The sequence below is a fragment of the Alosa pseudoharengus genome, unplaced genomic scaffold (genome assembly GCF_046254945.1).
Source record: "Alosa pseudoharengus isolate Yale_2024_CS ecotype anadromous, Long Island Sound unplaced genomic scaffold, YU_APseudo_1.1 YU_APseudo_1.1_scf_5, whole genome shotgun sequence".
Lineage (NCBI taxonomy): Eukaryota > Metazoa > Chordata > Actinopteri > Clupeiformes > Clupeidae > Alosa > Alosa pseudoharengus.
This window is the reverse complement of record NW_027468837.1, coordinates 42,913,063-43,057,241: the sequence shown is the minus strand read 5'-3', so window position 1 is coordinate 43,057,241 and position 144,179 is coordinate 42,913,063. Positions and strand designations below refer to the sequence as shown.

The 144,179-nt window shown below is 42.8% G+C and overlaps 1 protein-coding gene across 1 annotated transcript; it reads right to left on the bottom strand.

Moving 5' to 3' along the window:
* Positions 1 to 32,222: 32,222 nt before the first annotated feature.
* LOC143104498 (caM kinase-like vesicle-associated protein) lies at positions 32,223 to 109,995 on the bottom strand. Its single transcript, XM_076268596.1, has 10 exons — positions 109,901 to 109,995; positions 101,543 to 101,674; positions 99,711 to 99,785; positions 94,514 to 94,652; positions 92,483 to 92,603; positions 88,006 to 88,081; positions 79,808 to 79,944; positions 72,673 to 72,751; positions 68,449 to 68,536; positions 32,223 to 32,828 (listed from the first exon to the last, which is right to left on the bottom strand). The coding sequence occupies exons 1-10, from the start codon at positions 109,993 to 109,995 to the stop codon at positions 32,223 to 32,225; spliced, it is 1,548 nt and encodes a 515-aa protein (XP_076124711.1).
* Between the last annotated feature and the right edge of the window lie 34,184 nt (positions 109,996 to 144,179).

Below are 144,179 nucleotides of genomic sequence, written 5' to 3'. Positions count from 1 at the left end.
TCAAAATAGCTGAAATAAATAAAAAATATATTTAGAATTATAGCTTGGGTCTTGAGGATGTCAGAACCTTGCCTGGTGACAATAATTAAATGAGTGTTGGCTAACATCTCCCAACACCTGGTGTCCATAGGGATGGACATTAAACTTTGAAAAAATCCTGTACTACACTGTTATGAAATATATTCAAATTAACTTCAAATATCATCACCTGTAATGGTTAGAATTATACTGAGTGCAAATTGGTTAGGCTATCATGAACATAAATTCATATTGATGAGGGAAAAAAGATGCTTACTCCTGTTCCTATCTAGCTTCAGAGCCATGCTTGTGTTGTTTGATGTCTGAAGTGCTCTCAGATCAAGTTACAGGTCATAACTGCATTCTGATTGGGTCATCAGGATCCAATCAGTAGCAAAGCATAATTAAAATGGTGAAACCACAGATTTTCATTGGTTTAGACCCAAAAATATATCATGTCCATTCCAATGGACGTGGGGCCCGAAAGGGTTTTCTTAAGCAATAACCATGACGGTGTAGTGGTTATTGAGGGTGTTTTTTGCACGGTAGCCCAGGCTGCTCAAATGTGGTTCAATCCCCGTTTGATTTGTAAGGTATTGTTTCAGATCGTTTATAAGTTTTCTTGATTTATCATTAAAATGGTATGCAGAGACATCATTGGGTTTCCGGCTGTCTATCTCAGCCTCCCGGCAACCGATTCGTTCATGAGAGGTCGGGTTTGATTCGGAAGACTTCGGAGAACAACATAGACACATGCTTTCAGCGTCAGAAGTCTGTCGTAGGAGTCAGAGGTGGAGAAAACACCCGGAAGTGAAATATTGTTTGCTGTTTCTGTTGTAATTTGGTCTAGAAACTTCAAAATTGTGAGACAAGCAGCTAGTTTTGGATAAAATGACATGGATATTCCATTTCCTTGGACTCTTGGCGAGTTAGGAAAAAAAATTGGTTAGACAATGTGACCGATGTGGATAAAGAGAAGAATGTGGAGGTAAGTAGGCACACTCGATTCTTGCAATAGACCGCGCTGTTCTTTTCAGTGTAATAGCAACTTTATTGCAGTTGTATAACTGCTAGTCAAGTCAAGTCAAGTCAAGTTTATTTATATAGCGCATTTCATACACAGAGGTCATTCAATGTGCTTTACATAAACAAAACCAAACAATAATAACAAATAAAAGCATAGAAGGGCAATATAGTCAAAGAATAGTTAAAAGGTAAAATAATAAAAACAAAAACATAAGACACATGGTAAAATCATTTAAAAATAAAGAATAATTATTAAGCAAAAACAAAGGCAAAGTAGTAAAAAAAAGTAATAAAAGACAAAGTAGAATAATTATCAAGGCAGATTCAGAATTTGTAACTCGGCACAGTTAGCAGAAAGCATCTGAGAACAGTTTGGTCTTAAGTCTAGATTTAAAACTGGCTACAGTTGGGGCCTTTTTGATGTCATCCGAAAGTTGGTTCCACAGCTGAGCCGCATAGCAGCTAAAAGCTGCTTCACCATGTTTAGTTCTAACTGTAGGTTTTACGAGCAGGTTTTTCACCTGGGACCTGAGAGGACGAGAAGGTGTGTACTGCTGAAGCATGTCTGACAAGTATTTAGGTCCTGCTCCATTTACTGATTTATAAACAAGCAATAGTGCTTTATAGTCAATTCTGTGACTTACTGGAAGCCAGTGCAAGGACTTAAGAATTGGAGTAATGTGGTCAGTTCTTTTAGTTTTTGTTAAAATCCTAGCTGCTGCATTTTGTATCACCTGAAGCTGTTTAATAGTCTTTTTAGGAAGGCCTGTGAACAGTCCATTGCAGTAATCAACCCTGCTGGAGATAAATGCATGAATGAGTTTTTCTAAGTCATGTTTTGACATCAGCCCTCTGAGTTTGGCAATATTTTTGAGGTGGTAAAAAGCTGATTTAGTTATCGCTTTCATGTGGCTGTTGAAATTTAGATCACTGTCAATTAATACACCAAGATTTTTAACAGTATCCTTTGCCTTCAACCCTTTTGTGTCAAGGAGAGTGGCAACCCTAAGTCTTTCCTCATTTTTACCAAATATAATTACTTCAGTTTTTTCTTTGTTCAGCTGAAGAAAATTTTGAGACATCCAGGTGTTGATTTGTTCTATACACTGACACATAGATTCAAGAGGACCATAGTCGTTTGGTGATAGAGCTAAGTAAATTTGTGTGTCATCTGCATAGCTATGATATGAAATCAAATTATTTTTAATGATTTGTCCAAGTGGGAGCATATAGAGGTTGAATAATAGTGGCCCCAAGATCGACCCCTGGGGAACACCACAGGTCAAGGACGTTGGTGTTGAGGTACAGTTTCCGATGGCAACAAAGAAGCTCCTTTCTTGTAGATATGATTTTAGCCAGCTGATAACTATGCCTGTAAATCCAACCCAGTGTTCTAGTCTGTGTAGTAAAATATTGTGATCAACAGTGTCAAATGCTGCACTAAGATCCAGTAGCACTAGGACTGATGTTTTACCTGAATCTGTGTTGAGGCGTATGTCATTGGAAACTTTAATGAGAGCTGTTTCAGTGCTGTGATTTGCCCGAAAACCAGACTGAAAGTAATCAAAATACCCATTTGATGTTAGGAAGGTGGTTAATTGATTAAAGACTACTTTTTCAATAATTTTGCCAATAAAAGGTAGATTGGATATGGGCCTGTAATTGTTTAGCATGGAGGCATCCAGGTTATTCTTCATGAGAAGTGGCTTTACAACAGCTGTTTTCAGTGACTTAGGAAAAGTGCCAGACAGCAGTGATACATTTACAATTTGAAGGACATCCACCGCTATGAGGTGAAAAACAGTTTTGAAGAAATTGGTAGGCAGAGTGTGGAGACATGTGGAAGAGCTGAGATTCTGTACCGTTTTTTCAAGTGTTTCGTAGTCTATCAAGCTGAACTCTGACATCAAGTTTAGTTTCCCTCTGTTTGTTGCTGGAAGTTCAGGTTGTTGAATTTGTAATTGAGCAGATATGTTGAGTCTGATTTTGTCAATTTTACCTTTAAAAAAAGATGAAAACTCATTGCATTTATTAGTTGAGAGAAGTTCAGGCGCTAATTGTGAGGGGGGATTTGTTAACTTATCAACAGTTGAAAATAGAATATGAGTGTTATTTGAACTTCTATTGATAATGTTAGAAAAGAAAGACTGTCTTGCTTTGCATATTTCAGAGTTATATGTGCGGAGCATCTCTTTATGGATTTCATAGTGGATCTGAAGTTTGTATTTACGCCATTTTCTTTCAGTCTTCCTACACTCTCTTTTTAGAAGTTTAACTGCTGGATTTTGCCTCTATGGTGCTTTCTTTTTGTCCTTAACTTTCTTGAATTGTAATGGAGCAATGTCATCCATAATGTTTGCCATTTTTGCATTAAAGTGATCAAATAAGTCTTCAGAGTCTGACAGTTGACTTGACTTTAGTGAAAGTGCTTGCTCAAAGAGAGCACTTGTCTGATCATTTATGATTCTCCTTTTTACCATCATAGCTGTGTTTTGAGTGTGTGGGGACATAGACACATCAAAGAACACGCAGAAATGATCAGATAAGGCCAGGTCTTTAACAGCTGTAGAGACATCGAGACCCTTTGTGATAACAAGGTCGAGGGTATGGCCGAGAGAGTGTGTTGGCCCCTGTACATGCTGTGTTAGGGAGAAAGTATCGATTAGTGCAATGAATTCCTTGGCATAGTTGTTTTCAGGATTATCCACATGCAAGTTTAGATCCCCCGATATAATAAGACAGTCAAACTCTATGCAAACAACTGATAGCAGTTCACCTAGCTCTTCAAGAAAAACTTTAGCTGAATGTTTTGGAGGCCTGTAAATTGTCAGTAATAAAATCTAAGGAGAAGACTTAATGCATGCACACAGATATTCAAATGAAGTAAAGTCACCGAATGACGACTGATTGCACTGAAAAGACGTCTTGAAAATTGTGGCTATCCCTCCACCTCTTTTATTTGCTCTGGTAGCACTCAAAAAACTGAAATTTGGGGGAGCTGATTCGATGAGAGTAGCAGCACTGTTTGCTTGATCTAACCATGTCTCAGTTAAAAGTAAAAAATCAAGGTTGTGTGTGCAAATTAGATCATAAATTAAGAATGATTTGTTTGAAAGAGATCTGATATTTAGGAGTGCTAGTTTTGCTGTAAGTGTTGGGGAAATATGATCCATGGGGGAAATCTGAGGTTGATGTGGTACGGGTAGGAGATTGGACTGGTTTACCCTATAAGCTCGATGCATTTGTGTTCTATTTCTTGTCAATACAGGAATAGAGAATGTCATGGGCTTACTGGGTCCCGGCATGTTCTCAAAACTACTGTCAGTACCATTTATATTGCAGGGACCCTGAGAATATCATACAATACAGTCATCATCATCATCAAATAATTGTCCACTGCAGCTGCTATATGCCAGCTGACCAACAAGGTGGGATGTTGATGGGTATACAGTTGAAGGTCTTGGTTTACCAACAAGGTGGGATGTTGATGGGTATACAGTTGAAGGTCTTGGTCTACCAACAAGGTGGGATGTTGATGGGTATACAGTTGAAGGTCTCGGGCTACTAACAAGTTGCAGGGCTACTGGCAGCAGTCCTTCCATTCTTGCAGGGAAAATCATGTGCTGGGGTGGGGATGGTGATGGGTATACAGGGGATCCTGGGGAGTTTGAGCGGGTGGATCCTGGGGAGTTTGAGCGGGTGGGGGAGTGTTGGGATGAGGATAGATATACAGGGGGGTTTGGGTGGCCTGGGGAATTTGATCGGGTGGGGACGTGATTGGGTGTAGGTGGTGATGGGAAAATCAAGGAGGATGGGGTTGAATATTGGTTCAGAGTCTCCATCTGCCTGCTGAGGCCCTGGGGAGTTTGTTGCAGACGCTCCGCTTTCAGCATGTATTCCAGTAGTGTGTTCCAAGTTGTTGTGTCTTTGTGGTGACAAGGAGTCGACGGAGATGGGTACTGGTGTTACAACATGACCCTTCCTTTCTGATAGCCCCTCAGCAGCTTTGATAGGTGCTATCTCCTCATGCTCATCGCATCCATTTGTTTGCTGAGATTCCAGGGAGTTTGACGCCAGTGATTGACTTTGAGTCATTTCAGCAGCACCCATCTTATCTTGTCCAGTGGACATGGCTGGGCATTGTTGAGCTGGTTGTTTATGTTTCTCCAAGGTCTGCATTTCAGTGGAGGCTAGCGGGTGGTTACCAGAGGGCCCCACAGCAGGGAGGGTTGGGCATATCTCTGTTTCAGCCTGTGCAGAGTGTTTTGGTTTAGCTGAGTTGTTGATGTCATCTGCTTGTTCCGTCTGTATGGCCGCTGAGCGCTTATCAGAGGCTCGGCTCAAGGTTGGCAGAAAAAATGTTGGGTGCAGGAGAGAGAGGTGATAGTATTCGGTTAAGATCTTGGCCCCAGTCCAACTCAGCTCTGTACTATTTGGTCTGAAGTATTCCCTGCGATTCCAAAAAAGGTTAAAATTGTCAATAAAATTCATTCCAACTGAAAAGCATGTTTTTGCGAGCCAGGTGTTTAAACTGAATAGTCTGGAAAATACAAAGCTTCCCTCTGCTGGGAGTGGGCCACTGATGAAAATTTGTATTCCAAGCTCATATAGGACTGAGAAAAGTTCCTTGAAGTCTTCTTTGACATACAGCTGTTCTCTGTAGATGTCATTTGCTCCAACATGCACAATGATGCGCTTGATAGTTGCATATTTCGACACCAGTTCTGCAAGCTTGTTTTTTGTGTCAGACACGGAAGCATTTGGAAAACAACATACCTCATCCTTTCCCCATTTATCATCCTTTCCCCATTTATATGTCTCACAGCAGAGTCGCCTAGAACGAGGGTTGTGGGATGAACAGGTGCTGAGTGCTGCTTCTTGTCTGTGCCCATCTTTCTATTGTTGTGGTTTGATGGCTGCCTGCTTTGGGTCTGTTCCCTGGGAAATTCCTCTGTCACGTCCCGGAGGCATTCAAATCTGTTCCCTAGTGTTAGGGGCTGTGGGCTTCCCTTAGAGCCACAAGCCCTGTAGTAGTTTGCTGATCTGTCTGTATTTCTGATACGAGGCCTGAAGTTAACATCTGAATTTACTGGTGTTGAGGTAATTACAGTTCTTGTTTTACGTTTTTTGTTTTTTGGTCTGGCACCTTGCCTGTGCCAAGGCTCTGTACTCACATTTCCCTTTGTGAGGTCGATGCATTCATCTGCTCTATTAGCAGTGATATTAGACTGCTGGGTTACATTTCCCTTTGTGAGGTCGATGCATTCATCTGCTCTATTAGCAGTGACATTAGACTGCTGGGTTACATTCTCTGCATTTCCAGTATTTGCTGTACTCACTTCATGAGATGCCTCTCGTAGTTCATCTGTCTTTGATGGAAGGGCATCAATCTTTGATTCCAAAGTAGAAATCCTCTGTTCTTGCTCAGTACATTTTCGGCATGATCTCCTGGGTCTCTGGCCGGAGGAGCGCATTTTGTTTTAATCCAACTTCAAGGTGAATTGCCGTTCAGTTTTTGCTCGTTGACTTGGCTGGCTTATTTAAAGTAAAAAACTAACCACTAAAGTTTCAGATCTAAATGTACTGGTTTCACTGTCTTTGCTAAACTAGCTTGTAAATGAAATAAAAGAATGAAAAAGAGTGGAAATTGCTAAAAGGATAGTTGAAGCAGGAGCAGTGTGAAATGCGTCCTACTCGCTTGAGCAGGCTTGTTTGTTTTGTCTTAATGCTATAAATCATCTTATGCTCTGAGTGTGGGCTTAATCGAATCGAGAGGCCAAGGTTTCAACTGTTGTGTCGCATGACCTTATATATTGAAGATTTCATGCTTAAAAATGTTAACGAAGTTTATGAGTGGAGGTTGTAGCGCCCCTATCGGGAGGAACTGTGCTATGTACGGTGTTCCTGATCAGGTTAATGAAAAGAGTATTGTAACAATCTTGCAAAGTTGTCTCAGAATGGTTTTATTGGTTACGCACCAAAACACATGAACGTCATTACACAGGCAACACAAAGGAGGTCAATTAAACAAGCACGATACACAAACAGGGTAGTCACATACAATACACGGGGTAAACACACGAGGTACAACATAAAGAAAGACTATACCAGCTAACACATACATGACAAGGTAAACGCAATTACTCATACTAAAACCAACATCAACATTACACACACACACACACTGCACAGCATTATGGGAGTTCGGTCATGAACCAGCTAGGCTCAGTTCACTACACAGCCCCCCGAGACTTAATATATGTCCCCTTGACTCAAGTCTTACCCTACGTCAGTCCATGAGCCTGGCTGGGACGCGATGCTGGCGTTGTGGGCGCCCCGCTGTCGCGGCGGTGACTTCCGGGGACGGCTGCACGGTGACACACACACTGCACAGCATTATGGGAGTTCGGTCATGAACCAGCTAGGCTCAGTTCACTACAGTATAATTGCTTTCTTTGTTTTTTTGTTTATTTGCTTTGAATTAATATAAGCCTAGAAGCCTAGACTCCACGACGTTCAAGGTATTACACACTCCTGTACAGTTGGTAGATAGATAGATAGATAGATAGATAGATAGATACTTTATTGATCCCCAGGGGAAATTCAAGGTCTCAGCAGCATACAGACAACACAAACACATTCTTTAACAGCAGAAAGAGTAATTAAAGTATATAATATAAAAACACAACTAAGCAGTAAGGACAGTAGAAGATAAAGAATATGCTAAATATACTAAAATACAAATTATACTAACACTTAATCTAAATCAATTCTAAAAACAGTATCCACATAGTGGTGATTAATCAATCAGAGGCGCTTGCAATGACTGAGGCAGGGACTGAGCCTGTGATTCTCTGTGCATAGTAAGGTATGGTAAGGTGCTCTAGGGACTGAGCCTGTGATTGGCGGTATACTACAAAAATAGTCATCTGCCAAGAAACAGAAGAAGGAGAAGAAGATCTGTGAAATCTGGCAATAGAGAAGGGAAACTCTGAGCTGCAGCGGTTGCTCCTCCTTCACCTAGCATTGCTAAACCCTGCAGCGGTTGCTCCTCCTTCACCTACAGTGGGCATCGCTTTCAAATGGCCACTTCAGTCGCGCATTACGAGGCGTGAAGCTGCGTGAAGCTTTAGAAACTTTCAGCCACTTTGCGTCGCTCTGCCACTGTACATCGCTCTGCCTGCCGCCCCATCTGAAAAAGCTCGATTTTCCTCGATTTAGGCTACTTGGGTATGGCTTAAGGCTTGACTACACGGTGGTAACGAAAATCGAAATTTGCTGTCTACATTATTGTCAGTGTTGGGGTAACGCAACTATGCAAATCAAAACAGTGGTGTGATAATTGAGCCAGTAGAGAAATAACTGTTCAGAATTAATCTGTAGCCTTGGGTAGGCTTCTGCAACGTTTTTAACAGGCTACGCTATAGAGGCTTAGACAACTATGACCCACATTTTGGTTTCGTAAATTAATTTGCCCTAGTTCTTGACTGCAATGTAGTCAATTGACTGCTTGACATGTCATTTTTATTTTTCTGTACAATAAACAAATACATCTGCTTTATGCCGCAGAATTACATTCATATTTGGAACTTAGGCTACATAGTCCAATGCATCGTTACACTACGTTAGTGTTTCCCAAAACCATAGTAGCAACAAACGTTCGCAACCACTATCGTAAAGTTGTATAGTTACAACTACACCTCTCGACCTGTGGTAGAATGCTAGTAGAAGCATAGTTCCAGGGATCTTCGTGTCAAAGACGTCACTGACACCAGTTATTTGTTTGCAAATTAATAATTATAGATATATTTAGGTTTCTAATTGATATTTACACTTCTAACCACCATCCATATTTTAAAATGCCCAAGGCAGAAAATACATAAATTAAAAGTCAATTTGCAGCCATGTGCACGTAAGTAAGTCACACACCTGCAGGTTATAATAAGGTGGTGCGCACTAGAGGTCTGCGCGGGACTGATTTTTCAGTCCCGCTCCCGCAATATTCTGTCCCACTCCCGCCCGCTCCCGCATTAATGTGTCATTTTTAGTCCCGCTCCCGCCCGCATCTGTAACATGATGTCCCGCTCCCGCCCGCTAAAGCCCGCATGCAGGAGGGATAGCCTATTCAGTTTTTCTTTCTGTCTCACGAAAGAAGCACACACCTGAGAAAGACTCCAGATGTCAGTTTCTTGGTTCTGAATGTAGGCTAACAACTGAAGTAGGCCTAGTCTGGTGCCCTCTTCCTCTGTCATGTTTTCGATTTTTGAGTTTTGACAATGAGCAGCAGGAACAAATTGAACCCACGTAAACGACAATATAGGCTATAGGCCTGCTATCCGTCAGTTATGCTTAAAGGAGAATTCCGGTGTGATTTTGACCTAAAGTGTTTTGAAACATGATACTGAGTGTGAACGTATGTCTCATAGCCCATCTCGGCTTGTCCCCTGCACTCCGAAATCTGGCGCTAGTTAGCCGATGCTACCAACAAGGCGGTCAATGGTGGTGCCTCGGCATCGGCATAGCCATGCAAATAAATCACTGTTTTACACCATTTACGAGGCTCAATGTATCTCCACACTTCATTGGTAGACTTCCGAGGGCCCTGACATTTAAAACGAGACATTGAGAACTTTGAAAAAGCACTGGTAGTTTACTTACAAGACGATTTACAGACAGTATCTTCACGAAGTTTAGCGTTTGCAGCCATCTTTAATTTAGTCACGATAAGTCGAGCGACGAGTAAGAATGAACAGGTATGATAAGGGATCAGATTCCAAAAATAATTCTGTGGAAATGCATGGATTACAGTTTCTTCCAGGAGCAGCAACTGGAATCCATGCATTTCCACGGAATTATTTTTGGAATCTGATCCCTTATCATACCTGTTCATTCTTACTCGACCGCCTTGTTGGTAGCATCGGCTAACTAGCGCCAGATTTCGGAGTGCAGGGGACAAGCCGAGATGGGCTATGAGACATACGTTCACACTCGGTATCATGTTTCAAAACACTTTAGGTCAAAATCACACCGGAATTCTCCTTTAAACCCCGTTTTTTAATGCTGCCTAACAGAACATCCAGCTGAACTATAGTTATGAACAGTACTTTAATCATTTCCATATTTAATTTTACGCACATATTTAATTTGCGGGAGTGCAGTGAATCATCGGTTTGTCCCGCACCCGCGAACGCACCTCTCTCATCCCGCCCACTCCCGCAAAGAGCTTTCAAAAGTTGTCCCGCGCCGCACTCTTTTGCGTCGGGACCCGCGGGGGTCTACCGCGGGAGTGCAGACCTCTAGTGCGCACTTTTTGACGAGTCAGCTGAGAATATGTAGCCTTTGATTTTCATGGGGGGGGGGGGGTCCTTGTTAGTTTACGCAAACCAAGCCAAGAAGGCTGATTCTGATTTTGATAATATGATCTGCACAAAAGATAAACTTAGGTAAACAACGATGTCAATATTGTTGTCAAATTCTTAACCCAGATTCGAACTCTTGGACAGGGGACTGGTAAGTGCTGTGCAACGGCGGCTGTCATCTGCCGGCCTTAACGCAATGCGCCACAAAAGTATGTGCAGGTGCCCGTTCACGTGCTACTAAACGTCATTAACCACCTTAGTCCAGACTACTGAAGTTTGGAAACTATCATGGTCCAAACTTACAGTACTATGTAAGTACGACAGTTTTGGGAAACAGTCGTAACTTACATGTTGGTTAGTTGAACGATGCATCCTGTTAGTAAAAAGCTAACCTCCGTAGTTGTACGGGAAACGCACCCCAGATCAGCTTGTAGGCCATTAGCAATCTGTTTATTTTATTTTAAGAAGCCTACACTGTAGATCACATGCCACATTCTCACTTTCAATAGATAGATGCAATAGCCATTGGTCAAGTATTGAGTATAAAGCAATTAATATAGTACCCTATACAAAATCATAAAAATTCGTTAAAACGAATAGCATTTTGCAAATTGACAAAACACTGGATTAAATATCGTAGGCCAAGGAGAAAACTTGTACATCTGTTGGCCCGTGGGGAGATCACATGCCAGTTGCCTCTCCCTTCAGTGCTATGACTCGTTCGGCTGTGAGCTTGTTTCGCCAAAAAAAAACTATTGCAGATATCAATGCGTCTTTGTTCATGGGTTTGGCCTCACAGCAGAGGCTTAGACAACTATGACCCACGTTTTGGTTTCGTAATTTGCCCTACTTATTGACTGCAATGTAGTCAATTGACTGCTTGACAGGTTATTTTTATTTTTCTGTACAATAAACAAATACATCTGCTTTTTGCCGCAGAATTACGCACTTGGCCAGCCTATAGAACGGGCACATTTTGGAGAGAATAGAGAATGTACGCACGCAAGAATTTGTAGGCTATTTGTGGCTGGTTACCAGCAAACAATGTTTAATGCATTAAATCAAGACATCAAACATTTTCTAAACAATACAAACAGAAAGGATGCAGCAGGCAGCAAATGTAGAAGAGTCATTTCCAGTGGAAGAACAAAATGCTGAATGAAGCCCAAAGATATGAAGGCATATCTGGCAAGTTGTTATTTTTTGAAGATGTAAATGGTTGGGCTATAGGCCTAGTTTGCAAGGAGACATAAAGCGTGAGCATGCCACACTATCCACAGCTGTGGTAGCGGGGGGTAAGAGGATTACTGTTAGCGCAGGATTTATATAAAATTCTTCAACAGAAGGCCTGCCTCGAATGCAGGCTTGCCCAAAAAAAGGCCTGTGGTTTGCGCAGCCTACAGTAAGTAGGTCTTAGTGAGTTAGGAGTCCTCTAGACTTCTTTTCAGCTGTCTCAGAGGTGGAAAGTTGCGTTCGTTGGGGGCAGGGCCGGATTAACAATTGATAGACCCTTGGGAACAAATGTCTGATCTCAATGATATAGGATGGCCCCGCCAGGCTACCACTGTAGGCTACGCCAATAGTCTATTAACACCTTCCACCTAACCCCGGTGAGTGGGGGTCGCTATAATGCGTGTGAAATAGCACCATTGAGTAGCCTATGTGAAATAGCCTTAAAATCGTTCCGGTGTTGTGTGCCTTCTGGTTTCTCCACCTACTGGTTTCCTTGCGCTTGGATGCGCTGCAGCAGTTGTCAGACATTCACAAACAAGTTGTTTTAGGCGGTTTGAAGTCGCTTGTCATACGCCATGAGCGCTCGGCTACATTACAGCCACTCGGACGAAAGACATGTAAAAAATATATGTTTTGAAAACTAGCATTAAACTGGATTCGATCCCACAAAAGCAACACACGCGTGACTCTCTCCATCCTGATTCCCTACTCTTTGAGCCAACTAATATGTTACGCGAATCAATTAACTATTGTAGGCTACCATTAATTAATAACGTAGGCAACACCCAGGTAACATGTTGTCCAGGCTATCTGAAACAAGGGGTTTCCTCTCATCTACAACAACTGGTTACCTTGGGCTGCTACAGTCGTCAGTGCACTGTGCACAGTAGGCCTATGCTACTCTTTGTGGTTGATCAACTAAAAATAAAAGATGTATTTAGTGATGACGTTATTGTAGGCCTATAGTAGACCTAAATTCTGAGAAATTAAATGGTACGAGAAACGATCTACATAGCGCACCAGACCGCGATGTCTTCAATAAACATTCTTAACTTTCGAATGTCTTTGTCAGGGAACATCTGACTTTTAAAAACCATAGGCCTGGTAGTCGCTCAGACAAGGAGTTATAAGATAAAGGCAATACCATTTGTGTCACCTAATGCAGTTCAGTGAATTAGCAAGGTACCATCAGAAGCCAACAATCATAAAACACCTGTGCGCGCGCTCTCTCTCCCCTGCGCATGAAGCTGTCTGCGTGTTGTAGGCTAGATTTGCGTGAGTTCTTTCTATCTGCTTTACTTTTGTGAGTTGCGACCACCTAGGCTATGTTATAGACGTTCTATGAGGTACCAGTGTTTAGCTGTGTCACAAAACAATAAGCTTTGTCAGACTACTTTTAAAATGATATTCAGGGCTATATACATTTTAAACATTCGGGGCTGAAGACCCGACAAAGCCTTGCGTTAATTCTTCAGGTGGGAAGTGTCAGGAATTTTCATACGAGAGACGCTCTCATTGGTGGTTAGTATATGGAGTAGGGAATTAACAGCAACATATCCAATCACATTATGAGAGATGCTGAATTTAACATAAACTGCGATGTTTGATTTTAAATGAATGTAAATTTAGCCGGGACTGTAAGCTGGCACATGTAGGTGCTCAATGTTTTCAGTGGGTGCCCGAGAGCACCCACGGTATCGGCGCCTATGACAAGCGTATCTCGCGGTTGCATCCATTACAAACAAACATGCAATGTGATCGTCTGGGATTGGGGAGAGCACTAAATGCTCTTCTGAATAAGCACGAAGTCAAACCTTTAAATGAAAAACACTCTTTAATAATCAAAAAAATAAACGCTAATGAAGTAAACTTGTGACCATCAAAAATAGTTTATCGCCTGTAACTCTGTGATAACAGGACGTAACAGGAAGGCATTTGGCTGAGCAACGGAGGTTAATATGCTCTATATTTTGTCCAAATGATGTCTATCATCGTTGCACTCGGAGAAAACCAGAATGTTTAATTTGTCCTGCGTTTCTTCTACGGCTGCAAACGGGATTCACTCGCTGTTAACCAAATATTTCTTTATTAGGGCAGGGCAGGCATATTTCTGGCTATTAAATTATTTCTAAACCAGTCTGCTAAAGTCTGTAGTGAAGTCTGTGTAGGGTTTTCCAGCTCCATTTCTTTTTACGAGACACCCTGCTCACTTGAGACCTCTGACGGTTGTTGCAGTGCCGTTGCAGCGTCACTGGAAAAATACAAATTAAAGTCGCGTGATGCCGTGTGATCCCGCGCGCGGACCGCGAGGGAAGCTGGCCAAGTCGAAGCACTGCCCACTGTAGCATTGCTAAACCCTGCAGCGGTAGCTCCTCCTTCACCTAGCATTGCTAGAGCCATTTTCAAACCTCTCTCTTTGACCACTCAGGGTTGGAACATCTGGGGCTTCATATGGACCCCATAAGGCCACAGGGATAGTTTGACCACAGTCCCCTCACCTACGGCAGCACTGACCCTGTCCAGTGGAGATTGAGGTCAGAAGGGAAATCATTTGTTTGTGGTCAGTGGCTGAATCTCAATCTCTCCCCTTACATTTTGACACACACACAAACACACACACACACACACACTTAGGGCCATTCCACTGCACACACACACACTTAGGGCCATCCCACTGCACACACACACACACTTAGGCCCCATCCACACGGAGACGCTTTTTGGGTTAAACGCACCGGTTTTGCTTCGTCTTGGCCGATCGTCGGGTTAAACGCACTGCCCGAAACCACACTTTTTTTAAACCTGGTCCCAGGGTGGAAAAATCTGAAACCGTAGCCCTTGTAGGTTTGTTTGGACGGCGAAACCGCATAGGCTACTTGCGTATTGATGATGTCATCGCCACACCTCAGCCACTTATAGTATGGCCTAACAATACTAGTTTTCATACATGACATTACCTACGATTACACTCCGTAGGATAAATATCACAACTGGTGCTGCGCAGCGCCGATAGCTTATGACTTGGTGGACTGAACACTGTTTTTCCCGGGTTTTTTTTTTTTATGCCTTCTCGCATCAGAGAACGCAAGAGAACTAGTCAGAAGTTATTAGGGAAGTGCGGTGTAAGTTTAAATTAATTTGTGTGTAGTGCTGGTGTCACTCATTTATTTTACATGTCTTACAACATAAATAAATGCATTCATAGTCTAGTGAAGTCAGATATGAGCATACAAAGACACTTAGAACTCATGTTAAGCCTATGGTAGATGCGCACTAAATGCGAATGCGCGATTTGATGCAGGCAAAAGTATCGACTGTTACCAACGAAGCTATTATAGCAATATTATAAATGTGGCGACGGAATAGCCTAGAAGTTGAGTAGCTCTAGCGTTTAGTAGCCTATGCACTTGCGGTGATAGCCAAAACTAATGTGAATCGCGGACTGTCCTAAAACCAAAGAAAGTAAAGGAGATTATTTATACCTGCGTTAGCCAAATAAAGGACGGTACTGCACCCTTCACAAACCGTAAAAATGAAGTTTATTAGTTTTACAGTTGACTTCAGTTGACAGTTCACTATCAGTCCACACAAAAAATTCTGGTTTCCTTGCACTAGCCATTTTCGTCGTAGCCTACTGTCTGTTTGTATATGTAACGGATGCCAACTAGCTTAGCTGTGCTTGTGGAACGTTGGTAAACCTCACTCCCCGACGCCTCAAGAGTGCTGCTGGAATGCGAGCCAGTAGCCTGGGCTATTGGCTCAATTGTTAGCGCGCTCGCCTTCCGATCCGAGGTGCTGCTGTTCGTGGGTTCGAGTCTGGGCGTGTACAGGGCTGAATCGCGCAGGTTCAACACAACGCAGGTTACATTGGTGCCGTGACCCGGATCGGGAGTGAGGTTTAGGGGGCTGAGTGTAACGGATGCCAACTAGCTTAGCTGTGCTAGTGGAACGTTGGTAAACCTCACTCCCCGACGCCTCAAGAGTGCTGCTGGAATGCGAGTCCGGGCGTGTGCAGGGCTGAATCGCGCAGGTTCAACACAACGCAGGTTACATATAGCCTACAGCGAGCAAGCTTTGGTCAATTTCTGTAACAAACAGTGCCACCTATAGGCCTGATATATGAAGTAACGTGTTGAGTCGTGTTGAGATGGATCCGTTTGGACGCAAATATTCTTGATACGGTTCCAGGGAAGACGGAGGAAAAAAAGATCGGTTTGGTATGTGTGGACTAGCCCTTAGGGCCGTCCCACTGCAAAATTGTGACGTGCTTGAGGGCTTGCTCACACCCTTTCTGTGTCCTTTCCGTAAGTCTGCATCTATGCACACTTTACTTCAGGGAATTACCCACAGTTCATAGCGTTGTGATGTGAAACATGTGGTACCGGAACGTTACCCAAAGGGAGGCTGGAAGCCTTAAAACGGAAATCGAAACATGTTTGCAACACTTTTTTGGTGATAGTTTAATGATAGTTTACAGGCGCCGTCCCATTCCTGCTATTAGTGTTTTGAACGCTACAAAGGATGTCAGTTACGTCTTTGAGGGTTCAGGGCTTAGACTTTAGGGGTGAGATTGGGATTCAGCCAGAAAGTCACAGGGCAGCTGCTAGACACCAGGGGCCTCATTTATAAAAGTGTTGCGTAGAAACCATCCTTCATTTGATCTTAGATAATTTCTGAAATGATCAGAACGTTTGATTCAGAGAACACGAACGTACGCACAAAAAAACGTGCGTACGCCACCATTCCAGATGTGCCCATTATAAATCACAAATGAACGTCAACTTGTGCGCAGCCGGATGGTTTTAGGTCTCCGCCTGGTAAACACCCCCTCATCAATATCATTAGCATATGTTTTAAAGAAATCAATGGCCTAAAAGCTGTATCCTATGTAAAATTATATATTGAAAACATTGTATAGGCCTAGCCTATGCCATCTGATGTTAACTAGCCTATATGCGTCAGTTCGAATAGCTTAACTAATCATGTTTTTTCCAGCAAAGCTTTCTGGAAAGAGATGGTATGCATCCATGTCCAATTGTCCTCTGCTCGCTTTCATTCCTTTTGCTTGCAGTAATGTGAATAATCAACATTTAGTAGCCTATGTTTAGGCCTACTTTGTAGAAGAAAAAAATGGGTAGGCCTACCTTATGAAGGAAAGACCTAGGCCTACAGCATAATCCTGTACGTTATGGTACAGTAGGCTACTGTACGTTTCCAATATGACCCAGGGGGGGTCATCCCTATGTTCCCCGGGTCCTATGTTCCCCGCTACCGGGGAACATAGGACCCTTTTTTGAAAAAAGGGTCCTATGTTCCCCGCTGCTTCCAAGTAGACTGCAGCCGCACGGCAAGGCGCGGGTTGTTGTTGCTCCGTGCCCACACTTTGTTTGTGATGAGGGAAGGAGAGGGGGCGCCGCCAACTGAATTTCTTTGCACAGAGGCGCAGTGCGGAGCCAAGTGTGATATAGTCACGTTTAATGTATTTAATTGTAACCGTAGCTGCTTGAAAAGACAGTGGCGTGAGAGTGGTGAATTTCATCAAAACCCGGCCCTTAAAAGCGCGTCTATTCTCCACACTTTGCGAAGAGATGGTAGCTGACCTGTAGCTGAGGCTGTACTGTTTCACAGCGAGACAAGGTGGCTTTCCCGAGGTAAAGTGCTGTCGCGCGTGTTTGAGCTCCGAGTCGCCTCTTCTTGGAGGAAGAGCGCATGTTTGAATCTGCAAGCACGTTCACTAGTGAACATTTCTTGACGAAGCTGGCCTATATTTGATATATCTTAGCGATATATTTGATATATCTTAGCGATACGTTTGAGTTAAATGTCCAGTTACAAGGCAAAGACAAGCACCTACCTCACCTAGCAAATGAGATTACTGCATTCACCAAAAAAGGCGCCTCGATCGCGACAGTATTATGCCTGTATTATATTTCTGAGCAAAATCGCTGAAACGTCTGATTGGGAGGCACTCTTGTGATCCCATGTATTAAACAGTAGGCCTACATCACATCCCTGCAAAGTTTATTTCAAAAATATTTCCCAACAAGCAGTGCTCAGTATGACTGGATTATGGATCCATTTAATGCAGCATTTTGGCATTTCATTGAATATATTGTACAATGCTGTATAATGGCCTATGCTTCCTAGTATGTTGCTGGAAAACAGAAATATGTGTGTTATGTATTTATTTATTATTATATCTGCAGCACCAGCTGATTTTAACTTTGTTGAAGAGGATATATTTAGAACTTGTCATTATTTCAATAAATTTGTCAATTTTAAGCTTGACCTTGCACTTTCTTAGAGCGATGAGGGACAGGTGGGGCTCGAGAATGCCCCCTCAAAGTGGGGAATGAAAGAAAAAGTTTGAGAACCACTGATCTAGTTTGTTAACTACCACAGTCACAAGTTCAGTCCCAAGCTTGTCATTGTCTTTGCACTTGGCATGTCATTGTTGATTCTTACTGTACAAGAGGTGAAGGAGGTGATCTAAAATAGCCTTTGGTTGAGCTGTCGGAAGAATGTGATTAATTTTAAAGAGATATCAAACTATACTGGGCTGTAGACCCAAAGGGACATTTTTGGATTATTGACGAGTCAGACCAAAGGGGCTTCGGAGCAACGCGCAGTCCCCCCTGCAGCGTGCCAGCGAACGGAAAAATGAACAAAACAAACCAATTAAATATCAACTTAAAAAGGCATGTAGTTGTAGCGCGTTTCTTCTGTGAGAGGTGCAGCTCGTGTGTGTTGCTGTCCTCAATTTAGTGCTGAAGCGGACAATGCGAAGTAGAATGTTAACTTTGAACTCGTTATATTCAGTAAAGAAGCACTACACAAGTAAAACCATTGTAGGCCTATATTATAAAAAATGTTCTTCATCTATTCTTTTACTCCGCTATACTCAACGTGGAAGTTAGGAAAATCGCCCTTCTGGCTTGTGTCAATATTGCACCGTGCGCATATGTGTAGGTCTACCTGGTGTGCTACGGCAAGCAACATTGATAGAAAAATACACTTTGCTACCGTTTGTGCACGAAATGTGCACTCGCAAGCATATCCCATGTAATTTCCGTGGTCAGATACAAGGCGGGGAACATAGGACCCTTTTCTACAAAAAGGGTCCTATGTTCCCCGGTCCCATACAAATAGCGGGGAACATAGGACCCGGGGAACATAGGTACGCTCCCACCCAGGGTAATATGCTGATTTAGTCTACAAAACAGAGGACTAAATTAAGCGTGATATGTCATGTAGACTTAACTTGAAAAAGTAGCCTAGTTCGCCGGTCATTATTCATCCATTCTGCTTTCGTATCTTTGCTATCGTTTTCTTTCAATTAGAGCCCGAACGATAAAGGATTTTGAAGGCCGATACCGATACAAATATTTGTTGATTTAAAAATCTTAATAACAAAACATTAACAGATTTCCCTAACATTAGTTATTTGTAGTTATTTATGAGTATTGACTAAAATAATATGATAATGCATTTCAAAAACAAACTTGTTTATTTTTAAATAATATTGTCACAGTGGAACAGAGGAACATCGAAATATATTAATGTTCTGATAAATAAAATGTATAAAAATAGAAACTTATGATATGAAACTTAGTTTTTTGAACAAAAACACAATAACAACAACAAGTTTCATAAATATAACTTTGAACTAAGACTTAACAATTACAAAAAATAATGATGACATTAATATCATCATCATTTGTATTATCATTAAACAAGATAAAGGTCACTCTTAAATGTTTGAGTGTGCGTGTGTAATAATTAGTCCCTATTACCTAAGCTATTATAATTACAATGTCAGCTTGCTTATCCCTTTACCTGCACTTTTAAAATTATTTCCATCAAGCTACATCAAACCATTTTCAATCATCAGTTGCTGCCTGCCTTCTAAAACATACTATTTAGTGATCTAAATCCATTATGTAACTCTGCTGCGGCTGAACGACAGTCTGAAGCGCACACTTGGCGTCATTGGATTTCACACACGTGTAAAAGAAAAGCTAACTTTTATGCATATTAAGTTACGTTTTGCACAAGCTACGTTTGATACTTTTTCTCTATGTCTAAACGTTCACTCCTCTCACGTCTAATTTACATTTTTCAATGCAGGGACTATAACTACAGATATACTAGTAATAAATCATTACTTTATTTAGGCAGAATAAGTTCGTTGTAGTTTCCAAGCTCATTAATGTTAACGTTAGCGGTCTTCCACTGATATTCATAGCATTAGCTAGCTTTGTGGTTAGCTAGTCTATGATGAGCCCTAATTTAGCAATGGATAACGTCATACTGCAAATTGTAAAACATACGCTTTCAAATGTTGTGTTTTGTGTCCACTCTGGTGTCTACGGGGCTCCCGTAACACAGTAGAGATCGCTACTCCTGTAGGTGTGGGTGCGCTCGTCTTCGGACTGTGAGGATTTCACAGGGTAAAAGAGGAGGTATGCGTTTTGTGGCTACTCTGGTGTCTAAAGGGATTCCCTTTAACACAGTTGAGATCGATACTCCTGTGTGTAATTGTCTTCGGACTGTGATAATATCACAGGGTAAAAGAGCAGGTATCTTTCAGTGTATGTGTCTCATGCGAGGGCCCCTTTTCAACGGGTTTAGGATGTACGATAGGGTTGACTTTGTTGAGAGGTTTTCTCTATCTGAATCAAATTCCCTAATTTGGGGTTTGGGGGCTAAGGAAGGTGGACTACTTCAGAGTCACTTTCTATCTCTTAGTCGCTGTTCCCTATTCCCTTGGTTCGTACTTCAATATGTGGTTAACTTCACTAAAAGAGGAAGAAATTCAGAGCTGTATTTGCAAAAGTTGTTTGTCATCAAAATCTGAGAGAGGTCAAAAACTCACTACGGACGTTCGTCTGGCCGTCCAGATTTGAGAGAAAATAAACTACCCTATTATTTGGGGATTCTTGTCAAAATTAAATTAAAGCTCCTTTTTATGACAATTCTTGTAACATATAAGCACTTCAATTGACCACAACGGATCTATAACCATTTAAGTCCTATCTCTAAATACACATGTATTTATCAGACAGATTTCCGTATCCTCGCTTGGGTGTGTGATGTGCGTTTAGACCACAATGGGTCCTAGACCTTAGTTTCACAAACAATTTTTCACAACAAATAAATTTGCTAACAAAGCCTATTTGGTTTTTTGTCTGCCCTGGAGCATAGGACTTTCCTTCCTAAATGCCTGGCTGAGTTCACTACTCCTGTGTGTGTCAGTGCGTGCGCAGTATATTTTTTGCCCATATACAGTGTCTTAGAAAGTAGCCCTCAAACGGACGCTTACTCACCAGGAACGAAGGTTTTTGGGGCAGAGCCCCTGTTGCAAGGCGTCCGGGGTTCTCAGCAACACAGGAGAGGCAGAAAAATACGAGAAAACGCTAGACGGTCTTTTTACAAACCCCTAATCAAAGGTTAGGATTTTGACTTTTATTAAATACAAATAAAAAAAATACAAAGAAAGAAAACTGTCTAAGTCTAAAAGCTAAATGCTCGATCCAAAGAAAAATGAAGAGGAAAAAGAAGATCAAAGAGCCCTAAACAAGGGGCTGTTCTCTTTTTATACCCCTCTCGGTCAGACAGAACATGTCCAAATTTGGTATTGTGTCTTGCCATGAAATATTGGTTCTGCTTTTTTGTTTTTGTTTGGTTGCCAGTCAGCTTTTTGTTTTGCTGACAAACAGTTTCTTACAGCTGGTACATTATGTTCTTACATTCTGTCTTTACATTCTGTTCAAAGCACATCTCATTTAGCATACAGTAACACACTTTAATTCTAACACAACCTTTTTATATCTAAGCAAACACATTTTATGTAGCAAAACATTTTAAGTTTTATAAGCAAACTTTCTTATATATTTAAGAAAAACACTCTTTAAGTTTAAGCAAAATCATAACAGATTATTCTAGCAAAAACAATTTATGCTTTTAAGAAAACACACTTCAATTATAAGCTTCTAAGTTTTTAAACATTATACGTCTAACTTGTTTCACACTGGTTGTCTATCATTATCTTGCAGCATTTGCACATTTTTATTTGTTTTAGAGCAAGCTGGATTTAAGCAGTTATATGATTAAAAATCTCTTAATAATAAATCATGAGTCTGATTATTAATTATTATCACATCTTCACATTGTAAAGTCACGCTACACAAAATAACCGGCCGGGGAGAGATAATACGTCTCACTGCTATAACTGTCACGCTATTAAAGAAATAAGGACCAAATCACCATGAACACACTTCACTAATGATCTCACTCGCGGATAACTGGTTCTCTCTGCCCGACTCTGGCTGGATCAGCAGGTTGCAGGATGTGTGGCGCGTTATACACGAGTGTTGCCAGCAGGGACGGTGTAGAGTGCCCTCTGGTGGACAAACTATACAACGCCAACACTCATGACATGGTTGAAGGGTGTTTCGTCCGTTTTTATTTTATTTTTAAAATATTCATTTATCGGCCATTATAAATGCCGATACCGATAGTTTGGAAAATGCCTAATATCGGCCTGCCGATAGATCGGTCGGGCTCTACTTTCAATAATGTCCAATGGCTTAAACATTGTCCTTTATTGTTTGCTTTAGGCCTACCTTTATATTTTAGCCTACATTATTCAACTCACGTACTGTCATTTGATCTTGGGCACTGCCAGTCAAAAACCTCTTTACGCAACTCCGACGCAACACTAAATATGAAGATGCCTTGCTTTCAGAAGAGAACTTCCGTCCCTTGGTTGTGTAGGCTATATATGATATAGAATATCTATAGCCTACATTGTATAGCTTACATTCAAATATTACCTTTCTGTTACGAAGCTGGGAATAGGCCTATGAGCGCAAATTAGGATGTAATGGAGGCTAAACGCGAGTAAACGCAGTTTATTCACCTCTGAAATTTCAGAAATAGAGTTTAGGCCTACCCACCTCTTATTAGAGTTTATCCACCTCTCAAAACAGTTTATTCACTTTTAACATTCAAAACTGTATTGTCCAATACTATCCTATATTCCCAATACTGTACAATAACCTCCACCATTATCAAACATGTTCTGAATGCCTTTTAAAAAAATCCGATATCGCATGGCGCAGTCCACCTCACCGAGATTGCAGAATTCATAGTTCACCCACCTCTTGTTTTACCACTACATCCCTGGCACAAATGTACTTTTCCTCTCCTAAACGAGGGCAATTGGACATTTTTTATGGTCAATATTAGATTGGTGAGAACACTAAATATACTAGATCACCTGTAAGAATGTTTCAATCATTCTATTGTAGGTCTTGGTGTTTTTTTTAGATATTATGAAATAAGTAAGCTATACGTTTTTTCACTTTCTTAAGTGGGCTATAGTTCTCATTAGCAGTTTTATGCCAAACCATGAAACATTAAGCTGCGTCCAAAAACGTCTTTAAAAATCTTCTGATATTGATCATGCATATGGCAAAGAAAGACATGAGATCGTTGGTCTTGGAATTTTGATCGCACTTAGACCTCAGATTACTTGCAGTACACCGGCATTACCACAAGGAAATGGTCGTACGTCAAGTTTGAACCTGACGTGGAGATAAGCACTTTTCCACGTCAAAGACGGTTTTTATAAATCTGAGTGTTGGCATGGATTTGAGGGTACGCACCGTCTAAGATCAAATCTGTGCGTAAGAGGACTGAGGCCTCTCCTCAGTCCTCCAGCTCACACCCGTCTCAGTTATCTAATGGCAACCAGAGGAGGCAAAAGGCCGATGAGAGAGGGAGGTGGAAGGCCCGATATGCAAGGAAACACAAGAGTATCCTATGCAGAAGCGTTTTCTGTTGGAATTGTGCGATCATTGGTCCAAGCTGCCAAGGTAAAAAGGTTCCCTCCCACATCTATCAACTTTCGGTTTCAAACAAGTTCGTAGGGATTTATTTGCGTCAATAAACTAGTAGATACACCAAAAAAAGACCTTTATATGCTGGAATTATCGTGAACTACCGTGCAACCCATGCTAAAAAGTTCATACCTGTTTTGGTCACGCATTGTATAGTAAGTGTTCATTCATGTCTCGAGAACTATCAAACATTACCTCATTATCAGGGTCAATAAGTGGGAAGAGTTCTTATGATATTTGGGAGGATGGGTGGGAGGATGGACAAAAAGACAAACGAGAATAGGCCCAGGATGTGGATCTGAGGATCTGAGTTCCTTTGGGCCTCACTGCTGCCCCCTGGTGGCCATGTAATGTTGGATGAAGAGGTGGAGGTGCCACAGAAGATGATAACGGCTACGTCATCTATTCAAGAACACAAACCATATCTATTGAATATGAATTTCCCCTTGGGGATCAATAAGGTATCTATCCATCTATGACCAGTGTTGGGAGTAATCCGTTACAAAAGTAATGTAATTACTGTAATATATTGCTGTTTGCGGTAACGCGGTAATGTAAGGCATTACAAAAAAAAAATTGGGTAATATTTACTCGGTACAAACTTCAGTAACGCGCAATTAAGCGCTTGTTTTGTTTTGATACATATTCGCAAACACCACTCGAGAACAACAGAGGAGATAAAATCGGCGCAAAATAGTAGAACGTTATCTCCTGATACTGGTTGAAGATGACTGTGGCTGCAGCAGACTCGCAGGCAGACTCTATTTGCGGGATGGACATAAGCCTACGCTCATTATTTTCAGCTTGTCAGAGACAAGGCTATGAAGAACATAATAGTTAGTGCACTTTGTGTGCGAAACCGAAAGATCTCTCAGCTCGCGAAATAGCACAAGTAAATTAATGAAAAATCTAAAGTAGTGCCACGCTAATCTTTTTGATTCTTGATAAAACACAAACTATGCTGTTGTGCATGACAGCTTTGTGCTGTGAACTTAAATTGAAGAGAATAAAGGGATAGAAATGCAGGAAAAGATTGTGTAGCCTGGCAGTGCCACCGCTCCCACCACGCGCATCACGCACTTTGCGTTGGGCACCAAAGGACAGAGGGGGCACCCAAATATAACCAGCTTTACTGCAAACTGCGTTTCACTCTTCATCAATAACGTTTACAATGCAAGTTACAACACGATGTTACATGCAAGTTTGATAGCTTTTGGGTTCTCTCAATCACCACGTAGTACTTCGTTTTCCAAGCATTTAGGCTACACGAAGCACATGATATGCTGAGTCGACTGAAACGCATTCCATTCAGATAGTTAGGTGGATACCAGGCTCATAATTCACTTGTATTCGCAAAACGAAATGTGAAGCAACATGTCATTGCATACTTCCATTTCCAAAGCAATGAAGGTTGCTTAAAACAACTTAACATTGTGCATATTATTGTTAATATTGTATATCAATGTAACTCAAACAAATAAGGCTTGTAAACAAGAGCTGGCAAAAGGGCATTATGACAACGTAAAGATCAATGCTCTTAAAGTGACAGTGCACCATTTATAAGAAAACAGCATTTCTTCAGAAATTAATGTTTAAAAATACACAGTAATGGTCTGTAAATAATAGGCCTTTTATTTTACTTTAGGTGTTTGAGTTATCATTTAAATGTCACTCACTCAAAGCCACTCACTTAGGGCACCGAAATGGCCAGCAGGCCACCATCTTGACATGTCTTTATTAAAGGAACCGTATGTAAAAATTGTATTTCAATTAATCATAAAATTGCCCTGATATGTCACTAGACATTAAGAAATCATGTTCATTTCAAATACTTATATCACTGACAACAGTAGTCTGGCCAGGATATTGTCATTTAAAAAGTGAAGTTGCAGCCCTCAACTGATGTTGATGTTGTCATGTTGTGTTTTGGCCTAATGTGCCACCCTCCACCTATCTACTAATCACAAAGTCAGTAGTGTTTTGTCATCCGGTTGCCAACTCTGCCAGTCAGAGGGGAGGGGATACACCGCTCTACAGTAATTTAAAAGTGATTGTAGTACCCGTTTTGGCCACAATCTTACATACGGTTCCTTTAAGCTTTGATTTACAATATAGTAGGCTCTCTATTGATTTTAATGAGTAGGCCTAGGCCTTAAAGTTACAGTATTTCTTAACAAAATTCTGACTATGATTGTTCCTTGTATTGCATTATGAGCACTGTGCCTACTGTATTGCATTCTACTGTTGCCTTAAGCCTAGCTCAGTCATTATGCTATACCACATCTCCCTCCATTGGAAGAGCAAGCTGCATTGAGCGTAATAAGCTGCATTTAGAATGGCAAATCTATATTTCTAGATATTTTGGTGAAAGTAACTTAAAAGTAATGCAATAGTAGTGTAATGCCTTACAATTCAGAGACAGTAATATTATAATGTAACAAATTACTTTGAAATGACAGTAATAAGTAATGCATAGTACATTACGATTTTGAAGTAACTTGCCCAACACTGTCTATGACTATCTGTTTTAGTTGTTATGTTGGCGAGGCTCTTATTAAGACCGAAGCTGTCCTCCAACGGGGACAGTATCCCTGAGCAGCTCAGTGCTAATTTGTCACAATATCTTTTTAAAGTTCTTTTTTTACAATTTGCATGTTCTTCCCATTTCCGAAGAGTGAGGTGAGTTGTTGTGTGACACTGCGTTGCCCTTTGACCCCTTGTAACTCCAGGCCTTCCTCTCACAGGCTCCATGAATAACCATAGAAAGCAGCTCATTCCTCTCACAGGCTCCATGAATAAGCACAGAAAGCAGCTCATTCAGCAGTTTCCCTTTATTCCCATCAAATCAGGGGTGGCCACCAAAAAGCACAGAGTAGAACAGGAGTGTGTGGACCTGTGCAAGTCTTACGGGAGTGTGTGAAGAGTGTGTGGACCTGTGCAAGTCTTACAGGAGTGTGTGGACCTGTGCAAGTCTTACAGGAGTGTATGGACCTGTGCAAGTCTTACAGGAGTGTATGGACCTGTGCAAGTCTTACAGGCGTGTGTGAAGAGTGTGTGGACCTGTGCAAGTCTTACAGGAGTGTGTGAAGAGTGTGTGGAATCTGGCGGCTCACACTCCCCTACGGCCACAGATGCTGAAGGGTCAGTGTGCTGGGAGGGAACTCTATGCTGAAGGGTCAGTGTGCTGGGAGGGAACTCTATGCTGAAGGGAACTCTATGCTGGGAGGGAACTATGCTCAAGGGTCAGTGTGCTGGGAGGGAACTCTATAGAGAAGGGAACTCTATGCTGGAGGGAACTCTATACTGAAGGGAACTATGCTGGAGGGAACTCTATACTGAAGGATCAGTGTGCTGGGAGGGAACTCTATACTGAAGGGAACTCTATACTGAAGGATCAGTGTGCTGGGAGGGAACTCTATACTGAAGGGAACTCTATACTGAAGGATCAGTGTGCTGGGAGGGAACTCTATACTGGAGGGAACTCTATACTGAAGGGAACTCTATGCTGAAGGGTCAGTGTGCTGGGAGGGAACTCTATGCTGGGAGGGAACTATGCTCAAGGGTTAGTGTGCTGGGAGGGAACTCTATGCTGAAGGGAACTCTATACTAAAGGGAACTCTATGTTGAAGGATCAGTGCGCATTAGAAAAGCATTGCTTTGAGTGCTTTACACAGTATTGTATGCGGTCGTCACAACAAATAAGAATGCTGTAAAAACTTTAAAACATCCTTTTCGTAATTACAGTAACTTTCTATTAAGCCATGAATACAAATATACATCTGAACAGAAATAAACCGTTTTACATCATTTAACCCTTAGTAAACTCTCTGAAATGAGTCATCAGTCAAACAAATATAGAGAGCACAAAGGAGAAAGGGACTGACGTGTGTGTGTGTGGGTGTGACCTTCTAGATATGTGTTGGATGTTGAGATGTGTGATGTATGGGTGTGTGTGACCTTCTAGATATGTGTTGGATGTTGAGATGTGTGATGTATGGGTGTGTGTGACCTTCTAGATGTGTTGGATGTTGAGATGTGTGATGTATGGGTGGGTGTGACCTTCTAGATATGTGTTGGATGTTGAGATGTGTGATGTATGGGTGTGTGTGACCTTCTGGATATGTGTTGGATGTTGAGATGTGTGATGTATGGGTGTGTGTGACCTTCTAGATGTGTTGGATGTTGAGATGTGTGATGTATGGGTGGGTGTGACCTTCTAGATATGTGTTGGATGTTGAGATGTGTGATGTATGGGTGTGTGTGACCTTCTAGATATGTGTTGGATGTTGAGATGTGTGATGTATGGGTGTGTGTGACCTTCTAGATGTGTTGGATGTTGAGATGTGTGATGTATGGGTGGGTGTGACCTTCTAGATATGTGTTGGATGTTGAGATGTGTGATGTATGGGTGTGTGTGTGTGTGACCTTCTAGATATGTGTTGGATGTTGAGATGTGTGATGTATGGGTGGGTGTGACCTTCTAGATATGTGTTGGATGTTGAGATGTGTGATGTATGGGTGGGTGTGACCTTCTAGATGTGTTGGATGTTGAGATGTGTGATGTATGGGTCTATATGTGTTGGATGTTGAGATGTGTGATGTATGGGTGTGTGTGACCTTCTAGATATGTGTTGGATGTTGAGATGTGTGATGTATGGGTGTGTGTGACCTTCTAGATGTGTTGGATGTTGAGATGTGTGATGTATGGGTGGGTGTGACCTTCTAGATGTGTTGGATGTTGAGATGTGTGATGTATGGGTGGGTGTGACCTTCTAGATGTGTTGGATGTTGAGATGTGTGATGTATGGGTGTGTGTGACCTTCTAGATATGTGTTGGATGTTGAGATGTGTGATGTATGGGTGGGTGTGACCTTCTAGATATGTGTTGGATGTTGAGATGTGTGATGTATGGGTGGGTGTGACCTTCTAGATATGTGTTGGATGTTGAGATGTGTGATGTATGGGTGGGTGTGACCTTCTAGATATGTGTTGGATGTTGAGATGTGTGATGTATGTGTGTGTGTGTGTGACCTTCTAGATGTGTGTTGGATGTTGAGATGTGTGATGTATGGGTGAGTGTGTGTGTGTGTGTGTAGATAGATAGATAGATAGATAGATACTTTATTGATCCCCAAGGGGAAATTCAAGATTTTCCACGAAATGCACAATTCAAGGAAAATCAAGTGTGTGTGTGTGTGTGTGACCTTCTAGATATGTGTTGGATGTTGAGATGTGTGATGTGTGGGTGGGGGGTGTGGGGGGGCAGGGGTTTGGTTACAGAACACACACACACACACATACACACAAACACACACACGAACACACACACGAACACATACACACAAACACACACAGTCTAGTAGTTCTTACATAGTTCAGAGCACACAGGCATCACAGTATTGCTCAGCTGGTGATGATAAATAGGTCCTGTGGCGCCCCCTGGTGAGCACTAACTGACAGGGCGGATACATGGGGTAGCACATCTCAAAACATCTCCAAACATGAATCACAGAACAGAGGATATAAATAAGAAATCACAACGTATCTGTACAAGCAAACAAATAATATGCAAACTTGATAATTTAATACATTAATATTGCCATGTAAGTCTAAAATATCTAATGAGTTAAAAATTTTACTCATTAGAGGCAGTCTGAGACATGAATGTGCACATGGCAATTCAACAACCAATCAGATTACACTCCTCACCTCTATGTTCCAGAAGTGTGTGTTGATTGGCTGGGATTGTTTATGGTTGGACTGAGCCAGGACTGGGTATGAATACTGGAGGTTCTTTTAGCACATAACACGGAACAGACGACTGGAGGTTCTTTTAGTATGGGACACGGAACAGGCAAATGGAGGTTCTTTTAGTATGGGACACGGAACAGACGGCTGAAGGTTCTTTTAGTATGGGACACGGAACAGACAAATGGAGGTTCTTTTAGCACAGAAAATGGAACATACAGCTGGAGTATTAAAATGGCGGACTGCATCTTTCAGTGAGTCTGGGATGAAGCTGATAATGATGATGGTGTTGATGAAGATTCAGTCAGACTCACAAACAGACTCACATGTACCTATGTCTGCAGAGGCCAGTTCTCATGGGTGAGAGAGAATTACACTACAGTACTACAATGGGACAGGCAAACAGCTATCTTGAAGAACCTAGGTGTGTGTGTGTGTGTATAATATATATACTTTCTATACTGTGCTATAGGACAGTGATTGTGACCTCCCAGAACAATCACCCCACCTTGCACCTACATATCCCTGTACTTCCCCTTGCACCTACATACCCCCTGTACCCTTGCACATACATACCCCTGTACCCTTGTATCTACATACCCCCTGTACTCTTGCACCTACATACCTCCTGTACCCTTGCACCTACATACCTCCTGTACTTCTTTGCTCACAGAGAGAATTATGGCTTCCATTTTAGTCTTGAACCATAAACAACAGCACCCAGCTAATAGAGCAACACAGCCACAGAGTTATGTACAGTATCGCAACATAACATTATTAGCCCTGCATTGCCAATTTATGCTGTTGATGCTAAGCTAAGGCCAGACTGCCAACTGTGAACAACAATGCTTTTATATATGTTAGTGTTAGTAATGGTAATAGAATACAAAATGTATGTTTAGTGATGGTTTAATGAAGATACATCTCTGGAAAAATGTAAGAGACCACTGCACATCTGATATCATCCTATGGTTGTTGAGTGACATTTAAATGAGTTGGTGGCATATTCAAATTGTTTTTTTTTGTTTTTTTGTTTTTTTACACAATCTGGTAACCCCCAGGTTGAAAACCACTGCTATTTTACAAGGGATGCGGCTCTTCGAACCAGAGGTTCCTATTTTACAAGGGATGCAGCTCTTCGAACCAGAGGTTCCTATTTTACAAACTTTACAAGCACTGAGGTCTGTCTGCACACAGACTTTACACCAAACCACACTACTTTTTTCTAGAAACTTAAACCAAGCTGCATTAGGAAACTTTACACTTATCCTAAACTTTACATTTTACTTAGTTGTGCTAGTGCTACCTGACACTGCATTTAGCCACACTGGTCCTTCTGGAATTGTACAATTGGCCAATTTTACACAGTAGGCTATTGTATTGCTCCTTCCAGAAACTTTACACTGAACCAGGCAGGTCTTTCCTGAACCTTCACTATGAACTAGTCCCAGAATGCAGCAGTCCCAGACCATTAAAGGCTCTTTCTGAGCGGTGAACTGAAAGCCAGTCAATCTGCACCATGTGGTACCCAAGCCAACTCTACATACACTTTGGCAAGTTTGTGAACCAAAGAGGCATTCCTGAAGCTTAGAACTGTTCCATATTTATATCTAAGTGTATTTAGTTCATAGACATCAATGATAAGAAAATTATATTCAAAGGTTTTGAGGTTCATTAACCAATGAAATAAAAACTGCCAGATAATGGACACTGTGTGATGGGGTCTTTCGGCTCCTCTTCAACCCTGAGTCTCTGTACATGCTGAGGCATATCTTATTTGAGAAGGCAAGGTTAGTAAATTAGCATCAGTGTGTTAGCTGAGCTAGCCATCTCCAGGGTTTGTGTGTTAGTATCAGTGTGATAAAAGAGCTATTCACTCTCAGGGTTAATGGACTAGCATCAGTGAGTTAGCTGGGCTATTTGAGAGCACTAGCATCAGTGATTTAACATAGATATTCAAGTTCAAGGTTAGCAAACTAGGATTAGTGAGTTAGCTGATATGTTTACCTGCAGGGTTAGCATACTAGTATAGGTGGGTTAGCAGAGATATTCACTTTTTGGGTTAGCTTACTAGCATTAGTGTGTATTAGCATTAGTATATATAGAGATAATCATCTTCAGGATTAGTGCACTAGCATGAATGAGCACAGAATTCACCTTCAGAGCGCAATAACATCAGCAAGTTGGCAGATGCATTCACCTGCAGGGTTAACACAATTGTATCAGTAAGTTAGCAGATATATTCACCTTAAAGACTTTTAAACCATTAGCATAAAGTAATGAGCAGCAGGGCCAGGACGCATGAGCAGATGAGCCTGGGTAAGGACATGTCGGGGCTACATGGGCACACAGGGAATGCAGTGGTGTCCTACATGGGCACACAGGTCAGGGCTACATGGGTACACAGGGAATGCAGTGTTGTCCTACAGCAGAGCTGAGTAAGGACAGAGGTAGAGGCATTACGTTAATAAGGGGGTTTGGTACTTAGTCATACTCTAGATATTGTCATGCTAATCTGTGTGTCATATTGGTGGGAAACATGATCATCACAGATGTGTGTTCATGAGGAAAGTGCAGGAATTGTGTGTGAATGTTAGTATCTGAATAAATGCTAAGGAGCCTGTTTTATGCTACTTAGCATTTCTAGTATCATAGTAGTAGTATTTATAGTAGTATCATGCATTGACAGTTGCACATTGACTGTTGACTGGAGGCGTCTTAAGCACATAAATAAATGATATGTTGGACAATAAGTGGTGATCAAACAGTCACCGATAGTGTGGCGGTTGCTGAATCTGAATGATTGGGTTAGGGTTAGGGTTATGATTGGCTATTGAAAACTTGTTTTCCTTGGAACAGTCTTATTGTCCTGAGGAAGTCTAGTCTGGATCTTTAAATGTTATGGGGATCCTCAGTGGAGATCGGGGTTGGATCTTTAAACGTTTAACGGATCCTCTGCCGGAGGGGTGTGGGGCAGGGCAGGGGCATCACCATTGGATTGTGACTCCGCCTCCACCTCTGGCACAGGGGGTGTGGTATCTGCTAACCCCGCCTCTTCTCCTGCCTCCAGAGGCGGGGCAGTAATACACTCCTCTGGAGCAGTTGGACTGCTGGAGGTGCCTGAGGCCTCCCTCTCAGGAAGGGGGCTGTGCTGGGCAGCAGGGGCTTGGCTGAGTGCTGCTTTCCCTGGTCCTGTCCCTGCTGCTTCTTCTGGTCCAGCTGCTCCTCCAGTTCCTGCTGCTGCTGTGGTTCCTCCTGCTGCTGTGGTTCCTCCTGCTGTTGTGGTTCCTGTTGCTGCTGATGCTCCTGCTGCTGTGGTTCCTCCTGCTGCTGTGGTTCCAGCTGCTGCTGTGGCTCCTGTTGCTGCTGATGCTCCTGCTGCTGTGGTTCCTCCTGCTGCTGTGGTTCCAGCTGCTGCTGTGGCTCCTGTTGCTGCTGATGCTCCTGCTGCTGTGGTTCCTCCTGCTGCTGTGGTTCCTGCTGTATTACTCTGCTCTGGAGCTCTCAGCCTCTTCATGATGGTTGTGACCCGAACTGCTTTCTGCCAGACACATAAATCAGTAAGTATCAGTCGCATGGACTTCCGGTGGTGCGAGAGTTAACATGACAGCATAATTTCTCAGCTCCGGTATCAGCTTAACTTTTCCCACTCAATATTATATTATTCATTTTTTGTTACAAATACAGTTGTAAGAATGAGTGCGGACAAACTCAAGAAAGCAAAGATGACTATGAGAGGGCGAGAAACTGAGGTAAAGTCGGGAGATGGAGAAAAGCAAGGTGGATCGCATGGTGAAAATGAAAGTTTGGACACAATTCGGGAAGCAGTGAGCGAAGTCTTAGCTAAAGGAATGGAAACCCTCAGAGCCGAGCTTAAAACAGACCTTCAGGAATTTAGTAAGTGCTTTAGAGAAGATATTAAAAAACAAATGGACGAATTCACTTCAGAAATACACAGAAAACTTCAAGATGTGTCGGGCCAGATTGAAGAGTTAGCCGAGCGGGTTGGAGAGATAGAACATAATATGGCAGATGCAGAGCACATTGGGGTTTGGGACATTGGGGTTAAGGGTTGGGACATTGGGGTTAAGGGTACGCTCACCCAGTTGCTAACTAACCAGAGAGCATTGGGGTTAAGGGTACGCTCACCCAGTTGCTAACTAACCAGCGAGCATTGCAGGACAAAGTGACCGAAATGGAAGGCCACTCAAGACGGAATAACATCCGAATATATGGAATTCCAGGAGGCAGAGGGTACTTCTGCAACTGAATTTGTGGTGAACATGATACAAAATAGGCCAAAAATGACTCCTTTGATATTTCATTCTGCTGTGGGTGACCTAAGCATATCTCAACCATCCATTTTCTCTTGAAGTCAGATAGTTAGGGTACACAAATATATGTTTGACATGACAATTATGTATTATTTATATATGCTAATTAGCATAAATTAGCATAACATGTGCATATTCCGGGCAAATTTTTTGAGTTTGTGAAGCTCTACAGCTTCAACACAGCATGTTATAAAAAAAGTTGCATTTACCTGTTGGCTAAATAAATACCAAGTTTGGTAGCAATTGGGTGAAAGGAACTCTAAAATAACTAATTTTGAAACTATGTATACAGACGAGCCTAAATAACCATTATATAGTTTTATTATCAAAATCAGTTGCAATATCAATACAATCACATTTGTATCAAAAAAATAACTTACAATTTCATCTCATACATATTTTTTTGGTTAATAATCATGTTTTTTTTTTGGTCAATGTGTAATAATCAGGGGCGGTTTTAGGGGCGGGGCCACAGGGGCCCGGGCCCCATCTGAAATCTCATTGGCCCCTGTACCGTCAATCATCAATAAGTGTCAAACTTGTTAAGAACGATGATCAGAGATGCAATTCCATTCCCAAACAACTGGTGGCAGTAATGCACCTATGAAGCTTGAAAGCTAAAGCAAACAGTGAACTGTAAAAGAAACAATACATTTGGGCTAACCAGAAATGTCTCTGCTAATGTGAAGAAACGATACATTTGGCTCACGGAAGTATCAGCTAACGTGAAGAACCGATACATTTGGCTAACGAAAGTATCAGCTAGAATTCTAACGTGAAGAACCGATCGCAGCGTTTCATCCTCCACAGAAGTTTATTGGTGAGTCACAAATCTCTATGTTGGTTATCATCATTATGTGAAAGGGACGTTTATTTGTTGCTGTCACAATATGTTAAGTTGTCAATTAAATTACGAAGCAGCAGCAAGCTTGCAGTGAACTGTTAACATTAAATTAACGTTAGGTTACTTGAGTGGAGGTTTGATTGTTTGTTAGCATGCTGATAGATTTCATGTATGGAAAGGTAATGTATGAAGTGTTTGAAATGGTGCTGTATGAAACGCAGAGAAATGGACATCCTGTTTGTTTGGGGTCCGAAATTAATAATATTACATGCGCTAGTGCGCCTTACCAAATGTAAATAACGTTCAACGTTTTTGCTTGAGGAAAAAGTTTGGCAGCTGCTAACATGAACATGAGAATACATGCCTAATAGCTAACGCTACGTTTTTGTAGTTAATGTGAGCTATCATTGCAAAGTTATTAACCACTATTCTGAGTTTATTTGATTCATGGGCTTCGCATGAATTCTGTCTCAAAGTGTTATCTCAAGAGTTTCATTGAGATAAATTGGTTAAATGTTCCACTCACTTAACCTTTATATGATTTAAAAAAAATAAATAACTGGTTTTACAGTTGCCAGACGACATGCTGAATACAAGCATGGATTTTGTGAAACACGCATTTTGTGTTTCACCTACAGACTGGGATGGCGCAGGAGCTGGTGACTTCAACCCACAGTCTTCAGAACCGGTCAGTCACCAAGCATAGCTGCTTCTAATTGTATGATGCTATTTCCTATTGCCACTACAGTGAGCATATTTTGTCATTCATTTTAGAAACGCCAGGTTGACAGTGGGTTATGAAAGTTAATAACAATTAAGTTACTCAAACTTGTTTCATTTTCTTCTCTCCAAACATTTCCCATTCTAGAGCAGATGGTTCTGTGCAACCTCTCCTAAACTGGTATTCCGCAAGATGCAGCACGGAAATAGGAAGAGGCCACTCAATGACTTCTAATACAAAGACTTCAAATGGTAGGAATATTCCATCTTTAGTGTTTTGCTACCCCTTCCGTAATTTTCGCTTTCAAATGACCCATCGTCAGTCTTCAAATCAGAATCAGGCTTTTCTAACTGGAAGCAAGACGGTGGCTTCAAAGACCATTCCAAATAAGACCATTGTAAAAATAGTTGTTGAAAAAATTGTGTAAATATGATGTAGTTGCTCACATGCTGTGTGTGTGTGTGTTTGTTTTAATGTACGCAAACTGGCAGTGAAAGTGGTTTCTCTTATCAACAAAAGGGGAAACGGTTAAAGTAAAACTTGTTTAATTGAACGAAAAATGTGTGTATGATGATGTATGATTTCTGTTTAAAAAATCAATGTATTTCCACTGAAGTGTCTATTATATTTTAGTTTTATATTGTGTTTTCAATGCACATTATAAATAAATGGGAAAATTGTTAAGAATTGTATTGGCTTTTTTGTTTTTTAACATTTAGCATTCAAGTATTTGAACAAGGTACTGTAAGACTGGTGAAATGTATGCACCTTACTGCTGTGGTGTAGTCTAGTTAGCTGTAGTGGGAATACTGTGATCAACCCCAAAAATTAATACCTATCCTTGTCTGTTTTAAGTGGGTATACTGAGATGGTGATGCTTTTTAAGTGGGTATACCAGAGACTTTCTAATGAGGAGACACAGCACTCAAAAAATCCTCCATAGAAATGCATGGGGCTAGTTTGTAACGTTGTCTACACATATCCCACCCCTTCCTCGGCAAAACGTCAACATGTGAATACATTGAGCCAATCATGTGGTGTGATGTGAATACATTGAGCCAATCATATGGTGTGTTGTGAAGACATCGTGCCAATCATGTGTTGTAAACTCGCCGCTGGAGCAAGATTGGTGTCGTGAAGCCTTGCGCACACACATTTCTGTCGAATAGGATGCCCGGTGAGTGACCAAAAAGCGTTGCAATATGGCCGTCGAGTGGAGGGACTTGCCTAAAAGGACTTTGGGTATACCGCGTATAGTCCTGCATATCACATAGACAACGTGCCTCTGCCATACTGAACAAGGGATTTTCTGTGTATGGATGTTGACCGGTTCTTGGCCCCTCAGTGTATGATGTGGCCCCTTTATGGCCCCTGTCTCAGAAAAATCCTAGAACCGCCACTGGTAATAATCATGTTAACACAGTTTAGACTGTTAAAACAGATGAACAGTTAAAATGACCCAACAGAGTCAGTGTTGCTGAAAATGACTCAACAGATTCAGATACCTCCCACACGGAGTTACACTACAGATTTGGCCCCTACCCTCTCACACCACACAGTTTCATATCACTAGACAACATGGGCCTGTGTACTGTTAAAAACAGATGAAGAGTATGTCATTACTACCACTGAACCTCGGTCGATTGTCATTACTCGCCATGTTGAAATATCGCGATCGGCGCTTGACAACCAATCACAAAATATAAAATCTAACCAATAGCAAAAATTCAACACATATCCAAGGAAAACCCATTTATTTGATTGGCTTAGACACTCATTGACATACAAACACGTTTTTGCGGGGTTTCAGTGAAGAAAAATTATACTTTTATTCATTTTCGTCATCAGTACATACATACTGATTTCTCTATGGGCTGTCGGGAAAGAGTTAAGACGCAACTAAGTGAGGATATTGACCCGAAGTGGAGCAGTGATCTGGGGATAGAACGAGCACTCCGTGCTCTTGCAGCGAAACCATCCACAAATGCTCCACTACGCTCAATGGTGGTTTGTTTCCTCCAGTTCACTATCAAGGAAAGAATTCTCTACGCTGCTTGGAAGAAAGGGCTTAGCCACAATAACCTGCGAGTTTACTTCGACCATGACTATGCTGAGGAGGTCCAGAAGAAGAGAAGGAATATGCCCCTATTAAGAAAGCCCTGAAGGAACATGGAGTACGCTTTCAGACTCCACTGACCAGAATGCGAGTTCACCTAAAAACGGGTACGGCTACGTACTATAACGCGACACAAGCAGCGGAGGATTTGAGAAGACGGGGGTTCGACGTGGGCGAGATCAGTTGCGAGAAGGCGGAGGCTTTCACAGAGGAAACACTGGCCAAACTACTGCCGTGGGAGGTGATTCATGAGACCCGGCCCAGAAGGGAGAAGTTCCAGCAACAGGTAAGAGAGAGACTAAAGGAGTAGAGCAGGAAGGATAAGGACACCAGCGAGGAGGAGAAAGACTCGCCTAAATAGTCCTCAAAGTCAAAGTCAAGTCATAGTTTCCCACTATCCCACGGTGGAGACAAGACATATTTTACCAATTAAGTCCACAGACAAACATAACATTCAAGTAAACAATATAAAAAGTAAATAAGAAGGCATATACAATGAAGAAATAAGAGCAGCAAAATTTGGGTTGAAATTGTGCATAGACAGTCAATATAATAGTGCAAAAGTCAGGCCAATAAATGGCTGAGGTAGTTCTGTTTGACCTAAGTATGCAAGTGGCATAGTGGTGCAAGTTATGTAAGAGCAGCAGAAGTGTGTTCAGAAGTGTTTTCAGGACAACAGGACAACAGCAACAAGTTGCAAAGTGTGCAAGTGTACAAGTGGAGTAGTGCAAGTGGAGTAGTGCATGGCAGCCATTGTGGGTCCAAAGTCCAGGGTGTTATGTAGCTGAGGGGGGAGGGGGGAGAGAGTTCAGCATCCTAACAGCCTGGTGTATGAAGCTGTTGGTGAGTCTGGTGGTGCGGGAGCTGTTAAAGGAAAATTCCGGTTTTTAGCACTTTAAGGCCCTTTTCTGGTTTGTTTTGGATGAACTAGAGTGGTGGACACCGAAATTTTGACGATTGGTCCTGTCTCGACTTTTCTGACTCGTTTTGAATCGCCTTTTCACTTCTCAGGGTGGCTGGCAATGGGCATACTGTAGTAGGCTACTCAAACATGTCCTAAAACAACCCTTAACATTCGTTTTCAAAACTGTGCAACTCACCGAGTGTAGGGCTGGGATAAACGATTATTTTTTAAACGATTAATCTAGCGATTATTTTTTCGATGCATCGATTAATCTAACGATTAATTTTTTCAGTCCGATTCGATTTCGATTCGATAATCGATTATCTCCCCATTAATTGACTAATAGCAACTTATACATGTTGATTTACATATCTGAATGAAAAAAACATGAATTCCTTAACATTGGAATATATGTTTATTGCTCTTAAGATTCCAAAATAAAAGACTATACAAGTGCAAAGTAATGCATTCTTAGTCAGAGGTAGCATTCAGTTCAGTTCAGTAGGTCTAATTGAGTGCCTGTCACTTTAAGACGACGTTCGTGAGGAAATCCCTGCAATTAACTAGTAAAACGCTGCTGATGTGTGAATGCAATTCAAACCGTTAAGGGTTGTTTTAGGACATGTTTGAGTAGCCTACTACAGTATGCCCATTGCCAGCTACCCTGAGAAGTGAAAAGGCGATTCAAAACGAGTCAATTGTCAAAATTTCGGTGTCCACCACTCTAGTTCATTCAAAACAAACCAGAAAAGGGCCTTAAAGTGCTAAAAACCGGAATTTTCCTTTAATGTTAACTTTTCCATTAACTAACTTTACCATTATGTGGAATATCTAGAATGGTAGTTAACATCATATCCAACAACAAGCCTGTCTGAGATGTCGTTATGAATATAAGTTTTAGTTTGAATGAAATATCAGGTGTGAGTAAGTTAGCTAACCTAGCTATAGCAGCTAACTTACATTTAAAGTGGCTGCTAATAACCATGCAGGCTAACGTGAATGTTAGTAGGCCTAAATAGATCTTTAGTTTGTGAAGGGTAGTGTTACGCCATCCTTACAACAGAAGACTTTAAAGATTTGGGAAAGATTCTTGAAAGATAGTCTTTTGAGTAAAGCTTGAATGGGGGGCATTAGTTAAAAGACTCCAATCTTTCAAGAATCTTTCCCAAATCTTGTCAAAGTATTCTGATGTATGGATCATTAGGCTACATGTTCTTCATCTCATAGCCCTTATTTAAGCTTACTTGTGCCAAGGTGTGTGTTTATTAAAGATGCATGTGAAGGTAGTAGTGCTTCAGTGATGGTCTTTTCATGTTCTCATGTGTGTTTTACAGCATATTAATCTTCTTTGTTCCCTGTTTGCAGGTGGTGATTTATGAGGATTGCTGCCCTGAGAACACTGAGTGCATTCTGCAGCATATGCCAAATCAATGTGTGGCACTTCCATACATAACTTATCATATATTAACATATATGCAACTGACATATATTTGTAATATATTTGTATATCTGGGAAAATATATGTGACATATAAAAACGGCCAATGTTGCTATATGTTGAAATATATTTGATATGTATGTGTATATATGTGACTTATAATATATGTGACATGTATGTGTATATATGTGACTTATATGTGTGAGGCATACATTGACATATACATAATATATGTGATTTACATATATTGCCATATATCACATTTTTTTACCTCTCCGGAAGTCTACAACAATCTCCTTGGTCTTGCTGCCACTTGCCACTATGTGGTTGTTGCTGTAGGTTGCAGTGCAGTCATGCGTCAGCAGGGTGAAGAGCAGCGGACTGAGCACGCAGCCTTGGGGGGCCCCCGTGCTCAGTGTGATGCTGCTTGAGATATTGTTGCCAACACGTACTACTTGAGGCCTCTGACAGAGGAAGTCCAGTAGCCAGTTGCAGAGGTAGGTACTGAGTCCCAGTTTATCAAGTTTGCAGATGAGTTGTTGTGGTATTATGGTGTTGAATGCAGAACTGAAGTCTATAAACAGCAATCTCACATATGAGTCTCTGTTTTCCAGGTGGGTGAGGGCTGGGTGGAGGGCAGAGCAGATTGCATCCTCTGTGGACCGTTTGGCTCGGTATGCAAACTGGAAGGGGTCCAGGGTGGGGGGGGAGAATGGATTTGATGTGTGACATGACAAGCCGCTCAAAGCACTTCATGATGATGGGTGTCAGTGCCACGGGGCGGTAGTCATTGAAGCAGGATGGAGCAGTTTTCTTCTTGGCACAGGTATGATGGTGGCAGCTTTGAAACATGATGGGACGATGGCTTGCTTCAGGGAAGTGTTAAAGATGTCTGTGAAGACATCCTTAAGCTCCTCAGCGCAGTCCTTCAGCGCACGTCCTCCTTTTTGTGATTATATTGGAACTGCTGATACCAATGCATCGTCAACAGACTGCCACAAAACTTTTTTGTTTTCGAGTTAGCTTGCCGAGGGACCCCACCTAGTGGCCGCCCCCTCCCCTTTGCTAAAGGTGATATGTCACCTTTTTTGTTGGAAGCTCTGTTCAATGACTTGTACTATAGTTCCTACAGTTCCCCCTTTTCTTTTTCTTTTTGTCTGAGGTCTTGGAGTGTACAATCACAGGATACCAACGGTAAAGTTAATGCATTATGAATATTATAATATATTATCATGGAATGCAAATGGCCTTAACAACCCTATAAAGCACAGTAAGATGATAGCCAAGGTTAAAAGGGATAGGATAAATATAGTGTTTTTGCAGGAAACCCACATGTCAGGAGACGAACATGAAAATTTTAAAAAGCTGGGTTTTAGAAATACTTTTTTCTCATCATACAAAAACGGCAGGAAAAGGGGGGTAGGAATACTTATTTCAAACTTAACTCCATCTGAATTTATATCTGAAATAAGGGACAAGGAAGGCAGGTTTGTTCTGGTTAAGGGCAAAATAGACCAGAGAGAGGTGACTCTATTTAACATCTATGCCCCCCCAGGGAGTGAGATTTCATTTTATAAAAAAGTGTTTGGTCTGATTGCATCAGAGACATATGGAACATTAATTTGTGCTGGTGATTTCAACGTGCTCCTCAATCCTTCTTTAGACACAACCAATAAAAATAGGAAAAGGAACCATACCGAAAAACTCAATCAATAAGGCCTTAAGAGAACTGGGACTGAATGATGTGTGGAGAGCAGTGCATGGCTCAGAACCTGGGTACACCTTCTACTCAGGGAGACATGCAACTTACTCAAGACTAGACTATGTCTTTATGTATAACGAGGATCTGCATAGAATCAAAGATTACAAAATAGGCCAGAAGGTTCTCTCTGACCATGCAGGAGTTCATTTAACTATGCATTTGGAAGGCAGAAGGCGCAAAACACTCTGGAGGTTAAACTCTGGAATGTTAAATGATATCACTTTTGTGTTAGCAATGGAAAGAGAATTAGGTATATACCTTCAAGAAAATGGGACAGTAAACCCTAGTATACTATGGGGTGCGTCTAAGGCTGTCTTGAGGGGTAAGATCATAGCCTGGACAGCCTTATCAAAGAAGACAAAAGCACAACAACTATTAAATCTAGGAGAAAAATTAAAAGATCTTGAACAGATACACATAGCCAATAAAGACCCTGTCATTATTCAGCAAATACGAATTACCAAGAATTACCAAGCAGGACATAGACATAGACATAACTACTTAGTGAGGAGGTGGAGAAAAACTTAGATTTTTGAAACAAAGATACTATGAGGCTGGTCCTAAAGCAGCAAAACTACTAGCTTGGAAACTCAAAAAGCAACAAGCAGAAAATACAATTCATAGGATAAAAGACCCTGTCACAAACAAGACTGTTAAAAATCTAGACGACATACAAAAAGCCTTTGAGAAATACTACACTTCTCTATACTCCAAAAGGGACCAGGCAGACATACAGACAATAACTGAATTTCTAGATTCATTAGACCTTCCTAATATTGGCACACAAATCAATGAAAAACTAAGTCTGCCTATAACAAAGGAGGAGATAAACAAAGCTATTTCAAGTCTGAATAATAATAAGTCACCGGGCATAGACAGATTTTCTCCAGAATGGTACAAAACCACGAGGGAACATTTAGTTAACCTGACCCTAGCCAGATGAATTTCGCTCCGCCTAGCTCCACTCATCCATCTGGAACCGATCCATTGAAATGTTGCTTCAGAAGGCTGGACCTAATCAAAAAATGCTTGCATATGATTGAATAAGCCACTTGTCCGTCATCTATTGACGTGCTACTTCAACCACTCTCATCGAAGCCAACCCGTGACGCTGATAACAGTCTCACAGTCGCTTCTACGCTATGTCACATCTATGAAACTCCCGCCCTGCGTCCTGATTCGCTAAACCATAAAGTTGGTTGGAGAAATCACTCTCAATGGAAGAGGTTCCAGATGGATGTGAGTGAAGCTAGGCGGAGCTAAGCGGAACGACATTCATCTGGCTAGGGCCAGGTTAACATTTAGTACCTCTTCTGGAAATCTGCTTTAATTATATACTAGAGGAGGGATCTCCTCCGCCATCTTGGAGAGAGGTGTTCATATCAGTTATCCCCAAGGAAGGGAAGGACAGGATGGATTGCAAAGGATATAGACCAATCAGTGTATTAAATGCAGACTATAAGCTGTATGCTACAATCTTAACAAAGAGAATGGAAACCGCAATGCATCAGTTAATAAATGAGGACCAAACAGGATTCATTAGGAATAGACAAACACAGGATAACATCAGGAGATCTCTCCATATTATTGAAAACATTAACAAAGAACAATCCAGGGCCATTATCCTAAGTCTGGATGCGGAAAAAGCTTTCGACTCAGTTGGATGGGAGTTTCTTTAAGCAGTAATGAAAAGATTTGGCTTTGGGAATAAATGTATAAATGGTATTCAGGCGCTTTATTCCTCCCCAATAGCAAGGATTAAGGTTAATGGCAGCCTCTCCGATCCCATTAGTTTGGAGCGAGGATGTAGACAGGGCTGCCCTGCCAGCCCCATTGAGCCCCTGGGCCAGGCAATAAGACGGGAGGCAGAACTGAAAGGTATTCTCATTGGAGGTGAGGAATATAAAGTAAGCATGTATGCCGATGATGTACTCGTCACATTGACTGACCCAGCCACTGGCCTCCCAGTCTTAATGGATTTGCTTGAAACATATGGGAAATACTCAGGATATGTCCTTAATGTTAATAAAACCCAGGTTATGACATTTAATTTCACTCCCACACAGGAATTTACCACAAAATATAAGTTCAATTGGTACTCTACCCAAATCAAATACTTAGGAATATATTTGACTAAAGATCAGTCCCAGTTATTCAAATCTAATTACAACTGGGTAAACAAAAAATATATGATGACCTTGATAGATGGAGTCTCCTCCCCCTTGATTTTGGTGATAGAATTAGATCAGTCAAGATGAACATCCTGCCCAGATTACTATATATTTTTTCACTTCCTATAGACATTCCCCCAAAACAATTCAGAGAATGGAATAGGCACATCTCACTATTCATATGGAACAATAAGAGGCCAAGAGTAAAATTTTCCACACTTCAGTTACCAAAGGAAGAGGGTTGTATGGCTCTCCCATCCTTAAAGGATTATTATATATCAGCTCAGCTAAGACCACTTATATGCTGTGTAACCCATCTTATGAGGCCAAATGGAAAGGTACAGAGACATCTTTGATAGATGTCCCGATACAATCATTAATAGGTTGTATTGACGTGATAAGGAAAGATTACAGACAGAGAGCCAATGGGTGAACTTATCATTGAAGATATGGGCTGAAGTAGTTCATCGCTCTCAGCTCCAGAGAGAGTCGAAATTACTCAGGTGGCCTGCATACGACCCTGACTACAAGCCGTCATTGTATGACCTCAGATATAGACAATGGGTCTATCATGGCATTACATCTCTATGCACAATAGTTAAAAACAGGGCACTTCATAGCTTTGAACACCTATGTCAGGCATATGGGCTGAGTAAACAGGGCACTTCATAGCTTTGAGCATCTATGTCAGGCGTATGAGCTGAGTAAACAGGATTTCTATAGGTACTTACAACTCTCTGATTACTTTCGTAAAGAGATTAAGGATTCTAACCAGAGGGAACTGTCAACTGTTTTCCAGCTGTTTGTTGATGCCTATAACTGCAGGAACAGTAAAGGACTGATAAGCAAACTGTACCGTGGCATCAAATCACTTAAAAAGGACTCCGAAGAGTATGTGAAGCAACGCTGGGAAAAAGAACTGGACATTGAAATAACAGAGGACATGTGGATGAACGCTTGGAAAACACAGTCCTCTACTACTAACTCATTTGTCTGGAAAATAGACTTTTGCTGGAAAATTTTGATACGCTTCTTTATCACCCCTAAACAAAAAGGTAAACAAACAGACACTCAGTTGGGGTGCTGGAGGGAATGTGGAGAAAGCATGGTAGACCACACCCATGTATTCTGGCTGTGTCCCCTCATCCAGACCTACACCTGGTAACCTGGATTACAGACTACCTGACCGAGCGACCACAGTTCGTCAGACTGAAGAACTGTCTCTCTGACACTGTGATCAGCAGCACCGGAGCGCCACAGGCTACTGTGCTCTCTCCAGTCCTGTTCACCTTGTACACATCTGACTTCCGCTAGAACACTGAGTCATGCCACATGCAGAAGTTTTCTGACGACACTACAATTGTGGGGTGTATCAGGAACGGGCAGGAGGAGGAGTACAGGAGCCTGGTGGAGGACTTTGTGCAATGGTGCAAACTCAATCATCTCCAACTCAACACTTCAAAGACCAAGGAGATGGTGGTGGATTTCCGCAGATCTAAGCCCACTCTGCTACCAGTCTGCATTGATGGGGAAAAATTCCAAAACCCCGGAAGAAGGGGTGGAGCATGCTCATAAAGGGATTCCCCGTTAATGTGCGCGCTCAGTTCAAACACAGCAAGACGAGACGAAGAACAGGATGGCGAATGGACGTGCTGCTAGACCGGAGTGTTCATATGGACTGATGATGAGGTGGAGTTGCTCCTGCGAGTCACCCTCGACTACAAAACGAAACAATACCAAGAAAATGTTGACTGGGAGTCGTGCCAGACGAAATATGTTGACATTACAACATCATTTTGTCTGCAATATCTGACCGGGGGCATGGCTACAGGGAAGGAGTTCCCCCACAGCCCGGAGCACGTGTCCAAACCCACCGTCATTTCAAAGCTGAAAGCTGTCCGTTCCAAATACAGACAGGCCGTAGACTCTGGTCGGCGAAGTGGCCACGGACGTGTGGTCCTGATTTTTTTTAACTTTGTCAACAAATCTGGGGTGGATCGCCTGCGACCACCATCCCTGGAGGAATAGAAACAGGTGATCCGATGGAGGAAAGGGATGAGTCCACGCTGTCGCATTCGACTTCATCGGAGCCTACTTCTTCGGGTTTGGAGTCACAAACTCCAGCAACAGATGGTCTACCTTCTGCGGTTGTGCAACAACGCAGACATTTGCTTGAGGTATGTTGGTTTCAAGTTTACTGAGATATCTGTTATACCAGCACACAGTAGCCTATGTTCGGCGTGTTCTTACATCGGCCAGATACACCTGCTTCTATGTGTATTTGTTAGCCTACAGGATGCACAAACATGTTTGCAAATACTTATGTTACCTTCTAATTGACCGATTTTTGCTCTGTTCTAATCAAGGCAAGACTGAACAGCCACAGAGGAGACAGACTGAAGGGGAAACTTCCTGTACAAGAGGATCTACACATAACGAGGAGGATGCTGGAACACATAAAGAGGAGGATGCTGGAACACATAAAGAGGAGGATGCTGGAACACATAACAAGGAGGATGCTGGAACACATAACGAGGAGGATGCTGGAACACATAAAGAGGAGGATGCTGGAACACATAAAGAGGAGGATGCTGGAACACATAAAGAGGAGGATGCTGGAACACATAACAAGGAGGATGCTGGAACACATAAAGAGGAGGATGCTGGAATTAATGGAGAGTTCCGAACGGCGCAGTGCTGAAAGTTTGCAGCAGATCACGACGAACATTACAGACATAACGAGTACCATCCGAGAAGGCTTTTTGTTACTAAGGGAAATGATGCTCCAGCAACAACAGCAACATCAACAGCCGCAGGTACCCACCGCAATTCTCCTACCCCCGCAGCAGCTATACACCACAAGGACCCATACTCCGGCCAGGGTTGCATACACCTAGGAATGCACCAAGCTACACACACCTAAACACACCTGTACAGCCTACTGCCACTCCAACACCAACACCGGCACGCATCAACCAGCAATGGGGTACATTCTCCTTTAGACGCGCACTGCTACAAGATGATGTTGACAGTCTGTAATTCTGCTTCATCCAGGTGCACTATTGCACTTTACATGACCCGAGCATATATGTATAGGATTTTTTTGTGTATAGGTTTTTAGATTGTTTATTGTTGAAAGACATGTTTATTGTTTAAAATATTTTATGCTGCTATGTACGTTGTTTTTGAAAAGTTCAATTTTTCCAATAAAAAAATTCAATTCAGTAAACGATTCAATGGTCTTTAGTTTATTATTGTTCAACCCAATCAGACTTTACATCATGGACATATGCATAGGCCTAATCATTGAGAGCTAATGCACTGTAGGCCTATTGGTTATCAGTTTCGGCCTTTTGTTTATTTTAACGACTCTACTTCATGGATTTTCTCATAATCATTGACAGCTAATGTGGAGTATGTTTTTTCAGTTTCGGTCTTTTGTTTATTTTAATGACTCAAGCATACTCTACGTCATGGACATTCGCACATCATTGAGAGCTACTTGGTTTTAGTTTCAGTCTTTTGTTTATGTTAACGACTCAACCATACTGTACATCAGGGACATTGGCATAATCATTGACAGCTAATGCACAGTAGGCATAGGCCTATTGGTTTTCAGTTTCGGTCTTTTGTTTATTTTAACGACTCAAGCATACTCTACGTCATGGACATTCGCACATTATTGAGAGCTACTTGGTTTTAGTTTATCGGTCTTTTGTTTATGTTAACAACTCAACCATACTGTACATCAGGGACATTGGCATAATCATTGACAGCTAATGCACAGTTGGCATAGGCTGGTCCTGGTTGCTCTCCTAGCAGAACGAAGTGGTGGATTTAAAAGTATTTGGCGCAGGTTGTTGTTAATGCGCCGTCGCTGGTCGTTGACATCCTGCAGAATTGCCAGCTTTTCTTCTAGCATTGTCATCAAATGCAGCAGCACCTGCAGCACACACACGACTCCGTGATCCAGCATTGTTGTTGTTGTTCTGACAAGGGTCAACTCCAGGCAGGTGAGGTCAAGTGCGGAGGCTGGGTTAGGGGTGGGGCTGGCTATTACATTACATTTGGCTGACGCATTTTTAGCCAAAGCGACTAACAACATGGTAAACAGTTTAAGTTTTAGAGCAATTCTCAACATTTTTAGGACAATTTAAAAAAAACATTAGATTACAGTAAGAATAAGTGCATCAGTGAGTGCTGTTTTTTAACAGTTACGTGTCAGTTTAAGACGGCTGGTGAGTGCTAGGATCAGCAAGACTTGTTGTGAGTGTTGCTATGAGAGGAGATGTTCTCTAAAGAGCTGGGTCTTTAGGAGTTTTTTGAAAATGGAGAGGGATGTCCCTGCCCTTGTAGGAACTGGCAGTGTGTTCCACCAGCGAGGAACAACAGATGAGAAAAGTTTGGATTGGCCTGAGCGTACCGGTGGTAGAGCTAGACGTCGTTTGTCTGAGGAGCGCAGCGGTCTGGAGGTAGCGTATGTCTGTAAGAGGGCATTCAAGTAGGTGGGAGCAGAACCGGAGACTACTTTTTAGGCAAGCATTAGAGCCTTGAATTTGATGCGGGCCGCCATAGGTAGCCAGTGTAGCTGGATGAGCAGCGGGGTAACATGTGCCCTTTTGGATTGGTTGTAGACCAGGCGCGCCGCCGCGTTCTGGATCATCTGAAGTGGTTTCACTGCGCAGGCTGGGAGACCTGTCAGGAGGGCGTTGCAGTAGTCGAGTCGTGAGATGACTATTGCCTGAACCAGAAGTTGGGTAGCATCTTGAGTCAAGTAAGTCCTGATTTTCCGTATGTTGTAGAGTGCGAAACGGCATGACCGGGCGACTGAGGCAACATGATCTGAGAAGTTTAGTTGGTTGTCGAGAACAACTCCTAGATTTCTTGCGGTCCTGGTAGGTGAAACAGACATGGAGTCAAATTTGATGTTGATGTCGTGGTGTATGGTAGGTTTAGCTGGGAGGACCAGTAGTTCAGTCTTTGAGAGGTTCAGCTGGAGGTGGTGTGCCTTCATCCATGTAGCTATGTCTGAGAGGCAATCCGAGATCCGTGCTGAAACCAAGGGGTCATCAGGTGGAAAGGACAGATAGAGCTGTGTGTCGTCTGCATAGCAGTGGTATGAGAAGCCATGCGAACGGATTATCTGTCCCAAGGAGGTGGTGTAGATAGCAAAGAGAAGGGGGCCCAGCACTGAGCCCTGGGGGACCCCTGTAGTGAGATGGTGAGGTGCAGATAGCTGACCAAGCCATGATACGTTAAACGAGCGTCCTGTGAGGTAGGATTCAAACCAGGAGAGAGCAGAACCGGAGATTCCCATGTTAGCGAGTATAGAGAGAAGGATGCGGTGATTAACCGTGTCAAAGGCAGCTGATAAGTCAAGCAGAATGAGTACTGATGACCGAGCGGTCGCCCTGGCTTCTTTTAAAGCTTCTGTTACAGACAGCAGAGCCGTTTCGGTAACCCAGACTGATTTGGATCCAGAAGGTTGTTCTGTGAAAGGAAGTCAGAGACCTGTTTGGAGACTGCTCGTTCAATGCCTTTGGATAGGAAAGGCAGGAGAGAGACAGGGCGGTAGTTCTCGACTTCAGCAGGGTTGAGAGAAGCTTTCTTAAGTAATGGTGTTACCCGGGCCATTTTGAACGCTGTTGGAAATGTGCCGGAGGTTAGCGTTGCATTAATCACATGTGTGATAGCTGGTGCGATGGTTGGGCTGATGGACTGAAGTAGGCTCGTAGGTATAGGGTCCAGCGAGCATGTGGTAGGACGGCTGCATGTCAGGAGTCTAGACACTTCATTCTCGGAGAGAGGCGTGAATGCTGAAAAAGATGATCCAGCAGTCCCTAGAGGTTGTAGGAGTGCGGTATCTGAGTCAGATGCGTTGAGTTGGCATGTAGAGAATTGACTGCTGATTGCCGCCACTTTGTTTGTAAAAAATGAGGCGAGGGTATCTGCAGTAAGGCTGGATGGAGGAGGAGGCAGCTGAGGGTTGAGTAGCGATTTGAAGGTTGAGAAAAGTTTTCGAGTGTCTGTAGCGCTGTTGATTTTGTCATTGTAGAAGGCCGTCTTAGCAGCAGTGATGCTGGCTGAGAAGGAGGTCAGGAGTGTCTGGTAGTTTTTGAGGTCATCAGTTAGTTTGGATTTGTGCCATTTCCTCTCCGCGGCTCTGAGTTTGGTGCGCTGCAATCGGAGGGTATCATTTAGCCATGGATGAGAGTTTTTGGATCGAGCTGGCCTTGTGGTAAGAGGGCACAGCTCGTCTAGACACAAGCTCAGTGTGGAGCAGAGCGAGTCTGTGGCCTCATTAACCTCCAGAGAGGAGAAGGTGTTGAGTGGAGGTAGACCAGAGGCAACCACAGAGGAGAAGTGCGTTGGAGACAGGTTCCGGATGTTGCGGCGGAACGTGACCATCGGCTGAGGAGCCGGAGGCTGTTCTGTCAGGCTGACGTTGAACTGGATGAAGAAGTGGTCAGAAAGATGGAGAGGCGTCACCGTGAGGGTGTCTATGCTGCAGCTTCGAGTGAAGATCAAGTCAAGCTCTTTGCCAGCTTTGTGAGTCGGTGGGCTTTGAACCAGTTTGAGGTCAAAGGAGTGGATCAGGGCCAAAAAGTCCGCTGAGCCTGGGGCATCTAAGTGGATGTTCATATCGCCGAGAACAAGAAGCGGACAGTCATGCTCAGGGATGGAGGACAGCAGAGTGTCAAGTTCGTCCATAAAGTCGCCTAGTTGGCCTGGAGGGCGGTAGATGACCAGCACGTAGAGTTTTGCTGGGGCGATCACTGTGATGGCATGGAATTCGAATGAGACATATTTGTTTGAAGGCAGTAGCGGGGTGAATTTCCATTTGTTGGAGATCAGCAGGCCCGTCCCACCTCCTCGTCCAGATGGGCGAGGGGTGTGGGATAGTGTAAGGTTAGTGGAGAGTGCAGCCGGGGTGGCAGTGTTCTCCGGTGTGATCCAAGTCTCAGTGAGAGCAAGGAGTTCCAGCGAAAGGTGGTTGGCATAGCCAGCTATGAAGTCCGTTTTGTTGACTGCGGATTGACAGTTCCACAAGCCCATGGAGAAGGAGGTTTCTGTAGGTGAGGACTGTTTAAGTTGCTGTAGGTTAAGGCGATTTCTGCCCCTTTTGGCATGATGCCGTTTTCTGCGATGGCCAGTGATAACAGATATTGTGGCTATGTCGTCATAGGATTGCCGGCTTCACACGTCTACACGGCACGGTTTCAGAAGTTCCCACTTCGGAAGCTGGTTTCAAAAGCTATCGATTTCAGTCTCCTAAACTGCCGGCGTCGTGTACACGCAAGGCGTAACCGTTAACAAAACCTCACCGGTTTCACAAAAACCTCCGTCGTGTGCACGGCCCCTGAACTGTTTAATGCATCACTTAAGGGAAGAGGAGAAACAGACTTCTCCGCATAGTCTGTCTGCCTCTTCACCACCTCCAATGTCTTGAACTGTCTGTCCACTAGTCACTTTACATTTGTCTTCTGCCTCACTGTTTGCGTGCTGTATTAGCACATATGCACAACCCCTCCCTCCATGCCACATACCTTTCTTAATATAGTTATTTATATATAGATATATAGACTTTATTCTTGCACTGTTGCACTGTTTGACTTACTCATTTGCACCATCACCATGACACTCATTCACACAGAGCACCTTACCTTATGCACTGAGAACCACAGGCTCAGTCCCTGCTTCAGTCATTGCAAGCGCACCTGATTGATTATTCACCCACTATGTGGATACTGTTTTTTAGAATTGATTTTGATTACGTTTTATTTAGCATAATTTGTATTTTGTATATATTTTTTTATATTCTTTATCTTCTACAGTCCTTATTGCTTAGTTGTGTTTTTTATTTTATATTATATACTTTTAATTACTTTTTCTGCTGTTATTGAATGTGTGTGTGTTGTCTGTATGCTACTGTGACCTTGAATTTCCCCTAGGGATTAATAAAGTATATCTATCTATCTATCCAGACCTACTGGAAAGAGGTGATAGAAGTCATTGATAAGGTTATGGGTTTCAGCGTGGAGGTATCATTAATTTATCTTTACTTGTGCCATTTCCCTGAGGTATTGACCAAAGACGATGAGTATCTCTTAAAAATTCTGTTGGCTGCAGGGAAAAAGGCTATCACTAAATACTGGCTTCAGAAAGACGCTCCTACCGTGGGTGGGTACCTTTGTTGGTATTGTGAAACATTTACACCTCTTTGAGCAGATTACATATTCCATACGGCTCCAAAGAGAGATTGGAGAGAAAAGATGGGGGAAATATTTAGGTAAATGACCTAGAACTGTGAATGTAGGCTAATTAACCATGCCTGACTGACTATCACTTGTATACTTTATCTTTAGGACCTCATGGTGCTATATTTTCAGTTTTTTTGTTTGTTTTTCTTGTTTCTTTTTTGTAGCTCTGTATGCCTGTTTCTTTTTCTTTCCTTCATTTAACCCTCTACTGTTATTGTGAAAAAGCATCATAAATAAAAAAGTTACAAAAAGTATCAGTCGCATGGAAGAGACAGTTGAAGACATAGACCAGGGTTCCCCAAAAGCGCTGACGTGTGTGTTTAGACCAGGGTTCCCCAAAAGCGCTGACGTGTGTGTTTAGACCAGGGTTCCCCAAAAGCGCTGACGTGTGTGTTTGACACTCGCGGGGGGGGGGGGGGGGGTTCACCCTTTATTACGACATCCTGTTTTTACGACAACCAGTGGTGTAGTCTACATAGAACGCAGGTATATGCCGTATACCCACCTCAAAATTTTGGTTATTTCAGTATACCCACCTAAAATGTTCAGTATACCCACTTAAAATTCATTTTTCAATATTTAGAATAGCACAGCCACGTTTTATCAACGGCCACTTCTCATGGAAGCCTTGTAGTTTAACAACACAACGATATTACACTTTACAATATTAATTCGGAGATTGCGGCAGTCAATCTCCCATGGATTCTCCGTCAGTTGTTTCCAGATATGAAACCATGCAGCGTTGACCACTGGCACTGCTTTCTATGGGGACGAATGGCTGAATGTCAGATCACCGCCACGTTTAACCGGTATCACATATTGCCAGCATCAATCAGTGACAAGGCGATACGCACATTATCCTGTAGGTGGTGGTAACATCAATGCAAAATGTGACGATACAGGCCAAAGATGGTGGCGCCCTGGGTTAGGCTATGCCAAAAGGCTGAATAGGCATAAGATGTTCATTGATCTATGGTTTCCATTGCGACCAACCAATCAGACGTGGCTTTTCTGTCTCACTGTCAGCCAAAACAAAAATCTAGCATGTGGTGCGTAGTTGCTAAAGGACTTTGTGAACTCTAGCATGTGGTGCGTAGTTGCTAAAGGACTTTTTGAACTCTAGCATGTGGTGCGTAGTTGCTAAAGGACTTTGTGAACTCTAGCATGGGGTGCGTAGTTGCTAAAGGACTTTGTAAACTCAAGGCTTCTACGAAAAGTCATTGTACATCTGGAGTGGGCTGATACCATGTTCTCACCATTCTGATCGGATTATGCAACTATCATCTCATCATCCGAGAGTTCACATTTCCAGGGCACACTTTTCCAGGGCTGTATATGAGGGCTATATATGACTTATTAACACAGCGTCTAACTTTCGTGAACATTATTATTATTATTAGAGTGCATGAAAATGCAATCTACTGTTATCCGATTTCTTCTTATTATTCTTCTTCTAATGCTTTTTCCGCGTTTAATGCGGCTTCAACCGTTTAATGTAGAAACTTCATTCAAACTGCGTTACGTAGGTCTTACTTAGGACAGGTGTGGAATGTATTTTTGATATTTGTAACTTTTATACTTTTTGAACTATTAATTAAAAACTATTAAACATTTCCCCATAGACTTAACATTGGCGATTATGGCATCACAATAGGGCACTTAGAATCCTATGCCAAGTGTTCCGGCCAGAGCCATATGGTTCCGGCCACCTCCAGCAACTGTCCGTCTCAGGCTTTAAGCACACAATCTGGCTCTCTTAAGACTACAGATCCTGTTCAACTGTTTCCTCTGCCAACAACTGTTTCAAAATTAAAGTCTCCACTACAATAATTCCCTATTAAATAATTTAACCATTTAATCTATCCAACTATTTAACTGTTCAACTATTCCAACTGTCAGTTATCATTAACTATGGGCTTTTCTCAATATGCGTTCTTTTCTATACTTGTGTTCTCATGAACTTGAAAATCGTTCTGAAACGTCATCAATCACCGCCGAAGTACTGGTCCAATTCACAAGTTCGCATTTATTCAAGAACGCATAAAATTCCCGGAAGTGTTCTCGAATCGTTGGTTTTATCAAGGATGCATCGGGTGGTGACTTGGTGGCTTGAAGATTCCACAATGCATTACGTCAGCTCAGCCGTGACACTCACATAAGAGAAATGGCAGCATTGATACATAATAGGCCTACTTATCATAATTGCTGCTACAATCCGATCCATGTTTAGGCTATAAACGGTAGGCTACAGGCTTCACAACTAACGTTAATCATAACTGTCACTTAAACTGCGAACTTCAAACGTTGTTCCCGCCATCGGCAAGTGAATACATTGTTATTAATATTTAATACAAAACAAAAAAATCAATGAGAAACAAACTTAAACAAGCTGGTGAATTATATATTTTATTGTAAATGTCAGAAATACTGGGTAGACCAATAGCAATAGGTAAATGACTAGACTCCCGAGCTGTTCCGAGAGAAGTTGCCGTTGGCAAGAACGCTGCTGTCTCAAACTGCAAATTCAGCGTCCTGTGTCCTCGCGTTCTCCAGAGTCTGGACTCACGATCTTAACTTTTCAAGTTCGAACTTTCAAGAACGGGAGACCGTTCTTTAGCGTACTTTGTATTGAGAAAAGCCCTATGCCTCTAGCCTACTATATTAAAACACCACCTACCTAGCAACCAATTTAGCAACCATTGAAATTAAGCATCTATGTCAGTTTCCATAGCAACCAAGATGATTATACTAGCAAACCACTGTAGTAACTCCTTTATTTCTGATAGTAGCCACCATGGACACCCTAGCAACAACCTAGCAACGACTTCAAGTAACCTAGCAACAGCCTAGCAACCACATTCACAGTTAAAACCTAGCAACCAACATCATTAACCTAGCAATGAGCATAGCAACCAGCATAACTACTCTAGCAACAGTCAGTTGTCATCAACTTTGACTCCCGTCAACTGTTTCCTCTCCCCACAACTGTTTCAAAATAAAAGTCTTCACTGCTATAATCCCCTATTAAATTATTTAACCATTTAAACTATCCAACTTTTTAACTGTTCAACTATTCCAACTGTCAGTTGTCATCAACTATGACTCCCATCAACTGTTTCCTCTGCCCAAAGCTGTTTCAAAATAAAAGTCCTCACTACAATAATTCCCTATGAAATATTTGAACCATTTAAACTATCCAACTATTTAACTGTTCAGCCAATTCAACTGTCGTCATCAGCTATGACTCCCGCCATTTGTGTCCTCTGCCCACAACTGTTTGGCAGCCTGGGCTTTTCAGTCAACTAGTGTGATCAACTTCCAATCTACATTCAACTTTTAAACTGTCAACTTTTATTAAGCTGTGCAACCACCATGTCTGTCCTAGCGTCGTTTTCATGCACTCGTAATTCCCTCGGCTTGTCCCCTGCACTCCAAAATCTGGCGCTAGTTAGCCGATGCTACCAACAGCTTTTTCAATGGTGGTGCTTCGGCATCGGGCTAGCCATGCAAATAAATCACTGTTTTACACCATTTACGAGGCTCAATGTATCTCCACACTTCATTGGTAGACTACCGAAGGCCCTGACATTTAAAACGAGACATTGAGAACTTTGAAAAAAGCACTGGTAGTTTACTTACAACACGATTTATACAGACAGTATCTTCACGAAGTTTAGCGTTTGCAGCCATCTTGAATTTAGTCACGATAAGTCGAGCGACGAGTAAGAATGAACACGTATGATAAGGGATCAGATTCCAAAAATAATTCAGTGGAAATGCATGGATTCCAGTTTCTTCCAGTAGCAGTAACTGGAATCCATGCATTTCCACTGAATTATTTTTGGAATCTGATCCCTTACCAAATGATGTCTGTCTATCATCGTTGCACTCAGAGAAAACCAGAATGTTTAATTTGTCGTGCGTTTCTTCTACGGCTGCAAATGGGATTCACTCGCAGTTAACCAAATATTTCTTTATTAGGGCAGGGCAGGCATATTTCTGGCTATTAAATTATTTCTAAACCAGTCTGCTAAAGTCTGTAGTGAAGTCTGTGTAGGGTTTTCCAGGCTCCATTTCTTTTTACGAGACACCCTGCTCACTTGAGCCATCTACCGGTTGTTTGGGTTGTTGTAGCGTCTCACTGGAAAAATACAAATTAAAGTCGCGTGATACCGTGTGATCCCACGCGCGGACCGCGAGTAAAGCTGGTCAAGTCGAAGCACTGCCCACTGTAGCTTTCGTTCTTCTCTCAATACTAGCAAGCTAACATACTCTGATCCACGTTACCCTACTTAGTTTTAATTTCTGGACGTTTGTTTATCTGGGATTCTTCTTTGGGAATAACTCCTAATCACCATGTCTGTCTGTAAACGGTCTACATGATGTGTACTGTGGCTGTCTGGATTAAGTATCTATCATGAACTTTATTTACTAGCCAGAACCATGCTATCTCCATGGTATGCATGGATGGAGAGATATATTATCTGTACTTATGGGTAATAACATTATCTACTGCAATATAATGCCAGATGCAAAAACCTTTAGTGCATGTGGAGTTTACAAAACAGGCTATACTTCTATTGACCAACATTTAAAAATCAGCTAATCTAATTTTGTTTGGGCTTGACTTGCTGGGTTACATGCTGCTATTCCGACATGCCGCTACTTAGACATTGGCGTCTAATTGTCGAAGTGGCGGCATTAACATTAATTTTCAGGCGTCCCACTACTGCGACATTTTTTTTTTCATTGTCGGAGTAGCGGCACTTGACCTTTTTTCAAACGTCCTGCCATTCCGACACGAGGTCATTAACAGTGCCATAGCCAGGATTTTTCAACGGAGTGGACTTTTGCGAAGTAGGCCTAGGGTGGGCCTTTATTTTTTTTATTCCAATATGGGCAGTATAGCCTAGGCCTACAGTAATCGTCCCAACTTTAAACAACACACGATTTCATCACAGCTCAGACGATTCATGGCAAAAAAAACAATAAAAGGCTACATTGATAAATAGCAGGGGCATCGACAGGATTGGATTCTATAATAGCCTACGCACAAGAACTTTAACCGAATGAAACCGAAAGGTTAGTCGCGTCTTTAAGAGTGCGCCTCACACACACCAGCTCCGTTGAACATTGTATTTTTCGTGTTTAAGAGCTAAAACAAGTTGAGTTACATTTGAAATGTCGGGTAGTCTAAATTATAGCCTATAGCGCGTGCATCTCAGAGGAAGAGATTTTGGAGAGAGAGAGAAGATTTAACCTAGGTGATGATTATTTGTGTCTGGTGGTAATTAGACTTGAGTATAGATACCTACGAATTGTTTTGAATAAAAAAATATAAGACAATACATGAAATGTGACCCTGCAAGGCGAAACCAGTCGTTTTGGTAAAATTGACAAAATTAAGTTATTGTACTCACACGAACAGCCATAAACTAAACTTTCCAATAATATGCATATCGAGGGTATTGCAAATAGTATTGGGTATTGGATAGTCGCCGACCCTCATTAGATGTGAATATTTGGAGGTTAGGATAGCCTTAAAGAAACAAGGTTATCGCAGTTGCTGTGAGACATACGGCCCTTCTCCAGTCTCTCTCAAAATCAAAACACACCCAATTCACGCTTGGACTTTTCGATTATGTTTCTAAATGTTGGGACTGATGGACACTGAACTCTGGGGGTTATTTGAACGTTCGTTGTGAAGTGTTTTACTGTAAAAGGAGCGTCGGATATCCCGTCTGTCTTTGCACAATTATAGGGCCATGATAATGCATGCGCTAGCCTAGAGTCGAGAGAAAGAAGACTAAATAAATATGCAGACATGTTATGTGCAATTCAACAACTGCACGTATGACATATAAAAGATATATTCCTAGCCTACATTATTGTGTAGTAAATTGAGTTTATCCAACCTGCTGGCAAGCCAAAATGCGTTGCATGGCATATACGTGGCTTTATCATTGTCCTCTAAAATGCAATATAAGCAACTTGAATATATCGCACACCCAGTTTGAACACCCTGATGGACACTGAACTCTGGGGGTTATTTGAACGTTCACTGAAGTGGTTTAGGCTACTGGAGCAAGAATTCCGCCCGTCTTTGCGCAATTGGCCATTGATTGACGGCCATTAATGAATTAATATAGGTGGCCTGCACGCAGAGTTTGTTTGATGCATGGAGTTTCCGACCGTTTTCCCCTGAGAGCTTAGAGAATAAAATGAGGAGAGCTACCTGTGTTTTACATATAATGTGTAACATTTATTCACATGGCCAGTTCAAAATCAAGGTTATGACTGAAATGTGTGCCGAAAAACATTGTTTAGAGTGGATGGCGGGTGGATTGTTGATGTAGCTGCAGGTGCAGATGACATGACTCATCCATGCATCTAGGATGTTGGAATTTGATAGGATACAGGAACTGAGATAAATTGAAAATGAGGATTGGTAATGTCGGAATAGCGGTACTAAAAAAAGTCGGAGTAGGGGAATGTCTAAATAGAGGCATGTCGGAATAACGGTATGTCGTAATAGAGGGTTGTCGTAATAACGGGATGTCGTAATAAAGAGTGAACCCCGACTTGCTGTCGGCCTACTTGATAGTAACATTTTTGATTGTCATAGATGAAAATGCTTAAAAATGAAACTTAAAATTGGCCTATTTTTGTCATAGCTTTTAGATATGGAGCTAAATTTGTCTCAATAATATTTGTATATGTGCAGAGGGGGATCCACAAATATTTATTGATTTGCATGTGTGTTTTGATATCTACAAATAAAAAAATCATATTTGTAACTCGTATATTGATTTTTACAAATATAGATGTGCATTTGTAAATAAAATGCCATTTGTACAACCGAAAATTTCATTTGTGAAATGTGATTCTGCATTTGTGGACCAGCAGCACATGCATTCTTCGCTTTCCAAAGTTACGTGTTTTTGAGACTTTCTTCACATGAAAATCACACAAATCCACACGTAAATAGGCCTACTTTAATTCACCGGCACACAGAAATCGCAATCCAGTAGATGGCAACATCTACAAATATTTCTTGACTTGCATTCGTGTTTTGATATCCACAAATAAAAAAATCATATTTGTAACTTGTAAATTGGTTTTCACAATTGTAGATGTGTATTTGTAAATGATGAAATGGCATTTGTAAAACTGAAAATTGCCTTTGTGAAATCTAATTTTGCATTTGTGGATCACCAGCACACACAGTTTTCGTTTTCGCATTTGTGGATCAGCATTTGTGGATCAAGTATTTTTGAGACAAACTTTGCGGCAGAGAAGCCACCCAGATCCACAAGTAGCCTGATGACACTTTCTAACCCAGATTATGGCAGTGTTGTTCTATGGGACTCATAACACACAGAGCTAGCGAACCTAGTTCTTAAATCTAACAAGTTATGCCTTTTACAACAAGCTTTTCGATGGAAAAGTGGTGTTTAATTTCCATAATCTTTGTTTAGTAAACGCATAAAAACGTCAGTTTGCAAGCAAAATTAAGAATTACGATCTTTGAGTTTGTTTATCAATCATTTGAGTATGTGCGTGTATGTGTGTGTGTGTGTGTGTGTACGTGTGTGTGCACGCACGTTCATGCAACAGAACATGTCATCAGACTGACAGGCCTATTATCTCCTTGTTAGATGATGACACAGACGAGTGCTCCTGGCCAGCCGTGTGGACTGAAGAGGGAATTTAAAGACAGACGAGTGCTCCTGGCCAGCCGTGTGGACTGAAGAGGGAATTTAAAGACTATATTCTTTATCCTTGGCTAGAATGGAGGGACAGAAAGTTAGGTAAATGTCAAGATGTGAATAAGCTGGTTCAAACAGTAAAAAAAATCACTGACTAAGAAAATTGTTTAATTCATGTTAATGTTAAAGAATACTGTGAAAAACATCAAATGTCAAATAATTAGCTATTGAACAGTGTACCTAGTACCTAAAGTGTGCCTGTAATTTTATTCTATTAATATTAGAATTGGATATAACAGTTTTTTAAAATGATTCAGTGTAAATATCAACTCTTTCTGTAGATGTTTTAGGTAAAAACTTGCTAATTAGTCATGTTTTTGTTCATTTCCAGGTCGTACTCTTTGCAGCTCCATAAAGTCAACTGGTGTCCACACTGAAAAAGGAGTGTCTATGTCGGAGGAGTGGGTGCACTTTAAGATTCAGCCCTCGGGTTTAAGCAGAGAAACATCTCTGACCTCATTTAGGAACAAGATTGAGACGTCAAAAGCACACAACATAGCCCAGGAGCTCAAAGAGAAGGGTAAGGAGGATGTAGTTGGACATTTGGTGAGAGCTGGGTCAGATATTGTGCTGGCAGAGACCGATGCTGTATTCAGAGCGGCATACTATCTTGCGAAGATGAACCCTTTACTGACTCATTGAGCTTCAGGAAACAAATGGTGCCACCATGGGAAGTAATCTGCACTCACGATTCAGTATTGTGAAGTCATCAAGCAAGTTGTCTGTTCTCATTGACGAGGCTACATCTCTAAGCCACAAGTCTGCAATGATTATCAACATGAAAGCCTCAGTGGATGGATCTACTCCTGAATTTATGTTCCTGGAGCTAGCTGAGCTGGAGAGCCAAAGGGCAGAGCATATAGAGGAAGCTTTACTGAACTGTTTAAACACTGCAGGCTTCACTGAAGGGTCTCCTTTGTTTCTGATGGAGCCAGTGTCATGCTAGGCAAAAACTCTGGTGTGGCAACCAGGCTGACAGCAAGGTACCCTAACCTCTTTACATGGCACTGCATGAACCACCGCTTGGAACTGGCTGTAAACGATGCCGTGGAAGAAGTTCAGGCAGTCAACCACTTCAAAATATTTCTGGACAAAATTTACAGGCCAATTGGGTGTCTGAATATCATCATAATCATAATATCTATTAACCTGAGAAGTGTCAGACCATTCATTCAATGCACTGTGACTTTATGACGGATTTCCTGTTGGTGTGATATTAAAATCATGACATTACAACATATCAAAAATCCCTTCACAATTTAACATCAGCAACATCTTGGCATCATATTTGCCAAATTTCACATGAATCTGACAAACCGTCTAGGAGGAGTATGTTAAAATTGATCACGTGACATCAGTGTAATTGCCATTCTTTCTGTTGCCAGTTGGTGGCGCTATGCCAAACATGCATTATGCGCATTTGAATATTATCATTAACATAGTCTTCAATTGACATAAACAGATTAAAACATTTCAAGCCATGCATGGTGAATTATGACACATTTATTGTTTATGTGGAAGGGTGTTAAAATTTATAATTTCGCCATTTCGTCAAATGACAACATATCAAAAAAAAGCTTCACAATTTATAATCAGGAACATCTCGGCGTCATGTATACCAACTTTGACATGAATCGGATCAACCGTCTAGGATAAGTACGTTAAAATTGATCATGTCCACAACGCACAAAATCTCAATTACCTCACTTCCTGTGGGCGTGGCTAATGGCATGTTAATACAAAAGTTGTTTGTTTTTGAGAGTTACATACACCCACCAAATTTGGTGTGTGTATCTAAAACTATATGCCAACCACAAGTCACAGTGACATAAGGGGGCGCTAAGGAGTTCCTGGGCAATACCCGGTGCCAAGGCTTTTCCCCTGTGTATTCACGGTACCTCTTGACGAGTGCCAAATTTCATGCGTTTTCACCGATGGGAAGCACCTCTTTTGGCATCATAATTCACATTTTAGTCCGCACAAAATCCCAAATACCTCACTTCCTGTTGGGCGTGGCTAATGCATTGTACATACGAAAGTTGTTCATCTTGGGGAGATACACACACCTACAAAATTTGGTGTGTCTAGATGAAAGTATGTGCCAACCACTGGATCAATCACCTAAGGGGGCGCTACTGAGTCCCTGGGCCACGCCCGGGGCCAAGCTTTTATGCCTGTGTAGCCATTGTGATACCAGATGTGTGTGCCAAATTCCAAGACTTTTCATCCATGCTAACCACCTCAAAAATAGCAAAAAGGTGAACAAATAATAATAATAAATATAGCCGCAAGCGGCAATGGCGGGCCCGAGCACCTGCGGGCCGCAACCCGTGACATGTCGGAATCCAACAAAGCACCGACGTGGTGCGTTTGTGAAATGTACATATTTGATGCGTGTGCTATTTGTTTTTGTATTTTATTTTCTGCCACATGTACTTGCTTGGCCAGGTGGGGGCGCAATGCAAGGCAGGCCCATTGGTTGTCATCATAATCATAATATATATTAACCTGAGAAATTTCAGACCATTCATTTTAAGCAAAGAACATTTCTGATACACTTTTTGGATGGCCAGATGGTGGCGCTATGTTAGGCATGGAAATTACACATGTGAATATCATCACAATAATGATATCCAAATTTTTTGTAAACTTTCAGATCAATCACTTAAGGCATTGTCCATTTATGGCACATTTCCTGATTGACCAGGTGGTGGCGCTATGCCAGGCAGGCCCATTGGGTGTCTGGATATCATCATAATCATAATATCTATTAACATGAGAAGTTTCAGACCATTTATTCAAGGCATAGAGCATTTCTGGCACATTTCCTGCTTGGCCAGATGGTGGCGGTATGCTAGGCCTGTGAATTACGAATGTGAATATCATCACAATAATGATATCTGATATGTTATAAAGTTTCAGATCAATCACTTAAGGCATTGTCCATTTCTGGCACATTTCCTGCTTGGCCAGGTGGTGGCGCTATGCCAGGCAGGCCCATTGGGTGTCTGGATATCATCATAATCATGATATCTATTAACCTGAAAAGTTTCAGACCATTCATTCAATGCACTGTGATTTATGACATATTTCCTGTTTATGTGGTGAGATATTAAAATCATATCAAATATATTACAACATTCAAAAATCCCTTCACAATTTAACATCAGCGACATCTTGGCATAATGTTTGCCAAATTTCAAATGAATCTGACAAACCGTCTAGGAGGAGTATGTTCAAATTGATCATATGAAATCAGTATAATTGTCATTCTTTCTGTTGCCAGGTGGTGGCGCTATGCCAAACATGCATTATGGGCATGTGAATATTATCATTAACATGGTCTTTAATGACCTGTGAAGTTTAAAACATTTCAAGCCATGCATGGTGAATTATGACACATTTATTGTTCATGTGGAAGGGTATTAAAATTAATAATTTCGCCATTTTGTCAAATTACAACATATCAAAAAAAGGCTTCACAATTTATAATCAGGAACATCTCGGCGTCATGTATACCAACTTTGACATGAATCGGTTCAACCGTCTAGGAGGAGTATGTTAAAATTGATCATGTCCACAACGCACAAAATCTCAATTACCTCACTTCCTGTGGGCGTGGCTAATGGCACGTTAATGCAAAAGTTGTTTGTTTTTGGGAGTTACATACACCCACCAAATTTGGTGTGTGTATCTAAAATTATATGCCAACCACAAGTCACAGTGACATAAGGGGGCGCTAGCGAGTCTCTGGGCCATACCCGGGGCCAAGCTTTTTTACCTAGCTGCTTTGTGTGACACCTGATGTGTGTGTCAAATTTCAAGACTTTTCAACCATGTTAACCACCTCAAAATTTATGTCAACCACGAGATCAGTCACCTAAGGGGGCGCTAGCGAGTCCCTGGGCCACGCCCGGGGTCAAGCTCTTGTACGTAACTGCGTTGCATGACACCTGACGTGTGTCAAGAGTTTTCGACCATGTTAACCACCTCAAAAACAGGAAAGCAAAAAAGTAGAATAACAATAATAATATAGAAAAAAAAAAAAAAAAATAATAATAATAATAATAATAATAATAATCCTTACAAAAACAATAGGGCCTTGCGCCCTTCGGTGCTCGGGCCCTAATAATAATAATAATCCTTTCAAAAACAATAGGGCTTCGCACCGTCGGTGCTCGGGCCCTAATAATAATCCTTTCAAAAACAATAGGGCTTCGCACCTCTCGGTGCGCGAGGCCGACAATAGGGCTTTGCACCTCTCGGTGCGCACCATCGGTGCTCGGGCCCTAATTACCACCAGGCACAAATAATCATCACCTACGGTAGGTTAAATCCTATCTCTCTCTCCAAAATCTCTTCCTAAAAAAGCATCATACCGCACATTGTGTTGGGTCTGTTATTTAACCTACTCACTGTAGGCTGTGCAAACCACAGGCCTTTATTTTGGGCAAGCCTGCATTCGAGGCAGGCCTTCTGTTGAAGAATTTTATATAAAGCCTGCGCTAACAGTAATCCTCCTGCCCCCGATACCACAGCTGTGGATAGTGTGGAATGTACAATCCAATGTGTGTCTCAATTGTCCCCCGCTGACCACCTCACACATTTCTCTAGATTTTGCAACAACCTTACATGACACAATGCCATAAAATATGCCAGTTTTTAGGACCCAGAATCATTTTTGTAATTATACCAGTTAGGCCTATGTTTAACAGTAACAAGTGTAATGAGCTATTAAATGTCGAAGGTGCATGGTGAAGTGAAATTCTTACTTTGGAAAACAAACATTTGGCGATATCAGAATATTGCAACAGATTCTGTGTGTTCTTGTGACTGCAGGTAACTTGTTAAGCCAGTGGTTCTCAAACTTTTATTTCATTCCCCACTTTGATCAAGGGGCATGACTGATGATAGTGGAGACAACGTGTTATCCCGAGGCCTTTGCAAGTCAACATCTCCGACGGTAGTCTACCCTATTAAAAATATACGTTTTCGATGTCCCAAACGGAGAGCCATACTTTATTGTTTTTAATGATCTCTATGCTACTCACCAAAATGTAGGCATGGGAACATGATGAAGTAGGCTATCCAACTGTCGTGTGTTATATTATTGTGATTACGAGCCAGTGGTTTTCAAACATAATGCGTGACTCGGACATCTAACTAAATGCAACAGGCTCATATCATCCTCGCATTCGCAAAATGAGGACCAGTGTTTTGTCAAATTGCAAATAGCTATTCGTTTTAACGAATTTTTATGATAGTATGAAGTACTTTTTGTATAGGCTACTATCTCAATCTTGGAATATGGGGAGGGAAGTGGCAGTGTTTTTTGCGCGTCTGCAGAAGTCAGCCAAATATGAATGTAATTCTGCAGCATAAAGCAGATGTATTTGTTTATTGTTTACAGTTATTTCTCTACTGGCTCAATTATCACACAAGACACTATTTTGATTTGTGTAGTTGCGTTACCCCCAACACTGACAATAACGTAGACAGCAAATTAAGATATTTTTTCGTTTTGTGGAGCGCACCGGTAGGCTATCAAAAGCAGATTTTGATTTTTGTTACCACCGTGTAGTCAAGCCTTAAGCCATACCCAAGTAGCCTAAATCGAGGTAATGTTTAATTATGCATGATTTATTTTGTTATTGAATTCGTAGGCTGGGATTCCTCTCTTGTTTAAAGGTAGCATCCTGCTTTTTCAGAAGGGGCGGCAGTGAGGCTACTGACAGAGCGATGTACAGTGGCAGAGCGACGCACAGTGGCTGAAAGTGGTACTAAAGTTTCACGCAGCTTCAAGCCGCGTAATGCGTGACTGAAGTGGCCAATTGAAAGCGCCGCCCACTGTATTTACGAATAAATGAAAATGTTTTTGGTCAGATATACAAATGTGCGTGAGTGATTATTTTAAAGTTTGTAAAAGTTTGCGGGTGTGCACGTGTTAAAGGGACACCAGGCAACGTTTTCGTGTTAATTAATCATCTTCGTAAGTCGGTATATGGTTAAATGACTCATCCTGGGGCGAATGAAGGCTCTCTCGCCCGCCCCTACTGCCTGTAGGAAGAATATCCCACTTGCAAGTTCGGTGTATCCTAAATTGTTGCAAACGTGTGTATAATGGCAGAGCCGGCGAAGAAGCAGCGAAAACCCTTGACGGAAGACGCAAAGAAAAAGAAAAGAGCTTCAGACCGAGCGAGGGGGGAGTTTCGTAGAGAAAAAGCATCAGGCTTGCCTGGTGTCCCTTTAAATCCTGGATGCTTTGAGCCTTGGTTTGCGTTAGCCTTGACATGATTTGGGCCTTGGGCCAAACTATTTGGGCACCCCTGACAAGTCAAGTCTAGCATACAGATGAGAGAGTGGTCTAGTGTCCACATCATGCTATATAATGCACATCATGCTATATAATGCACATCATGCAGAAGAGAAGTTATATAATGCACATCATGCAGAAGAGAAGTTACCTCCCACTCACATGATTCTGTTGTTCTGTTGCGTTAAGCTAGCAAGGAAGCTAAACCAATGGGTGCTAGCACCTGTCACTAGTACGGAGACTAAACCCCATAGGTGCTATACTGTGTGTCACTAGCACAGAGGCTAAACCCCATGGATGTAACTGTGTGTCACTAGCACAGAGGCTAAACCCCATGGATGTAACTGTGTCACAAGCACGGAGGCTAAACCAGGGGGTCAGGATTTGGAGGGTTAGCTTCAGCCAATTAGCATGGCATTTGGCCGCCGACATTTTTTTAAAAATGGCGTTACATGGTTGCAACTTCCGGCACCAGTTTTTACATGCTGATTGATAGATGACAGCTCATGCACGAATGTAATGTTAGGCACGATAAATAAAATAAAATGACTGCCTTATCGTTGTTTCCAGTAGCAGCATCCGGAATTCCTGCATTTCCACGGAATTATTTTTTAAATCTGATCCCTTATCATACCTGTTCATTCGTACTCGTCGCTCGACTTATCGTGACTAAATTCAAGATGGCGGTGAACGGTAAACTTCTCAAAGTTCTCAATGTCTCGTTTTAAATGTCAGGGCCCTCGGAAGTCTACCAATGAAGTGTGGAGCTACTTTGAGCCTCGTAAATGGTGTAAAACAGTGATTTATTTGCATGGCTAGGCCGATGCCCGAGGCACCCCCTTTGAAAACCTGTTGGTAGCATGGGCTAACTAGCGCCAGATTTCGGAGTGCAGGGGACAAGCCGAAATGAGCTATGAGACAAAAGTTTACACTCGGTATCATGTTTCAATAGCTTAGAAATCTAGACGCGCCCCTAGCGGCAGCAAATAAAATTTGCTGCCAGGGCTAGTCTAGCAACTCTCCGTTGGCTTGTGAGCTCCAGATATCAAAACTTCTCCGGGCCAATGAAATCGTGTATAGAGTCGTTAGGTGGGCTTAACATAATGATTGATGGCAGAGTTGCAACGGTTTGGCTTGAATTCCCTGCTACTTGAAAACAAATAAGATGGATGTTGCTGTTGGCGAACAGTGTGACACGAGTTAAGCTTTTATTAAGTTGGCAAACGTTTGAACTAGCCAACTAGCTCCGCTGGTGGGAAACGCATGGGACTCATAGCGCTGCCGCTGTCCTATTGCGTGCAGAGGGAATTTGAAAGACAACTGATTATCCCGCCCCTCGGACTGAGCACTGCGAACGGTGAGTGTCCAGACCCTACATGTTAATGTGGGTCTGGCTCGTCAGGCTAATGTTTCAACACACTTTAGGTCAATATCACACCGAACTTCTCCTTTAAGGCGTCAGGAGGTTTAAGTCTTTACTGCACTGCTACTGTACCTGTTAGCTTTTTCAGCCGTCTGCTGAAAAGAAACAGCTAGAAACCAGTTTATGCTGGTAGCTGGTGTTTGCTGGTTTACTTCCAGCTCTTGCTGGTTTTTGCTGGTGTAGCTGGTTGGGCCACCAGGTGGGCATGCTGAGCAACATCTGAGGAAGCTGGTCATAAGCTGGTATAAGATGGTCATGCTGGTGACCAGCCTGCCAAGCTTAACATTGTTGATATAAGACGGTCATGCTGGTTTTCTAGAATGACCAACATAAGCTGGCATGGCCAGTTAAACCAGCAATGTAAGACCAGCAACACCAGCTAAAATGACCAGCTCAAGGTGGTATGACAAGCAAAACAGGCTGAATTACCATCGTAAACTGGGTAAACCAGCCCTGCTGAAAAAACCAGCCTGACCAGCTAAAGGTGGTTTGCTGGTTGACCAGCTTGTTGACCAGCTTGTTTGACCACCCTATGATGGTTGACCAGCTAGACCAGCAAATCTCTTGCGAAAACATACCTTCAGCTGGTTTACCCACCTAACGATGGTTATTCAGCTGGTTTTGCTTGTCGTACTACCTCAAGCTGGTCATTTTAGCTGGTGTTGCTGGTCTACACTGCTGGTTTAACTGGCCATGCCAGCTTATGTTGGTCAAACCAGCATGACCATCTTACACCAACAATGTCAAGCTTGGCAAGCTGGTCACCAGCATGACCATCTTGCACCAGCTGTATCTCACACGACAGGCTGGTCAAACCAGCATGACCAGCTTCCTCAGATGGTCACGCCAGCATATCCAGCTGGTGGTCCAACCAGCTACACCAGCAAAGACCAGCAAGAGCTGGAAGAAAACCAGCAAAGACCAGCTAAAACCAGCTAAAACCAGCTACCAGCATAAGCTGGTTTCTAGCTGGTTTTTTCAGCAGGGGATACACAAACCAATGGAAGCATAATTCAGAGTGGTGAGGTGTGATGTTAGCCGGGGGTTAACCTGACCTGTTCAAAGTGAAAGAGAAATATCACTGTCAACAACAACAGATGCATTACCTTCCACTTAGCTTTGGCGAAATTCTTCTCTATCTGAGCACACACACCATCCTTGATGTTCTTATCGGAGGCAGCATTTCCAGAGATCCTGGGAAGACAAGGAGAAGTGTGACCTATGTGAGGGGTTCAGAAGTGTGACCTATGTGAGTGCTCAGGAGAAGTGTGACCTATGTGAGTGCTCAGGAGAAGTGTGACCTATGTGAGTGTTCAGAAGTGTGACCTATGTGAGTGTTCAGGAGAAATGTGACCTATGTGAGTGTTCAGAAGTGTGACCTATGTGAGGGTTCAGGAGCTGCATGGCCGTCACTAGACCCCTTTAATTAGGGCACGTGCCCCAGTATTGAACTGCTGTGCCCCAGTAAATAAGTTAAGGTTTTTAACTAACTCCAATTGCCTCTTTGACAGCAGATGATTATTACAGTTTTTAGATTAGATTAGATTCAACATTGTACGAGCAGAATAAATATGGATATGCAGTATGAACGATATAGACAGATATGTTTATCTTTAATGCTTGTGTCAACTCTGACATCATTTTTGAAAACAATTAACACAGAAACACTAAACGGAAGCACTCTGGCCAAAATGCCTCATTTGCTTGGAACAGACTCGAACATTTAGAACACTCTTAAAACATTTAGAACATTTAGAACACTCTTAAAACATTTAGAACACTCTTAAAAAATTTAGAACATCCCTGCTGAAAAAACCAGCTAGAAACCAGCTTATGCCGGTAGCTGGTTTTAGCTGGTCTTTGCTGGTGTAGCTGGTTGGGCCACCAGCTGGATGTGCTGGGGTGACCATCTGAGGAAGCTGGTCATGCTGGTTTGACCAGCCTGTCTTGTGGGATACAGCTGGTGCAAGATGGTCATGCTGGTGACCAGCCTGCCAAGCTTGACATTGTTGGTGTAAGATGGTCATGCTGGTTTGACCAACATAAGCTGGCACAGCCAGTTAAACCAGCAGTGTAGACCAGCAACACCAGCTAAAATGACCAGCTTGAGGTGGTACGACAAGCAAAACCAGCTGAATTACCATCGTTAGGTGGGTAAACCAGCTGAAGGTATGTTTTCGCAAGAGATTTGCTGGTCTAGCTGGTCAACCATCATAGGGTGGTCAAACAAGCTGGTCAACAAGCTGGTCAACCAGCAAACCACCTTTAGCTGGTCAGGCTGTTTTTTTCAGTAGGGATGCAGCAAAAGCAAATGTTTATAGCTCCCTGCTGAAAAAACCAGCCTGACCAGCTAAAGGTGGTTTGCTGGTTGACCAGCTTGTTAACCAGCTTGTTTGACCACCCTATGATGGTTGACCAGCTAGACCAGCAAATGTCTTGCGAAAACATACCTTCAGCTGGTTTACCCACCTAACGATGGTAATTCAGCTGGTTTTGCTTGTCGTACCACCTCAAGCTGGTCATTTTAGCTGGTGTTGCTGGTCTACACTGCTGGTTTAACTGGCCGTGCCACCTTATGTTGGTTAAACCAGCATGACCATCTTGCACCAGCTGTATCCCACATGACAGGCTGGTCAAACCAGCATGACCAGCTTCCTCAGATGGTCACGCCAGCATATCCAGCTGGTGGTCCAACCAGCTACACCAGCAAAGACCAGCAAGAGCTGTAAGAAAACCATCAAAGACCAGCTAAAACCAGCTACCAGCATAAGCTGGTTTCTAGCTGTTTTTTTCAGCAGGGCTGTCAGCATTAAGCATTGAAAATAAGGGAGACTTCTGGGTGTCTCACCCAAAATTTGGGAAAATTGCAACATTCGTCTTTCTGTTGCTATCCCTCTGCTGACTAGGCTACAAGAATTCAGACAACAAAACTGCTGCACTAACTAAACGAGGTTTGAAGTTAGGTGTAACGTGACTTTACTTCACAGATTGGCATCAAATTGTGCTCTCACAACAACCAATCTTCTCTTATCTACATGCACAAGCATGACCATCTTGCACCAGCTGTATCCCACAAGACAGGCTGGTTACACCAGCATGACCAGCTTCCTCAGATGGTCACGCCAGCATATCCAGCAGCAAAAACCAGCAAGAGCTGGAAGAAAACCAGCAAAGACCAGCTAATACCAGCTACCAGCATAAGCTGGTTTCTAGCTGTTTTTTTCAGCAGGGAGGAAGACAGCGGGAATAAAGTTCCCTGCTGAAAAAACCAGCTAGAAACCAGCTTATGCTGGTAGCTGGTTTTAGCTGGTTTAAGCTGGTCTTTGCTGGTTTTCTTCCAGCTCTTGCTGGTCTTTGCTGGTGTAGCTGGTTGGACCACCAGCTGGATATGCTGGCGTGACCATCTGAGGAAGCTGGTCATGCTGGTTTGACCAGCCTGTCGTGTGGGATACAGCTGGTGCAAGATGGTCATGCTGGTGACCAGCCTGCCAAGCTTGACATTGTTGGTGTAAGATGGTCATGCTGGTTTGACCAACATAAGCTGGCACGGCCAGTTAAACCAGCAGTGTAGACCAGCAACACCAGCTAAAATGACCAGCTTGAGGTGGTACGACAAGCAAAACCAGCTGAATTACCATCGTTAGGTGGGTAAACCAGCTGAAGGTATGTTTTCGCAAGAGATTTGCTGGTCTAGCTGGTCAACCATCATAGGGTGGTCAAACAAGCTGGTCAACAAGCTGGTCAACCAGCAAACCACCTTTAGCTGGTCAGGCTGTTTTTTTCAGTAGGGTTATAATACGTGAGAAACCCGTGAGAGGGTTGATAGGTATGAAATGTTGCTTTCAGACAACACATCTTGAAGTTAAATCATTGTGTGATTTCAATCAATCATTACACACTGGACAACATCCCTGCTGAAAAAAAACAGCTAGAAACCAGCTTATGCTGGTAGCTGGTTTTAGCTGGTTTAAGCTGGTCTTTGCTGGTTTTCTTCCAGCTCTTGCTGGTCTTTGCTGGTGTAGCTGGTTGGACCACCAGCTGGATATGCTGGCGTGACCATCTGAGGAAGCTGGTCATGCTGGTTTGACCAGCCTGTCATGTGGGATACAGCTGGTGCAAGATGGTCATGCTGGTGACCAGCCTGCCAAGCTTGACTTTGTTGGTGCAAGATGGTCATGCTGGTTTGACCAACATAAGCTGGCACGGCCAGTTAAACCAGCAGTGTAGACCAGCAACACCAGCTAAAATGACCAGCTTGAGGTGGTACGACAAGCAAAACCAGCTGAATTACCATCGTTAGGTGGGTAAACCAGCTGAAGGTATGTTTTCGCAAGAGATTTGCTGGTCTAGCTGGTCAACCATCATAGGGTGGTCAAACAAGCTGGTCAACAAGCAAACCACCTTTAGCTGGTCAGGCTGGTTTTTTCAGTAGGGATTGTTCTCAAAATGAGGAGTTTTAACCTTCATTTTTGCTATGTCTATGCCATTTCTTTCTCTTTTGCTGTTATCAGAAAAACTATGGAAAGACAAAATGTATTGAATAATAATGAATTGTATTAATTCCTCCCAAGATGTAATAGATATGTAAGACCTACAGTAAGCACACAGACAAGACAAATTGAATTGAAATACAACTTACTAAATTTTTCATTGAAATAGACCTACAGTAAACACCTGGACTTGTCAGCTCTTCTTGTGTGTGTGTGTGTGTGTAAGAAGGAGAGAGAATGGGATGTCTATGAGAGATAGAGTGAGTGAATGTGTGTGTGTATGAGTAAGTGTGTGTGTGTAAGAGAGAGAGGGAGAGAAAATGGATGTGTATGAATGAGAGAGAGAACTAGAGAGTGTGTGTGTGTGTGTACCATTCATGATTTATGTGTGTGTGTGTGTGTGTGTGTGTAAGAGAGAGAGGGAGAGAAAATGGATGTGTATGAATGAGAGAGAGAAATAGAGAGTGTGTGTGTGGGTGTGTGTGTGTGTGTACCATTTTTGGTTTATGTGTGTATGAGTAAGTGTGTGTGTGTGTGTACCATTCGTGGTTTATGTGTGTATGAGTAAGTGTGTGTGTGTGTGTGTATGAGTAAGTGTGTGTGTATGAGTAAGTGTGTGTGTGTGTGTGTGAGTAAGTGTGTGTGTGTACCATTCGTGGTTTATGTGTGTGTGTGTGTGTGTACCATTCTTGGTTTATGTGTGTATGAGTAAGTGTGTGTGTGAGTGTATGAGTAAGTGTGTGTGTATGAGTAAGTGTGTGTGTGTGTGTGTGTGTGTGTGTGTGTGTGTACCATTCGTGGTTTATGTGTGTGTGTGAGTAAGTGTGTGTGTGTGTGTACCATTCGTGGTTTACGGCTTCTTGCGCTGTGATCCTGAGGTCCTGGTCCACCTCCATCAGACGAACTACAAGACTCTTAGCTGCAGCAACACACACACACACACACACACACAAAACAACACACACAATCCCATTACACAACACACACACACAACTCCATCACACACACACACACACAATCCCATTACACAACACACACACAACTCCATCACACACACACACACAATCCCATTACATCACACCAATGTTGTTGTCGTTACAAAGTAACGTAACTACTTTTTCGAGTAAAAAGTAGTGTAACACAATACTACTGAAAATTTGGTAACGTAACGTAGTTCCTTTTTCAAATCGGCACAACGTTACTTTTCCCAGGGACAGATTTGACAGCGACGCTGCTTTCTCAGCTGCGCGCTTGCGCAATAGGCACAAGCTCCACATGGCAGCCTACGTGACAGAGGCTGGTAGCATGAAGTGCAATCATAGCAAGCGAGACGCAGCCAACGCTAACTTCTGAGGGATGGAGGTATTCACATTACTTCACATTATTAGAACTCGTTGAAACTAAGGGGAGGAATGTGAGTGTTAGTTGTAGCCTACACTGTGCCCTGATTTTGTCCACTGTCGTTAACTCAACTGCCAGCCTATTGATACGATTTGCACTAGCTTTGCACCAAATTTCGGAGGAGCGCCTATTTAATGAAAGAGTATAAGGCTATAAAACTAGATGTACCGCATAGCGGTAAAAAATATGACTGTCGCTCAGTCCTGTACATCCGTTCCGCGAACATAAATCACACTAATCAATTTGTATCCATCTTCTACTCCACCCCCACTCTTGAAACTTTTGTGTATGCTTGTTTGGCATGACTGTGTGTGTGTGTGCAGGCCGCACAGCAAGTAGCCTACTGGCGCTGCGAAGGTGAATAGATTTGTAGCACTAGCCAAAAACGTTGTAGCATTGTTATAAAACCTTTAAAATCTCTAAACAATCACAAGTAGGGCAGTTCATCACAGTTCATCCATTGCAACTGGACTGATGAAAGGTCATGTACACCTGTAGGCTACATTGTATTTGGGGAAAGCAAAAGGTATCAGTTTTTTACTTTTATGTATGTATTTATTTATTTATTTACAAACCCAAACAATTCAAAGCAATTCAATCCAAAACAAAAAACAGCTAGAAACCAGCTTATGCTGGTAGCTGGTTTTAGCTGGTCTTTGCTGGTTATCTTCCAGCTCTTGCTGGTCTTTGCTGGTGTAGCTGGTTGGGCCACCTGGTCATGCTGGTTTGACCAGGCTGTCATGTGGGATACAGCTGGTGTAAGATGGTCATGCTGGTGACCAGCCTGCCAATTGTTGGTGTAAGATGGTCATGCTGGTGACCTAGCCTGGTGTTACCATCCTACGTACTTCCGGCCAAAATTTGATTTCAGCCTCGCACGTAGTCTGGCCCAACAGACAGTATGCGGTTCGCGTACAACCGCGCCAATCAGCGAACAGTTGAGTGATGACGCGGAACTTGCCTGCCGAGTTGATTGTTGTAGTCCAGCGAAGCTTGTAGTTCAACATTATAGCAACAATGGCGACGGAGGAAGAGACGCTAGAAGCTATCCGCGAAGTTGTCTCAACTCTCGAGGGCATTACGCAATTAAAGCAGGAACATGAGGCTTGTCTTGTCAATTTTATAAATGGCAAGGACGTCGTAAAACTCTCCTTCCAACTGGCTTTGGAAAAAAAGTTTGATTTATCATATGGTGATTACTAAACCTAAACGCACAAGTGTACTACATGCATCACTACTTTTCATGTTTTCAAATAAACGTTTGCTGCTCGTTATTCTCCCCCCTACTCTCAAATTACCTTTACAAAATCAATGCGGCCTACTTAAGGAATGGAATGTTTGCTACTAGCTACCCTACCCTACCGAGCGGGGCTCAAGGCGAGGCTGTGTGTCTTGACGTGAGCTAGCCGGTTACCAAGCGGGGCTCAAGGAAAGGCTGCTGTGATTGTGCTTGACTGGGACTAGCGGTTACTGAACTGGGCTCAAGGTAAACCGCTCCGTGTTTGACAGAGGCTAGCCTGTGGCCGAGCTGGGCTCCAGGCGAGGCTACCGTGCTTGTGGAGAGTAACGTTAGCCAGTCACCGAGCGAGGCTCAAGGTAGGCTGCGTTGTTTTATGCCGAGGCAAGCTCCAGGTTAAATTACACATAGGTCGTCAGTACAACTTATCCGAGAGTGTAGTCTGAATAGCCCGTGGAGAACAAATTAAGCTCCGACGAAGTCACCGGGCTGCGTAGAACAACAATCGTCTGATAAGCGGCGAGAAGAGATAACAGGGAAAACTGGCGTGTGACAAGAGCTGATATAATCTCGGCGACGTGACGCTTTTGGTGTACAACTCTCGGTCTGTGGCTGGCGCAAGTTAGAGATATATCCACTACGAAGAGACTGCCCTAGCGGCCAGGTAGCCTGCACACTAGCCAGCGGTCTGTTTACTACTGAGAGCAGAAGAGCCTGAAGCGGAAGTGGTAAGCGTAAAAGCCTGAACTCCGGCGCACAGCACACGTCATTACCAAACGTTGCTGATTGGTTAAGGGAACTCCAATGATTTCAAACCTCAAAATAAGCATCCGCCCATTACGGAGACGGATTCTTATTACTTTGTTCCAGACTGTATGACGAAGAGAAATCGTAGTCACAGGCGGTAAGGGCCAAGCCTGTCAAGCTGGGCATGCTGGTTTGCTAGAATGACCAACATCCCTGCTGAAAAAAACAGCTAGAAACCAGCTTATGCTGGTAGCTGGTTTTAGCTGGTTTTCTTCCAGCTCTTGCTGGTCTTTGCTGGTGTAGCTGGTTAGGCCACCAGCTGAATATGCTGGCGTGACCATCTGAGGAAGCTGGTCATGCTGGTTTGACCAGCCTGTTGTGTGGAATACAGCTGGTGCAAGATGGTCATGCTGGTGACCAGCCTGTCAAGCTGGTCATGCTGGTTTGCTAGAATGACCAACATAAGCTGGCATGGCCAGTTAAACCAGCAGTGTAGACCAGCAACACCAGCTAAAATGACCAGCTTGAGGTGGTACGAGAAGCAAAACCAGCTAAATCACCATCATAAGCTGGGTAAACCAGCTGAAGGTATGTTTTCGCAAGAGTTTTGCTGGTCTAGCAGGTCAACCATCATAGGGTGGTCAAACAAGCTGGTTAACAAGCTGGTCAACCAGCAAACCACCTTTAGCTGGCCAGGCTGTTTTTTTTCAGCAGGGATAAGCTGGCATGGCCAGTTACACAGGGAACTGTGCTCTCTCCAGTCCTGTTCACCCTGTACACGTCTGACTTCTGCTACAACACCGAGTCATGCCACATGCAGAAGTTTTCTGATGATACTGCAATTGTGGGGTGTATCAGGAACGGGCAGGAGGAGTACAGGAGCCTGGTGGAGGACTTTGTGCAATGGTGCAAACTCAATCATCTTCAACTTAACACTTCAAAGACCAAGGAGATGGTGGTGGATTTCTGCAGGTCTAAGCCCACTCTGCTACCAGTCCACATTGATGGGGTCAATGTGGAGGTGGTTAGCACCTACAAGTATCTGGGTCTCCACCTGGACAATAAACTGGACTGGTCAGCCAACACTGATGCACTCTACAAGAAAGGGCAGAGCAGGCTGTACTTCCTGAGGAGGCTGCGGTCCTTCAATGTGTGCAGTAAGCTCCTCAGGATGTTCTACCAGTCTGTTGTTGCCAGCGTCCTCTTCTATGCAGTAGTATGCTGGGGAGGAAGCTCAAGGAAGAAGGATGTGGGGCGAATTGACAGGCTGGTAAGGAAAGCTGGCTCTGTAGTGGGAGCTGAACTGGAGTGCATCACTTCACTATCTGACAAAAGGACCCTGAACAAACTGATCAACATCTTGGACAATGAGTGTCACCCACTCCACAGCACTATTGTTAAACAGAAGAGTCTGATCAGCTGGAGACTTCGCTCACTGCCTTGCACAACTGACAGACTGAGAAAGTCATTTGTCCCCAGGGCCATTGAACTGTTCAATGCCTTACTTTAGGGAAGAGTAGAGATAGACTTCTCTGCATAGTCTGTCTGCCTTTTCACCCCCTCCATGTTTGGTACTGTCTGTCCACTAGCCACTTGTACCACTGTCTTTATGCCTCACTGTTTGCGTGCTATATTAGCACATTAGCACATATGCATAACCCCCTCTCCATTTTCTTAAATAGTTAAATATATAGATATATAGACTTTACTTTACTTTATTTCTGCATTGTTGCACTGTTGACTTACTCATTTGCACTATCACCATGACCACTTTCACCATTGCACTACCACCATGACACTCATTCACACAGAGCACCTTAGAGCACCTTACCATACCTTACTATGCACAGAGAATCACAGGCTCAGTCCCTGCCTCAGTCATTGCAAGCGCCTCTGATTTATTAATCACCACTATGTGGATACTGTTTTTAGAATTGATTTAGATTAAGTGTTAGTATAATTTGTATTTTTGTAATTTGTATCTTAGTATATTTTTATATATTGTATTAAGTGTTAGTATAATTTGTATTTTAGTATATTTAGCATATTCTTTATCTTCTACTGTCCTTACTGCTTAAGCCCTCCTTACACTGACAGACTTTTGGAAAGATTTGCAAAGATTTGAAAAAGATTTTTGAAAGACTACAGTCTCAGACCCTCTCACATCTAAAGACAAGTAGTAGAGGTTTTAAGTCACAGACTATGATTTTGCAATGACTAGGGATCTTGCAGGGTCACTATTTACAAGACTGCAACTAGATTCCTTTAAATTATTACCCATCGTGCAATAGATATACAGGAACTGAAATGATAGCCTACTAAACTCAAAGTTGTATTTTCGTGTTTCTGCAGTATTGTTTCATGCGTGACATCCCTAACCGATATAGAGTTGTTCTGTCACATGGAAGAGCCGACTAAATATGTATAAGAAATGACAAATATTGTAAGAATAACAAATAATTATAGGCTACAGCTGTCGCCTATACTTTGCCCCTTCCTGTTTGGTGTTGGAGAGAGGTCACTATTGGTTTTTATAGTTTACGTCACTATTTGCATGAGCCACGACTAGAAAGACTTGCGATAATATCAAACATGTTTGATATTGTCGTAACGGCAAAACTAGAAAAGGACTGACTCCGACTGACTTAAAACCGCTAAGATTGGCACCTTACACTTAACGATCTAGTTGACGGGAGCGCGCCGCGATTCCAGTACAACTCCCATGATTTCTGTCCGACTTTGGAAATTTAGTCGCCGACTGTGAAAACAGGCCAAAATCGTACAATGTAAGGCCGCCATTAGTTGTGTTTTTATATTATATACTTTAATTACTCTTTCTGCCGTTAAAGAATGTGTTTGTGTTGTATGTATGCTGCTGAGACCTTGAATTTCCCCTGGGGATCAATAAAGTATCTATCTATCTATCTATCTATCTATCTATCTACACCAGCAATGTATACCAGCAACACCAGCTAAAATGATCAGCTTGAGGTACAACAAGCAAAACCAGCTGAATTACCACTGTAAGCTGGGTAAACCAGCTGAAGGTATGTTTTTGCAAGAGATTTGCTGGTCTAGCAGGTCTACCATCATAGGATGGTCACACAAGCTGGTTAGCAAGCTGGTCAACCAGCAAACCACCTTAAGCTGGCCAGGCTGGTTTTTTCAGCAGGGCTGGTTTACCCAGTTTACGATGGTAACCACCTTAAGCTGGCCAGGCTGGTTTACCCAGTTTACGATGGAAACCACCTTAAGCTGGCCAGGCTGGTTTACCCAGTTTACGATGGTAACCACCTTAAGCTGGTCAACCAGCTGGTCAACCAGCAAACCACCTTAAGCTGGCCAGGCTGTTTCTTCCGGAGGGTAGACAGGCAGACAAGCCCAGTAGTATAAGTATATATACTCTTTTGATCCCTATATAAGTATGTAAGTGTAAGTAGATATACTCTTTTGATCCCTATATAAGTATGTAAGTATAAGTACATATACTCTTTTGATCCCTATATAAGTATGTAAGTGTAAGTACATATACTCTTTTGATCCCTATATAAGTATGTAAGTATAAGTATATATACTCTTTTGATCCCTATATAAGTATGTAAGTATAAGTATATATACTCTTTTGATCCCTATATAAGTATGTAAGTATAAGTATATATACTCTTTTGATCCCTATATAAGTATGTAAGTATAAGTATATATACTCTTTTGATCCCTATATAAGTATGTAAGTATAAGTATATATACTCTTTTGATCCCTATATAAGTATGTAAGTATAAGTATATATACTCTTTTGATCCCTATATAAGTATGTAAGTATAAGTACATATACTCTTTTGATCCCTATATAAGTATGTAAGTATAAGTATATATACTCTTTTGATCCCTATATAAGTATGTAAGTATAAGTACATATACTCTTTTGATCCCTATATAAGTATGTAAGTATAAGTACATATACTCTTTTGATCCCTATATAAGTATGTAAGTGTAAGTAGATATACTCTTTTGATCCCTATATAAGTATGTAAGTATAAGTATATATACTCTTTTGATCCCTATATAAGTATGTAAGTGTAAGTATATATACTCTTTTGATCCCTATATAAGTATGTAAGTATAAGTATATATACTCTTTTGATCCCTATATAAGTATGTAAGTATAAGTATATATACTCTTTTGATCCCGAGAGGGAAATTTGGTCTCTTTTATCCCAATCCGTGAATTAGTGAAACACACACAGCACACAATGAACACACAGTGAGGTGAAGCACACACTAACCCGGAACAGTGAGCTGCCTGCTACAGCGATGCTCGGGGAGCAGTGAGGAGTTAGGTGCATGTGGGCATGTGATGTGGGCATGGGAGAGCAGTACTCAACCACTTCCCCCGCCCACATTTTTCCTAATGGGTCAGGGATAGAACCGGCAACCCTTCGGTTACAAGCCCGAAGCCCTAACCAGTATACCACAGCTGCCCCCAAATAGACAGGCGGACAGACAGAAGGACAAAAGACCCACACACACACACACACACATACCCTGAGTTATGGACACCCAACCTTACACACACTCTTCCTCTTGCTGACCTGAGTCGGAGATGTCGTCCCAGTAAGGGGAATCAAACTCGTAGTCCCCCGCCAGAATCTTCCGGAACAAGTTCTTGTCATGGTTTTCATAATCATCATCATCGCTTTCGTCGTAGAAGGGTGGATTGCCAGACAACCTGTGGAAATCAAATACAGATCATAAACTAGATCATAGTAGATCATAAACTAGATCATACTAGATCATAGTAGATCATAAACTAGATCATAGTAGATCGTAAACTAGATCATACTAGATCATAGACTAGATCATAGTTAGGACGTTAACGCAGTTAACGCAGAAGGACGCAGCTTGTGCATAGCTGCCGTTGGACTGTGTCAGTTTGAGCATACCTTGCTGATGTTGGCCCTTCGATACACTGCCCTACAACTTTTGCAGTTGTCATTTATCAACGCGGCTATCAGCGAAAATGTGCTCCACCTCTGCCGGGCGACGGGGATATTGCGCAGGAAACGCTGCGATGGTCTGATAAGTGCGACTCACCAGAGCGTAGGCCAACTGGCTCTGTCATGTCAACTACAAGCCACCTCATCTACCAAAGTTATGCCCCAGCGATTACAAGTGTAAAGAAAAAGGAATCATCTGCGAAAATGGACATAAACAACAAAAAGACACTTTTAAACATGCCAACTGGCAGCGCACTAACTCTTGCTGGTGAGCGCTCATCTGATATTGGAGATCATCTTTTGGGTATGCCTATATCGGACTTGTCACAACATTTTAAGACACGTAAAAGGCTTGGTTTTGTTCACATAAATGCTAGGAGCCTTTTGCCAAAGATGGACATTTTAAAGTTGTGGGCTAATGACTCCAACTCTGACGTCATTGTCATTTCAGAAACTTGGTTGAATACCAATGTTAATTACTAAGATATTTCCCTTTATGGTTACAATATTTGTAGAGCTGATAGAGTTAAATGGGGTGGTGGCGTAGCTATTTATGTTAGAAACAGTTTAAGCTTCTCTATACGTGTATCCACCTCTGTCCTGGGTCAGTTTGATTTATTAGCCATTAACGTAAAACTCGGTGGCTGTTCTCTGGCTATTGTGGCCGTTTACCGTCCACCCTCTGCCAATCCTGACGCACTACATAGTCTCTCAGAGCAATTTACTTCTCTAGTTCATTCTGAAGCTGTCATTTTAGGGGACCTTAACCTAGACTGGATGTCTCCAGCAGCTGATTACTTAAAACATGTGTGTAACGAGTTAAATCTTACCCAAATAGTCACAGAACCCACACAATCTAATATGAAAATTCCCAGTCGTTCATCCCTGTTAGATCTCATTCTTACAAATAAGCCTCATAATTATATGCATAGCTGTGTATTCCCAATGGATTTCAGTGATCATTGTCCTGTGGGCTGCATTAGAGATGGAAGAAGAAAAAGGTCAGGGCCTCTGTATGTAAATATTATTATTATGCAGGCATTTTTACATGATCTACATGCCAGTGACCTTACTTCTTTAAATCTTATTCCAGATGCTGAACTTGCATTAGAATACTTCCAGACTATTTGTAACACCTTAGCAGATAAAAATGACCCTTTTAAGAGATTTAGGATAAAAAATAGATGTAACCCTTGGTTCAGTCATGATTTAGGTGAGATTATTTGTCAAAGAAACAAAGCTTCGGCATTGGCAAGATCCACTGGTAGTGAAGGAGATTGACAAACTTTCAGACATCTTAGAAATACATGCACTTACTTTGTGAAAAGGGCTAAATCTACCTATTATTTGAACAACCTGTCTGACTGTGGTAGCAATCCAGCTACATTCTGGAAAGTGATTAAGTCACTTAAAGGAGAATTCCGGTGTGGTTTTCACCTAAAGTGTGTTGAAACATGATACAGAGTGTGAACGTATGTCTCATAGCTCATCTCGGCTTGTCCCCTGCACTCATAAATCTGGCGCTAGTTAGCCAATGCTACCAACAGGTTTTCGTTGGGGGTGCCTCGGGCATCGGCCTAGCCATGCAAATAAATCACTGTTTTACACCATTTACGAGGCTCAAAGTAGCCCCATACTTCATTGGTAGACTTCCTAGGGCCTTGACATTTAAAACGAGACATTGAGAACTTTGAAAAAGCACTGGTAGTTTATTTACAAGACGATTTATACAGACAGTACCTTACTGAATTTTACCGTTCGACGCCATCTTGAATTTAGTCACGATATGTCGAGCGACGAGTACGAACGAACTGCAAAAACTGCTTATCTAACAAAATCTCACCAAGTGTTAATCTTATATCAAGATAAAAAAAACGAGTTGGTATTGTTTTCAGTATAAAGAGACTTACCTAGCGCTTTCTTGTGAAAACATTTGACTTGATTTAAAAAAAGTTTGACTTATTTTAAGACATCTAACCCTGAAAACAAGCAAATTTGTCTGCCAGTGCGTTAAGCAAATGTGTCCTAAAAACAAGCAAATTTGTCTGCCAGTGCGTTGAGCAAATTTGTCTTGATAAGACTCCTTAAAATAAGTCAAAGTCTTCTTAAATTAAGTCAAAATGTTCTTTTGAGAGGGCGCTAGGTAAGTATTTTCATACTAAAAACAATACCAAATAGATTTTTTTTATCTTAATATAAGATTAATAACACTTGGTTAGATTTAATTTTTTGCAGTGAAGGGATCACATTCCAAAAATAATTCAGTGGAAATGCATGGATTCAGTTGCTTCTTGCTTATGTGTGTGTGTAAGGTTAGGTGTGTGTGTGTGTGTGTGTGCGTGTGTAAGGTTAGCAGACATCCCAAGTCTCACGGAAGTTCCGGGAGTCTCCCGCATATTGATAACGGCTCCCTGATGCCCCCAAATTAGATAAAATCTCCCGTAATCTACAGCGAGCGAGCCAGAGTGCGCACATGAGACCGAAACTTCAAATCGTGTGTGCATCTGAGTGTAGCGCGCACACAACGGGGATGGAGAGAAAGAGAGAGAGAGAAAGAGAGAGGTAGCTGTGTGCCTGTTCAAGACCGAGAGCATCCTGATTGGCCTGTTTCAGTTCAGTTCAGAAGGAACAGGAGCGTTCCATAACCTTCGCTGAATTCTGCGTGGCTTTGAGCATTTACAGAGATGTCATGTGTGAGGCTTATCCCGCCCGCAGAGCAGAGCTAGACACATACCTCTCCATCATCGCAGATCTGGCCGTGTCCTACGGTGGGACACTTTTTTATGATTATCATAAATCCTTCTCCGCTAAGGCCGCCACCTACATCCAAAGGTTTAACCAAAAATTGGACTGGTCCGTAGTCGATTTGTCTCTCATTAGCCGTCACTTCACGGGTCATCAAGTTCTGAAATGCTCCATCTGCGGGTCCTCGGCCCATTCCTCTGCCCTCTGCTCCAAAGCAAAACCCACCGCCGGACCATCTAAAGCTCCACCAAGCCGCAAGTCCCCTGCACTGCAAAAACTGCTTATCTAACAAAATCTAACCAAGTGTTATTAATCTTATATCAAGATAAAAAAAAACTAGTTGGTATTGTTTTCAGTATAAAGAGACTTACCTAGCGCTTTCTTGTGAAATCATTTGACTTAATTTAAAAAATATTTGACTTATTTTAAGACATCTCATCTTGAAAACAAGCAAATTTGTCCTTAAAACAAGCAAATTTGTCTGCCAGTGCATTGAGCAAATTTGTCTTGATAAGACTCCTTAAAATAAGTTAAAGTCTTCTTAAATTAAGTCAAAATGATCTTTTGAGAGAAAAAATAGATTTTTTAATCTTAATATAAGATCAATAACACTTGGTTAGAATTCATTTTTTGCAGTGTGTAAATGTTCCCAGGCTGGGACACGCTCTTCGCAAGCATCCAAACCGCTGTTTTGTCAATTATTTAATTACTGGTCTTGTTCATGGATTTTTTGCTGGTTTGACAAATTTCCCTGCTGTTTCTTTCACATGCCCTAATTTGTTGTCTGCTAGGCGAGAGCCGGAAATAGTGGATGCCCTCTTGGAGAAGGAGTTAAAAAAAGGATTCATGATCGGTCCATTTGATAAGTCGCCGTTTCCCGTTTTTCGTATAAACCCCATAGGCGTTAGCCTGGAAACCAGACTCTCTGACTTCGCAGAGAGTCTGGCCTAGATCCATAGGCGTTTGTTTATTTCCGGGTGGGAGGGCACAGTTTAAAAGGGTTTAAAATCATTGGAGTTCCTTTGAACCAATCACTAACAACCGGCGTTTCGTCATACAGAGAAGTTTCTCTGCAGCACGCCCATAACAAGCACGGGTGCATCTTATCAGCAAACAATCACACGTTTCATCTGCGTAACTCTCGCCAAAATGCATCATATAGTGTTTTGTAAATGTCAAACTTTCATATAAATGCATAAGTACGTCCAAAGCGCCACTTTTAAGCTTGTATGCGTTGTCGTTTTCGGGTGAAATGACCTTTTGAATGGGATTCCTATAGGGCTACTACTTTTTTGATACAATCGCGTCAAAATCGCTGTTTTTCAAATACTATGAAGGCTCGACACAACATGAAACTTTGATCGAAGTATCATCAGTGTCTCTACACATGAACTCGAGCATTGAGAACATTGTTGGTGTACACAGAGTTTACTAAAAGAGAGGTTTTGAACAACTCACTTGTTTTTTCTGCTCGCTGCCATCTTGCCATCTTGCAAGGAGTGAGTTGTCCAAAATCTTTCTTTTTAGTAAACTATGTGTACACAAACAATGTTCTTAATGCTCGAGTTCATATGTAGAGACACTGATGATGCTTCGATCAAAGTTTCAAGTTATGTCGAGCCTTCTTAGTGTTTGAAAAATAGCGATTTTGACCCGACCATGTAGCCTACTAAACTACAGTTTGACTCGGGTACGTTCGTAGTCTATTTCAAGTGACAAAATCTATGACTAAAGTTTAGCTGACGATATAACATCCTACTCCACTGTGACTTCGTTCATGACACTCCTGTTAATAGGATAAACTATTATTTACATTTGCTCAAAGATTTCATAAGTATAAGTCCTTTTCGCTCCCTACTTGATGTAATCCAAGCGATCTGCTTCAGGGACGGGGACGTAGTAATTGAAACACCATGCCTGGGTACGTAATCGTTCTCAGGGACGCCCTCTGTTCGCTGGTTGGTCGGCTGCCCAACTGCCGAAGTAAACGAGCGTGAATCAACCTATTCCAGACGGAGTACTGTAGGGAAAAGAAATCGACCGGAAGTACGTAGACAGGCCAAGGCCAGGCTACATAGGCGTGGCCACAAGGAAATATTCTGGCAAAAAACGTTTGATCATCGACCTTTCCGCCCCCCACAACGGTCAGGTCGACAGCATCAATGATTTCATTCCGCTTCCTCCGTTTTCCCTGATTTATAGTACGGTCGACAAATTGATAAAAAAAGGCGGGCAGGGGAGCGTGGCTCGCAAAGGCCGACGTTTCAGACGCGTTTAAAGTAATGCCACTACACCCCTCGCAGTGGCCCCTATTCGGCGTCAAGTGGAGGAAAAAGCTGTTCTTTTATGTTAGACTTACTTTCGGCTGTAGAAGCAGTCCGAAAATTTTCGATACGTTGGCCGAAGCACTTTGCTGGATTCTGCTAAATAATGATAACCTCCCGTTCGTCCTCCATCTGCTGGATGATTTTCTGCTGGTAGATTTTCCCTCCACGCCGCCCAATGTCTCGATTTCAGCCCTTAAGCGCACTTTCTCCCACCTGAGTATTCCGCTGTCGTAAAAGAAAACCATACGTTCGGTTAAGGTCATCGAGTTTTTGGGTATCGCACTCGACTCTAACCTCATGCAAGCGTCGCTACCCCCAGAGAAATTGTCCCGTATACGACAAGTCATGCACGACGCCTGTGAGTCCCAGTCGTTCTGTAAAAGAGAACTGCTTTCTCTCCTGGGCCACTTGAACTTCGCCATGAGGGTAATTCCACAAGGCCGATCATTCGTTTCCAGGCTACTCGATTTATCAAAAACTAAAAAATATCAGTGACATAATCACCATTGACGCTGGTTGTAGGTCTGAGCTTAAGTTTTGGGCTCAGTTCCTGGAAAAATGGAATGGAATTTCGTTCTTTCATAATGATTTCGCAGAATCATCTCCTGCCCTTAACCTATACACTGACGCTGCCCCTTCTATTGGGTTTGGGGGGGTTTTCAACAAAGAATGGTTCGCAAGTGCATGGCCGGCAGAATTACGCACTCTGCCCCCCGATGTATCGTCAACGGCCTTACTCGAATTGTACCCAATTGTTATCGCTTGTCTTTTATGGGGCAAGCATTGGGCAAGGAAACGAATTATCATCTTTTGTGACAACAAAGCAACCGTGGCTATAATCAACAAAGGACGCTCCTCCGTACCGTTTATTAATACATTTATGAGGCGTCTAACATGGTTATCAATCATGGGCAATTATGTTATTCGCGCAGTCCACATCCCCGGTCTAAATAATCAAGTGGCCGATTCTCTCTCTCGTTTTAATTTTCAGAAATTCCATCTTCTGTGTCCAGGAGCAGCCCGAACAAGCTTGGAATGTCCGCCATTCAGTCAGACCATTTTCTGTGCTCTGCTGCTCGATATATGCGTGGGGGTCTGGCGAAATCAACATTAAAAATGTACGACTCAGCCTGGTCTCACTTTACCAATTTCTGTGCCACCTTATCTGTAGCTACTCTGCCAGTCAATATTGCATGTATTAGTGCATTTATAGTCCACTGCTTCAAGTCTAGGAGGATCAAATGTATGGTTGCTGCTATTCAGTTTCACCTGCGCTGTCAGGACCCTTCCGCTGCTGCCATTCTGGAGAATCCATCCATACGCCTCCTGTTGAACGGCCTCAAAAAGGAGTCACCCCAAGGCAATGACAAACGCCTCCCTTTCACTTTACCTTTGGTTGAAAAAATTATTTCACAATTGAGGGCAGGGTGTTTTGGGTCCTACATAGATAAATTACTGGAGACTGTAATCCTCACAGCCTTTTATGGTTTTCTACGGGGTGGTGAATTTTCATCTCGCACTTATGCTTTTGACCCACATTATGATCTCACAATTTCTGATATCTCAATTTTCGAGCACCATTTCACCTTGCTTCTTAAGCACTCAAAAACTGACAAAAGTGGCCAAGGCACTGTCATTTATATCTCTGAATCTGATGGTGTGTTTTGTCCTTTGTCTTCCATGCGGACCGACTTGCAAAGCCGTCCCCGTGCTGCACCCCAGGAGCCGCTTTTCGTCACCCCAGAGGGGAAGCCAATGTCCAGAGCCTGGTTCGCGTGCCACCTGCGCCTCCTCTGCCAATTCTGTGGGCTGCCTCCAGACCGCTACACGCCTCATTCCCTGCGCATCGGGGCGGCAACCACTGCTGCAGCTTCCGCTCCGGTGTCGACCCTGAAGGCCATGGGGCGCTGGAATTCTGCTGCCTACGCATGCTACCTAAGGCCGGACGTGCGTAACATTCTCGATGCCCAGAAAGCCATGTCCCCTGCTGCCCCTGGTGATGACCATTAACAGTGTCTGTTGCATCTATGCGTTATGCTGCCATCTGCTGCTCCTGCTGCTATGCCACCCACCCCCCCGCCTTTACCAAATTTAGTTACAAATTTAGTTCTAGATATTTGGTTTGGGGGGCTTATCTCTATAACTATGACATCCTCTCATCGTATCTGAGAGAGGATTACCAGGTATAGTCTGTTTGGGGGAATATTTATCTCTCCCTGTCCTGCTGGGGTGAGAATTCCGTAAACTGCTGCTGCCCCCTGACTTAATGCTTTTCCATGGTGCTCATGGAAATAGGGGGGTTCCTCCGAACAGAGCTATACCGCCAAATGTAATTCATAATTTACAATAAAGAAATTTCATTCAGAATCTTCTCTTGTGTTTCTTGACTAAAATGGTTCTGACAGAAGTGTCATTTCATGTGCATATTATTCAGGACTAGCCTACTAGATGGCTATTTGCCAAGGCTACACAGAGACCAAACTACCAAAATCTACATATTTTATTATCACAATTTTTTAACTATAGGCCTTCCTTATTTGGTGTGTTGAGTAAAGACAAATAATTAACAAACATGGGCTATTCATCACTATTTCAATATCTAAGAAGGCTAAAGTATTTATTTATTTATTTATTTATTTATTTATTGAGGGGGTACCTCCCTGAAATGGCTTTTTGCAGGTTGGGATGTCTGGGTTAGGTGTGTGTGCGTGCGTAACTCACAGGATGTACATGATCACTCCCACGGCCCAGCAGTCCACAGGGCGACCGTATCGCTGCCTCCCGACCACCTCCGGGGCTACGAGTTAAGACAGGGGTCATACACACACACAAATATACACACACACAAATATAAACACACCCTGAAACTTTGACGTCTCAGCCATGATTCTACACAAATCCTTTCTGAACATCTTTATACAAAAAGCTGACATAAAATGGTTTGCTAAGCTATTAATTGAAGCCTACTAACCGACACTTTCAGAAGACTTCGCTCCAGTTTTTTCAGGTAAGTGACATGCATTACACTACTATTTCACGTAGATGTTAGGATTATTTAGCATCGATGTTACTGGGCACTGTAATGTTACGTTAGCGTCAAATCGCCTCAAATAAGTTAATATCGAAAATGATGACCGAATGGCAGAAACACACATGTTCTCGTCAAAAAACCTTTTGTAAATACGCACTGTGGGAATGCTTAGTCCGTTGTCAATTTCTACAGTCTTTGGGTTGTCACATTTAAGACAAAAAGCATTAAACGGCTGCTTGTCGGCTAGCTGAGGTAAAATTGTGAACCGCTATGAACCATTGACCGTATAATTTGAACATTATGCGATCCATGCAACGATGAGCGATAGCCAGTTACCATAATTGGTGTTAGTTATAATTGACGTTTGAAACTCTTATTGATTTATTTATTTGTTAAACACAAATTTGAACGAACACTTCTTGTCTATGCAAAGATTCCCTGTAGGTGATCCAGACAGGCTGGGTGCTGGAGAGGGCTCTGGACTCTACCTTCAATTCTCGTCTGTGTAGTCGACACTCAGAAGCATCACTTCAGCACTGATTCCATGGTACTTTGACATTTTTCATACATTTAAATGGAGCAACCTGGTTGTATATTCCAGACATCATTAGCATATACCAAACATCCCAAGTCTCCCGGAAGTTCCGGGAGTCTCCCGCATATTGATAAAGGCTCCCTGATGCCCCAAATTAGATAAAATCTCCCGGAATCTAGAACGAGCGAGCCAGAGTGCGCACACGAGACCGAAACTTCAAATCGTGTGTGCATCTGAGTGTAGCGCGCACACGACGGGGATGGAGAGAGAGAGAGAGAAAGAAAGAGAGAGAGAGAGAGAGAGAGGTAACTGTGTGCCTGTTCAAGACAGAGAGCATCCTGATTGGCCTGTTTCAGTTCAGTTCAGAAGGAACAAGAGTGTCATGGCAGAGACAGAGTGCCCCCCAAAAAGAAATATTTTAAGACCCATTTCACATCAGACTACACGAAAGTGTACCCTTGTCTAAGAGTTCAAAATAACGATAGTCTTGCATGCTGCACTGTTTGTAACAGTGACTTTAGCATTGTTAAATAATTGCAAAAGACATGTTGAGGTGAGTTTAACAAGTGTCATTTCATGTGCATATTATTCAGGACTAGCCTACTAGATGGCTATTTGCCAAGGCTACATAAAGACCAAACTACCAAAATCTACATATTTTATTATCCCAATTTCTAACTATAGGCCTTCCTTATTTGGTGTGTTGAGTAAAGACAAATAATTAACAAACATGGGCTATTCATCACTATTTCAGTATCTAAGAAGGCTAAAGTATTTTTTATTTATTTATTTATAGGTGGGGGGGGGGGGGGTACCTCCCTGAAAGGGCTTTTTGCAGGTTGGGATGTCTGATATACTGCACAAACATGAATGCATTTCAGACATTTAGAGTGGCCTTTTATTGTGAGTCCAGGGCATATCTGTGCAATAATTATCAAAATAATTATCTTTAGCATCTTTTGATAAGTCACACGGAAAGCAGTTGTATTATGCCTTCAAATCTGCAGGTTTTGGTTGGATACAGATTGCATAATTAAACAATATGGCATCGGTGGCTGACTAGTGTTTGACAGGACCTTGGCCTAACTGTTAATGACTACCTCAACAGATTATTCTACATCTGCTGCTATTGGAGGGCGCAGCCAGCCAGAAGCAGATGGGCTCCCCCTATTAAGTCAGGTTCTGCTCAAGGTTTCTTCCTGGAATATGGGAGTTTTTCCTTGCCACAGTTGCCATATGGCGTGCTTGTGGGGGGTAAGAGGGTTAAGGCTGCCAGTCTTATGACATGTCATTTTCTGTATTTTTGATATGTTGCTGAGTGGATCATAAACGGCCCCAGCAATGAAGAAAAGTGATTGATAATGACTGACTGACTATTATTGTGTTACATGCTTCAAATGTAAAGCACTTTGAGCTGCATTCTGTGTATGAAAGGTGCTATACAAATAAAGCTTATTATTATTATTATAACAGGGTGTAGATATGAGCTTACACTGTTTCACTGAAAACACAAAAATACAACAAAAGGTTATTCTACAGAACTTTAAATACACCAAATTTGTTTTGCTTAGAGCCTGCATAAACAGAGCATGAACAATAGTTAAATATGCCTGTCCTGTCCCCATTCAGCTAAGTGTTCTGTGAGTTTGTTCATTATAACTATATTGCGAATAAGTCTGCAAATCTTATTCTTATAAATCTAAAAATTCTTATAAATCTTATAAGTTGTGGTCATATATTGCCACGACAGTCTATGATTGCCATATAAAAATACATTTAACTTCATTTGTGAGCATTTGTTCATAGTTTGTATAAGTAGTAAGTTCAAGGATGTGACATGTACCAATATTTCTGTTTTCAGATCTGGAACATCCTACCAGATGGGGCACAAGTCATTGTTGAGCAGTGGCAGCTTCTGACTTCAAGGACTTTGTCACCAGCAGACCCCTTGATGATCACCTTTATTTACAACATTTACATCTGTCCGTCTTTAAAGTGATCTAATATGTACTGACTATGCACTAGCTTAGTGGGCAATTTCAAGCAAAACTGTCACGTCCATAACACCAACACAATGCCATGGTATGATATGGTATGATGTGAATGATGATTAGGCTACTTGACATTTGAGCATTCACTCTTCTTGGTTGTAGAACGTAAAAACTTTTCACATAATCATTTGCATCATGCAAATACCATGCCATTTAGTTGGTGTTATGGACGTGACCGTTTTGTGTGGAATTGCCCTAGTACATTTTAGTTTTTGTTATTTTAGTTTCACAAATTCAGTGGTTACCTGTAATGCTCAAGATATACAAGTACAAATTCACCTTTACTTCTGCATCTGGGTCTTCAATTCAACCTACTGACTGAAGTTGTTGTAGGAGCAAAAACAGTCATAAATGTTTTGAGACCACAGGCAATATTGGTTTGGCTTGAGTTTTAATGAGTTAAATGTAATTCACAGTTCACAGAACAGTTCCATAAACATTTCCAAGTGCAAGTTCAGTGCCATCAACAGTAAGTTTGTTTTCTGATGTTTAAAGAACATAAATGAGGTTTGGCATAAGTAAGGGGTAGGTGTAACAGTCCATCAATAGACATAAAGTGAAATGTACAGTCTCAATGGGTTCAATATCACCACACCCCAGCCAAACCACTTCACCTGGACCTCTAGTCCCAGGTTAGAGCCCATGGACCTCCTTGCCGCCTCTTCCCCATGGTATACTGCCAAAACGTGATATTAAGAGTTAATCAAAATAAGTAATTATGTACAACTAATACCCTAGGCTACTACGATTTTGTTATCAATTCACACCAACAAGTTGACAGAATACAGCGAGCTAGCTGATGTTATTGTAAAATAATTAATGTTACAATGAAATGGCTGCCTGCCACTGAGCTTATGTGATGGGTAACGTTAATCACAAAAAAATAAAGGCAAAGATACATTTTTGTCAGTAACGTAAGTGAGTTGCTGAACCTGAAAACTGCTAAGTTACTCTACGTGAGTTTGTGAACCTGTAAAGTTAAACTGCTAAATTACTCTACGTTATTTTACCGTAACTTAAGCAAGGGAGGGATAGCTAACGTTAGTTTATTTTACATAGAAGCTAGTAGCTGCAAACTCAATTCTTCATTCTCAACCTTTCAACCGTTCACCCAAATATTACTGTTCAGCATACAAAATTATAAGGTGTCTGAACATGGCATTACGAAACATACATGAACTTCATGTTAGCAGATCAAACTTACCAGCAAATTATGTTACAGCGAAGTCTGTGCTAGTCCATCTTGTAGGCGTAACGTTACAGGTAACTGAGGCTGCTTGGCTGAAGAAGCGGGTCCACTGGCCGACACACAAAGCCCCGCCCTTTTACCCATATATGGATTGGCTGGGAGTTGGGCGGAGTTAGGATCTCCCAAGATTTTCCAAGATGGCGCTGCCCATATCCCCCCATAAACGGCCTAAATATATGGGTGACGTCACAGACGCTTTGTCCATATTTTTTACAGTCTATGGTTCTACACCAGAATGTGTTGTGTGTTCTACACCAGAATGTGCTGTGAGTTCTACACCAGAATGTGCTGCGTGTTCTACATGAGAGAGGAAACTGCCCTTTGGGTCTTACCCAGGTACTCAGGAGTTCCGCACGGTTCCTTGATGAGGCCGTTCTCGAGCTTGGCCAGGTGGAAGTCACTGATGACAATTTTAGAATGTTTAAGGCGGTTGAAGTAGACCAGGTTCTCCAGCTGAGTAACAAATGCAGAAAACACAGCAAGTGTGAAGACCTCACACTCATCTAGACCACACATCATCTAGACCACATACAGTACTCATCTAGACCTCACACTCATCTAGACCAAATACTAATCTAGACCTCACACTCATCTAGAGTACACACTCATCTAGACCAAATACTAATCTAGACATCACACTCATCTAGAGTACACACTCATCTAGACCTCACACTCATCTAGACCACATACAGTACTCATCTAGACCTCACACTCATCTAGAGTACACACTCATCTAGACATCACACTCATCTAGACCAAATACTAATCTAGAGTACACACTCATCTAGACCTCACACTCATCTAGAGTACACACTCATCTAGACATCACACTCATCTAGACCAAATACTAATCTAGACCTCACACTCATCTAGAGTACACACTCATCTAGACATCACACTCATCTAGACCAAATACTAATCTAGACCTCACACTCATCTAGAGTACACACTCATCTAGACGACACACTCATCTGCACTCATGCTCCAGACATTTACATTCATATACACATCAGATAACACCATCACCTCAGATAACACCATCACCTCAGATACAGTGTAGATAACACCATCACCTCAGATAACACCATCACCTCATATACAGTGTAGATAACACCACCTCAGATATAGTGTAGATAACACCATCACCTCAGATAACACCATCAGCCTCAGATAACACCATCACATCAGATAACACCATCACCTCATATACAGGGTAGATAACACCATCACTTCAGATAACACCATCACCCTCAGATAACACCATCACATCAGATAACACCATCACCTCATATACAGGGTAGATAACACCATCACCTCAGATACAGTGTAGGTAGATAACACCATCACCTCATAACACCATCACCTCATATACAGGGTAGATAACACCATCACCTCAGATAACACCATCACCTCATATACAGTGTAGATAACACCATCACCTCAGATAACACCATCACCTCATATACAGTGTAGATAACACCATCACCTCAGATAACACCACCTCAGATACAGTGTAGATAACACCACCTCAGATATAGTGTAGATAACACCATCACCTCAGATAACACCATCACCCTCAGATAACACCATCACCTCATATACAGGGTAGATAACACCATCACCTCATATACAGGGTAGATAACACCATCACCTCAGATACAGTGTAGGTAGATAACACCATCACCTCAGATAACACCATCACCTCAGATACCACCATCACCTCAGATACAGTGTAGATAACACCATCACCTCAGATAACACCATCACCTCATATACAGTGTAGATAACACCATCACCTCATAACACCATCACCTCAAATACAGGGTAGATAACATCATCACCTCAGATACAGTGTAGATAACACCATCACCTCAGATACAGTGTAGATAACACCATCACCTCATAACACCATCACCTCAAATACAGGGTAGATAACATCATCACCTCAGATACAGTGTAGATAACACCATCACCTCAGATACAGTGTAGATAACTCCATCATCTCATATACAGTGTAGATAACACCACCTCAGATATAGTATAGATAACACCATCACCTCAGATAACACCATCACCTCATATACAGTGTAGATAACACCACCTCAGATATAGTGTAGATAACACCATCACCTCAGATAACACCATCACCCTCAGATAACACCATCACCTCATATACAGGGTAGATAACACCATAACTTCAGATACAGTGTAGATAACACCATCACCTCAGATACAATGTAGATAACACCATCACCTCAGATACACTCTAATCATGTCTAGATAGATAGAGATAGATAGATACTTTATTGATCCCCAAGGAGAAATTCAAGAAGTCTAGTTTGTGGCCCTTAGGGGGCGCTAACCTTGAGGTTCCTGTGGACGATGTTGAGGGAGTGCAGGTATGCGAGGGCCTCCATCACCTGCCGGATCACGTTGCTGGTGTCCCGCTCGGAGTAATATCCCTGATCCAGGATCCAGTCAAACACCTCTCTACCTGTGGCCCTGTGATGTGCGCACACACACACACACACACACACACACAGCCAAGAACACATGCATACACACACATACACACATATGCAAACACACACATGCTCAAGCACACACACACACACACACACACACACACACACACAGTCAAGAACTCATACGCACACACACACACACACACACACAAACACAAACACATATGCAAACATACAGATGCTCAAGCCCACACACACACACACACACACACAAAGTCAAGAACACATGCACACACACATACCGACACACACACACACACACACACACAGTCAAGCACACACACGCTCAATCACACACACACACACAAACACATATGCAAACACACACACATGCACATACATTAAATTGCTTTAATTAGAGTCCAAATGCATCCAGAGTTGCTTGGGCAATGGCAAGGCAGCAGGACCGAACCAAATATATTGACTTCATGAAGGAGGAAACATAAATGAATGGGTATCTATGAGGGGAATCTGCAACACTAGACTCATGCAGACATAAAGAGGACATTAAAAACACTGCTGTCTTCAGAGTTCTCTTCTACCTAGGGTTAGCCCTAACCAGTTCTCTGCTACCTAGGGTTAACCCTTACCGAGTTCTCTGCTACCTAGGATTAACCCTAACCCTGCTGCCTAGGGCTAAGCCAGTTCCCTGCTACCTAGGGTTAGCCATAACCCTAATATAGTTAAGAACACTGTTGTCTTCAGAGTTGTCTGCTACCTAGGGTTAACCCTAGCATGTAAGAGCAGACATCAGTGGGAGGTACAGATCCTGGACAGTCCAACCCAATGGGGGTAGTGATGAGCAAAGGAAAAAAGAAAGCTAATCAGCTTACAATTCCAGCTTCTGAGCCCTCTTCCTCAGCGGGACAGACATCGTCCAGGATCATCGGCCCCTCCCACAACCCATCACCACCACACACAACACGCAGCAACACCAAACACCGTCAATCACAACCTCAACCACCTAGACCCCTTCCCCTTCTCCCACGACCCCCCCTCCCCCTCTACCACCCCACGTATCACAGTTGGGAGCACAACAGAATCCAGGAATGGCATATTCATGCCACCAAACCTGTACTACTGATAGGGGATTCTAATCTAGCACGCATCCCCCCTCACTCCTACCCACACATTCAAATTGACAGCTATCCTGGTGCTACTGTCAATCACATGACCCGTTTATTGGAAAAGACCCCCCCACAGGTGACTGTTGAACTGGCTGTCCTGTCGGTGGGCACCAACAACATGAGGCACAATGCCAAGGCCACCACCAAAAAACAGTTAAACACAATGTTCAAGTTAGCCACCAAAACCTTCCCCAATGCCAATATCTACGTACCCCTTCTAAATTTCTCACACTCCCTTCATCCTGATCACATTCAGAATCTAACTGAAATCAATCAGTATATTTCAAAACACCTCCCCCACCTTCAGCCCCTCCCCGCAGACCAATACACCACCCTTTCTGACAACATACACTGGCCCCCCCCACATAGGCACAACAATGCTGCAATTTTGGTGCCAACAGCTAAATTTAGGCCCCCCCAGACCCTAAGCCAGGACACCACCCCCCCATACACTTCTACCCTCAATGATCCACTGCATTCTGATACTTTGGTCCTTAACCTTTCTAAATCTTTCACTCTCACATCAGCTCAACACTCACTCCTAGAAAAAGGTCTCTCCTTCATCCCCACACCCACCACGGTAAACCGGGAGCTTCGGAGGGACGTCCACTACTATCATAGGCGGCTAAAGCTAATAGATCACTTCAAGGACTCAAATTCGGACCACGACCCCACCCCATTTACTTTCCCCTCCACCTGGGAACCCCTTGATTCCCAGGTGGATGGGAAACTAAAGGCTACTTTCCGTCAAGATCTTCATTGTTTATCCAATCATCTCACCCGACCTTTCCTTCCAGGCCACTCCAACATCTCTCCATCCGAAAGACAGGCAATAACCCAACTCAGGACAAACCCCCACATTATCATTAAACCTGCTGACAAAGGCTCCAAAATTGTAATCCTTGACACCCACCAGTATCTTCTTGAAGCTAACAGGCAACTTTCGAACCAACTCCATTACTCACCCATATCTCATTCACTACAACCACAAGCACAAACTAAAATTCGCAAGCTAGTCCACACGTTGTATTCAAATCACTTTATCTCCAGAAAACATTTTGACTTCCTTTTAGGCCCAGACCAACCCAGACCCCGTGCTTTTTACCTGTTACCCAAGATCCATAAGCCGCCCGACACGTGGACAGTCCCTTCCGAGGTTCCTCCCGGCAGACCCATTGTATCAGATTGCAATTCCACCACCTACAACATTTCCTTTTTTATAGATCACTTTATCAACCCTCTTTCCACTAGACACTCCAGTTACATAAAAGACACATATGACTTCATACACAAGATTCGGCCCATGGCAGTTCCCAACCATACTTACCTCTTTACCATAGACGTGGATAGCCTATACACTAATATAAACACTAGAGCCGGCATCCAAGCAATTCAAGTTATCCAGATCCCACCAGACCAGACAATATTCTCCTCCAACTATTGGAGATCTGTCTTACACATAACGACTTCCAATTTGATGACAGACTTTTCTTACAGATTCATGGAACTGCCATGGGCCAAAGATTCGCACCAGCATATGCCAACATTTAAATGAGTGAGTGGGAGCAAGAAGCTCTGGCCAAATGCCCCCTCAAACCCCTGTTCTACTATCGCTTCCTGGACGACATCATTGGCGCTTGGACACACACACTAGACTAATTCAATGACTTCTTTCACACACTCAACACGCACCACACCACAATTAAACTGAAAGCCACAATTGACCTACACTCCGTAAACTTCTTAGACACTACCATCTTTCTAACACCCCTCTCTTCAACACATAGCTCCCTCAGTACCAAAGTATATTTCAAACCCACAGACACACATGCACTCTTACACAAAACAAGCTACCACCCAAAACACACCTTCCGAGCAATCATCAAATCCCAAATCATAAGATTCCATCGCATCTGCAGTATTCCAGCCGACGTCCAGGAAGCGATAGTAACACTCTTTACAGTCCTCCGTACACATGGTTATTCAAAAAGATTTTTATGCAAAATTAAAACAGATACTCTACATCTTCTTGCTCCCACTCACTCTAACAGATCACCACACCACACACATTCTAACACACAATCATTAATCCCTAGCCCTGATCCCCCTATCCTAAACCACACTATGGACACCCCTGAATCCACCTCGGAACCCCATCCACAACCTTCTCACATTACACAACACACTTACATTACACTTTCAAACAACACTTCACGCACCTCCAATCTTCTCACCCCACCTTTCAACACCACAGAATCATTTCAGCTTTACGCAAGAACCATAACTTACAGGATAAACTTATCAGGTCACGGTTCTCCAGGAAACCCCCTCCACAGCCCCTCCCACATGATTCCTTCTTCAAGCCCCAACAGTTTATTACCAACTTTCATTCCCATTGCACAGCCCCAAACACACCCCTTACACTGGACACCACTAATGCAGTTTACATCATTACATGTCACAAATGCCACCTACTGTATATTGGTGAAACAGGTAACACGATCCGCACCAGACTTAAACAACATCTTTACAGTATTTCCCGGAACACACGTACAACCCTTTTAGTTGGCCATTTCCAGGTTCATAACACCACTAACCTTGCCATTTGTGGCCTTGAGAGCAACCCTGGCTGGAGCACCGCGCAAAGAAGGAGAGCAGAACGCCTCTGGATTTGTAAACTAAAAACATTTTTTTCCGTTTGGTTTAAATGAAAGTTAATTTCTTTGGCCTTTTTTGTCTCGTCCTTCTGTTAATAAAGATATTTTCTTCCTGTCTTCATTCTAGGTTCCTTTGGGTTAGTTTTTAGTTATCATTTTTTATTTCTTATATGTGAATTTACTTATCCTGTATTAAAAGTTTTTTGGTTTCCCCACACTTCACAAGTTTTTTTGTAGAGCACTTATTTTCAAAAGCACTTTAAAACATTTTTAGCACTTATCTGGACTTAGCCCCTATTTCCTACTTATCCCTCTCCCCCAGTCCCAACTCCTGACCCTAACCCAGTCCCAATCCCTAACCCCTTCCCCCAGCCCCATTCTCTAACCCCAACCCTTCCCTAGCCCTTACCCCTCCCCCTGTCCCAACTCCTAACCTTAACCCAGTACCAATCCCTAACCCAACCCTAATCTCTAATTTTAACCTTTCCCCAGTCCTAACCCTAACCTCTCCCCCAGTCCCAATTCCTAACCCCTACTTCTCTTAGCCCCAATCCCCTACTACATGGTTATTATACAGTTATTACACAGTTATCACACATTTATCAGTTATTACACAGTTTTTACACATGTATCACACATTTATTATACAATTATATTACGCACTTATTATTACTTTATTTTTTTACACAGTCTACACCAGTTCTCACTTTTTTTGTTTGTTTCCTCTATGTTCCTTTTTCTTTTATACTACCCTCCGACACAAGACAGTTTTCCCTCACTCCCAGCACCAGTCTGTTCCGACCCAATTGGCCAGCGCACTCTAGGCGATCTTGCCCCTAAAAGATCATTTTCCCTTCACCGAACCCTATCTCTTTTTGTGTTGTTGTGTTGTAATGAGAGTGGGGTTCACTCTTGTTGTGTTGTAATGTTGTGTTGTTGTGTTGTAATGAGAGTGGGGTTCGTGTCTTGTTGTGTTGTTGTGAGAGTGGGGTTTGTGTCTTGTTGTGTTGTTGTGAGAGTGGGGTTTGTGTCTTGTTGCAATGGATGCCATTGAGATTGGAAAGTATGATTTTGACGTCAAATCAGGTAACTCTGGGTACAAGATTTCTGCCTGAAAAGTTTTTGAGCAAAAATCTGAACCGACTCTGTGTTCAAGTCATCCAACTCTGTGTTCAAGTCATCTTTTTTGAGTCGGAGGTCAGGATGTGTCATGAATGCAGTATTACAGCTCCAGGAAGAGGAAGTACTTACAGCTCCAAAAAGAGGAAGTACTCTTTTCTGGTTTCATAGACGTCCACCAGCTGGAGAATGTTGGGGTGCTTCACCCTGAGAAGGAGACAAAGAGAAGTGTGAGTCATAAGGGCAGTTTGTGTATCTGGTGTGTGTGTGTGTATGTTTGTGTGTGTGTGTGGGTGTGTGTTTGTCTCCTCAGTACAACACTACACTCCTCAGCTCAACACTACGCTCCTCAGCTCAACACTACGTTCTTCAGCTCCTCAACACTACACTCCTCAGCTCAACACTACGCTCCTCAACACTACGCTCCTCAGCTCAACACTACGCTCCTCAGCTCCTCAACACTACGCTCCTCAGTTCAACACTACACTCCTCAGCTCCTCAACACTACGCTCCTCAGCTCAACACTACGCTCCTCAACACTACGCTGCTCAGCTCCTCAACACTACGCTCCTCAACACTACGCTCCTCAGCTCCTCAACACTACACTCCTCAGCTCAACACTACGCTCCTCAACACTACGCTCCTCAGCTCCTCAACACGACGCTCCTCAGCTCAACACTACGCTCCTCAGCTCAACACTACACTCCTCAGCTCCTCAACACTACGCTCCTCAGTTCAACACTACACTCCTCAGCTCAACACTACGCTCCTCAACACTACGCTCCTCAGCTCAACACTACACTCCTCAACACTACGCTCCTCAACTCCTCAACACTACGCTCCTCAACACTACGCTCCTCAGCTTAACACTACGCTCCTCAACACTAAGGTCCTCAGCTCCTCAACACTACGCTCCTCAGCTCAACACTATGCTCCTCAGCTCAACACTACACTCCTCAGCTCAACACTACGCTCCTCAGTACAACACTACGCTCCTCAGCTCAACACTACACTCCTCAGCTCAACACTACACTCCTCAGTACAACACTACGCTCTTCAGCTCCTCAACACTACGCTCCTCAGCTCAACACTACGCTCCTCAACACTACGCTCCTCAGCTTAACACTACGCTCCTCAACACTACGCTCCTCAGCTCAACACTACGCTCCTCAACACTATGCTCCTCAACACTACGCTCCTCAGCTCAACACTACGCTCCTCAGCTCCTCAACACTACGCTCCTCAGCTCAACACTACGCTCCTCAGCTCCTCAACACTACGCTCCTCAGCTCCTCAACACTACGCTCCTCAGTACAACACTACGCTCCTCAGCTCCTCAACACTACGCTCCTCAGTACAACACTACGCTCCTCAGCTCCTCAGTACAACACTACGCTCCTCAGCACAACACTACGCTCCTCAACACTACGCTCCTCAGTACAACACTACACTCCTCAACACTACACTCCTCAACACTACGCTCCTCAACACTACACTCCTCAACACTACACTCCTCAACACTACGCTCCTCAACACTACACTCCTCAACACTACGCTCCTCAACACTACGCTCCTCAACACTACGCTCCTCAGTACAACACTACACTCCTCAACACTACGCTCCTCAACACTACACTCCTCAGTACAACACTACACTCCTCAGCTCCTCAACACTACGCTCCTCAGCTCCTCAGTACAACACTACGCTCCTCAGTACAACACTACACTCCTCAGCTCAACACTACGCTCCTCAGCTCCTCAGTACAACACTACGCTCCTCAGCTCCTCAGTACAACACTATGCTCCTCAGTACAACACTATGCTCCTCAACACTACAAATGTGCTCTGAATTAGCCTGAGGGAAAAATAGAACACTTACTCTGTGATTAGTGTGAGACCTTAGAACACTTCTAGGACCTTAGAACACTTCTGCAGGATGAAGATTTCATTTTTAGAACACTTACATCTGTAGGATGAAGATTTCATTCTTTGCAGCTTTCCGCACTTTCCTCCCGTCCTTCTTCAGGAACCTCTTGCAGGTGTACATCTTCAGCGTGCTCTTGTCTTTGGCCCTGAAGATCTCACAGAACTCCTCCCTGCAGAGAACGGCACAGGCACACACATAGACACACATAGGCACTGTTACGTGCCCTTGTGTAGCCTACTTGGCTGTCATTACCCCTTATTGTGTGCAGGTGTGCTGGCGTCTGCGAGTTGGCCTGCCTATGAAAGCCGCCTTTTCCAACATGGCCGCAGCTCGATCTCGGATCACACGCTGTTTACAGACCGATTCAGATACAGATTCTATTCTCGCCGTTTCGCTACTCTGCTCACAAATTGTCTTTTCTTTTTCTCGTTTTTCGAAACTGACCATTGTAACTGGTGACGGGCCGGTGAATTTTTTGTTTGTTTTCCCACATTAGAATAGCTGGACGTTAGTGTAGAAGGTAAGCAGTGCGGAAGACTCACGCATTTTTATTTCGAGGAGGTAAGATAGTATTTGCTTAAAACTATTAGAAGGTTAGGAAGCTTGCTAGAATCTGTTTTTAGTTATTTATTACTGTGCTTTCGAAGCATTGGCATCGTTGCTGAAGTCTCAGTTCGTCCAAAATAAATTAACATTTATACTTTTCTTATTCCTGACTCCTGGGCCTTTCTTATGTTGTGTTTCCATTTTCATGTTTATTGGATTCATAACATAAATGGGGGCTCGTCCGGGAGGAATTAATTGATTCATTAATTGGCTAATTACTTGAAAAATTTCGACGGTCGAAAATCCGCCCGATAGTTGTCAATTTTTTTTCTGGTGTTTCCCCGCTGCCGCGCAGTGGCTGACACGCGTGTCCTTTGTTCCCTTTGCAGTGTTTATTGTTAAAATACACCAGCATTTAGTCTGTTAATTGATTCAATATTTTTCGAAATCCCAGGAGTTTTGTGAGTAGTTGCGGTAGCCTTTTTGTCTGAAACACGTTTGTTCGTTTGTTCAGTTTTGCTCTCGCAACATGTTCGATTTAGAAGAGTACACAAAAGCGCCTACGCAGGAAGGCCTGCTTACTATAACTCGCGATGAATTGTTGCGTGTTGCAGGTCATTATACAATCGAGGTACGTAGTGGTTTAAACAAAGCCGACCTTCAAAGACACTTAATTGAGGCCTTGCATGCTCAGGGAGTGTTTGGTGAGGCTCTGAAAATTGTTACCGATCCTCCAGCCTCTCCCACTAAGTCTTCACTTGACTGGAAGCGTCTCGAGTTAAAAGAAAAAGAACTCGCATGGGAGCAGGTTAAATTAAAAGAAAAGAGAGAACATGAGATCAAGTTAAAAGAATTGGAGCTTGAAAAGGCAGTCCGTTTAAAAGAGTTGGAAATACGGGCTAGAGAGGCCGGTATTCAGCCTCAGCCTGAGTTGCCCGTAATATCAGAGTCGTACAATGAAAAAGAAGTCGACAAATTCTTCGCGCACTTCGAGCGTGTGGCTACGACTTTGAAGTGGCCTAATGCAGTTTGGACTATGGTTTTGCAATGCGTGTTTACCGGTAAGGCACAGGAAGCTTATTTGTCGTTACCGCTTGCTGATGCTTCTGATTATGCGAAAGTCAAGCAGGCAGTGCTACGGATTTATTCTCTCGTTCCAGAAGCCTACCGGCAAAAATTCTGCAAATTTCAAAAACCTGAAGCGCAAACCTACGTCGAGTTTTGGGAAAAAGAGCTGCTATTCGACCGCTGGCTCTCCTCACAAAATGTAACCACTTTCGAGGCTCTGTGTGTGTGTGTGTGTGTGTGTGTGTGTGTGTGTGCGTGTGTGCGTGTGTGTGTGCGTGTGCGTGTGTGCGTGTGCGTGCGTGTGTGTGCGCGTGTGCGTGTGTGCGTGTGTGTGTGCGTGTGTGCGCGGGTGTGTGTGTGCGTAACCTGCTTATCGTAGAGGATTTTACTAACTGTCTTCTACAAAACGTTGCTACGCACGTAAGCGAACACAAAGATTTAACACCCGCCACAGCGGCCGTGCTTGCGGACGAGTATGCTTTTGCCCACAAGCGCGATCTTACGCTCACCGTGAAAAGTAGCTCCTCAAAGCCGAACAGACAGGTTAGAGACCCAGCGCCTGATGCAGCCCACTCCCCGTCTCCAAACTCTGACAAAGTTGCGTCCTCATTTAAGTCTACCCAGCCTACCTGTGTCTACTGTAAAAAGCGTGGCCATATATTGGCAGACACAGCCTGCTCGGCCACTGAAAACTGAAACTGCCCTGTGCACCTCCAATTTCCCCAAAAACGAGATTAAACTCTCTTATGCAACTACAGAGCAAGCCACGAGCTCTTTATCGTCATTTGCACCCTTTATTACTGACGGAACCGTCGCTTTACCTGGAATGCCTGATAAGCGTGTTCACATAAAATTGTAACGCGACACAGGCGCTTCGCAAAGCTTTTTATTAAAAGACGTTTTGCCTTTCAGCGACGATACAACCCTGCTGAAAAAAACAGCTAGAAACCAGCTTATGCTGGTAGCTGGTTATAGCTGGTTTAAGCTGGTCTTTGCTGGTTTTCTTCCAGCTCTTGCTGGTCTTTGCTGGTGTAGCTGGTTGGACCACCAGCTGGATATGCTGGCGTGACCATGTGAGGAAGCTGGTCATGCTGGTTTGACCAGCCTGTCGTTTGGGATACAGCTGGTGCAAGATGGTCATGCTGGTGACCAGCCTGCCAAGCTTGACATTGTTGGTGTAAGATGGTCATGCTGGTTTGACCAACATAAGCTGGCATGGCCAGTTAAACCAGCAGTGTAGACCAGCAACACCAGCTAAAATGACCAGCTTGAGGTGGTACGACAAGCAAAACCAGCTGAATTTCCATCGTTAGGTGGTTAAACCAGCTGAAGGTATGTTTTCGCAAGAGATTTGCTGGTCTAGCTGGTCAACCATCATAGGGTGGTCAAACAAGCTGGTCAACAAGCTGGTCAACCAGCAAACCACCTTTAGCTGGTCAGGCTGGTTTTTTCAGTAGGTAAGTACTGGAGATAGTGTCTTGGTCAGAGGATTTGAAATGGGCTATGTGAATGTGCCTTTACACAAGGTATCCCTCTCTTCCGATTTAATCACCGGTGATGTAATTGTAGGTGTCCGCCCCTCTCTTCCAGTAGAAGGCGTTGCGATGCTACTCGGAAATGACCTTTGTGGGGGAAAAATATTCTCATCACCTATTGTATCTCCAGCTGCCTCAGGCGATGTTGATTTGCCCACAGCATATCCTGAAGTTTTCCGTCCAGTGTGGTCACACGTGCCATGGCACAGCGCGCTGTTCTTGACGATTCCAAACCCGACGAGATCGACTTATATGATACTTTCATTGCCCGTCCTTTCTCGTCTGTTAATGCACAGCCGTCTGATATTTCTCCCTCAGCCTCACGTAAATCAGCTCTTAGCCGTGATCAGCTTATAATTGAGCAAAAGAAAGATCCCTCTCTCACCTCGTTATTTTCCGAGGCAATGTCTGAGCGTGATGTTGAGTTCAGTCCCCACGGATATTTTGTACAAGACGGTGTTTTAATGCGCAAGTGGAGACCGTTGACTGCTCCAGCGCGCGATACGTGGCATGTTGTTAATCAAATTGTTGTGCCAGCTCCTTATAGGGAGGAGATTTTGCGTTTAGCCCACGACCATCATTTCTCCGGACATCTAGGCATTAATAAGACCGCTGACCGTCTCCTCCGCCATTTCTTTTGGCCAGGTGTTAGGCGTGATGTCGCCAGATACTGTAACACATGCCATCCATGTCAGGTCATAGGCAAACCTAATCAAATTATCCAGCCTGCTCCGTTGCAGCCAATTCCGGTCTCCTCCGAACCGTTTGAGCGGGTGCTACTGGACTGCGTGGGCCCTTTGTCCCGTACCAAGTCTGGTAATGTTTATTTGCTCACAATAATGTGCAGCTTAACTCGTTTCCCTGAGGCCGTCCCTCTGAGATGGATAACGACGCCTCTCGTTGTCAAAGCCTTGTTGAAGTTCTTCTCTATATTCGGTCTCCCCAAAGTCGTCCAGACCGATCGCGGAACGAACTTTCTGTCCAACATATTCAGACAGGTCATGGAACAGCTAGCAATAAAACACGTTATCTCTAGCAGCTACCATCCGCAGTCGCAGGGGGCGCTAGAGAGGTTCCACCAGACCCTTAAGAACATGTTGGCAACATACTGTCACGAATTTGAGCACGACTGGGATGAAGGAATTCCGCTGGTCTTCTTTGCCATACGAGAAGTGGTCCAGGAGAGTTTGGGCTTTAGCCCTGCTGAGCTCGTCTTCGGCCACTCCGTGCGTGGCCCTTTAAAAGTGTTGAAAGAAGCGTGGCTCACTGAAACCACTAATTATCACGATCTCTCTGACTACGTTTCCAAAATGCGTTACAGGTTGCAGCGTGCCTGTCAGTTAGCCAAAGAGAACCTCGATGTTTCTCAGATGAGGATGAAAAAACTGTACGACCGCAAGGCCGTCGCCCACCACTTTGTTCCAGGCGACCAGGTAATGGTGTTGTTACCAGTCCTCGGTTCTGCTTTGCAGGCGCGTTATACAGGTCCTTACCGCGTGGAACGTAGGCTAGGTGATCTAAATTACGTTATCGCCACGCCGGACCGCAGAAAAAAAATCCACACTCTGCCACGCGAACAGGTTAAAGCCATATCATGTGCGACAGCCCAGGGTGATGTCATCTCCAAACTCTGACTCATCCGTTTCTCCTCAAAATGACAGCCCAGCTCCGTTGCTGTCCACGGCACATGGTGCTGAAACTGTCACCGTTGTTTCAGAAGCGCCTCCCGACGTTCCCGGCCCTCCTATGGAGGTGGTCGAAGGCAGACTTAAAAACTCTGAAATACTCGCAGATCTCCCTTCATTTCTCTCTCATCTCTCTGCTCCTGAGTCCGCTGATCTGTCAGCATTCATTTTGTCACACAAGGATTTGTTTACTGATATTCCTCGCTGTACAACTGCCATCACACACGACATCGAAGTTGAATGCAGTAGGCCAATTAAACAACATCCATATCGCCCAACCCTTTGAAGCGCCAGATACTTAGGCAGGAGGTTCATTACATGCTCGAGAACAATATTGCTGAACCCAGCTCCAGCCCCTGGAGCTCACCATGTCTGTTAGTTCCAAAGCCCGATGGTACATTTAGTTTTTGTACCGATTTCAGACGCGTAAATGCTGTAACAAAAGCAGACAGTTTCCCGCTACCCCGTATGGATGACTGCGTTGACCGCTTGGGTCCCGCCAACCATGTTAGTAAATTGGACCTTCTTAAGGGCTATTGGCAGGTCCCATTAACCGAGTGTGCCAAGGAGATCTTAGGTTTTGCCACACCAGACCATTTCTTGCAGTACGTCCGCATGCCTTTCGGCCTTCGAAATTCTGCCGCCACATTTCAGCTCTTGGCTAATAATGTCTTAGATGGTGTCCCAAACTGTGAGGCCTATTTAGACGACCTCCTCGTATATAGCGCCACCTGGCGTGAACATATAGAACATCTTTCCACAGTTTTTCACCGTCTGTCTCGCGCTGAATTAACCGTTAACTTGGCAAAGTGCGTCTTCGGCCAGGCATCCGTCATCTACCTCGGTAAAATCATTGGGCGTGGGCAGGTTCGCCCCGTCCAAGCAAAAGTTGAGGCCATCACGAATTTTCCAGCTCCGACCACCCGACGAGATTTACGCCGCTTCCTCGGCATGGTCGGGTACTATAGGTCGTTCTGCAAAAACTTCTCGACCGTGGCTGCCCCACTGACCGACTTGTTGAGCACGAAGCGTGTCTTCAAATGGAGTGATACTTGTCAGTCTGCGTTTGACTCCGTGAAAGCTCTCCTCACCACTGCGCCAGTATTGGCCGCGCCAGATTTTAATCTGCCTTTCTCTGTCACAATAGACGCGAGTGATGTAGGCGCTGGCGCTGTCCTGTGTCAGCGTGGTGCTGATGGTCTGGAACACCCCGTTGCTTTCTTCTCGCACAAATTCATTCATTACCAGCGCGCATATTCCACTATCGAAAAGGAAGCGCTTGCGCTGGTGCTCGCGCTGCAGCACTTTGAAGTCTATGTCGGCGGCGCTGCCACAGTTACAGTTTTTACCGACCACAACCCCTTGACGTTCTTGAACCGAATGTGCAATAACAATCAAAGACTTATGCGTTGGAGTCTTGTTCTTCAGGGCTTCAACATCGTCATTAAACACATTCGTGGTCGGGACAATCTGGTCGCTGACGCGTTATCTCGCGTATAACCCATTTCATTAGTGGTAATAAATTGTCGGGAGATATTAACTGTGTTTATCATCTGCAGGATGAGCTCTTATTCGGGAAAAGAAGTCTCTCCACTTGTTTAGGATAAGTATACCTTTTTTTTTTATATATCTATCTTTTTATATCTTTGGTGCAATTATGTATTTACTGGGTACATGTTATTGATACCATAATTTTGCCCTCCAACTTATTCTTATCGGTGGGGGTGTTACGTGCCCTTGTGTAGCCTACTTGGCTGTTCTAGTCTCACCCTCTACCTGTATTCTCTCTACCTGTCATTACCCCTTATTGTGTGCAGGTGTGCTGGCGTCTGCGAGTTGGCCTGCCTATAAAAGCTGCCTTTTCCAACATGGCCGCAGCTCGATCTCGGATCACACGCTGTTTACAGACCGATTCAGATACAGATTCTATTCTCGCCGTTTCGCTACTCTGCTCACAAATTGTCTTTTCTTTTTCTCGTTTTTCGAAACTGACCATTGTAACTGGTGACGGGCCGGTGAATTTTTTGTTTGTTTTCCCACATTAGAATAGCTGGACGTTAGTGTAGAAGGTAAGCCGTGCGGAAGACTCACGCATTTTTATTTCGAGGAGGTAAGATAGTATTTGCTTAAAACTATTAGAAGGTTAGGAAGCTTGCTAGAATCTGTTTTTAGTTATTTATTACTGTGCTTTCGAAGCATTGGCATCGTTGCTGAAGTCTCAGTTCGTCCAAAATAAATTAACATTTATATTTTTCTTATTCCTGACTCCTGGGCCTTTCTTATGTTGTGTTTCCATTTTCATGTTTATTGGATTCATAACAGGCACATACATAGACACACACATAGGGGCACACACATAGGGGGGCACACATAGGGGCACACACACACATAGGGGCACACACACATAGGCACACACATAGGCACACACATAGGGGCGCACACACATAGGCACACACATAGGGGCACACACACATAGGGGCACACACACATAGGCACACACATATGCACACACACACACATAGGGGCACACACACATAGGCACACACATAGGCACAAACACATAGACACACACATAGGCACACACATAGGGGCACACACACACAGGCACACACATAGGCACACACATAGGGGCGCACACACACACATAGGGGCACACACACACACAGGCACACACATAGGGGCACACACAGGCACACACACATAGGGGCACACACATAGGCACACACATAGGGGCACACACATAGGGGCACACACACAAAGGGGCACACACATAGGCACACACACACAGGCACACACATAGGGGCACACACACACACACATAGGGGCACACACATAGGCACACACATAGGGGCACACACATAGGGGCACACACACACATAGGCACACACACACACACATAGGCACACACACACATAGGGGCACACATAGGGACATAGTGGACACTGAGACAGAATGTGTGTGTGTGTGTGTGTGTATGATGCTGTGTATGGATCAGGATGTGTGTGTGTGAGTGTGTGATGTATGTGTGTTTGTGTGTGTGTGTGTGTGTGTGTGTGTGATGCTGTGCATGGATCAGGATGTGTGTGTGTGTGTGTGTGTGTGTGATGCAGCAGGATGTGTGTGTGTGTGTCAAGTCAAGTCGGCTTTATTGTCAATTTGTCAACTTGACTTGACTTGACGTGTGTGTGTGTGTGTGTGTGTGTGTGTGTGTGTGTTTGTGATGCAGCAGGATGTGTGTGTGTGTGTGTGTGTGTGTGTGTGTGTGTGTGATGCTGTACATGGATCAGGATGTGTGTGTGTGTGTGTGTGTGTGTGTGTGTGTGTGTGTGTGTGTGTGTGTGATGCAGCAGGATGTGTGGGACATGGTACTTACGATTTGACGATCTGGCCCAGGTCATACGTGTGTGTGTGTGTGTGTGTGTGTGTGTGTACGTACGATTTGACGATCTGGCCCAGGTCATACGTGTGTGTGTGTGTGTGTACGTACGATTTGATGATCTGGCCCAGGTCATACGTGTGTGTGTGTGTGTGATGCAGCAGGATGTGTGTGTGTGTACGTACGATTTGACGATCTGGCCCAGGTCATACTTGTCAGTCACCTCCGCGGGGCTGTGGAAGTCCTTCTTCTCCCCGAGATGTAAACAGCCGAATGGCATGGCCACTGCTGGACTGCAAAACACAAACACATTCATGTCAGTCACACTCACTGCCAGAAACACACACACATTTATGTCAGTCACACTCTGCCAGAAACACACACACATTTATGTCAGTCACACTCTCTGCCAGAAACACACACACGTCCTAAAAAATAGTCAGTGATTTGGAAAGTCACTCACAAACTCCCAACACAAATCAGCCAGTCAGCTCAATCAACACATCCCTCCGCTGGGTTAGGGTTAGGGTTAGGGAATGTAGAATTAGGGTTAAGGTTAGGGTTAGGGTTGAACATGAAGATGTTGACTATTTCATGGAAAATACACTGCAAAAAATGAATTCTAACCAAGTGTTATTGATCTTATATTAAGATTAAAAAATCTATTTGGTATTGTTTTTAGTATGAAAAGACTTACCTAGCGCCCTCTCAAAAGATCATTTTGACTTAATTTAAGAAGACTTTAACTTATTTTAAGGAGTCTTATCAAGACAAATTTGCTCAACGCACTGGCAGAAAAATTTGCTTGTTTTTAGGACAAATTTGCTTAACGCACTGGCAGACAAATTTGCTTGTTTTCAAGATGAGATGTCTTAAAATAAGTCAATTTTTTTTTTAATTAAGTCAAATGATTTCACAAGAAAGCGCTAGGTAAGTCTCTTTATACTGAAAAGAATACCAACTAGTTTTTTTTATCTTGATATAAGATTAATAACACTTGGTTAGATTTTGTTAGATAAGCAGTTTTTGCAGTGTACATGTTCATTTTGAATTTGAGGCCAGCAACATGTTGGGGGATGGGGGCATGCATTACTAACAGACCTTTAAGAGAAGCTTAATGCCTTTATATGGCGTGTGTGTGTGTGTGTGTGGACTTTATGCCTTGTTTACCACTGTGCTGCTTCACCTCTTCATTTAACAACATCCTGTAAATGTTTAGGAACTGAGGAGACCAGTTTGTAGAGTTTTGAGAATGAAATGTCTCATTCCGGCCCGATGGGATTTCAGTTGCTCAACAGTATGGGGTATTCTTAACCATGTTTTTCATTCCATGATGCACCCAATTAGACAGGTCTGGACTGCAGACAGGCCATTTTAGCCCCTGGGCTCTTCCTCTATGGAGAAGTACTGCTTAAATATGTGCAGAATTCATTTTGGCATTGTTTATCTGAAATATTCAAGGTCTTCCCCGACAAAGACATTGCCTGGATGGCAGTATATGTTGCTCAAAACCATGATTCAGAATTGATGGTGCCTTGCCAGATGTGCAAGATGCCCATGCTGTAGGCACTAATGCACTTCCACACCGTCATAGATGCTGGGTTTTGAACTGAGCACTATAAGTTGGACAGGCCCTCTCCTCTTTAGCTCAGAGGAGTCCATGATTTCCAAAAAGAATAGGAAATGTTGATTGATCTCACCACAGGACCTTTTTTCACTTAATCTCAGTCCATTTTAAACCAGCTCAGGCCCAGATAAGACGGTGGTATTTATACACAAATTTTCCAACACTTTCTTGGCCTCATCGCAACTTTTTTTTAAAACGTGTTGCTGGTATCAAATTCAAAATTAACATATTTATTTCGCAAAATAGTCATATGTCATTTTCAACATTTTATATGTTGTCTCCATTCTTTTTGCAGCTAAATATGAGTTTACGAGATTTTCAGATTATCACATTCTGTTTTCATTTGCTTTTTACTAGGGCTGTCAAAATAACAAGTTGATTTCAATGAATTAATTACAGAAATAATAACACGTTAAAAATGTAACGCTGATTAATCGCATTTCATAGTGACATTTGACCCAGTGCAGTCTGGCTATCGTGACTGAAGGCAGACGAGAAAGCACTGCTTTGAATGAAACATTTAGCCTAGGCTAGCTTTTAAAAAGAACACATTTAGCCTAGGCCTATGTTTTAAAAAGAACGCCCAGACCAATAGGCCTACTCTTGACAGGAGCATCAATCTACTATTTCTGCAGTAAGGAATTTCCAGTGTTGGGAACATTACTTTAAAAAAGTAATTAGTTATAGTTACTCACTACTTGTTCCAAAAAGTAACTGAGTTAGTAACTGAATTACTCTATGATAATAGTAACTCGTTACAAGGGAAAGTAACTATTTGCGTTACTGGTAAAAAAAAAAAGTTGCTATATGTCAAAGAATTTGGATTTTTTGAGCAGTTTTGAGCAGCCACTTGAAATGAGTAGAACAGACAGGTGTTTGTAGGCTACATAACTTTCTATATAGATAGATAGATAGATACTTATATATTGAATATTGATCCCCAAGGGGAAATTCAAGATATTGCACATCGACAGACCTACGGTTGACTTCAGCCTGTGTCATATGTTTTTGTTGTGAAGCAGTAAGATCTAGCTTTTGCTGCTTGGAGGACTTTGCTCCGAGTCCTTCTTTGCTAGTGGATGGCGAGCTATCATCTGTGGTGGAGGTATCGGTGTTTTTGGCCACTAGCTTTAGATGAGTGTGAGATGCTTCATTAAATTCGAGTTGCTTACAACGGAAGTCGACAAAGTCTTCGCTTCTGGACATAATGTACACATTACATGCACGTTCTTGCCTTTGACCACAATGAATTTGAAGTAGTGCTTATATCTCCACCTTGAAAATGCCAACTTTTCATCGGATTGCTCCTGACCTCTGCTGTTTCGTTGAATCTCTATTTTAGCTGTTGTGTGTGTGTGTGTTCTTTTAAACGGCGTTATTCCAAACACTGGGAATTTCCGTTTCCTTCATAGGAGTTTGTCAAGTCTGAAGTAGCAACTCAATGCAAAACAATCTGGAGTTAGGCCTACGAGTTAGCTCACTGATGATAATACTGCTAGCCGCCAGCCTTGTCAACGTTTTGCTGAGCCTACCCTATGACCGATTATTATATTATATATTACATTAATACACAGGATTAGATGTTAAAATCCCTTGTGCCAAAATCCAAGGTAAAAACAAATTCAGAAGCCCCTGCTCAAGTTTAACTTTAAAAAGCACACTACCCACAAATCCGCCAACAAATGGTCACAAGCACAATACAAATGGCCTATCCAACAGCAGTAGCCTATATAGTATGCGGCATGTCATTGGGGTTATCAAGTGGGCACCCTCATTCACCGATGTTTCGTTAAGTTAGGCCCACGACACCTCATGAAGGCTTAACAGTGAAACCAGCGTCCTGGAGACACTCCCCTCCATGCTGACACCATATTACCATATTGAAATATCCAATACCCAAAATACTCTTAACCAGCCCAGGCATGGTCAAGGTTGGCTAGGTTGGTCCGTCCCGTTGATGTGGACTGAACCATAACCATAAAAACCTTGGCCAACCAACCATCACCCTAGGCACAGCCCATCACAAACACAAAACAAATTAGCCAGTTAGCTTAGCCCGTTAGCTTAGGCCCCATCCCAAACACAAAACAAATTAGCCAGCAGTTAGCAGTTAGCTTACGCCCCATGCTGCCCCATATTACCACAACAAGCATCCAAATACCCTTAACCAACCTAGGCATGGTCTAAGTTGGCTAGGTCGGTCCGTCCCGTTGATGCGGACTGAACCATAAACCATAAAGAACCTTAGCCAAGTACCATCAACCTAGGCACAGTCCATCACAAACACAAAACAAATGAGCCAGTTAGCTTACCTTAGCTTGCGCCCCAGGAAGGGTAACTTCTCCTTACCCACAACCAAAACAAATGAGCCAGTTAGCTTACCTTAGCTTGCGCCCCAGGAAGGTTAACTTCTCCTTACCCACGACCAAAACAAATGAGCCCGTTAGCTTACCTTAGCTTGCGCCCCAGGAAGGGTAACTTCTCCTTACCCACAACCATTCGCTTGCCCGTTCTGCTGCTAAAGACATGTTACTAACCACCTGCCTTAGACTTCGACCACAAATGCCCAATTCAGACAGCAAGCCAATAGCAGATCTGGCCACAAACCCACGTGCACCGATTTCAATAGGCCTTAATCGTGCACTCCAACCTCGCTTAGCTGCCTCCTCTGCTATTTCAGTATATTTAGCTCTCTTCAGCTCATTGGCCACTTCCACTCTGTTATTAGCTCTTCACAATGCAAGTAGAGTGCTCCATTGATTTGAATGGGATTTCCCAAAGCTCTACTGGTCATTATTTTCGTCTAAGGACCTCTGCAATAATGACCGCTGTCAATGGCAATGGATTGTCATTCAAAAGTGAAGGCAGACGGTTGATCAGCTGTGTTCTAAAGAACGTTTGATTCAAGTTCAGCATGTGTTGCGAATTATTTGGTTTTCAGCAAAGCCACAACGAAACGGTAACAAATAAATGTAAGGAGTTTATTTTTTCGTTTTGGCAAGTAGCTGTATAATAAGCAATAATGTATAGAATGCCGGTCATTATTGGAAAAATAAGTCCCTTCAGGGCGAAGCAAGACCTCTCCACTGGTGCGGAAAAACTTATTTTACCAATAATGACCGGCGTTCTATACATTATCCCTTACCTAACTAACTAACCGACAAACTCCCTTAATGAATTGACTACATTTGTTGCACACTTGAAACAAAATGTTCAGAAGTATGTAGAAGGTGGTTTATTCCCATTCCAATAACTTCACACATTACATTTCTGTTTGCACTTGAAGGCTATGCTGCTTTAATTTCTTTGTTCCTACTATTTAGTTTATTTTCTTTAACTGCTATTTCTCATCCTGGACTGCCACCTACTGCATAGAAAAGGCAACACCCTAGTAATTATGTGAATAAAAATTGACATGTTTGAATGACCAAAAAAATGATAAATCATAGGTGGTATTCCACACATTACCTTGATGTTAGGGTCATTGACAGTGAGTGGGAACTTCAGTCATTTGCATTTATCATGCTAAACATCGGACCCCAGGTATTATGCTGACCCATAGGGAAAATTATAATAAGAGAGAGAGATGCTTTAAAGTCAGTAATGTTGGTTTGGCTGTTCATTGATTGACTCATCTGCCAAACTTGTTTTTAAGATATGTTCATAGCAAAAAATGGATGCATGCGATTAATTTACATTAATTATGGTTATGGTTATGGTTATGTATTTAGCAGACGCCTTTGTCCAAAGCGACACATAAATACAAAACAACATAATAATATTTTAAATTGAACAGGGAACAGATTAAAATGTAGGTCAAATATAGTAAGGAGAATAGTTGTAGTACACAATAATATCAATTCAATCAATAGCCTAATAAAAAAGCAATGTAAAAAAGGGGAAAGGCAATAATAAAACAATAATGTCAATTCAATCAATAATATAAAAACAATGACATGCTAAGACTACATTAAGGAGAATATCAATAATAAACAATAATGTCAAATTAATTAACAGCCCAATTAAAATAAAACAACATTATATTAACCATAACACATAAGCACTTAAACAACTAAGTATATGTTGAATAGCAATGTCTTTAGACCCCTCTTAAACGACCCAAAACTACCACAGGAACGGAGAGCACTGGGCAGTTCATTCCACCAACATGGAACCACTGAAGAAAAGAGTCTGGAATTAGACCCAGTTTTCATGACTGGTCGACACAACATACGCTCACCAGAAGACCGCAGTGGGCGGTTGGGGATGTAAGGCTTGATTATTGAATTAAAATAACTAGGAGCAGATCTAGTTAGTGTCCTATAGGCCAAAGTGAGAGATTTAAATTTAATTCTGGCTACTACAGGGAGCCAATGGAGAGTAACTAGGAGAGGAGTTACATGTGTCCTCTTTGGCTGATTGAAGACCAGGCGTGCTCCAGCATTTTGAATCAGCTGTAATGATCTTGTTACACAGCCAGCTAATAGTGAATTACAATAGTCCAGCTTAGAGATGACCATGGTCTGAACAAGAAGTTGTGTGGAATCTTGTGTCATATAAGGTCTGATCTTCCTAATGTTGCAAAGCATAAACCGATATGATTTTGCAATAGAAGCTATATGCTCAGAAAAATTAAGTCGGTCATCAATTACAACGCCCAAGTTTCGTGCCGATCTAGTTGGGGTCAGTGAAGTTGAGTCAAGCTGGATGTTAATCTGTTGGGGAATAGCTGTTTTAGCTGGAAACACCAAAAACTCTGTTTTTGAGAGATTAAGCTGAAGGTGCCAATCTTTCATCCAGGCTGAAATATCCTTAAGGCATGCAGAAATCCGGTGGGAAACACTAGAGTCATCAGGTGGGAAAGACAGGTAAAGTTGAGTGTCGTCTGCATAACAGTGATAATCAAATCCATGGGAGCGAATGGTATCACCTAAGGAAGTGGTGTAAATAGAGAAAAGCAAGGGTCCTAATACTGATCCCTGAGGCACACCTGTGGTGAGGTCATGAGACTTGGATACCTGTCCCTGCCAAGACACGTTGAAAGAACGCCCTTTAAGGTAAGATTTAAACCAGTCAAGAGCTTTTCCAGAAATTCCCAGTTCAGATAGTATAGATAAGAGAATGTCATGGTTAACAGTATCAAAGGCTGCAGATAAATCTAGTAGAATTAATACTGACTGAGCAGAGGACTTAGCTACTCTCAATGCTTCAGTCACAGACAGAAGAGCAGTTTCAGTAGAATGGCCACTCTTGAAACCAGACTGCATAGGGTCTAGTAGATTATTCTGATGAAGAAAGTCACAAACTTGCTTGAAGACCACTTTCTCCAAAACCTTTGACAAGAAAGGAAGAAGGGAGACAGGTCTGTAGTTCTTCACCTCAGTTGGATTAAGTGTACTTTTCTTTAGCAGAGGTGTAACCCTAGCCTGTTTAAAAGAATAAGGAACTATTCCAGAACTGAGTGAAGCATTAAATACATGTGTGACTGCTGGTAGAACAGCGGGTGAGATAGACTGTAGAAGAGTGGACGGGACAGGATCTAATGGGCATGTTGTTGGACGACATCGCTGAAGCAATTGAGAGACTGCTTCCTCATCAAGAGGAGAGAAAGAGTCAAATGATGCGGTCATACTGACACAAGGCAGAGCCCTCCTTATAGGAGCATCAAACTGAGCACTTATTTTAGCAACTTTTTCAGTGAAAAATGTTGCAAAGTCATTTGCTGACAGTGAAGTAGTTGATGGTGGTGGTGGAGGATTGAGAAGAGATTTGAAAGTAGAAAAAAGTTTTCTACTGTCAGTGGCGCTCTCAGTCTTGCTTTGATAGAATGCCTTTTTTGCAAGTGTAACAGTGGATGAAAAGGATGACAGCAAAGACTGGTAGTTACTAAGATCATTTCCATCTCTGGATTTACGCCATTTCCTCTCAGCAGCTCTAAGTTCCTTTCGTACTGAGACTATACTGTTCGTCAGCCATGGATGGCGAGGTTTAGAACGAGTAGGTCTTGAGGAAAGAGGACATGCTGCATTCAGACAAGATGCCAGTGTAGAGCATAGGGGACTCTGTAGCGTCATTAACCTCAAGTGCCAAGAATGAGCTAGGAGTAGGTAAAGCAGATGTTACTAATGTTGCAAAATGGTCGCTTGAGAGGCTTCTGAGATTACACCGGAACGAAATTATCGGAGGAGGAGCTGCTGGGTTATCCAGGAGACGCACAGAGAATCTGATAAAGTGATGATCCGATACATGTAATGGATTAACCAAAACATTGTCTGTATTACAGTTACGTACCAGAATTAAATCAAGATCTTTACCAGCCTTGTGAGTAGGAGGACTGTGGACACGTGTGATATTAAATGAGGAGAGTAAGGACAGGAAGTCAATTGAAGACGAGTTATCCAAAGCCTGCTGAACTGATTGTTGCCTTTAAACACCAGTACGCTTATTAACCTGACCGGATACAGGGATATGTTGAAGGCACATTATTAGAAGGATTGTCAGCTAATGAGACAAGAGTGAAACTTATCTGAGAGGTGCCTTGCTTGTGTCCTTGCTCGGTGGACTCGTCGCAGGTAGACTCGATTCGTCTTGACACGAGTAAGTCTTCACACGAGGACGGCTGCACACGAGCGCTGACGCTCCAGCACAATAACCACTTTAAATGCTAGTCCTAATTGATCACGCAGAAAACCACCCCCTCTAAAAACTCACGACACCAAGGCCAGTCTAAGCGCAATTAAACAGAGTTATTAATCACAGAGTATGTAATACATTTGATTACATTTTTTAATCGATTGACAGCCCTACTTTTTACACAATATCCCAGCTTTTTCTGATTTGGGGTTGAACACTTAACACACCAGAGAGCTCAGAGGAAAATAAAGTTTCTCAAACACAGAGTGTGTGTGTGTGTCTCTGTGTGTGTGTGTGTGTGTGTGTGTGTGTGTGTGGCAGAGAGAGAGTGTGTGTGTGTCTGGCAGAGAGAGTGTGTGTGTGTGTGTGTGTGTGTGTGTGGCAGAGAGAGTGTGTGTGTGTGTCTGGCAGAGAGAGTGTGTGTGTGTGTGTGTGTGTGTGTGTGGCAGAGAGAGTGTGTGTGTGTGTGTGTGGCAGAGAGAGTGTGTGTGTGTGTGTGTGTGTGTGTGTGGCAGAGAGAGAGAGTGTGTGTGTGTGTGTTGTAAGAGAACCCCACAGAGTTACACATGGCTTAGTCATGCATTACTAACAGACCTTTAAGAGAAGCTTAATGCCTTTATATGGTGTGTGTGTGTGTGTGTGTGTGTGTGTATGCCTTTAGATGATAGATAGATAGATAGATACTTTATTGATCCCCAAGGGAAATTCAAGGTCAACTGTATGGCAACTTATATGGCAACTGTGTCCTGTTGACATGGCAACAGTAGAGCACCTCATTATCTCAAATGCCTCAAGCTTACAAGAGTAATTGCGAACAAGCATGTGTGTGTGTGTGTTCATGAGAGTGTTTGTGTGTGTGCTTGTGTGTGTTTGTGTAAGAGAGAGAGTTTGTGTATGCTGTGTATGTGTGTGTGTGTGCTTATGTGTGTGTATGTATGTCTATGTGTATGTGTGTGTGTGTGTGTATGTATGTCTATGTGTATGTGTGTGTGTGTATGTGTGTGTAAGAGAGAGAGTTTGTGTGTGCTTGTGTGTGTGTGTGTGTGTGTGTGTGTGTGTGTGTGTGTGTGTGTGCTTATGTGTGTTTGTGTGTATGTGTGTGTGTGCCCATTTTGAAAAAAATGACTAAATACCAACCCCTCCTTGCAAAGATCAGTGACCTAGGCTATGCATGTAAGTTTGTGGCATTGATATTTGGCAGCCACAACATCCACACACTGACTGTTAGTGGACTAAGACTGGCAGGGCTACTGTACCAAAAGGAAAGTCTAAACAGCTGGCAAAATTTTGCTCCATATCAGCTGTGATAGGCAGCCTTTCTGAGTGGTGTAGGGTGATGTAGATGATGCTTTATGTACCTGTTACGGCCCATGATGAGCACTAAACATGGATTAAGAGACCAAAGAGACGGATTTTCAAAAAGAGGGGTAGTTTATTTTGTAACCCTCGCAAAAATGGTCAAAAGCGGCCAAAAGGCCCGACAGTACGATCCCTCGCAGGGGATAATATTTGGGAAAACAGACGAAGGTGATGGCGCTGGCTACAAGCCGGTCACACGATCCTCATCTGTTTAGTTAGAGAGAGAGACTGAGGCAAGCAGCGGGTGGCCTTAAGTAGGCTGTGCCAGGTGCACCTGATTATGGGTAGTTAACCTGTGGGCACACGGAAAAAGGTGAAAGCACAAACGCAAGACATACTCGCCCCAGCAGGGGGAGCTCAACATGACTGCAAACTAACTAAACAATAAGGGTTCGTAGCAGTACCCTTGTGTGTGTGTGTGTGTGTGTGTGTGTGTGTGTGTGTGTGTGTGTGTGTGTGTGTGTGTGTGTGTGTGATAGGCAGCCTTGCTGAGTGGCGTAGGGTGGTGTAGGTGATGCTTTATGTACCCTTGAATGTCAAACCTGTCATCTCTGAGAATATTTGAATCCTTTCTGTGTGTGTGTGTGTGTGTGTGTGTGTGCACGTGCGTGCATGCGGGTGTGTGTATGTGTGGTGTGTGTGTGTGTGTGTGTGTGTGTGTGTGTGCGTGCGTGCGGGTGTGTGTATGTGTGGTGTGTGTGTGTGTGTGTGAGGGTGTGTGTATGTGTATGTGTATGTGTGGTGTGTGCGTGCGTGTGTGCGTGCGTGCGTGTGCGTGCGTGTGTGCAGTGGCGTAACTATAGTAGGTGCAGCAAGTGCAGTCGCACCAGGGCCCGTGACCTCCCGGGGCCCGCCGCTACCCCCGCCCTGCCTCCTTTTTTTTTTTTTTTTTAGAACTTTAGAATGTTAGAGCACGGAGAGTGAAGCGTCACTTTGACGATCTATCGGAAGATGAGCGCTTAACCGATGCAGAGAGATACTTCAAAGTGCAGGTATTTAATGCAACTCTGGACATCATAATCAGTCAGCTCTCCCAAAGATTTGCAAGCATGCGGGAAACTTGTCATGTGTTTGAGTCTTTACGTCCTATGACCCTTCAACTCGCAGGTGATGATGAACTGCTTGAAAAGGCAAGACGTTTGTCAGACCATTATAGCAGGGACATCGCACTGACATTCCCAACACAACTCCTCTCATTCAGGTCTTGCTTTAAAGCAGAGATTTCACAGAAGTCATCTATTTTTCAACTTGCCAAAATGCTGGTGGTAGATTATGACAGTGTAACATCCACATTCGGGGAAGTGTGTACTCATGTTGTTTCTGACATTGCCTGTGACTGTGGCAACAGCTAAGCGATCTTTTTCCAAACTCAAACTTATTAAGACTAGAGATGCACCGATAGATCGGCTGGTGACCGGAATCGGCCGATTTTCACGTGATCGGCCATGACCGGCGACCGGCCGGTCAGTCTGAGACATGCCGATTTTATGCCGGTCAAATGCACTCGTGCGCCGCAATTGTAACAACACCCAGCTGAGTTTGCACAGTTTGAAAAAGCTAGCAACCATGCCAACACTCAGGGCTGGATGTAGGGCTACAAAGAAAGCGCTAATAGGCTACTGAGTTTTTCTATGCAGCAAATGCTGTGCTTTGCCATTGGCCTACTGCGTGGAATTTACTAAGCTGTCACTTCATTAGGCTACGTAAACATCGCTCATCACCGCCCGTCACTGCCGCTAATTGCGTGCCCACAGCTGAACCACAAGCGCTGCTGAACGGAGATAACCGATTGCGACATTAAAAATAATCAAAGTTTAGCGATCATAGGCTACATAATAAGATGTCAACAAGCAGCGACATACAGTAGCCCTAGTAGTTCTACTCCACTTAAAAAAAAATACTCAAACTATTTACTGCACGTAGACTAGGGCTATGCCTTAAAATAGGCTACCCTAGTATATTCTAGCAGATTGAGAAGTGGATGTCGTGAAAGTGAACAAACGATAGCCTATTAGAAAGGCAAACAAACGTTAAAGTTGCTTTTGACATAGTAGCCTACAATGAAGAAAACTAATGCTCTGAATACTGAATCAGCCGTCTCTGAAAGTTTCTATAGCCTAATTGATGCATTTAACCGGAATTTGGATTTAATTTTTTCACCGCAAAACAGACGTGCACTGTTTTCATATATGGTGGAGCACCTAATCGCTATTAGCACTTCTCCCCTGTGTTTGCGTGATAGCCTAGGCCACTACCACTTTTCCCTCGCCCTCCCATAAATTCATCAATGCATATGAATATGTTACATGGTAGCATGTTCAAATGTATCATGAAAATTGTTCTTATATCTTTAGTTGGATATTGGATGTGAGAAGAATAAAATGGGTGTTCCATAATTTAACTTAATCCATAATTTGATACTGCAGCTGAAGTTAGATTTGAAGAAGAATCTCTCTGCTCACCGGTTCCATTTTTTTTAACAGCCATTTCATTATTGATAAGTTGATTACATGTCTATATTAACATGTTCTATAAAAAAGATAAAAAGATAGAAAACAAAAAAAAAGATAGAAAATAACTATTTGTGTGTGTGCTGTAAAATGGTTAGAAGAAATGAACTCGGAATCGGCTAAAATCGGTATCGGCAGGTCAAGCTCTATGAAAAATCGGAAATCGGTATCGGCCCAGAAAATTGCAATCGGTGCATCTCTAATTAAGACCTACCTAAGGAGCAGCATGGGGCAGGAGAGGCTCCGTGGGTTAGCTATCCTGTCCATTGAAAATACGAGAGCCAGAGCATTAAATATTGGGAACATCGTCGACGATTGGGGATTGTATGCATATGAATGAATTTATTTGGTTTCTGGACGGTTAAATAAGTTAGGCTACATTAAGTTTTGTTTCTGCGCAGTGCGAGTTTATAAGCAAGCAATCTACGCTTGCAGTTTCAGCAGAGGGTTGAAGAGGCGCATTGAGTGTTCCCATAATTCCATGCAAGTTGATGTTAATGCAGTAATATTAGATTACCCTGGCCTGCAGACTGTTAATAAAATAATTGTTTAATGTTTTCACATGTAATGGATATGTAGTCGTGTGTTTCTTATTTGAAATTGTAATATGTAACTACTAAACTACTTCGGTGCCTCAGGCCCTTTGCATAAACAATTGAAGTCACCCTTAATGTGTATTGCATGTATCAGAGCTAATTCATCCTGGCCCAAAATTCTTCGGTATGGGGCCCGCGTAGCGCTCTCGCACCTGGGCCCAGCATTGGTTTGTTACGCCACTGCGTGCGTGCGTGTGTGTGTGTGTGTGTGTGTGTGTGTGTGTGTGTGTGTGTGTGTGTGTGTGTGTGTGTGTGTGTGTGTGTGTGTGTGTGTGTGCCGTCTAGGCCTTAATTCATACTTGGTCTTACACACACTATCATAATCTTGCACATACACCACTATACTCATGCACACTCACTATTATAGTCATTTTACATGTATGTATGAGAGGGTATAGTCGTGTATGTGAGAGAGTATAGTAGTGTATGTGAAGGAGTATAGTAGTGAATGTGAGAGAGTATAGTAGTGTATGTGAGAGAGTAAAGAGTATAGTAGTGTATGTGAGAGAGTATAGTAGTGTATGTGAGAGAGTTTAGTAGTATATGTGAGAGAATATAGTAGTGTATGTGAGAGACTATAGTAGTGTATGTGAGAGAGTATAGTAGTGTATGTGAGAGAGTTTGGTAGTGTATGTGAGAGAGTATAGTAGTGTATGTGAGAGAGAGTTTAGAAGTGTATGCAAGAGAGTATACTAGTGTATGCAAGAGAGTATTGTAGTGTATGCGAGAAAGTTTAGTGTATGCGGGAGAGTTTAATAGTGTATGCGAGAGAGTTTAGTAGTGTATGCGAGAAGGTATAGTAGTGAATGCAAGACAGTATAGTAGTGAATGTGAGAGAGTATAGTGGTGTATGCGAGAGAGTATAGTAGTATATGTGAGAGAGTATAGTGGTGTATGTGAGAGAGTATAGTGGTGTGTGTGAGAGAGTTTGCATGAAACGGAAGGGAGTTTGCATGAAACGGAAGGAGTTTGATTTCTCAGTTCCTGATTGGTTTGTCAATGTCACTTCTCTCTAGCTAGCCAATGAAAATCAAGGAAGGGGCGGGACCTACACTGTCAACAATGTTCGTGTAGACCTAGTGGTCGAGGAAAAAATCAGCCAAGTCCTATGTGACTAAATGTTAAACTACTACTGCAAACCGAATGCAAATTAGGCTACAGACATGAGGGGTGCCTATTCTATTGTAATAGCCTAGGCTACCAGCTCCTTTTGTCTGGCGAAGTCATATTTTAGTGAACTGAGATGTGAAAGATTGCTGCCATTGCAGTTAGCTAGTTAGCTAGCATTCCAGCAACATTCCAAAAAGGACATGCATTACAGTTTGGCTGGCAGACGTTTTGGTAGGCTAACCTTGTCTGCTGTTGCCAGTGACTCGTAGGTAGCCTAGGCAATTGCAATAGAATAGGCACCCCTCATGTCTGTAGCCTAATTTGCATTCGGTTTTCAGTAGTACTCTCACATACACCACTATACTCTCTCACATACACCACTATACTCTCTCACATATACTACTATACTCTCTCGCATTCACCACTATACTCTCTCACATTCACTACTATACTCTCTTGCATTCACTACTATACCTTCTCGCATACACTACTAAACTCTCTCGCATACACTACTAAACTCTCTCGCATACACTATTATACTCTCTCGCATACACTAAACTCTCTCGCATACACTACTATACTCTCTTGCATACACTAGTATACTCTCTCGCATATACTACTAAACTCTCTCTCACATACACTACTATACTCTCTCACATACACTACTATACTCTCTCACATACACTACTATAGTCTCTCACATACACTACTATAATCTCTCACATATACTACTAAACTCTCTCACATACACTACTATAGTCTCTCACATACACTACTATAATCTCTCACATACACTACTATATTCTCTCACATATACTACTAAACTCTCTCACATACACTACTATATTCTCTCACATATACTACTAAACTCTCTCATATACACTACTATACTCTCTCACATTCACTACTATACTCCTTCACATACACTACTATACTCTCTCACATACACGACTATACCCTCTCATACATACATGTAAAATGACTATAATAGTGAGTGTGCATGAGTATAGTGGTGTATGTGCAAGATCATGATAGTGTGTGTAAGACCAAGTATGAATTAAGGCCTAGACGGCCCCTCATACGTGCGAGTGTGTGTGTGTATAGTGTGTGTGTGTGTGTGTGTGTGTGTGTGTGTTTATGGTGTGTGTATAATATAGACTACTGAATTCACTGGCCTCTTGAAGAGAGTTAAATGCCACCAGTGTCACAGCCAATAAAGACAGAGGCAAAGGTCATTTCACCTGTCACCTCGCACTGGGCAAAGCAAGTGCACATGCACACACATGCACACACACACACACACACACACACACACACACACACACATACTATCAACACACCTTTACCATATGCAATATTTCAAATAAATATATATATACTTTCTTAGAATATCATCTTAAAACCAAATGTATACCAATAATACAAACACACACATACATTGGCTCAATATACCACAGACCATCCTTCCACACACACACACACACACACACACACACACACACACACACACACACACATGTAGACGAGCACACACACACACACACACACACACACACACACACACACACACATAGAGACGAGCACACACACACACACACACACTGCAGTGAGTTTACAGTCGGTTGTAAAGCTGAGTGATGGTAGCTTAAGCTGTTTGCCAGGGTGTGTTTGAGCATGTGAGTGTGTGGGTTTGACCGTGTGTGTGTGTGGGTTTGATCGTGTGTGTGTGTGTGTGTGTGTGTGGGTTTGACCGTGTGTGTGTGTGTGTGTGTGTGTGTGTGTGTGTGTGTGTGTGGGTTTGAGTGTGTGTGTGTGTGTGTGTGTGTGTGTGGGTTTGAGTGTGTGTGTGTGTGTGGGGGGGGGGGGGTTGACCGTGTGTGTGTGTGTGTGGGTTTGAGTGTGTGTGTGTGTGTGTGTGTGTGTGGGTTTGACCGTGTGTGTGTGTGTGTGTGTGGGTTTGAGTGTGTGTGTGTGTGTGTGTGTGTGTGGGTTTGAGTGTGTGTTTGTGTGTGGGGGGGGAGGGGGTTGACCATGTGTGTGTGTGTGTGGGTTTGAGTGTGTGTGTGTGTGTGTGTGTGTGTGGGTTTGAGCGGACACTGAATCTCCACTCAGTCAGCACATAAGATCACTGGAGCCTGAAGCCCATCTTGGCTACAACACTGGATGGCAGAGCCAACAAAAGCCATAACAACACATGCTAATAAGAAAACATAAACACCAACAACAGCTATGACACACACTAATAACAGACATACAACTATGACACACGCTAATACCAAACATAGAACTATGACACACGCTAATAAAAAACATAGACACCAACAACAGCCACAACACACACTAATAACAAACATACAACTATGACATACGCTAATAACAGACATACAACTATGACACATGCTAATACCGAACAAACACTAACAACCATCACACACACTAATAACAAACATAAACACCAGCAACAGCTATAACACACTCTAACTAGAAAAGAATTTCCTGAAGGAACTACAGTGCATGCAAAGTTGTTGCTAGGTTGGTTGCTAGGGTAATCATGCTGGTTGCTAAAACACTCAAGGTGTTTTTGACCTTGACATTTGACCTTTGACCTCCAACATCAATTCACTTCATCATTGAGTCCATACAAACACTCATACCAAATTTCAGGCATGTATGTCAAGGCATTCTTGAGATATCGCGCTGAGAATTCATGGACTTGACCTTTGACCTTTGACCTCCAACATCAACTCACTTCATCTTTGAGTCCATACAAACACTTGTACCAAATTTGAAGCATATGCGTCAAGCCGTTCTGGAGCTATAATGCGCAAAGCATGAGATATGGCTGTGACTTTTTATTTTGACACACGGGAAACACTTAAACAGGATATGTAGTTCAGGGAGAGCCAGATTGTATGCTAAGAAGCTGAGACAGTTGGATTCACAGGTGACACCTGTGACAGTGTGTCATCCTTACTGGGCAGGCGATAGTACCTGATTATGAATGCCATCCTAACTGGACAGGCGATAGTACCTGATTATGAATGCCATCCTAACTGGGCAGGCGATAGTACCTGATTATGAATGCCATTCTAACTGGGAAGGCGATAGTACTGCAGTGAGGCCCGAGAGCTGTGTGACATGTTGAACTGTCTGCTCATTAATCCGTAACACACACACACACACACTCGCACACAAACTTCACTACGGATCTGGAGAATTCATATGCAAGTTTACAGTCAAACAACTAGAACTGTGTCCACAGTGCACATAGGAACATGTAGAACTGTAGGAACATGTAGAACTGTAGGAACATGTAGAACTGTGTCCGTAGAGCACATAGGAACATGTAGAACTGTAGGAACATGTAGAACTGTAGGAACATGTAGAACTGTGTCCGTAGGCCTTGCAATAGTAAATCTGCATGTCAGACCTCAATCACAGGATGCAGAGTGCAGTCTGTCACACACATGACCCCCCCCCCCCCACACACACACACACACACACACTTCAGTAGTGACCCCCGTTCTGTTTTCACCATGCCAATTACTTTTATAGAACAATGGCCACTTCTCAGCACAAGGGCTTGTGGTTGTGCCTAAGCTACACTAGTGCCTGCTAGCCTTATAATGATGAATGCCCAGGCTATAAACCCAAAGAGGCCCTTTAATTAGATTAGACACTCACTCTTCCCTCTCTCTCTCTCTCTCTTTTACACACACACACACACACACACACACACACACACTGTGTGGGGCATAAATTGTAGCGATGCGGGAAGGCCTGATGATTTCAGCTGCTGCGTGCAGCCAGAGTTCCTAATGGCGCCCAATACAGTGCGAGCGTGTGTGTGCGTGTGCGTGCGTGCGTGCTGCCAGAGTTCCTAATGGCGCCCAATACAGTGCGTGCGTGCTTGGGTGCAGATAAAAGCAGAGACCAAATTTCCCTCACGGGATCAAAAGAGTATATATACATATATACTTACTTATGTACTTACTTACTTAACATAGGTACTCCTGGTAATTCTTTCAGAATTTTTTGAGACCTAAGTGCGTGGGCCCTTGGTGAAATGACACTTGGTGTCTTGAATTTCCCCTTGTGGATCAATAAAGTATCTATCTATCTATATATCTATCTATCTATCTATCTATCTATCTATCTGGTGAAATGATGAGTTCATAGCGATGAGTTCATAGCGAAGCACGGCATCTTGTGAAAGGTAAGTTATTCAATCACAAACTAATATAGGCTACTTGTCTTTAATAATTAAGTATAAGTATAAGTATACTTGTGCATTTACCCCAATCCGTGAATCACACTCAGCACACAGTGAACACACAGTGAGGTGAAGCACACACTAATCCCGGTGCAGTGAGCTGCCTGCAACAACAGCGGCGCTCGGGGAGCAGTGAGGGGTTAGGTGCCTTGCTCAAGGGCACTTCAGCCGTGCCTACTGGTCGGGGTTCGAACCGGCAACCCTCCGGTTACAAGTCCGAAGCGCTAACCAGTAGGCCACGACTGCCCCAATTACTGTTAATGGGCAAATTAATCATTTACTGAAATGTATACATCCATGTGTCTATTTCTTTTAAATAGAACTCGAGGAGAAACGAGAAGATCTGCTACCAGGCCGCAGCTTGGCGGGCCCAGCTGCCAAGAGACCTCGTTTGGTTTCAACATCACAGTAGCCAAGGGTGATTGTTTTTTAGTCATCCCAACCTGTTGTTACACACACACACACACTGATATTAATGGCTACAGTAGTCCATTCAACAATAGTACCAGATCCTTCTGGGAAACCACAGGAATAGCACAGGAAGTGACATCACACCAAGGTTCCTCAGCACACTCATGTGCCTGACCCCACCCACACACACCTCCCAGTCAAACAACAAGGGCCCTGATTGGTGCAGCTGCTGGCAGCAGGTATGGGTTTCCACGGTGACCGTGAACCTTTAATTAAAATGGACTGCAGTGTCCTTCACGAGGTCAAGTCCTGATTGGACGCCCACCCAGCGGAGGCATTTAGAGGCGGGGGGGGGGGGGGGGGGGGGGGTAATTTATGTGTCCCTTTTAATGGGGGCAGTAAATCAGAGAACATCTGCGCCGCGTGTGTGTGGGGGGGGTCTTTTATGGTCACCCAGGTCTTCCCTGTGAGGACGCATGTGAATGGACAATGCTGCTGAGAGATTGGGCTTATGGGAAAACTCGAGCCCACAGCAGAAAACACACAGATCAATCAAGCGCCAAGCACGGGGGACCCCCCCCCCCCCCACACCTGGTGTCTCAGTCAGTTAGAACCTTCAGCAGGTCAGAACCCTGGTGTCTCAGTCAGTTAGAACCTTCAGCAGGTTAGAACCCTGGTGTCTCAGTCAGTTAGAACCTTCAGCAGGTTAGAACCCTGGTGTCTCAGTCAGTTAGAACCTTCAGCAGGTTAGAACCCTGGTGTCTCAGTCAGTCTGCTAGTGACCTGAGGGAAGTGGAGACACAACAGTGTGGGGGTTCTCACTGACGCCTAATGCGTCAAAACTCACTGCTACCGTGAACCTTTAATGAACACACACACACACACACACACACACACCAGCACACAGCATTATGCGGGGGCTGTGTGAATCAGTGGTGAAGTGAAATATTCATCAATATTCATTTAGAATTCTCCTTTAAACTTGCTATTTGGGCAGCACTCAGCTGGAGACTGTTTGAAGCTTCCTGATGCTGCCAGTAACCCTTTCAGAGGGGTAGAGAGAGAGGGAGAGAGGGAGAGAGAGAGGGATAGAGGGAGAGAGAGAGAGGGATAGAGGGAGAGAGAGGGAGAGAGAGAGAGGGATAGAGGGAGAGAGAGAGAGGGATAGAGAGAGAGAGAGGGATAGAGGGAGAGAGAGAGAGGGATAGAGGGAGAGAGAGAGAGGGATAGAGAGGGAGAGAGAGGGATAGAGGGATAGAGAGGGAGAGAGAGGGAGAGAGGGATAGAGGGAGAGAGAGAGAGGGATAGAGGGAGAGAGAGAGAGGGATAGAGAGGGAGAGAGAGGGATAGAGGGAGAGAGAGGGATAGAGAGGGATAGAGAGGGAGAGAGAGGGAGAGAGGGATAGAGGGAGAGAGAGAGGGATAGAGGGAGAGAGGGATAGAGGTAGAGAGAGAGGCAATAAGAGACACAGACAGAGAGACGAGGTTTAAAATAAGACTGAAGATAGAGACAGAGAGAGACAACGTTTTACAATCAGACAAGTTTAGAGAGGACAGACAGACAGGCAGACAGACATTCAAGATGCAAGGCAACCACAGGGGGAGGAGTTTGCCAGGTAAGGTAAAGTATAGGCTACCAATGTAATCCACAAGGAGGGTGAATATGTGTGATATTTGTTCAGCTATAACCTGTAGAATACCCGAGTCTCACCACAAGCATTTCATTGTAGCCTACAGTTGTCCTTGATATATTGTGTGTGCGTGTGCCTGCATGTGTGTGCGTGCGTATGTATGTGTGTGTATGTGCATCAGAGGAGGCTCCTTCATTGAGGAAAGGGAGGAACACCCTCCCTAAAATTTCAGAGAAAAATAAAAAATATATAAAGTGAATTACTAATCTGATAATTTACTGTTAATATTACTATTTTTAACACTTTGAATGAACAAAATCTTTCCCCTAGGTCAAAATGCCAACAGCACCCCCTATCGCAATTGAAAATTACTGTATGGAGGAGCTTCCTCCTCAAGCCCCTCATTGAAGTCCATTATAAACGGCTCTGACCCCAGCGGCTCGTGAATCACGTCGTTTTCAATGGCCAAGAGAGGAAGCTCCTCCGTACAGTAATTTTCAATTGCGATAGGGGGTGCTGTTTTTAGCGGCAACGGTGCAAGAACGTTATCTGCAGTCATACAGCTAAGAATCTTGTGTTGAACGGAAAGCTTGTTTTTTGCTCGTGAAATAAACAGTACAATGGAATCAGAGGACAATATCCAACTTTTATACATTCAAATACAGTGCGAAGGTTAGGATCAAAGCAGGAAGACCAGTTCCAAAAATTCCTATTCCAAAAAGAAATGGTAAGGCTAGTGTAGGCTGCTGAATGCTACATAGTATGACAAATGGCTAACTGGTAACGTTAGCACAGAAAACAATCAGCTATAGCCTACTGCTGTCCTGTCACATACGTGGACAGTTCATTTGGTGATAGGCTAAAACATTTTTGGATAGTTATGCGTTGCTATAATCCTCCAAGTTATGCCTTAACTAAACAATTGTTAAATAATGTTCTTGTTGTTAATATGTTATTGTTACTAACTGTATGTTTGGATGGTAACATTGTTAATGAATGTTTCAGACCATGATGCATTCCAGTAATGACGTCTTCAGTAACATTTGCCTTTTGAGTATAAATTCTCACTTAGCTTACAACCTGTCTTTAAATTATAGCGATTTGGCTTTACAAACAATAGCATGTTACAAATAACCACATTTAAGGTCTATTTTTTAATGGTAAATAGTTACATGGTTTTAGAAAACAAGTGTTTATTTTTAGTGTTAAAGACTTTTCTGCAAATGTATTACACTGAGAAAAACCTCCAGACTTTTCATAATTTTGCACATCTGGAAAACAGTATTTCATAACTAGACCTACATATCTTCCCTGACTTCCCAGACCTAAATTTACATTTATTTTTCATTTACATTTATTAATTTAGCACTATTATCCAAAGTGACTTATTGCACAACATTGCCAGTTAAAATGCTACATAGTACTGCTGCTATAAATGTGTCGGGGTAGGTGGCCTACATCTATTCACATATTGCCACTAACACCAATCAAGCGGACATTCCTTCCTCCGTTATTTTTTTAACCACCGGCCGCCACTGGTGTGCATGCATGTGTGTGTGTGTGTGTATGTGTGTGTGTGCGTGCGTGTGTATGTGTGTGTGTGTGTGTGTGTGTGTGTGTGTGTGCATGCATATGTGTGCGTGCGTGACATATACACACACACAGGCTAATGATAACACTGCAATTTCTCTCTTGTTATCCTCTGACCCTGGGTTAGTCCAGTGCACAGTTCAGACAGGTCCACCACACACACACACACACACACACACACACACACACACACACACACACACACACAGATACCCAGACATCCCAACCTGCAAAAAGCCATTTCAGGGAGGTACCCCCCAAAAAATAAATAAATAAATAAATAAATAAATAAATAAATAAATGAGTGCTGTCAAACGATTAAAATTTTTAATCGCGATTAATTGCTGAATTCCTATAGTTAATCACGATTAATCACATATTTTATCACATGATTAAAATTCTATTATTTTGCATTTCTGAACTTTCCAGGAGTCCATATTAACAATATAAAGCAATTATTGTGTATCTTGATTGGGATTCAAATGAAAGCAAAGCAAGTTACTTTATTAACTTAACTTTAGACGTAGGTCTATTTGATTATTTCAAATCAAATTTCAAAAGATGTTCAGCAGGACTTGAGGCAACACAATATAGGCCTATTCTTCAGAAATATAGCTGATATAAACTGAAATAAATGCTACCGCAGATTAGAAGTGCATGTACAAAATGTACACACATTATAAAGGCCATAACAAAAAAAAACTATAAGTATAAATACTATAAGTATATAACTTATTCATACTATATTCATTATCTTTGAGTTCAGTTGAAAATAAGGAACTTTTCGACATGAGTGCACTGCCATTTTATAGGCCTATACAGTCTATGGTGCACTGTCACTTGCCACACACATCAGCCCCGAACTTTTTAACAGGCAAACACTGGATGAACAATGGATTTTATGGAGCGGTGTCGACCAAATATAACTGAATCGTGATTTACACGGCGGCAAATTGTGTGTGGTGTGTGGAGTTGTATTGAAAAGAATGGAATCTAATGTAAATGAATGTCGAAAGCAGAGTGCATCGCACTCATGTCGGCATTGGTGTCCACAGCAATTTAAAACACCATTCAGCTGACCACCGGGAGTTCAGAACTGCGTTGGTGTTTATTATCTCCATGACTACAGGAGGAGGACTAGGAGGAAATAAAGTTCTTAGAATATTTGCTACTAGGAAGTGTCTGGCAGTTTGAGGACAAGAAACGGTGCATCAAAAGCACATAAAGCCAAAGAGTCAAAATAGCAGCAGCCAAAGAGGAATGTTGATAACAGAACAAGTGACGGTGATAAAATCTTTGGCGGCACACAACTAATGCGTCAGCCTAGGCTACTACTCTTTGGCTGGCTCGTAAGCCCAACCAAGTGTGTGCAGCATGCCTTTACGTAGCCTAGTCTACTAACGGCGCATCATCATAAAGATTCATTTTTCGTTTTTGTAAAGCGACCTTGGGTTACGGCGCTATATAAAAACAAATTATTATTATTATTATCATTATTATTTAATCTAGGGTGACCAGATTTGGGTTTGTGAAAAAGAGGACACTTCAGCGGGGGGGGGGGGCCTCAAAAGACTATTTTGATAACATGAAAGTTTTAATACACAATAATTACAACAACAGCAGGGCTGTTGAGCTCTATACTCGCAAGATACATTTGGATGGCGAGCCATCTTTAATGTTGCATAGCCTATCTCTAAATTTGATCCAAGGTGTTTCTGAAAATACATGAATCTTTTACAGTAGCTGAAAACAGTTGTGTTGATGGGGACTGATGTGGATATGTTGTCCATTTTCTTATATCTATTCAATCATGTCTGGTCTATTATTAGGCCTACCTCTTTTCAATCCATTATTATTAGATATTTCTTTTGTAAAGAAATAGGCCTACATCTATCCCTCATGTTATGCCAACATATTTAATTCACCTGAATATAGGCTGCAGTAGATAGAGGATTATTGACATCTGCTGTTTTCAGTGTGCAGGCTATCCCTTAAAGGCAGTTTAAAGGTTCAGCTAAATAAATAGCTCAGACAATGGCTTAAAATGTGTTTAATGCAATAAATATAAACTGTAGAGATGCAACCTGGTCATTAAAATGATTACAAATGGGATTTTTTTCCCAGGTTTAGGGAATAGAATAACAAAATCCCGGACGACTTTGAAATTCCGCCCGGACACATTTTTAGGTTTCAAAAAGAGGACGTCTGGTCATCCTATTTAATCTGCATCACGCCCCATTTGGAAAACAAGTTAACATTATACCAGAGAATGTCTAATAAGGGATTATACCATTGATTCCAATAGGAAAGAGAGCTAGCAATCACAGGTTGACGTTACATCTAGTTATTAATTCACAGGACATTCAAAGCTACACTTACCATAATATCCCATGTAAAACGGTTAGCTTGCTAGCTAATTAACTGTGGAACTTTAGTATACAGTATCATAGCCAATTATCTCACCTAGTTGTAGGAAATAGGCTACGTTCATATTACAAGTGATAGAATGAATGTGTGACTTATGTTTAGTTGATGTTATGACATGTAAAGTTAAGCTTGCCGAACTTAGTTATATAGTCAGCCACGGGCAGTTTGACTGTGCCTACATTCATGACACTTCTGTTAGTAATCTGCAAGAGCAACAAATAATGGTCACATTAATCCCATAAACACACAGATAACTCCTACACCAACCTTATTTTGTGCCTTTTATTCACGTTTGTTTCAAGATATAGTAAGTATATAAGCCCTTTTCGCTCCCCACTTCGACGCAGCATAGGTTTCCATTACTGTATATCCAACAGTCATCTTTCCCCTAAAAGGGGGCGTGTACGTGCAGCACATGTTCTATTCCATTCGTCAGTGCATATTGTTTAGTTTCCGGTCTAGCTGGATCCAGTGTGGTGTTGTAGTTGTTCTAACGTTACTAGTTGTTGCAACAGCATGTGAAAAAACTACAAAGTTTGTTAGACCAAAAAGAACGTTAATCTCGCGATAAAAAAATTTACACGGTTAAAATAGGTTTACGTTAACGCCGTTAATAACGCGTTTAACTGACAGCACTAAAATAGCCTTCTTTAGCCTTCTTAGATACTGAAATAGTGATGAATAGCCCATGTTTGTTAATTATTTGTCTTTACTCAACACACCAAATAAGGAAGGCCTATAGTTAGAAATTGGGATAATAAAATAAGTAGATTTTGGTAGTTTGGTCTTTATGTAGCCTTGGCAAATAGCCATCTAGTAGGCTAGTCCTGAATAATATGCACATGAAATGACACTTGTTAAACTCACCTCAACATGTCTTTTGCAATTATTTAACAAGGCTAAAGTCACTGTTACAAACAGTGCAGCATGCAAGACTATCGTTATTTTGAACTCTTAGACAAGGGTACACTTTCGTGTAGTCTGATGTGAAATGGGTCTTAAAATATTTCTTTTTGGGGGGCACTCTGTCTCTGCCATGACACTCTTGTTCCTTCTGAACTGAACTGAAACAGGCCAATCAGGATGCTCTCTGTCTTGAACAGGCACATGTAACAGAGTTGAAAATAACCTCACTTACATAAAGTGAATTCTTTCAAAATTATGATATTACATTGTTATTGTAATCTCTATTTTTATATACACTGATTTTTATATGTTTAAAATGTTTTCATATGTCGTACCCATTCACATGAGTTTAAAACATGAGACATTGCGACTGCAATTGTATTTTCATTTCTACTTTGCATTTCAATATTTTGAGCATTTGCGCTTCCCGTACTCCAGTCAGAACTAGTCTGCTGGAGGTAAGCTGTGCATAGAGAGTGCTCCGTGAATAATTTTGTGTTTTAATATAAAATAACATGTTTGTCTTCCACACTGGTTCAAATACGTATATACATAAGTTGTATTAATAGATAATTTCTGCAAGTAATGCTAGAGTGTTGTCTAAGATGGTATCTAATCGAGCTATTGTGGGCTACGTCTTTTTGGCGGCAGCCACGTTATGTTAGCTAGCTTTATGAAGAAAACACTTCAATTTCTTGATTTCCTTTTACGTTTATACTGTAGATTTGGGTATACAGTCGTCAATCGTCTCAGTGGATTCTTTGTTTTATTTGTGAATGCAGGTACGTTGTTTATACTGTTAATGAATCAATACTTGTTGTGAATTCAATGGGGAAAAAAAACTATACGATCACAACGTGTGAAATGTGTGCCAACTTTGTATGTTGTTTCTTCTGCATGCTTTTATGTTTGTTTAAACTGAATTGAACAAGTTATGCATTATTTTATCTATGTTCAGGAATAGCATAGACAATGCTATCCAGTCAGAACTAGTCTGCTGGAGATTTGGGTATACAGTCGTCAATCGTCTCAGTGGATTCTTTGTTTTATTTGTGAATGCAGAGAAATAAAAAAAACAGTGAGAAGAGTTTGTGTGTTGAGCTATACATTATCATCACAACTGACACCTGCAATTGAGAGGGTCGTCACACTGGTGCCGTGACCACTTCAGGATCGTCTGGATCAGCTTCAAGCAGATCGCCGAGGGCTGCTGTGCGGTGATTGTCGTTGCCTATAATTTTTACGAGATTTTGTAGTGATTACTTGTATGGCCACTAGGGGCTGCACGTGAATGCATTCTACATTTGGTTAAGTTTCATTTCTATTTAGTGTAATCTTGCTATACTACAATATTTAGTTAGGCTATCTCTAGTTTATTGAAAGTTACTATATTGTTGCATTTATCCAAATAATATGGAGGGAATGAATAGTGGGTTAAATGGAGTTAAGGGCCACACCATAGGCAGGGGCAGGGGGATTCATTCTAGTGATATGAATGGTGTCACAATGTCAAGTGGGATTGGAAGTGAGGGTGCATGTGGACCTCAAACACGCTCTAGTAATGTAAGGAGCGGAGGGTATAGTTTGAGCCCGGGCTGGTCTCCTAGTGAGCAGTTTTTGAGGGGGGATGCACAAGCCTCTACACCTGTTAGTGACATTGCCATACAACACCTCACTGATATGGTAGGCCAGTTAGGAGAACAAATAGGTGACTCCATTGTAACCAGACTCATGACAGCGGGACTTACTGAACGTAATAATGCATACAGTACTCCCGCGACTGACAAACCAGTGACTGTTCTGACACATAGCACACACAGCACACAACATGACTCACCACCAATGATCGTACATGTAAAGGCCGAACGTGACCCTGTAGTGTTTAGGGGAAACAATTCTGACAAATACTCTGTTCAGGAATGGATTGACATGACAAAAGCCCACATGAGAAAACAGTCTTATACAAAAGCTGAACAGGCAGAAGAGATACAAGGCAGACTGCTGGGAAAGGCCAGAGACGTGGTAACTGTAGCTCTGAGAAGTGATGACACGCTAGATGTAAAGCAAAATCCAGACCTCATATATGACATTCTAATGCGATATTTCAGTCAGTCCTCATCATCGCTTCCTTTACAAGATTTTTATACCACACTGCCCAGGCCAAAAGAAAATCCAGTTGATTACTGGATCAGGCTAAACAAAGCAGCAGACACAGCTTATGAGGGTCTTCGCCGTCAGGGTAGAAGAATGGAGAACATTGGTGGAGAGGTGGCGCAAATGTATGCAAAGCACTGTCCCGATTCACAGCTCTCTTCCATTTTTAAATGTAAGCCTGTTAGTGAGTGGACTTCTAGAGACATCCAGCTTAGAATAGATGAATAGAAATGAAGGGCATCCGCTACGTCCTATGGTGCTCCACAACTAAAAAGTCATCCTGCTGCTATCCTGGACGATGAGTCGCATGCTTGTACCGTTGCTGAATCTCATGGGGAGGATTCCCATTCATCTTGTTCACGTTCCCGTGCTACGTCTTTGCAGCCTTCTACCTCACACTCAGTCTCTGCTTGTGTCCAGCAGCACGTTCAGCGCCCACAGCGTGTCCCGCCACCACAGAGCACTTGGCAGCCTGAAGAAGGTGTTCTTAGTCGCATGATGAGCATGCTGGAGCAGGTACTGGCCAGGGTGGATCAGCCCAGTACTGAGCGTCGCCAGAGACGCCCCAACCACTTCAACTCGCCACCATGTAAGGTGTGCAGAGACAGTAATCACTCCACCTTGTCTCATTGCCAATCTCACCGTCTCTGCTTTAAGTGCCTAGCCCCTGGTCACTCCAAGCAGCACTGTCCAAACAGTTCCCTACCCCAGTCCGGCCCAGCATCGGGAAACTAGTCGACCTGTATTCGGTGGGGGGCAGTACAGGTCAAGAAGAATCCTCCTATTTTCCTGACACAGAATTCGTTGACAGTTTTTCACAAGTTCCACCTGTCAGTATCGTGTATCAAAACACTCAGATTGTTGGAGGCCATGACAGTTTATTTTACACACCAGTAAGGGTTGGGGACAAGTTAACTCTAGGGGCCATGCTAGATAGTGGTTCAATGGCATGCACAATCAGTGGGACTGCTATGCGTTCTCTGCTGTCTGCTGGTGCAGTGTGTGAAGCTGATGGATTTTCCACTGATGTCACTCTTGTTGGGGTTGGAGGTAGACGAGTGAACCCAAAGTCTGCTTTTAACCTTCACATGGAAGTTTATGATTGCAAAATAATTGTGCCAACAATAGTAGTTGAGGGACAACATGATGACTTAATTCTTGGGACCAATGTGATAAAACACGTGCTACGTGAATCAAAGAAGTATAGTAAATACTGGGTGGCAGTCTCTGCGCCATCGTCAGCTGACACTGAAGCTGAGCATTTTCTTTCCATGTTGGCCGGCTTAAACAGATGGAGAGGCGTTGATATGCCTGACAAGATAGGTATTGTACGATGTAATTCAGCCACTCTCCTTGAACCTGGTTGTGAGTACCTCTTATGGGGAAAGCTGCCAAAACCCACTCATGTGTCTCCTGGTAGTGCTGTGATGACAGAGCCTACATCAGCGCGTTCTGCTCCTAAAGGGCTCATGGTTGCCAGAGTTGTTGCACCCTTGTGGTCGGACGGATGGGTCCCCTTGAAAGTAATGAATGTATCTGAGAAATCCATACTTTTGAGACGTAATGCTAAGCTTGCAGATCTGGTGCCCTGTGTTGCTTTAGAAGACCTAGACTTGGTCAGCAGTCACCAAAAGACTTCTTCTGCACCCGATGTTTTGGTCCATCATGATGTGAAATGTGCTGAGGAGAAGTTGAAGTCCATTGGTCTCAGTGAGTTAGACATCAGCCAATGTGATGCATCTGCAGACTGCAAAAGTGAGTTGGTTGACCTTGTTACTCGCTATGAGGATGTCTTTTCACGCAATCACCTTGATTGTGGCAAAGCAGAGGGGTTTGTTCACAGGATTCACTTGATTGACCAAAAGCCATTCAGACTTCCTTTCAGACGTGTACCACCGAGCCAGTATCAGAAACTACGGCAAGTTCTAAGTGAAATGGAGGAAAAAGAGATAATTCGAAAGTCAACAAGTGAATATGCCTCACCCTTGGTTCTTATCTGGAAAAAGAATGGTGATTTGCGTGTGTGCACGGATTTCAGGTGGCTAAACAAGAGGACTTTGAAGGACGCTCACCCTTTGCCTCATCAGGCAGATTGTCTAGCTGCGCTTGGAGGCAATTCCCTATTTAGCACCATGGACCTGACTTCGGGTTTTTACAACATGCCACTACATGAGGACGACAGAAAGTATTCAGCATTCACTACGCCAATGGGGCTTTATGAGTACAACAGGTTACCACAGGGTCTCTGTAACAGTCCAGGAAGCTTTATGAGAATGATGACTGCCATTTTTGGTGATCAGAATTTCCTCAGTCTGTTGTGCTACTTGGACGACATCTTAGTGTTTGCACCAGATGAAAGGACTGCTTTAGACCGCTTGGAAGTGGTGTTTAGTAGACTCCGTGACCACAACTTGAAATTGGCACCCAAGAAATGCTACTTTTTGAAAAAGTCAGTGAAATTCCTTGGCCATATAATTGATGAAAATGGAGTTTCTACGGACCCAAGTAAGGTTGAGAGTATATGCAACATAACTGTGACTGACTTGATGGAGGCTGATGGAGTGACCCCATCTGAGAAGCGTACTCGATCTTTCCTTGGTATGCTGAACTTTTATCAACACTTCATCCCAGGTTATTCTGCCCTTGCAAAGCCTTTGTTTTCACTGCTAGCAGGTCAGAGACAGAAAAGAGGCAGACAGGCAAAGCGTGCTATGGTGAGCCGCAAGCTCAAACCAACAGATTGGACTGCTGATCACAGTCTTGCTTTTGATGAGCTCAAACAAGCCCTCATTAATTCAGTTGTTTTGGCCCATCCAAACTTCAGTCAACCTTTTTTGCTGTCTACTGATGCCTCCTTGGATGGCCTTGGGGCTGTTTTATCGCAATTGCGAGAGGGTGACATGGTGGCTAGACCAATAGCGTTTGCTAGTAAGTCTTTGACTCGATCACAGAAGAACTATCCAGCCCATCGGTTGGAGTTTCTCGCTCTTAAGTGGGCAGTCTGTGAAAAATTTAGCCACTGGCTAAAAGGCCATGACTTTACGGTGTGGACAGACAATAACCCACTAACACACATAATGACTAAACCTAAACTTGACTGTTGCGAGCAGCGTTGGGTGTCAAAATTAGCCAGTTACAACTTTGACATCAAATATGTGCCAGGCGCACGGAATGTTGTTGCTGACGCTCTCAGCCGTGTCCCTTTTTGCAAGAGTGTGGGTTATCGACTGGTCCATGAACCTTTCAGTGAACTTATGAGAGAAGCCAGTGTAGTGTCTGATACAGCAGTCCACCAGACGTTCAAAGCATCAAACAGTCAGTCTGAGGCGACAGAGAAGCAGGAACATTTTATTGTCAGCCATGCCCAGTCCCTTCATATGTAACCCCTGTCTTTGACTGCTCAGGAAGTTTCAGCTGTTATGCAGTCACACACTGAGTGGGTCTCTGGAACACGAACTCGTGCAACAGCCCTAGTGAGTCACTTACCCCAGCTTGTCCCTGATGTATTGCCCAGTTTGCCTGTTCACTCTGAGGGGGATCTTCGTAGCGCACAGCTACAGGATAGGATCTTGTCTCGGATTCGTTTTTATGTGGAAAGGAGTCGGAGACCTCCATACGGGAGAGAGCACGTGAGTCGAGTCATGTTTTGAAATTGCTGAAACATTGGGATAAGTTTGTCTTGAGCAATGACATCTTGTACAGAGTTTCACGTGATCAGATTTCCAAGACAAGGCGCCATCAGTTTGTAGTTCCTGACTGCCTGAAGGCTGATGTCTTGAAAGGAGTGCATGACAGCGCAGGCCATCAAGGCCAGTCTAGGACTCTAAACATTGCTAGACAGAGATTTTTTTGGCTGCATATGGACAGAGATGTGAGAGAATATGTTCGTCATTGCCAGCATTGTATTGTGAGCAAAGTAGCTGAGCCTGATGGAAGAGCTCCTCTAGAAAGTATTGTCACCACCCGACCCTTGCAGCTCGTATGCATCGACTTCTGGTCAGCTGAGGATTCACACAATAAGTCTGTAGATGTTTTAGTGATGACAGATCATTTCACTAGACTGGCCCAGGCCTTTGCCTGCAGAGACCAATCAGCCAAGCAGGTTGCAAGAGTCCTCTGGGAGAAGTATTTCTGTGTCTATGGGTTTCCTGAGAGAATACACAGTGACCAGGGCCCAAGCTTCGAGAGTGAATTGATCGCTGAGCTTCTGAAGTTGTCGGGTGTGAGAAAATCCCACACTACCCCTTACCACCCAATGGGGAATGGCAGCGTTGAGCGTTTTAGTCGAACGCTTGGCAACATGATCAGAGCTCTTCCTCCTGAAGCAAAGCTTGATTGGCCTAGGCGCTTACAAACACTCACTTTCATGTATAATTGTACCTCTCATGAAACAACAGGATATGCACCGTTTTTCTTGATGTTTGGGAGGGTGCCGCGTCTTCCAGTAGACATCCTGTTTGGTAATGTTTTGACTGACCCTGATGTCACCAGTTTTGACAGATATGTCACAAAGCTGTCTGAGGACCTGAGAGAAGCCATGTTAATTGCTCAGGAACATGCGACTAAAGAACAAGGCAGACAGGCGAGACTCTACAATAGGAAAGTGAAAGGAGCAAGAATTGAGATTGAAGACCGTGTACTTGTGGCCAATAAGAAAGAGAGAGGGAAGAGGAAGGTTGCAGACCGATGGGAGCCGACTGTTTACACTGTGATGGATAAGAATGCCAAGACACACACGTACAAAATACAGAACACCGTCACAGGGAGTGAGCGGGTGGTTCATCGTAATCTGCTCATGCTGGTGAACTTCCTTCCCGTCCAAGGTGTGCCACATTCTTCTCCGTCTGACCTCTCAATGTCTTCTGTCCTGTCTTCTGTCCCTGATGTCCATTCCATGGCTTCAGGTCGGACTTCATCCAAGCAGACGGAAGACCAAGTGTCTGTCCAGCAAGAGTCTCAACATAGTGTGGAAGATGTCCAGAGTCTTATGAGTGATTCTGAGCCTGTAAATGATTTGAATGGCTGCCTGCCCAGCTCTAATATTGAGAGTCCAAGTTCTGATGTCTTGCCAGTGTTACCTGTTGCTAAAGAAAGAACCAGAGAGTGGGTCAGTCTCTTGAATACACCAGGTCACCTACCTGACTCTCTTGAGGGAACTTTCAGTGAGCCACTTGCTGACCCGACTGACGTGTTGACTGACAAAGCATCAGATTTGTGCTCTGGACCCTCTTACCCTACTCACACTGACGAGACTGTAGTTAAAGATGCCTTGACTGTTAGTGACCACAACACAGCTTGTTTAGTTACTTCTGACACTGCACCCACTGATGTACACACTGAGTTGTCTGAGCCTGTACCACAAACTACTACACGTTTGGGTCGTGTTATTAGACCAGTCAACAGACTCCTTTATACTATAGCTAGACAAGATATCACTAAACGATTGCAGCAGAATGTTCAGACTGTCTGCAGCTCTGTTGTTCAAGCTCTTAGGGCATAAGTCTTCTGCACCTTTGTTTTTTTTGGTGCCTTGCTATGCTTTAGTATGGTAACACTTATACCTGATGATTTATGTATTGATAGTTTTTGGGCAAGTGTAGAATGTGTAAGGCATTCTGCATCCGGTGGTTGGTTGGAGAGTTTGACGTCTCTCTCTGTCCACTACATCCTTAAAGGATACCTTTTATATGGTCGGACTTTTAGTGTAGTCCCTTGACATTTGATGAGCTTTGGGTATAGTGTTGAGGCAGGTGTGTAATTTTGTCCAGAATTCAGTGGGGGTGGGTGTAACAGAGTTGAAAATAACCTCACTTACATAAAGTGAATTCTTTCAAAATTATGATATTACATTGTTATTGTAATCTCTATTTTTATATACACTGATTTTTATATGTTTAAAATGTTTTCATATGTCGTACCCATTCACATGAGTTTAAAACATGAGACATTGCGACTGCAATTGTATTTTCATTTCTACTTTGCATTTCAATATTTTGAGCATTTGCGCTTCCCGTACTCCAGTCAGAACTAGTCTGCTGGAGGTAAGCTGTGCATAGAGAGTGCTCCGTGAATAATTTTGTGTTTTAATATAAAATAACATGTTTGTCTTCCACACTGGTTCAAATACGTATATACATAAGTTGTATTAATAGATAATTTCTGCAAGTAATGCTAGAGTGTTGTCTAAGATGGTATCTAATCGAGCTATTGTGGGCTACGTCTTTTTGGCGGCAGCCATGTTATGTTAGCTAGCTTTATGAAGAAAACACTTCAATTTCTTGATTTCCTTTTACGTTTATACTGTAGATTTGGGTATACAGTCGTCAATCGTCTCAGTGGATTCTTTGTTTTATTTGTGAATGCAGGTACGTTGTTTATACTGTTAATGAATCAATACTTGTTGTGAATTCAATGGGGAAAAAAAACTATACGATCACAACGTGTGAAATGTGTGCCAACTTTGTATGTTGTTTCTTCTGCATGCTTTTATGTTTGTTTAAACTGAATTGAACAAGTTATGCATTATTTTATCTATGTTCAGGAATAGCATAGACAATGCTATCCAGTCAGAACTAGTCTGCTGGAGATTTGGGTATACAGTCGTCAATCGTCTCAGTGGATTCTTTGTTTTATTTGTGAATGCAGAGAAATAAAAAAAACAGTGAGAAGAGTTCGTGTGTTGAGCCATACATTATCATCACAACTGACACCTGCAATTGAGAGGGTCGTCACACACACAGCTACCTCTCTCTCTCTCTCTCTCTTTCTTTCTCTCTCTCTCTCTCCATCCCCGTTGTGTGCGCGCTACACTCAGATGCACACACGATTTTAAGTTTCGGTCTCGTGTGCGCACTCTTGCTAGCTCGCTCTAGATTCCGGGAGATTTTATCTAATTTGGGGGCATCAGGGAGCCCTTATCAATATGCGGGAGACTCACAGATACCACACACACACACACACACACAGATACCACGGAGGAACCGACCAGTCCAGTCCTCTGAGTGGCTAACATCTCTGGGCTTAAAGGCACCGCAGGTGGACTAGCTGATCTACTGCCTGGACTCTGGATCAGTTGTATGGAGAGTGCTCGTCCCTGAACTATTCAAAGCACCGAAATCAGATATTGACTGGGATTTAATAAAAAGTGTATGAGAGGTAAAATCAAGAGAGTCTTAGATCATACAGTCTTTCAGTGATGAACTTTTGCTGAAGTAGCATAACACTGCTGCCACCCGTC

What these genes read in the sequence shown, in the direction of transcription:
- LOC143104498 (XM_076268596.1), bottom strand. Translation starts at nt 109,995, where the DNA reads ATGCCATTCGGCTGTTTACATCTCGGGGAGAAGAAGGACTTCCACAGC. An exon ending in CTGGGCCAGATCGTCAAATC is followed by an intron (nt 101,675 to 109,900) that starts GTACGTACACAC and finishes CGTTCTCTGCAG; the next exon opens with GGAGGAGTTCTGTGAGATCT. An exon ending in TCGTCCACAGGAACCTCAAG is followed by an intron (nt 92,604 to 94,513) that starts GTTAGCGCCCCC and finishes TTTGTTACTCAG; the next exon opens with CTGGAGAACCTGGTCTACTT.